Source organism: Pecten maximus, chromosome 7, assembly GCF_902652985.1.
Source record: "Pecten maximus chromosome 7, xPecMax1.1, whole genome shotgun sequence".
In the NCBI taxonomy this organism is placed as follows: domain Eukaryota; kingdom Metazoa; phylum Mollusca; class Bivalvia; order Pectinida; family Pectinidae; genus Pecten; species Pecten maximus.
The window spans coordinates 27,694,527-27,835,091 of record NC_047021.1 but is presented as its reverse complement, the minus strand read 5'-3'; the positions used below and the strand labels follow the sequence as shown (position 1 = coordinate 27,835,091).

The window sequence follows — 140,565 nt, the reverse complement described above, 5'->3', positions numbered from 1 at the left end:
CATTCCAAGCGAATGTTTTCAAAAATCAACACTTTTGGAAAAAGAAAACACGACATGCCATTTTCAGTAGTGATTTCAAAATAAAGATGAAAAATACCACAATTCTCTGTAAATGTTTAGCGTTTACAGGGATAATCCAAGTTTAGTTGAGAAACTTTATTTATAAGAATGTAATTGGAGGGGTGGGGGGGGGGGGGGGGGGGGGGGGGGGGGGGCATTTTTATATAACCAAAATATGGAAATGGATATTTTTGCTAAAAATGGTATTAATTGAATTATATAACCTGTCTTGCAGTGATAGATTATAATTCAATAGTACATTATCGAAGATTTTTTTTTTCTTATTAACACGTAAAGGGGGGAGTTATCTCCCCTATATCAATTGTGCCACAGCCCTATGGCCTATATCACTGATCACAAGACGGATAACTCTTATATATTTCATTTTTTATTTAAAAAAAAAGGATGTAAAGATATGTATTTATGTTTGATTGAAAGAAGTAAATGTATGATAACATCAGAGCAACAATTGAAACAACAAGATACTTTTAGAAACAAACACTGGATAACATTATACACAATTACTAATAAAGACAAAACGGTTTCAATAGCGCTACAATACCCCATCCCTTTCACTTAATAACCAATTAAAAACAATCAACATATCTAAAATGATATTTGTATTATCTGTAATATGGAAATTGATACTATAACAGACATTTTTTGGGAATGTCACCAGTAACGTTTGGTAAAAAAGCCGAGTAGTCAATCAAAGGGGAGATATTTGGTAAAATGGTATGAATTCTAATGTATCCAAACAATTTTAAAATACGACAAATATTAGAGTATGTGTATCGTGAGAAAAAAAAACAGAAAGATAGACAGACAAAAAACAAACAAAAAAAGACAACAAAATGCAAAACTGGAAACATTCTCCAGTAACTTTCTGGGAATCTATAAAAGCTGACCTATTTTATGCCCAACTCTCATCAACGGCATATTTTATTTCATACAACACTACAACTTATGTGTACGATAACGAAATTGTCTAATTTTAATTTGAAACATCATTTCTTGTCTATTTATGCACCGATACAACATTGGAATCGATTATAAAGCGCTTTAACAAAAAAACAAAACAAAAAAAAACACACCCGTTCCTTGATGTAACAACCAGAAACGGGTGTGTTTTTTTTAAAGCGCTTTATGATCGATTCCAATGTTGTATCGGTGCATAAATAGACAAGAAATGATGTTACAAATTAAAATTATACAATATTATTATAACTTTAGCTCCTGACCCAAAGTACCTGTGTAACTTCACTAGATACAGCAACTCACTCATATACCGGTTCGCAGACAGTCACACTCATGGTAACCAGACAAATTCCAAGCAATGGGAGTAGGTAACAAAACACACAAAGAAAACACTACTTCAACTAAACAGCAACACAATCAAATGATAACCTGGATTAAAATTAGTATTAACATTTACAAAAAAAGCATGAAATAATTCAACACATTTGAACACATAGAGAAACACTTAAACAGATCAGGCAAACTTACCAGCTACCATGAATGGATTCTCTCTAACTTTTACTTCTCTCCAGTTACATGTCACTTCTGTGGCGAAACAATCAAATGGGAAAAAAATAGGAAAGGACACTAAACTTCACTTCAGACAAACACATGAACATGGCAATTTACTAGCCCGTTCAAAATTACTCAAAAAAATTACAATCAAAGTATTCAAAATCGGCAATAAAGAAACGCAAGCATATCTACATGATTTGATTAACATTACAGAAAAACCATACACGTTCAGATACCACAACACATCAATATGACATTTTGACCAGAAGCACCAAATATCTGGACTGCCTACCTAACCACGTTAAAGTAATAACTACACTGGCTGGTACAAGCAAAGAAGCAAATGTAACGCACGGAGACAACACAGCTTGGCACTGCACAAACAGAACTAGTCTCTTATTTACCCCGAATTACCTCTAAATTCGATGATCGGGTGGCACAGTGGTAACACACTTGCTTTCACCTTTTGCGGCCGGTGTTTTAAATCATCAGATATGTTTGAGTATTACGTAAGTGTAATGGCTTTGATGTGTCGGTTTTAATATCTCAACAGAGCTAATGTTTTATTGTTTTACCATACACCGACTCAAATAAAACTTTACTTGAATAGCTACGTGGTAATAAAAAAGATAACAAATCAAACAGTAACTTACCTTTAACATTATACAGGGACGTATAATCCTTGTCAACACAGTGAACAATTTCGGCCGGACATAAAATCTCATTTTTATTATTGCTTTTCGGTAGTGTCCAGACCGAAATCTAACTGTAGTCCGTATTTCAATGTTAGGTGATTTGGAAGATTTGACGTCCCACCACTACCAATACAAAGTTTAAACTTACACAATCCATCATTTTGTCTTTTAAATATTTCCTTGCTACCGGTGTAGTGGAAAATCATTTGGTACATTAGACTGTTTTTGATAGCCAAATGCTGTTTCGCTATGTACAACAGTAGCTAGATGTTTGCAAATCATTTGAATTTATTGCAGGTGGCATACTTATTTGGTATAGTTTCGTCAATGTCTGACCACAAAATGAAAACAAATACGGGGACCTGAGAATATTAACTTATTTTACAACAATGGCGAAACAAGTTGCTTATACTTTTAAACCAATAATACAGTTTTAAGGTAAGGAATTTACTCAAGTTAATGAATGTTGGTGAAACCAGGGAGTTGTATTTCTTAGACCAATCTTAAAACATCTTGCATGAGGTTATATGACTGATAACAGATGAATTGTATGATGATATATAATTCAAACAGTTGAAACTTTAAAGCCGTAACTAATGTACATGTATCAACAGGGGAAACATTCAGACGGAGAACCCAGAAACAATAACGACAAATAGGAGCTGGAGATGTAGTTATAAACAACATAGATGTGCGCAAGGACATCAGATAGTCTCTGAAGCTTAACCCTATACACAGATATAATGGTACTGACTTTGGCCACTCAGGAGCGTTCATCCAAACACAGGTCTACCATTTGAATATCTTTGGAATGCAAAAAGAGTCATTGATAGTAATTTAAACAGAATGAGACCTGTCTGATTTTGAAGAGATGAACAGAATGAGATCATGTCTGACTTTGCAGAGATTTTTTATTGAATTATTGATAGTTATTTAAACAGATATTACAAAATAATTAATTGGAATAAACTAAGCTATTCAAGAATGTTTACTCCTTGTTGTCTGGAGTTCGCATTAATATCTCTAAGTATGCTACATATCCAGTGGCGCAGGTAGTTGAAAAACAGTGAGAGGGCAAGAAATTTACATTTTCTTCTTTCAATTTTAAATCTAGCCCATGTTAGATACCCATCCCTCAATTCCTACGTCAGTGATATCACTATGTAGGTATATTAACTACATGTACTTTGAACTGCATAAATGTAACCAGCTTGGTTTAGGTGCAGCCACGACAGATTGATCCATATATCATTCTTCCGCCGAGTACCCCATCCAGTCGATTTTGGTGTTTTTCTCTCGGTAAACTTTAGATCTTTGCCGAGACAAAAACAAACTGTCGCTTTTTTAATCAACCAGTTCTGGAATGTTATAGTAGACTTTAAAAATGTATGGCGATAGCCACCCCAACATGCTGTAACGTCCACGGTGTTGTCACGTCTGAGATCGTTACTGTGACTCCATAATGCTAACCAAGTCAGGGGGCTACCTCTCATATTCTAAAAGCATACAGATTCACACCAAGGAGCACTGTGAGCACTTATTGACATACTATTCTAGAGATACACCAATATAGTCACTCTGGACGGTTCCGGTCAACTCTGTGTGACGTTTGATTATTTATCTTCGTTCGTGAATGAATACACTACTGATTGTCCGTCTAATGGATGTTGTTTATATAAGACATCTCATAACACACCTTTGTGGGTCTAAAAGGAATCAAAATTGAATTGTGAATTTATGGGAATAATTAAATATCATGTGACGTAGGAACGGTCAAGGTCTCTTTGTAAACCTGTGATATGTACTCGATAAGAAATGTACCCGATGTCCCAAATAGGCGCGTCTGAACTTTTCGATGAAGGAATATGTTTGTTTTTTTTACGAAACGCGTCATTTTCTTTCATTTACAACTTCCTGAATACATTATATATTTTATTGCACCCTATATGACTGTACAAAAAAAATCACACTCAATATATCTTACTAACTCTCATCGAAAGTTGTAAACATCACGTTTTTTGTTTTTGTTATTATCTTATGAAAAACAATACTTTAAAACATTCTAACATAAAGTAAGTAACAGAAAAACATATAACCTTTGAAAGCAGGCTTTTTATACGTACGTGTCGGTTTGGCACGTGTGCGACTAGAAAGTAGACTGACCTTGTCATCTGAGATAAAGATAATTTGGTTAATCCATACTACAAAGAGATAATTATATCCCAGTGACTGGAAAAATTAATTAACGCAACTTTACTTGTGTAATCAAACCATGTTTCATTATTCCGGCCGTTCATTTAAAATTGATCGGTGGTAGCGGTATTTAGTTAGTGATTAATAATGACATGTAAGACGTGTAAATATAAACAAACAAACAAAAAGAAAGAAAAAGAGAAAAAGAAACGTACCGACCACTGTCTTTAACGACAAGGTAAAACACCACCAGGTCCAGCAGGAACTCAGGATGTCAATTTGAACGATCTTTGCGCCACCATTTGCCCATTTGCTTTGTTGCAAAAAAATACTATGTCATTCCAAGCGAATGTTTTCAAAAATCAACACTTTTGGAAAAAGAAAACACGACATGCCATTTTCAGTAGTGATTTCAAAATAAAGATGAAAAATACCACAATTCTCTGTAAATGTTTAGCGTTTACAGGGATAATCCAAGTTTAGTTGAGAAACTTTATTTATAAGAATGTAATTGGAGGGGTGGGGTGGGGGGGGGGGGGGGAGGGGGGGGGCATTTTTATATAACCAAAATAAGGAAATGGATATTTTTGCTAAAAATGGTATTAATTGAATTGTATAACCTGTCTTGCAGTGATAGATTATAATTCAATAGTACATTATCGAAGAATTTTTTTTCTTATTAACACGTAAAGGGGGGAGTTATCTCCCCTATATCAATTGTGCCACAGCCCTATGGCCTATATCACTGATCACAAGACGGATAACTCTTATATATTTCAATTTTTGTTAAAAAAAAGGGATGTAAAGATATGTATTTATGTTTGATTGAAAGAAGTAAATGTATGATAACATCAGAGCAACAATTGAAACAACAAGATACTTTTAGAAACAAACACTGGATAACATTATACACAATTACTAATAAAGACAAAACGGTTTCAATAGCGCTACAATACCCCATCCCTTTCACTTAATAACCAATTAAAAACAATCAACATATCTAAAATGATATTTGTATTATCTGTAATATGGAAATTGATACTATAACAGACATTTTTTGGGAATGTCACCAGTAACGTTTGGTAAAAAAGCCGAGTAGTCAATCAAAGGGGAGATATTTGGTAAAATGGTATGAATTCTAATGTATCCAAACAATTTTAAAATACGACAAATATTATAGAGTATGTGTATCGTGAGAAAAAAAACAGAAAGATAGACAAAAAACAAACAAAAAAAGACAACAAAATGCAAAACTGGAAACATTCTCCAGTTACTTTCTGGGAATCTATAAAAGCTTATCTATTTTATGCCCAACTCTCATCAACGGCATATTTTATTTCATACAACACTACAACTTATGTGTACAATAACGAAATTGTCTAATTTTAATTTGAAACATCATTTCTTGTCTATTTATGCACCGATACAACATTGGAATCGATTATAAAGCGCTTTAACAAAACAAAACAAAAAACAAAAAAAACCCGTTTCTTGATGTAACAACCAGAAACGGGTGTTGTTTTTTTTTTAAAGCGCTTTATAATCGATTCCAATGTTGTATCGGTGCATAAATAGACAAGAAATGATGTTACAAATTAAAATTATACAATATTATTATAACTTTAGCTCCTGACCCAAAGTACCTGTGTAACTTCACTAGATACAGCAACTCACTCATATACCGGTTCGCAGACAGTCACACTCATGGTAACCAGACAAATTCCAAGCAATGGGAGTAGGTAACAAAACACACAAAGAAAACACTACTTCAACTAAACAGCAACACAATCAAATGATAACCTGGATTAAAATTAGTATTAACATTTACAAAACAAAGCATGAAATAATTCAATACATTTGAACACATAGAGAAACACTTAAACAGATCAGGCAAACTTACCAGCTACCATGAATGGATTCTCTCTCACTTTTACTTCCCTCCAGTTACATGTCACTTCTGTGGCGAAACAATCAAATGGGAAACAAGAGGCCCATGGCCTTAACGGTCACCTGAGATTTGAAATATTTCAGTTAATTTAATTGACCCTTTTGAGCCCACCCATCAGCCCCTAGGGGTCAGTCAGGGCCAACAGGTGTATACCATTAAGCTGTCATCCAATGCTGATAATGTTAACAAAGTTAGAATGAATTCCGATAGAAATCAAACAAATAATAGTCAAAAATGTAATTTCCCTATATAAACTATAGTAAAATCTACCCCCTCCCCAGGGGCAAACTTGTGACCCCAGGGTCCTGACGTTCATTACATTAGTAAAGCATTATAAGACCCTTCCACCTATAAAGAGTATTTGATTCTGTCTTAACTAGGTCTTGAGAAGAAGATCTTTGAAATTTTAGTCTATTTGACCCTTTTTAGCCCCGCCCATCAGCCTCTGGGGGTCAGTCAGGGCCAACATGTGCATACCATCAAACTGCCATCGAAAGCTGATAATATTAACCAAACTAGAATGAATTCCAATAGAAATCCAATAAATAATAGTCAAAAATGTGATTTCCCTATATAAACTATAGTAAAGTTTACCCCCTCCCCAGGGGCAAACCCGAGACCCCAGGGTCAGGAAATTCACAATTTTGGTAAAGCACATTAAGACCCTTCCATCTATAAAGAGTGTTTGATTCCACTATGTCTGAGAGTAGAGAAGTAGATTTTTGAAGTTTTAGTCAATTTGACCCTTTTTAGCCCCGCCCATCAGGCCCTGGGGTCAGTCAGGGCCAACATGTGTATACCATCAAACTGCCATCACAAGCTGATAATGTTAACCAAATTAGAATGAATTCCAATAAAAATCCAACAAATAATAGCCAAAAATATGATTTCCCTATATAAACTATAGTAAAGTTTACCCCCTTCCCAGGGGCAAACGTGAGACCCCAGGGTCAGGAAATTCACAATTTTGGAAAAGCACCTTAAGACCCTTCCATCTATGAAGAGTGTTTGATTCCACCATATCTGAGAGTAGAGAAGAAGATTTTTGAAGTTTTTGTTAATTTGACCCCTTTTAGCCCCGCCCATTAGCCCCTGGGGGTCAGTCAGGGCCAACATGTGCATACCATCAATCTGTTATCCCATACTGATAATGTTAACCAAGTTAGAATGAATTCCAATAGAAATCCAACAAATTATAGTCAAAAATGTGATTTCCCTATATAAACTGTATTAAAGTTTACCCCCACCCCAGGGTCAACCCTGAGACCCCTGGGTCATGAAATTAACAATTTTGGTAAAGCACCTTAAGACCCTTCCATCTATGAAGAGTGTTTGATTCCACTATATCTGAGAGTAGAGAAGAAGATTTTTGAAGTTTTAGTCAATTTGAACCTTTTAGCCCCGCCCCTCAGGCCCCTTGGGGGTGGGGACCATATAATTCACAATTTCGGTTGACCTTTAGCCATAGACGCTTCCTGCCAAATTTCATTGAATTTGGTTCAGGGGTTTTGGAGAAGAAGTTGAACATGTAAATTGTTTACGGACGCACGACGCACGACGGACGACGCACGACGACGGACGAAAGGGGATTAGAATAGGTCACTTGAGACTTTGTCTCGGGTGACCTAAAAATCAGGAAAGGACGCTAAACTTCACTTCAGACAAACACATGAACATGGCAATTTACTAGCCCGTTCAAAATTACTCAAAAAAATTACCATCAAAGTATTCAAAATCGGCAATAAAGAAACGCAAGCATATCTACATGATTTGATTAACATTACAGAAAAACCATACACGTTCAGATACCACAACACATCAATATGACATTTTGACCAGAAGCACCAAATATCTGGACTGCCTACCTAACCACGTTATAGTAATAACTACACTGGCTGGTACAAGCAAAGAATGCAAATGTAACGCACGGAGACAACACAGCTTGGCACTGCACAAACAGAAATAGTCTCTCTTATTTACCCCGAATTACCTCTAAATTCGATGATCGGGTGGCACAGTGGTAACACACTTGCTTTCACCTTTTGCAGCCGGTGTTTTAAATCATCAGATATGTTTGAGTATTACGTAAGTATTGTAATGGCTTTGATGTGTTGGTTTTAATAGCTCAACAGAGCTAATGTTTTATTGTTTTACCATACACCGACTCAAATAAAACTTTACTTGAATAGCTACGTGGTAATAAAAAAAAATAACAAATTAAACAGTAACTTACCTTTAACATTATACAGGGACGTATAATCCTTGTCAACACAGTGAACAATTTCGGCCGGACATAAAATCTCATATTTATTATTGCTTTTCGGTAGTGCCCAGACCGAAATCTAACTGTAGTCCGTATTTCAATGTTAGGTGATTTGGAAGATTTGACGTCCCACCACTACCAATACAAAGTTTAAACTTACACAATCCATCATTTTGTCTTTTAAATATTTCCTTGCTACCGGTGTAGTGGAAAATCATTTGGTACATTAGACTGTTTTTGATAGCCAAATGCTGTTTCGCTATGTACAACAGTAGCTAGATGTTTGCAAATCATTTGAATTTATTGCAGGTGGCATACTTATTTGGTATAGTTTCGTCAATGACTGACCACAAAATGAAAACAAATACGGGGACCTGAGAATGTTAATTTATTTTACAATAATGGCGAAACAAATTGCTTATACTTATCATTCTTATTGGCACGAGTGGTCTTACAGAGGGAGAAAACCAGATTACCCGGGGAAAACCCACGTAGTTGGGAACATGTCTCTTTGTACCTTTCCACGTCCGATCGGGGAATCGGATCCCGGTCGTCTAGGTGAAATGCAACTGTTTTACCACTATGTGCCAATTCGATCAACCAGCCTTGGAACAACTTTGTCCCATCAGACGCATGTTTAGCAGTGTAAGGGAGGTAACCCAAACGTTAATTCAAATCCTGTTATCTAAATTACGATAATACGATAACCACTCAGATAGATACAATTTCGACGTTTATTTCATTGTTAAACTTTCATTTTTTTCATTCGGTTGACACTTACTTTATCGACATGATAAAATATATCTAAACAATTTTTCGATATTTTTCTCGTGTCGATACAACTAGATGTCGACTGCCACCTTCATATTGTTGTTATGAATACATCTTAATAATACGTCATGACTATTTGTGAAACAGCAATATCTGTAAGCTGTTTAACCTGAGACGGTCAGTAATTTTTAATCTTAAGACAAAAAGAAAGCATCCGTGTCTACATACAAGTTAGACTGATATGATAGCGAGTCAACCATCATCTACAAAGTGAAATTTTATGGGATAATCTAAGGAAGGTTCCTTAACAAAGCCAGTTTTCTTTTAAACCAATAATACATTTTTAAGGTAAGGAATTTACTCAAGTTAATGAATGTTGGTGAAACCAGGGAGTTGTATTTCTTAGACCAATCTTAAAACATCTTGCATGAGGTTACATGACTGATAACAGATGAATTGTATGATGATATACAATTCAAACAGCTGAAACTTTAAAGCCGTAACTAATGTACATGCATCAACAGGGGAAACATTCAGACACAGAACCCAGAAACAAAAACGACAAATAGGAGCTGGAGATGTAGTTATAAACAACATAGATGTGCGCAAGGACATCAGATAGTCTCTGAAGCTTAACCCTATACACAGATATAATGGTACTGACTTTGGCCACTCAGGAGCGTTCATCCAAACACAGGTCTACCATTTGAATATCTTTGGAATGCAAAAAGAGTCATTGATAGTAATTTAAACAGAATGAGACCTGTCTGATTTTGAAGAGATGAACAGAATGAGATCATGTCTGACTTTGCAGAGATTTTTTATTGAATTATTGATAGTTATTTAAACAGATATTACAAAATAATTAATTGGAATAAACTAAGCTATTCAAGAATGTTTACTCCTTGTTGTCTGGAGTTCGCATCTCTAAGTATGCTACATATCCAGTGGCGCAGGAAGTTGAAAAACAGTGAGAGGACAAGAAATTTACATTTTCTTCTTTCAATTTTAAATCTAGCCCATGTTAGATACCCATCCCTCAATTCCTACGTCAGTGATATCACTATGTAGGTATATTAACTACATGTACTTTGAACTGCATAAATGTAACCAGCTTGGTTTAGGTGCAGCCACGACAGATTGATCCATATATCATTCTTCCGCCGAGTACCCCATCCAGTCGATTTTGGTGTTTTTCTCTCGGTAAACTTTAGATCTTTGCCGAGACAAAAACAAACTGTCGCTTTTTTAATCAACCAGTTCTGGAATGTTATAGTAGACTTTAAAAATGTATGGCGATAGCCACCCCAACATGCTGTAACGTCCACGGTGTTGTCACGTCTGAGATCGTTACTGTGACTCCATAATGCTAACCAAGTCAGGGGGCTACCTCTCATATTCTAAAAGCATACAGATTCACACCAAGGAGCACTGTGAGCACTTAGGTAGCACACCACAGTAAGACAGCCTGGCCATGGGGAATTTTTTTGTTAAGCAAATAACTCCTGTATTATGATATGTATAAAAAATGAAAAAATAAATGTACACTATAATTGGTATATCCAGTATGAAGTAGTACATACAGGCTTCACATTTATTAAAACAAAAATCAATAAATTGGTTCCGGATTTTAAATATCCGGATTTTCCGAACGTGTGTTTACACAGGAAATTTAGTTTCGCCTACAGCGCAAAATGGAAGCCCACAGAAAAGGTAAGATAGCGGAAAAACTTAATTTACAACATATGTCCAAACAAGATTAATTCTGTCTTTGGGATAGAGATATTTAATTTTAAATAGGTTTCAGAAAAAAAATTGTGTAGGGAATTGTGCCATTTTGGGTCAAATATCATAATATTTTGCAATTTTTGAGAATTTTTTAAGCTGTTACCATGGTATTCACAGCTCTAAAAATCACAGAAAATATCAGTTTACTTATCCTTCAGAGCTCTATTAAAATTGCAAATGTTGTACAGATTTCAAATATATATACTTTATTAGAGGTTATATGTAAGGTTAACTGGCAATGTTTACATATCTAAAGCATGTGCCATATTTTTCAGAATTTGGCATTTTTACTGTACACTGCTACCTTATTGACATACTATTCTAGAGATACACCAATATAGTCACTCTGGACGGTTCCGGTCAACTCTGTGTGACGTTTGATTATTTATCTTCGTTCGTGAATGAATACACTACTGATTGTCCGTCTAATGGATGTTGTTTATATAAGACATCTCATAACACACCTTTGTGGGTCTAAAAGGAATCAAAATTGAATTGTGAATTTATGGGAATAATTAAATATCATGTGACGTAGGAACGGTCAAGGTCTCTTTGTAAACCTGTGATATGTACTCGATAAGAAATGTACCCGATGTCCTAAATAGGCGCGTCTGAACTTTTCGATGAAGGAATATGTTGGTTTTTTTTACGAAACGCGTCATTTTCTTTCATTTACAACTTCCTGAATACATTATATATTTTATTGCACCCTATATGACTGTACAAAAAAAATCACACTCAATATATCTTACTAACTCTCATCGAAAGTTGTAAACCTCACGTTTTTTGTTTTTGTTGTTATCTTATGAAAAACAATACTTTAAAACATTCTAACATACAGTAAGTAACAGAAAAACATATAACCTTTGAAAGCAGGCTTTGTATACGTACGTGTCGGTTTGGCACGTGTGCGACTAGAAAGTAGACTGACCTTGTCATCTGAGATAAAGATAATTTGGTTAATCCATACTACAAAGAGATAATTATATCCCAGTGACTGGAAAAATTAATTAACGCAACTTTACTTGTGTAATCAAACCATGTTTCATTATTCCGGCCGTTCATTTAAAATTGATCGGTGGTAGCGGTATTTAGTTAGTGATTAATAATGACATGTAAGACGTGTAAATATAAACAAACAAACAAACAAAAAGAAAGAAAAAGAGAAAAAGAAACGTACCGACCACTGTCTTTAACGACAAGGTAAAACACCACCAGGTCCAGCAGGAACTCAGGATGTCAATTTGAACGATCTTTGCGCCACCATTTGCCCATTTGCTTTGTTGCAAAAAAATACTATGTCATTCCAAGCGAATGTTTTCAAAAATCAACACTTTTGGAAAAAGAAAACACGACATGCCATTTTCAGTAGTGATTTCAAAATAAAGATGAAAAATACCACAATTCTCTGTAAATGTTTAGCGTTTACAGGGATAATCCAAGTTTAGTTGAGAAACTTTATTTATAAGAATGTAATTGGAGGGGTGGGGGGGGGGGGGGGGGGGGGGGGCATTTTTATATAACCAAAATATGGAAATGGATATTTTTGCTAAAAATGGTATTAATTGAATTATATAACCTGTCTTGCAGTGATAGATTATAATTCAATAGTACATTATCGAAGAATTTTTTTTCTTATTAACACGTAAAGGGGGGAGTTATCTCCCCTATATCAATTGTGCCACAGCCCTATGGCCTATATCACTGATCACAAGACGGATAACTCTTATATATTTCATTTTTTGTTAAAAAAAAAGGGATGTAAAGATATGTATTTATGTTTGATTGAAAGAAGTAAATGTATGATAACATCAGAGCAACAATTGAAACAACAAGATACTTTTAGAAACAAACACTGGATAACATTATACACAATTACTAATAAAGACAAAACGGTTTCAATAGCGCTACAATACCCCATCCCTTTCACTTAATAACCAATTAAAAACAATCAACATATCTAAAATGATATTTGTATTATCTGTAATATGGAAATTGATACTATAACAGACATTTTTTGGGAATGTCACCAGTAACGTTTGGTAAAAAAGCCGAGTAGTCAATCAAAGGGGAGATATTTGGTAAAATGGTATGAATTCTAAGGTATCCAAACAATTTTAAAATACGACAAATATTAGAGTATGTGTATCGTGAGAAAGAAAGACAGACAAAAAACAAACAAAAAAAGACAACAAAATGCAAAACTGGAAACATTCTCCAGTAACTTTCTGGGAATCTATAAAAGCTAACCTATTTTATGCCCAACTCTCATCAACGGCATATTTTATTTCATACAACACTACAACTTATGTGTACGATAACGAAATTGTCTAATTTTAATTTGAAACATCATTTCTTGTCTATTTATGCACCGATACAACATTGGAATCGATTATAAAGCGCTTTAACAAAACAAAAAACAAAAAAAAAACACCCGTTTCTTGATGTAACAACCAGAAACGGGTGGGTTTTTTTTTAAAGCGCTTTATAATCGATTCCAATGTTGTATCGGTGCATAAATAGACAAGAAATGATGTTACAAATTAAAATTATACAATATTATTATAACTTTAGCTCCTGACCCAAAGTACCTGTGTAACTTCACTAGATACAGCAACTCACTCATATACCGGTTCGCAGACAGTCACACTCATGGTAACCAGACAAATTCCAAGCAATGGGAGTAGGTAACAAAACACACAAAGAAAACACTACTTCAACTAAACAGCAACACAATCAAATGATAACCTGGATTAAAATTAGTATTAACATTTACAAAAAAAGCATGAAATAATTCAACACATTTGAACACATAGAGAAACACTTAAACAGATCAGGCAAACTTACCAGCTACCATGAATGGATTCTCTCTAACTTTTACTTCTCTCCAGTTACATGTCACTTCTGTGGCGAAACAATCAAATGGGAAAAAATAGGAAAGGACACTAAACTTCACTTCAGACAAACACATGAACATGGCAATTTACTAGCCCGTTCAAAATTACTCAAAAAAATTACAATCAAAGTATTCAAAATCGGCAATAAAGAAACGCAAGCATATCTACATGATTTGATTAACATTACAAAAAAACCATACACGTTCAGATACCACAACACATCAATATGACATTTTGACCAGAAGCACCAAATATCTGGACTGCCTACCTAACCACGTTAAAGTAATAACTACACTGGCTGGTACAAGCAAAGAAGCAAATGTAACGCACGGAGACAACACAGCTTGGCACTGCACAAACAGAACTAGTCTCTCTTATTTACCCCGAATTACCTCTAAATTCGATGATCGGGTGGCACAGTGGTAACACACTTGCTTTCACCTACAGGTCCTGACCTAGGCGGCCGGTGTTTTAAATCATCAGATATGTTTGAGTATTACGTAAGTGTAATGGCTTTGGTGTGTCGGTTTTAATAGCTCAACAGAGCTAATGTTTTATTGTTTTACCATACACCGACTCAAATAAAACTTTACTTGAATAGCTACGTGGTAATAAAAAAAAATAACAAATTAAACAGTAACTTACCTTTAACATTATACAGGGACGTATAATCCTTGTCAACACAGTGAACAATTTCGGCCGGACATAAAATCTCATTTTTATTATTGCTTTTCGGTAGTGTCCAGACCGAAATCTAACTGTAGTCCGTATTTCAATGTTAGGTGATTTGGAAGATTTGACGTCCCACCACTACCAATACAAAGTTTAAACTTACACAATCCATCATTTTGTCTTTTAAATATTTCCTTGCTACCGGTGTAGTGGAAAATCATTTGGTACATTAGACTGTTTTTGATAGCCAAATGCTGTTTCGCTATGTACAACAGTAGCTAGATGTTTGCAAATCATTTGAATTTATTGCAGGTGGCATACTTATTTGGTATAGTTTCGTCAATGTCTGACCACAAAATGAAAACAAATACGGGGACCTGAGAATATTAACTTATTTTACAACAATGGCGAAACAAGTTGCTTATACTTATCAAGGAATTTACTCAAGTTAATGAATGTTGGTGAAACCAGGGAGTTGTATTTCTTAGACCAATCTTAAAACATCTTGCATGAGGTTATATGACTAATAACAGATGAATTGTATGATGATATATAATTCAAACAGTTGAAACTTTAAAGCCGTAATAAATGTACATGCATCGACAGGGGAAACATTCAGACAGAGAACCCAGAAACAAAAACGACAAATAGGAGCTGGAGATGTAGTTATAAACAACATAGATGTGCGCAAGGACATCAGATAGTCTCTGAAGCTTAACCCTATACACAGATATAATGGTACTGACTTTGGCCACTCAGGAGCGTTCATCCAAACACAGGTCTACCATTTGAATATCTTTGGAATGCAAAAAGAGTCATTGATAGTAATTTAAACAGAATGAGACCTGTCTGATTTTGAAGAGATGAACAGAATGAGATCATGTCTGACTTTGCAGAGATTTTTTATTGAATTATTGATAGTTATTTAAACAAATATTACAAAATAATTAATTGGAATAAACTAAGCTATTCAAGAATGTTTACTCCTTGTTGTCTGGTTTCAAAAGAGATAAATACAGCATTCGTTCTGTAAATGTTGAATCAGTATGACCGACACCATTAGTACAGCCTGACTAACCAGCTGACAACGAGGAAACAAACAGCATGTATGATTGGGTTGACCTCAGGAATCTTTTGGTAACACACGTCAGTATCGCATGTGATTACTATGTGAAACAATTAGATTTATTTTGCTACCATCTTCGTGTTTTCCTTAAAACCAAAAACCATTTATGATAATATTAGTTCTAATACACGAATATTGTGTTGTTTCTGAAATCTGCGAGCATGTTTGTTGAATGACAACAACCCAGGAAGACGACACAGCCAGAGGAAACTACACCAGACATGGTGTCAGGGCCAGAGGAAACTCGGGCTACTAGTTTTGGTGAAAATTTATGTATTCTTTATTCAGTGAATACTATCTTTTATTAAATCCATGTTTAAATGTATTAATTACCCCTGTGATTTTAAGTATCTGCACGCTTTCACAAACATTTACATAATATTGTAATAAAATATGCATTTCAGATAGGTAACATTTTTGTAGTCGCCGTCGACTTCATAATTTTGAACAATGCCGTATCTCCTAACTATGATATTTTCAAAATGCAATCCTGTTTTCTCACAGTTATCGTCAAAAGATACCTAATAGGTAAGTAAAACGGTAAAAAAATCACAGGGAGTTCGCATTAATATCTCTAAGTATGCTACATATCCAGTGGCGCAGGAAGTTGAAAAACAGTGAGAGGACAAGAAATTTACATTTTCTTCTTTCAATTTTAAATCTAGCCCATGTTAGATACCCATCCCTCAATTCCTACGTCAGTGATATCACTATGTACGTATATTAACTACATGTACTTTGAACTGCATAAATGTAATCAGCTTGGTTTAGGTGCAGCCACGACAGATTGATCCATATATCATTCTTCCGCCGAGTACCCCATCCAGTCGATTTTGGTGTTTTTTCTCTCGGTAAACTTTAGATCTTTGCCGAGACAAAAACAAACTGTCGTTTTTTTAATCAACCAGTTCTGAAATGTTATAGTAGATTTTAAAAATGTATGGTGATGGCCACTTCAACATGCTGTAACGTCTACACGGTGTTGTTACTGTGACTCCATAATGCTAACCAAGTCAGGGGGCTACCTCTCATATTCTAAAAGCATACAGATTTACACTAAGGAGCACTGTGAGCACTTATTGACATACTATTCTAGAGATACACCCCATATAGTCACTCTGGACGGTTCCGGTCAACTCTGTGTGACGTTACATTATTTATCTTCATTCGTGAATGAATACACTACTGATTGTCCGTCTAATGTATTTTGTTTATATAAGACATCTCATAATACACCTTTGTGGGTCTAAAAGGAATCAAAACTGAATTGTAAATTGATGGGAATAATTAAATATCATATGACGTAGGAACGGTCGAGGATGGTCCCTTTGTAAACCTGTGATATGTACTCGATAAGAAATGTACCCGATGTCCTAAATAGGCGCGTCTGGACTTTTCGATGAAGGAATATGTTTTTTTTTTTTACGAAACGCGTCATTTTATTTCATTTACAACTTCCTGAATACATTATATATTTTATTGCACACTATATGTACAATAAAATAACACTCAATATATCTTATTACATCTCATCGAAAGTTGTAAACCTCACGTTTTTTGTTTTTTGTATTTATCTCATGACAGACAATACTTTAAAACATTCAAACATAAGTAACAGGAAAAGAAATAGAACCTTTTAATGCAGGCTATGTTTACATACGTGTCGGTTTGGCACGTGTGCGACGAGAAGGTCGACTGACCTTGTCATCTGAGATAAAGAGAGTGTGGTTAATCCATACTGAAAATAGTTATATCCCTGTGACTGGACAAATTAATTAACGCAGCTCTAATGACAAATGTATGAGACATTACTTGTGTTTCCTGATTCCGGCCGTTCATTTAAATTGATCGGTGGTAGCGGTATTTAGTTAGTGATTAATTTTCACATGTAAGAAGTGTAAATATTAACAAAACAAAGAAAGAAAGAAAAAGAGAAAAAGAAACGTCACCATATTTCCTTCAAGATCACCTTTATATTTTTATTGGAAATGGTGCTCAACAGACTGAAAATGGGAGTACCTGGATCTCCTTCGTAATTATAGACATAAGTTAATGATCCAAATAACGTCACTTTCAAGAACTATTCAGCAACTTATCAGCATTCGAAGCATACTTTGAAAAAGTCTCAGTCAAAAAACAAGTCAAAATTACAGATTGGTTTAAAAAGATGTAAGCTTAAGAAATAAAAAACGATGTCTATTTATGAAATAAAATATTTGTAACGTGCAGTCGTCTTTGGTTATGTTTATGGACTAACATACGTGGAATCGGGATGGAACTAAGCTTACATATGTATAATGTAGGCCTATATGACTTTAACGTTTAGTTTCAGAAACTCTATAACGAATTTCTGTTATAACGAATTATTTCTCCTGGTCCCATGGAATTCGTTATAGCAAGGTTTTACTGTATATTATTAAATATTTAAATGTTATGATTATGAGTCCAGTGAAAGGGATGTCTTTAGATCCTGTATCGGTAAATAACTTAACTATGACACTTCTCATTGTTAATCGACCCTTCCTTATCAAGTGTCGTTAAGGTTATCTAACATGGCCAATCTTTAGCAAGATAGGTGTAACGACATAACATTTCAAATGTGATGTGACGTTTAGCGACATTTTTTTTCCGAATGTGTTTGGCGTCGTTCAAACCCCTTCAATGGCGAGAAGATATATCGGGAGAGATCTATATCAATATAAATAAATATACGATGATATCGTCGGTATAACGATAAATGGTAGGTGTTTCGAAAGACATTGTTTACTGACGACAAGGAGTTATTCACGGGCTTAGAATGCAGTTTAGAAACAGTCTTCAGCGTGGATGTATTTAATCATTAAATAATGATTGTGTTTGTTACTTTTTAAATACGCCCTTAATTGAGAAACAACGAGGTTCGCCCGCAATGCGAGGGTTGTAGTACATTCTGGAGTTCCCAGGCGGGCGGGGGTGACGCGGGTGTTATATAAACAGACAATGATGGACTTTGTACCAAATCTTGTATTGCTTCATCATTCAGTTTGTGGTAGTTTATATTGTAGACATCCCACACTAAACCACATGCCTAAATTTAACCACGCGGCGTTATACATGTGTTCACCTGGTTAGTTAATTATACTTACTGCTAGTGTGTCAATCAGTGTATGAGTCAGCCCTGCCTTATTATGAATACAGTGGAGTAGAGACATTAATTATTGTCGGAAACGTCTTCATACAGTTGTCCACTATCAATATAGAACACGCCCATCACATAATAATATACATTTTTATTTTCTATATTAAAGTATTCTTCAGAATAAAATAATGCAATTTTACCTTTTTCAAACGGATAAAATGTATGTTAATTTTTCCGAGTGTTAGGATTTCAATATCTAAATTGGCGGTGACGTCATCTATTATTATGTCTTTATTGAATTACTATTAATTTATGGGCCTATAAACACTGCGGTCATAACCTACACAAGTGCCGATTTGTTAGTAGGGATCCGGGGGTTGGTCACGTGGTGTACATATCCGGTGTGTGACGTCACATCAGGTACAAACTGCACAATATATAAGCTAAACCGAATCATTGAAAATCATAACCAACCTTAATCTGGCGTCAAGGTTTGGAGAACGAACAGTAAAATCTACACCAGACCCAAATAATTATCAACAAGGAAACATCACTGACAATGAACACCATCATCGTTGTACTTGTAGTAGCGATTTCAGCGGTGCATGGATTCGAACCCAAATGCCGCAATTCGTTTGACTTGGTTGTGTCTCCCGACTGTCGTTCATTGTACCAATGCATCGGTGGTATGCCCTTGCTTATGCCATCCTGTCCGTCCGGCCAGGTGTTTAACCGGAAGTACAAGGTGTGCGTCCGTGAAAACAGCGAATACGACGATTGTAGGAAAACCCTTACTGGTAAGACATTCTAATTCTGCTCTTATTTAACGTGTCTCTGTGGGAGTCTGCACTTACCGTGAGAACTGAGCTAACACGTACAAGTTTTAGATTGGGGGAGACTAGAGTAAAGAGGGAACTTCTATGCAAGTCGTTGCATCTGTATTTATGTACAATGTCGAGGCTTTATGTACCAATACTACACATAGTCGCTGCTTTATCATGCTACACCTTTCACCTCATCGCTGTCTTCTTTTCTCCTTATAGTTCAGGATGACAAAGATGACGTGTGTAGAGACGATTTGTGTAAGAACGGTGCTACCTGTACAAGTCTCGAGGACGACAAGTCCTTCTTCTTCTGTAACTGTCCGCCAACCCACACCGGACCTACGTGTGAAACAGGTAAGTGTTAACATTGTGTCCTACTCCTAGAAACCTAGTCCTCGTTCGGTGTTAAGTTCGGTATATATTTTAATGACATCGGTACAAGTGAAGTGTAAAGTGTATATTACACGATTAAGCTTTGTAGTGGTCCTATTAGAAGGTTATTCTGACATAATCAACGTGCTTTGGTCTATTTTTTCAAAGTTATTTTGCGTGATTTTAAAATATCAAACGTCATTGCATCTACGATAAATAAGTCGTCTGTTTTCGTTCTAATAGCTTTTTTCGCTGAGATACCTATTTCCGGTGTAAATACGTTCTGCTACTGTACTATATAAAAAAAATGTACCTCAAATGATAACATTCACACTGTTCCGTATATTTTTGTGAATCTCCACAGCAGTCGTCCAGAGTCTGTCCGTGCCACAGTTGTGTGCTGCCAACCCGTCACTAGTGATCTCCCACCCCACAGAATGCCAGCTCTACTACAACTGTAGCCACACCTATCAGACCATCCCCCGCTATTTTGAGCAGCACATGCAAGAGTGCACATACCCCAAGCTCTTTTCCAACCGCACACTCTCCTGTGAGGCTTTTGAAGATGTCACGTGTGGGACTCGTGCGGAATACAAATCTGCATGTAAGTATCAGTAGTGTTTTATTCATAGAATAAGTGTCTTAAACAATATTTATCCGTAATCACGAATTATTTCCTCTATGATTTATGATTATTTAAGCTTAAATAAAATTGAATGAAACCTTTATTGCTTTCTACAGGTAATTACCACTCTAATAAATGTCCTGTCGCCCACTGCTACCCGTGTCACCTTGCCCATCCGAGTTGCGAAGGTCTTCCTGATGGGATCCACGCTCACGCGACAAAAGTTGGATCCCCTGAATTCATGATATGTCGATCAGAACGCACGATCGAAACTGGCAGATGTCCGATTGATAAGGAGACCTCCCAGCAGACATTTGTCAAGTACGGGAAGTGCAGCCTCTAGAAGCGTCAGTTAGACAAAAAACATGGACATTATTATCCGCTTGACCTCCAGACTAAATCATTCTTATCATGCTTAGATTAGACTGATCGTTGGTTATCGTGATAACAATACATACTGAAGGTTGTGTCTAGGAACAGTCAGTCCGAATTCGACGGCACAAGAAATCCATACCGGAAGTATACCCGGAAGTCGTTAAGAGCAATGCCAAAATCGCTGCATTGAAAATTTGACGTCCATTTATTTGTATTATTATGATTATTTCTTTATTTATAATAGTTTATTTGTCATATTTTAAGCACGTTATTTTTTTCAGTATAATGTGATATTTGTCAGTGTTCTAGTGAGTATCAGTGAACGATTAAATAATATTATCATATGTGCTCTAAACTTTGTGTAAAATGCATGTAGTACGTACATATACATTACAATGTTCGTCTTTTATAGGAGATTTAATATATTTACAGTTGATTTTTGAAAATAAAATATCATAAAAGTATCATCGTGTTCGCTAGTCAATTAAAGCGGTTTTGCTATCCCCATGTTTATTTGGCCATCCATACAGACGACTGATCACGGATACGGATAACATTCAGAATTAATGAAAACAAATCGCCATACAGCTATTTCGTCCTGCTAAGACACATCAGTGATGGTAGGATCCAACGTTGAAAACCCAAAAGGGACATCGGGAAAAATTGAATTGGGCCTGTGTCTGTTAAAATACAGCAGAGGAGAACAAGAAATAGAGGACATCATCATTAGACCCAATAAACATCCACAAAGGGTGATATTCTAGATGGCACAAGGTGGTCATATAGTGGTCATGTAGTGGTCATGTAGTCTGGACATGTAGTGGTCATGTAGTGGTCGGGTATTATTGGTGTGATAAATAATCCGGCGTACTAAAACAACTCATTGATATTACTTGTGAGCTACAATAAAACTACTTATTGATATTACTTGTGAGCTACAGTAAACCGACTCATTTATATTACTTCTGAGCTACAGTAAAACAACTCACCGATATTACTTGTGAGCTACAGTAAACCAACTCATTTATATTACTTGAATGTTACAGTAAAACAACTCATTGATATTACTTGTGAGCTACAGTAAACCAACTCATTTATATTACTTGAATGTTACAGTAAAACAACTCATTGATATTACTTGTGAGCTACAGTAAAACCAATTATTGATATTACTTGTGAGCTACAATAAAACAACTCATAGTTATTACTTGTGAGCTACAGTAAACCAACTCATAGATATTACTTGTGAGCTACAGTAAAACAACTCATAGATATTACTTGTGAGCTACAGTAAACCAACTCATAGATATTACTTGTGAGCTCCAGTAAAACAACTGGTTGATATTACTTGTAACTAAAGTAAAACCAATCATTGATATCACTTGTGAGCTACAGTAAAACCAATCATTGATATTACTTGTGAGCTACAGTAAAACAACTCATTGATATTACTTGTAACTACAGTAAAACCAATCATTGATATTACTTGTAACTACAGTAAAACAACTCATTGATATTACTTGTGAGCTACAGTAAAACAACTCATTGCTATTACTTGTGAGCTACAGTAAAACAACTCATTTATATTACTTGTAACTACAGAAAAACAACTCATTGGTAAAACAACTCATGCAAAATGCAAAGAACGTTAAAAACATATATCTATAACAATAATAAAAAAGCACCATCCTGTGTTGCTCAGAGCTCTTACATAATACCAATGTTTAATTACTATAAATTTTAATGTAAATGGTTTGATTGTATGGTAGTGAACTGTATGCTGAGAATATAAACTTTAGTATTTTCAGACACGCGAATCATTACATCAAGTCCAGTAAACTATCTCTATATCCAGTGTATAATCTATTGACATTATCTAGGTTCGTGTTGTATTGGTTATAATGAATGTCGATAGAGGGCGTTCCATTAGTTGTTATAACGTGTGACAAATCTCCATTGTCGTTTTACTTGACAATAAAATATGTTTAACAATTTTGCTTGACGAAAAATGGTACCTTTGTGAAGGTTACTTTTATGTATGATAAAACATACAAACATACTTCGATATGTTCTTATTAAAGTAGTAAATAACAAAACACGTCTAATGACCTGATGACCCCTCAAACGTACAAAACACGTATTCGTGCGTTCCTTTATCGGGTTCGTACCAGTTGTACGGTACGAATCTGCTGTACAGCTGGTAATGGAATGCGGTGTACCAGTAGAACCGAACCGGTTCACGTGGTTCGTTTCATGACACGTACCACTTTGATCCAAGATGGCGGAACTGTGATGCTTCATTCGTCTTACTACAGTAACGTACATGTTGTTAAAAACGAGACGAGGAATCTTCATTTGTGATGAAACTGTATAAATTATACGTGCTAATATATGACGGAACTGTTCAGGTATTTATTTTACATCTAATACATTGTAAAAAGAAAAATAATCTTTTTTTTCATGTTTGAAGCGTTTATTTTCTAGAGACGGCCGCCGTCTTAGGAACTCACTTGAGATAAAGTTGCGTTCCATTTCTATTTGGTACAACTGGTACGAACGCGATAAAGGAACGCACGGATAGAATCGCACAAAACTGACAAGCCGGAACAATGACCAACACAAATAGCCAAATACAGTTAACTCGACCTTAAATTACAACTTGTGCAGTTGTTTTACCAGAAAGAATGAGGCACTATACAATGACATATAATAAATGATTCACAAAGAAAGTTCACATAACATCCTGTTTTTGAAAATGACATCCTTATCATAATCAGTAATTATCACAGCACTCCGGTGTTGTGTAATAAAGGGCACGTGCATATCTCACATTATTTAAAGCTAACATTTAATGTACTTGACTATCGTGTGAATAAAAATAACCCTGAAATAAACCTTTCATAAACGTTACTGGCGATAATTCTCATTCCTGGGAAGAAAAATCAATCAATATTCTAAGACCAAACTACCTTGCCGATGTTGCGGATGTTTTTCTCTCCCTTGTCTAAACTTTCTCTAGGATCTTGGCTTCCAGAGCTTGCCTTAATTCCTAACTCTAGTTTCTCCTCGGCCTCTTGATTAATGATTTAACTTATGCCATCTACTCTAGAATCCGTGGTGACAGCCATCATTACATCTTCATCCGACGATAGCGATGATTTGGCTCCATTTTTCTCATCTGTTAGAGCGAGTATGTTCCGTCTCATCTAGCAAGGTCTTTGCGGTCCCGGGCAGATCCACACAAGCGCAAAGCTGACTATTCTTCTTCCTGCCCGGCAGTGGTACTACAGTACTTCCGTCACCTTAATTAGATTAGATACAATGTAATATCTACATAAACATTGTTACCATGCAAGTATTGTCTTTAAAATAACATCTTACTTTATTAAAGAGGCTTGCCCGCAGAGAGATCAGAAAAATGGGCTAATAGAAAAAGATTTTTTACACATGACAGATTGTTGAAATTGTTGAGTTTTTCATTTTATTTTCCTTATAAAACGCTGAAAAGTGATATTAAAACCTCATTTTTTAAATATTATTTATTTAATCGCAACCCGCAATAAGTCCCCGCTAGAAAGTGGAGTCTAATTTGATTGACACATCAAAGAAACAAGCACGTGCACAGTGCCGCACAGTGATAACTTCAAAGGCAGCGGCGATTTACAAAGAAGATTTGCCGTTATATTCCATACATTTCCCTCTCAGGTTGAGTTTTAAAACGTCTTTTAAATACATATTCTGTAATTGTTTTCAGGAAATAAAGTCGGAAAGCCTCTAATTTTGTCACATAGAAACGTGTACTGAAGTTTATTTAGTGATCGGAGATGTGCCGTTTACCGGTCCGTCTGCGGGTAAGCCTCTTTAACACATTGAAATATTAAATGTGGACAAAAGCAATTTAATCATACATAATGTATTTTCAATAGTTATTATTAATTATGACAAATGTAGAGTCCGTCCTATGACGAGTAGGTATTAGTGTTGGATTTTCGAAGAAAATGTTGACCAGAATATTTCATGTAAAGGTGGATGAGTCTTCAGTCATAAATATTCATTGCAGAATTAATCTCCGGTCCAAAGGATCTAGAAACGACCGTGTACCTACAACACCCTCTCCTCCCTTTCCCTCCCCCAACTCAACGACAGTTTAAATATTTGTTTACCCAAATTTACTTACGTTATAATGACATAACCATTTATTTAGAAAAGTATGTGAAATTTTTATATCAAATGTGATTACAATATGTAACGTTAAATATATCAAAAGTATAACTTAATAGTATATCAAGATAACATTATCGGAAACCTTAACAGAACAAGTCTGTGAAAAGAGTGCTCAACTCACTATGTGCAATTCCCCAATCAGAAAACTTGATAAAAATACATAGATTATATCATAATTGTTATCGTTTGATGGGATTGTGGACAGATATTTGTTTTATGGAATCTGCAAATTATAACTAGAATAGGAAATGCATTTTAGTTCCTTTAGTAATAAATACTTTTCACGAGTGTGGATAATATTAGGTAGATACAAGCTATTAACCATGTTTGTTATTACTAAAAACACTAGTTAATGATATACAAAGTGTCTTAAATTTCAAAATGGCATAAAAGAAGTTTTTTGTCGTTGATAATGAACACATCTTGAATTTCCACACATACATTACACACATGTACTTATTGTGAAAGCATTATAAATTCAGCAGAAAAGAAACAAGTTTTATTCCGCCCTAAATATAAACATTCCTTTACATCAAGACAGTTTATATAACACCCCAAGTGTGACACACCAGTTTCTTACTCAGCGACTGTCAATATTATTCGGCAACAAAGATAGACAGTTAAAAATATTGTGGACCATGATACATCAGTATAGCCCAAACTGTTTTGGTTCCTCACTTCCCGTTGCCGGTGTTGACATTGCCTGCCAGAGTCTGCGGAACATTCTGTCATGTCGTTTGATAACAGTGGACAAACACTGTACCGTCTCTCGGTGCCAGGTCGATAAGCGCCATCATTATTGTCGCCCGTCCGCACCCCTTCCGTAACTTTTGGTGGCAACGGAGATTCCTTGGCGTCACGTGACTTCGTAATGTCTGATGACGTCAAATGAAGTTTGGTAGTTTTGGGCGTATATCTAAGCAGTAACTGAACAGATCGTCCAGAAGCTGCTAAACCCGAGATCGAGCAGGTCCCCTGATATTGGTTTAACTTGAAATCTGGTTCAAAATTTATAATATCGCCGCCAAATATCTAACCATGTACACTTTTGTACTTTGTGGTCTGGTGCTGATGATGGGAAGCCATGTTTGGTCAGAGGAGGTTGCATGCCGGAGTGACTTCGACTCCTTTGTGGACAAAGAATGTCAGACCATGTGGCAGTGCGTTTGGGGTAAAGCAATCAAAATGCCAGGATGTCCCGCAAAAGGTCTCGTCTTTAGTAAACGCTACAAGGTGTGTGTACGGAAAGGCAGCGAGTTCGATGACTGTGATACCGATATCAGCACATGTAAGTACAGATTGTAATAGATTCTACTAAACAAAGCAAAATGATATGTCAAATGGTACCGGAAAAAAACTAGTTATTTATTACATTTTTACCAGTGAAATATCAAAAATTATTCATTTTATAAAAGTGATATTTTTCACTAGTGAAAAATATCACTTTTGCTGATTTGACCAATCAAATTAATGATTAGAAAATACCAAAATAATTGACCAATCAGAAAGCCCGACATATATGTCAGCACCTGGACAGGGGAAACTACTTTTTTGTTTATAAATTATCGCTGTAGGCCTAGTTAGCATACGGGGTAGGGTTTTCGTTGATAAAAAAATGTAATAAACAGAATATCTAACAGTGTCTTCGGTAAAACCAAATATATTTCACTCGTGTGGCTAATATTTTAATATTTTTCACTCGTGCTGCGCACTCGTGAAAAATATGAAAATATTAGCCCCACTCGTGAAATGTATTTGGTATTACTGAAGACACTGTTAGATATCCTCTATAGATTTTACTAAACAGAGCAAATAATATGACAAAGGGTACCGGAAAAAACTAGTTATATATTTAATATAAGATCAAAATACCTAAATTTGTTCACTTTTAACCAATTTTCATAGTTCGCGTGAAATAAGCATGGTATTACAACACAGCGGATTAGAAACCTTTTACAGACAGAAAGATGCTATATTAAACGAAGAATTACGGATGGTTTGGGAAAATTTGTAAAACGGTAGGTAGAAGTAAAACATTTATCAAATGTCAAAGAGAACCACAGCCATTGTATCTCCATGGATACACTTTAATGCATAGAGTGGGTATACTAACTAATACATGATAAACACGTGGCCGATAATCCAATAACTGGAGTCTCTGACGTACATTTTTAAACAAGGTCGAAAGTGATAATGGAACCTTTGTATAATGTGACGTCATTAATATCTATACGAGTTGGCCATGATAGCATTAACAAACAGATACTGTTCAGTCCTTTTAATTGAATGCAACTATCTTATTTTTGGGCAAAATAAGTCATGTGATAAATCGTACGTATTTTCAAATACTTCCAGTTTACTGCAAGGATAAACCTAATTAAAACATATTAACGGAATGATGAATTAGCGCACAAACACTGATTGCCATGGAAACCAATGTAGATAAACTACAATTAGCACAATCATAATTTAGCGGAATGCTTCCAGTGCGAAAAACGCTAAAATACGATTGCCGCTAAATGTGCACTTTACAGTAAGTTACAGTTACAGTAAGTTGCAGTAAGTTACAGAAAGTTACAGTTACAGCATCTTCGCTAGCCAAGGCTAGCGAAGATGCAGTTACAGTAAGTTACAGAAAGTAAAAGTAATTAAAAGTGATGTTTTATAAGTACATTGGACCAACCTTTATGTACCAAACATAAAGGCCATTAAATAATGACATGCCATTAAATTCAAATTGTGACGTATCGTTTCTGGTTGACTTCGGTTTTTTGACAAACCTGGGAATCATACAAATCGCGTTATCGATATAACGGTATTTGTAAACTTTATTTATTTTACAATTACGAAACAAATTATATCAATTTATATTAATCACGCTTGTTGTCCCGGATTGAAGCCCGCAAGGGGTTTTACATTTGGAGGAAACCGGAGAACCCGGGGGGAAATTAACGCATAGGTGAAAGGCAAGTGCCACCCGACCACTTAGGGTATTTAGAATTAGCATTTCTAGTTAATATAAATCCTACAATACCCGCTACAAATCATAGAGTCATGTGTTACTCCTGAACTGTTTTCATCTTTAAACCTACATGTATATGCTTTGAGTATATCGTAAGGTTCCATCTTGTAAAATTAACTCTTTTTTTTTCATTTATACGTATTTCAGGCTATTTTCTCTTCAAACGAATTTAAACTTTAAACAATCATGTTCTTAACAGAAAATACCCCTACACGTAATTTACATTTAAAGTATGACATGTCTCGATTTAAAATATAATAATGAAATACTATTTAACGCCAAACACCTTTACAAACGCGTACACTTGCTAATGAGACTAGACACTGCCCATTCTGAAATCTTTGTCTCTATCGTCTCATTGCTCCTCTATTTTATTGCAATAGACAAACCGTGCCCTAATATCTCATCTGCTTCAACAGGTTCAGGAAAAATATCTTTTTAACAAATTAAAACAATATGCATGGTGAATTGTTAGGTATTATGTATGTAGATTCAGAGAGGTTAAAATGACACCGGTTACCAGGAGTCGATTGGTTGGATGTAGAACTGTAACCACTTGGTTTAGCGTCAGGAACTGACTAAAAATAAACATAATAAGCTTTAATACTACCAAAATCTTCATTTGGTTTACCATGAACGAGACAAGCATTTCATCATTTATAATACAAAATTCTATTACGACGGAAGTCAATCTAAGATGAACGTGTTATATTGATATTTGTTTTGACCAGTATCTCGTTATTTGGATTTTCACTTATTGGTATATCGTTATCTGGATTTTTACTTATTGGTATCTCGTTATTTGGATTTTTTACTTATTGGTATCTCGTTATTTGGATTTTCACTAATTGGTTTCTCGTTGTCTGGATTTTTTACTTATTGGTATCTCGTTATTTGGATTTTTTTACTAATTGGTATCTCGTTATTTGGATTTTTACTAATTGGTATCTCGTTATTTGGATTTTTTACTTATTGGTACATGTATATCGTTATCAGGATTTTTTACTTTTTGGTATATCGCTATCTGGATTTTTTACTTATTGATATCTCGCTATCTGGATTTTTTACTTATTGGTATCTCGCTATCTGGATTTTTTACTTATTGGTATATCGTTATCAGGATTTTTTACTTTTTGGTATATCGCTATCTGGATTTTTTACTTATTGGTATCTCGTTGTCTGGATTTTTTACTTATTGGTATCTCGTTATCTGGATTTTTTACTTATTGGTATCTCGTTGTCTGGATTTTTTACTTATTGGTATCTCGTTATTTGGACTTTTACTTATTGGTTTCTCGTTGTCTGGAATTTTTTTTTTTTACTTATTGCTATCTCGGTATCTGGATTTTTTTACTTACCGGTATCTCATTATAACGCGATTCCTAATAATTATGCGTCTATCTCATTATTAAGATTAAGATAGCAGGTAACATTTGAAATTTGACGTGTGTTAAACAGACAGAAAGCTATTCTAACCGCAGACCATCATCAGATACTTGCATAAGCTTCATACAGATATATATATATATGTCCATGTGATGTAATTAATACAGTACAGTATGTCCCTGTGATGTTATTAATACAGTACTGTATGTCCCTGTGATGTTATTAATACAGTATTGTATGTCCCTGTACTGTTATTAATACAGTACTGTATGCCCCTGTGATGTTATTAATACAGTACTGTATGTCCCTGTGATGTTATTAATACAGTACTGTATGTCCCTGTGATGTTATTAATACAGTACTGTATGTCCCTGTGATGTTATTAATACAGTACTTTATGTCCCTGTACGGTTATTAATACAGTATTGTATGTCCCTGTGATGTTATTAATACAGTACTGTATGTCCCTGTGATGTTATTGATACAGTATTGTATGTCCCTGTACTGTTATTAATACAGTACTGTATGTCCCTGTGATGTTATTAATACAGTACTGTATGTCCCTGTGATGTTATTAATACAGTACTGTATGTCCCTGTGATGTTATTAATACAGTACTGTATGTCCCTGTGATGTTATTGATACAGTATTGTATGTCCCTGTACTGTTATTAATACAGTACTGTATGTCCCTGTGGTGTTATTAATACAGTACTGTATGTCCCTGTGATGTTATTAATACAGTACTGTATGTCCCTGTGATGTTATTAATACAGACCTACAGTACTGTATGTCCCTGTACGGTTATTAATACAGTACTGTATGTCCCTGTACTGTTATTAATACAGTACTGTATGTCCCTGTGATGTTATTAATACAGTACTGTATGTCCCTGTACGGTTATTAATACAGTACTGTATGTCCCTGTACTGTTATTAATACAGTACTGTATGTCCCTGTGATGTTATTAATACAGTACTGTATGTCCCTGTACGGTTATTAATACAGTACTGTATGTCCCTGTGATGTTATTAATACAGTACTGTATGTCCCTGTACTGTTATTAATACAGTACTGTATGTCCCTGTGATGTAATTAATACAGTATTGTATGTCCCTGTACTGTTATTAATACAGTACTGTATGTCCCTGTGATGTTATTAATACAGTACTGTATGTCCCTGTGATGTTATTAATACAGTACTGTATGTCCCTGTGATGTAATTAATACAGTATTGTATGTCCCTGTGATGTTATTAATACAGTACTGTATGGCCCTGTGATGTTATTAATACAGTACTGTATGGCCCTGTACTGTTATTAATACAGTACTGTATGTCCCTGTGATGTTATTAATACAGTACTGTATGTCCCTGTGATGTTATTAACACAGTACTGTATGTCCCTGTGATGTTATTAATACAGTATTGTATGTCCCTGTGATGTTATTAATACAGTACTGTATGTCCCTGTACTGTTATTAATACAGTACTGTATGTCCCTGTGATGTTATTAATACAGTACTGTATGTCCCTGTGATGTTATTAATACAGTACTGTATGTCCCTGTGATGTTATTAATACAGTATTGTATGTCCCTGTGATGTTATTAATACAGTACTGTATGTCCCTGTGATGTTATTAATACAGTACTGTATGTCCCTGTGATGTTATAAATACAGTATTGTATGTCCCTGTACTGTTATTAATACAGTACTGTATGTCCCTGTGATGTAATTAATACAGTACTGTATGTCCCTGTGATGTAATTAATACAGTATTGTATGTCCCTGTGATGTTATTAATACAGTACTGTATGTCCCTGTGATGTTATTAATACAGTACTGTATGTCCCTGTGATGTTACTAATACAGTACTGTATGTCCCTGTGATGTTATTAATACAGTACTGTATGTCCCTGTGATGTTACTAATACACTACTGTATGTCCCTGTGATGTTTTTAGTTACTTTAAATACAGTTGTTTTCCTCTGGCAGGCGCTTTACATGCCCAATTGTTGTATCATTTTCTAGCATCTCGCTGATGATTTTTTTTCTGAAATAGAGTTCATTTGTATATTATAATGTCTTTCCATTTATAACTGATGTTCAAGATGTAGTCATTTTTCACTTGTGAGATTCGTACCTAATCATAAGTTTTGTCTAATCATATTTATTTTTAGTTAAACCTGACAAGCCGTGTGAAAACAAACCCTGTAAGAACGGAGCTTCTTGCATGGGACTCGGTGACGACAAGGGCTTCTTCTGTACCTGTCCGCCAACCCACACCGGACCTACGTGTGAAACAGGTAAGTGTTAACCCCACCCCCACCCACAGTCGGCGACACGTGCTTTCAAAGCAATCGCTAAGTTCACATGTAAAACAGAAGTAATATATCCTATCTGCCAACTCATCACGTAACTTCCTGTAAAATACACAGGAACTACTTCCGTCCCTACCAATACCGGAACTACATTTACATGTAAAGAGCATATTCTCGTTTCCATAACTACCAATACCGAAACCATATGTCTTTACAACGCTTTCATTTCCATCACTTCCGGAAGTATAGGTATTTATACATGTATTAACCCCGCCCTACTAGTACCGGAACTTCATATTTAACACCAAATTATCACCTCCGTTCCTTCACTTCCGTAACTACCAATATCGGAGCTACATGTAAAACAATCAAGTATCACTTGCGTAACTACCAATTTAAAGACACATGATAATGAACAGCTCCGGAAGTTACCATGACATCTGAACTCATCGGGTATTATCGCCGATCGTGAAGTACATGTACGCTAATAGTTGATTCTCCGAGGAGTTCGGGATGGTTACAATGATACCATCCAGCGACAAACCCAAATGAGTGGGCTCCTATAGGAAACACGTTTTGATTTTAAAAACATGTCACGTGATTTTCAACCCCTTGCTTCTCAGCGTTGTATTTTTTCTGTATTACATTTGCAACTATTACCAATTTGCATTGTACAAATTATATGTTAATTCCCTTCCCTTGCAGTTGTGACAACCCTTGACATAGCCTCCGCGTGTGCTCACAACCCTGACCTCGTGATCCCCCACCCCACGGAATGTCAGCTGTACTACAACTGTAGCCACACCTATCAGACCGTCCCCCGTTTCTTTGAACAAAACATGCAAGAGTGTTCCTATCCTCAGCTGTTCTCAGCCGAAACCAAGAAATGTGAATCCTTTGAGGACGTACAGTGTACATACCGCCAGGAACATAAATCCGGATGTGAGTTGTTATAAAAATCAGTCTTCTTTTGTTTGGGTTAACTTCGATGACTTTTTCAAGTATTTGTGTAAGAATACTGTTTTGTCCTTCATTAAAATATCATTAATGTGTGTTGTCCATAAAATAATCTAGACTCCTTCAGGCCCTGGTTCCCTCAACATTCCTGAAGTTAGGGAAAGCATTAACTTTAAACTTACAAAAAAGAAAGCATTATTCGGTTAGGGGGAGGGGGTCTGTAATGCTTTTCCATAGAAAAAATTAAATTAAAGAATGTCCTTAGGTTTATAAACATTAATGAAGCCATGGCCTGTTGTAAACGACGAAAGACATCAAATCCTATCATTATTTCATGACACCGGAAGTTCATTTATCAAATTAATGTTATGACGTATTTCCTGTTCTGTATAGGCGGATACCGTCAGAACAAGTGTCCCGTGGCCCACTGCATTCCCTGTGACATCCGGTTCCCGAGTTGCGAGACGTTGAATGACGGAATGTACCCACACGCGACCCGAGCTGGCTCACCTTGGTACATGGTATGCATGAAGGGGCGCACCATCAGTACCGGACTATGTCCCGTAGATCAAACGTCCCGGAAGCAGCTGTACGTTACAAACGGAAGTTGCAGTTCATACAGCTTGTGAACGGCGGAAGTGACGAAGAGTTTGTGTGCAGGAAGAACAGACTTTTGTATGAACTCAGCTGGACCTGTACAACAAACTAAATAATGTCAAAAGTATCGTTGTGTAACAAATAATGCATGTTTTCTCTCAATTTACTATTTATTACTTCCCATTAAATTGTTTTTAAATAAAGGAACTCTTCTTCGTAAGGTCAGTGTTATTCATTACAGTCAAGCACAGGGGCATGTCTAGGTATTTCTGGCTATTCTTTAATATAAGACTAGACATACCCCTGTGGGTCAAGTACAAGAAATACCGAATCCATGTCTGGTTATTTCAGGGTTTACAAATACCAGGCATTAGCAGACAAACAAAAACCGGATACTTCCCGAGGAAAGCCTACCCATGTGTCTGGTCTACAAGACCGGGGTTCCATCAATATACTTAATCAAAGAACGCTTGTCTGTATCACACACAAATTCAATCCGGTTTTGAAGAGAGTTTAAATTGAACAAACCAAATATTTGTATACCTGATCGGGTTTGATCCAAGATGCAGACAAACTATCAACAGAAATAAAGGACTGTTAAAAAAGCACTATTTCACACATATAAATCCCCTATCCCTGAACTCTGGGTACCTGTATCACCCCACACCGCCAGGGTGTCTGTACACGGTAGATACCTGTATCACCCCACACCGCCAGGGTATCTGTACACGGGAGATATCGGTGACAAACACAGGAGGAGCCTGAATGATTAAAATGGGTAAACTATTGCCATCATTACCGGAATGTAATCAGGCGTCATCTATCTCTACTGCCAAGGCACCAATACAGGTAAAACATGGGACGTATGGTATTGTATAGTATCAACAATCAAACAGTTCGTTACGTAGGCTCATACGTACATTGGCAGACACTGTGATCTGAAGTGTTTCCCCCTTTCCATCTTTTTCTTCGCTTTTATTTATTTATTCATTTATTTTCTCAATACTTCTTATTACTATATATTATCTTAATACTTTATTATCTCCAGTGAAAGCTCTTCGATTTAAGAACTTAACTTTATCTATTAAGGAAAGTCTACTACCCAATGTTTCTATCTAACTCCAACCAAACTTTCCTATGGACACTTTGTAGATTAAGGAATTCCCTTAATTTAAAGAACGTGTTAAAACTGGACCTACAGCTAAACGTGAATCCCATACCATTACACTAATGCAGGTAAAACACCAATATAAAATACCAAGACCTTCAACACATCCATGTTACTGTGCTAGGAATTCAACACGATCACGATATACCAACTTCATCGAAATGATTAAGAATTAACAATTAAAAAGGTAAAAGTTAAACAAAGTCACTCAAATACAGGTAAAACATTGACAGTTTGCTGGACCCGCTCGTTTGTCTCGGGGGACTCCGTGGTGGATATCATCCGGTAGGAGGAACCACGAATACAAATTATACACCCGCCTGTCTGGTGTTATCAGCTGATTACTCTCATTAACAGGAAGTCTGAGCTCGTCCAGTAAAAGGTTCAAACACAGCATCGCATTCCTGTCGTATCATCAACAGATAAGTTTATCACGACTTGTATACCAAACATCTCTGGACACGCCTCTATATATAGGTCGCATTATATCACGACATCCCCACGACACGTTCCTATGATCATTCCAAACTCTATATATTACATTTGGAGAATCTTACACTCATGTAACTTTCATTTTGAAGTTTATTTAAGCATTGACCCGCCTTCAAGTAGTTCTTGTAAATGACAGAGCTGTACAGGCGAACATAGCATTGCGCAAAAATGTTTACCTACCAAACTATGTCGGTTATATCTACAATGATAACAATTTGATTACCAAACTCTTGGCGCCAATGACGTCATTTATATACCATGTCACAGTATTGTTTCCACGGTCAAATGCATGTGTCATATATAACGTATTACTGTCCACGGGTGTAGAATTGAACTTTAGTGTACGAAAAGTATAAACTGTACACTTAACGTGTTTACATGGACATCACTACTCCTAGGGGTCAATTTTATATCACCCCTACTCCCAAGGTAATCTCCTACTCCGAGGGTCACCTTTGTATCACCCCTACTCCCAAGGTAATCTCCTACTCCGAGGGTCACCTTTGTATCACCCCTACTCCCAAGGAAATCTCCGACTCCCAGGGTCAACTTTGTATCACCCTTAAGTTACTCCCGAAGAAATATCATACTCCTAGGGTCAACTTTGTATCATCCGTACTCCCAAGGAAATGTTCCAACTCCCAGGATCAACTTCGTATCACCCATACTCCCAAGGAAATCTCCGACTCCCAGGTTCAACTTTGTATCATCTCTACTCCCAGGTTAACACTCCACTTCCATGGCTATATATTTAATTCATATGTATCACCCATGTTCCCAGGGCTGTCTCTTCATGCTTCATCAATCGGTTACGTTCTCCATGTGATCCCAAATTATATTTTTCGGAATAGCCGTATAACATTCGTTTTGACCCGGATATGACGCGACAGGTGGCGTTACTGTTCAAGATGAAGTATGTGATTGGTCAATGTAGCGGTAAATGCAAAATGCAGATATGAATTAAAAAACGAAACAAAGTTAAGATTGAATGCAAGCTGAATAAATGGATGTATCTTTTCAAATGACCCATTAATAAAATTATATTCCTGATTCAAATGAAGTCTTATTATCACCAAAGATGATTCAAACTGATATACTTTTGTTATCCGTGCTGAAACTGCGCATTTATTAATTAGTTCGTTAATTTATTTCACCAGCAGTTTTACATTATAACCACCAGCATTAAAACTATGCCGTTTATCTTTTTTTAAAATATTTCTTGTTACATTTGATCTGCTATAGACTGGAATGAAACAGTAAATAACTTATTAAACATGCATACAACCCCAGTTCACACTAACCCCTTTCCCATTAGCTTACAAAGTATTTAATGTAAACCCTCTTGAATTCCATGGCTTTCTATATATCATCTGAAATCATTATAAGAACAACCAATGAAGTACAATCTGAGACGTACATGTTCCTACTATAGTATTATACACTGGGGTGTTGGTATCATTGTGTATGTATTTGTTTACATGGATTACACTTATGTACCATATTAATGACCATATAATTGTTAAAAACACTGATAGAATATTATATATCATATTATGTCTGTATTCATACTAGAAGTGATATAAATTGTACAAATTCTGTGTATTAGATTTTCTAATATTGAAATCAGACAGTAAAACTAAATTAATTGAAATTTACATTTGTATTTATTTCTTTGGACGGATTTTGAGATGAAATGAAAATGATTCAATGATGTCAAACATACATGTAGTTGTAGTCGTACCAAAGTCACTTTCCGGTGTATTTCTGAGTAATGAAGTACAAATTATATCACAAACATTCAACCTAGTTACATATTCAAGACTTATACAAATCAAAGCTTAAATTATCTTACTGTTGATACTACATCCATAAATGTGATGATTATCTTTATGACTATAGCATAATACATGTGCAGAGTGCTATCAATCAAGTGGAGAATTGAAGATATCCATACTTGTTATATCTTTGTTAATATGGAAGATAATCTTGTTCAGAGATCAAACTCTGCATTTTATATGTGAAACGGGGGAGATAATCTTATTCAGATGTCACACTCCACCAATTTATATATGAAACAGGGAAGATAATCTAATTTAGATGTCACACTCCATCTTTCTATATGTGAAACAGGGGAGATAATCTTATTCAGATGTCACAATCCATGGGCGAACTTGATTCTGACGTGCCGGTGGCAAGGCGGCAAGGGGGCAAAATTACTTGATTGTGTCCCGAATATGCGCGCGCAATTTCGGCACGTGCCAATCGACGAAAATTCCTGCCGGTTTGAAAGCACCGGCACACTGGCAAACAAGATGGCGTTGTGTTCAACCGAAAGATTAGATTAAGTGAGAAATTAAAGAATTTCAACTTGTTTTGAGCCTGTCATGCTATCTTAGTCATACATATACTGCAAAATAAGTTGATTTTGAATATGCTGCAGCGTTCGATGTTTACAATGCCTTTGAAATACAGTATGTCTATTCATATATGAATATATAAAATAAATAAAAATAAATATGTTTTGGTCTATGTCGGCCAAAGTGCAACTGTGCCGCTTTGCTTGAATGTACGTGCCGACGGCAAGCTCAAAACCGATAAACGGCAAGAACGGCAAGCCAGAATCAAGTTCGCCCCATCTTTCTATATGTGAAACAGGGGAGATAATCTTATTCAGATGTCACACTTCATATTATCTCACATGTGAAACAAGGGAGATACATGCTTTGTATTCTAATTCAGATGCCAAATTTTCCAGGCTATATATGACTCATCCATGTGAATGGTGTTGATAGTTCACTCAGATGTAAGACGATTTGCAGAGTAACTTATTTTCTGCATTATATATACCTGGTAACATGGACAGGCATGAATCTGCTACATGTACAATGCAGATTATTATATCGCACCACCATATAAAACCATATCTCTTCTTACTGCAGAATTTCTCTATTTAAACTTAACAACATATGGGGCTAGCAGGTCAGGATCTATCAAGCTTTTCTCTAAGGGAAGATCAATGTTATATTCATGAGTCTGTTGTCGACGAGGTAGTCCCCTCTTACTGCGTTGAGGAATTGGCAACTCTGAGTGATGAGCAGGGAGGGGCTCACTGAAAAAGTACGGATGTAACAAGGCATCCTTCGCTGAAATCCTTGACTTTGTTGGATACACTAAGAGTTTTTTTAGTAAGCTGAGAGCTTCATGGGTAGCATCTGGGACTATCTCTTCCAGTGGAATAGGCTGATTATCCGGGAATGTGATCTTGTTATAATCTGGTAGCTCGGAGATTCCCTATAATACAAAAACACAAATGTTAACTTTTCTATCACAATTTTGTAATGATTGATATTAGAAATACATTTTGTCATGATCAAAAAAAAATCTGTAGTTTTTTCAACAAAAAGTCGCAGGACAAACTGAAAATAGATAAACACTATCAGCACCAGGTAATAGCCTCTTTGAAGTAAAGTATGCCAGAATGGTTATTTGGTATGTATGAAAGTGAACAATCATGATCAGTGGGAGTCAATCAATTAATCAATTAGCAGAGTTACGTGATATGAGATATTACTAAAGAGCCATAAAAAATTTGTTTTGTTTTGCTTCTTTTCATTGTCATTGACTTGAGTATAAAAAGGACATCACTGAAATACAATTTTAAACATCTTCTGTTGTGTGATTCAATTGTTTGAATATAAATCATGAGAAGATACTTACAGGCCATATGCTCTCGTTAGGTGTTCCCAGCACTCTCAATACACAGCACAGCTGTTCTATGTCATTTTCTCCCTGTTATCAAGGTAGTCATACAAACTTATTCTATAACAATCTCATATTTAGTCTACCATTCATGATCATGTAATTTAAATTCAGATAGATATACATCAGGATGGCAAATTGGATGCCCTATTAGAAAAAATGTATCTTTCAAAAACTGACTTTTCATTGACACAGTTACTATGTTACATGATGAAATACACCTGTCTTATTGTGTTATCACCTGTTATATAAAACACTTTGATGTCTGGATGATCATTAATAAGCATTTCTTTTACTTACAGGGAAAAGTGGTGAGTTGTTTAGTAGTTCTCCAAATATGCATCCAACAGCCCTTTAATACAAAATAACATTGAAAATGAAATTTAGAAAAAAACTTTTTGAATGAAACTACAACACTCGAATGATTTTACATACCTATAGTACAACACAGGAGGGCATGCAACTAAAAGGAATATGTATAGAATGTACAGCTATCCAGATCTTATTGTCTTCACTTTTTATTTTCATATATATCTGATATAAAACATTGGAAATTGGTACTAGTCTCAAGGAAGCTGATTTGTACTCACCAAATATCAACACCCTCATCATACTTCCTGGCTCCGTACAGAAGTTCTGGGGCACGGTACCATCTGTCAATGGACAACCAAGCTTATATTTCAATTTTTGAAATAATAATAATAATATTCAATCTGCATTAATTTTGTGTAGAAGTTGTGTATTTGGTATAAATGAAGATCTGTCAGCTATAATGATAATTATCCAGATAGGAGTTTAACGTTAGAGTTGTCATCATCACACCTGTGACAACCTACTAGAAGTGTTTTACCTGTCACTGTCCCTACCTTGTGGCTACCTGGTGACTGTATTGTCGGTCACCCTTGTTTTGGAACACTCTGGCAAGTCCAAAATCAGCGATTTTCAGATGACCAGTTGAGCTTATCAACAAGTTTGCTGGCTTCAGATCCTGTTAAAAGTAACAAAAATCAGTAATTTCATTTTCAATGTTACAGTAAGACTCATCAAGTATGACTAAAAGTTCAGATGGCTGTCATTGATTAATCAGACATTTTAAATTTTAAAATAAAAGTATATTCTGAGAACTAACATAGTCTTAATTCTTTGATTATTCACAGGAACATATGAAACAATATCTGATTGGATAAGTAATTCATAGCATTATATGAAACAATATCTGATTGGATGAGTAATTCATAACATTATATGAAACAATATCTGATTGGATGAGTAATTCATAACATTATATGAAACAATATCTGATTGGATATCTGTACTTATGTTTTGACTTACTCTATGCATTATGTTGTTTTCATGTGAGAATGCAACACCTTTCAACAGCATCAACATGTAGGACTTGACCTGGGCCTCAGACAGTGGGTGGTCTGAATTTTTTATGACCTCCGAGAGGTCAGACAACATGTACTCAAACACAAGTACCAGACTACTGCCATGGGGGAACACTTCGCGAAGGTTCACCACCTTTTAATAGACACAAGTCCAAACTATAATCAATTCTTCATACATGAAACAGAGAAATAATCAATATTTTTAATGTTTGTGTAGGAAAAATAATATTTATAAGGTCAGAGACTCAAATTGCTGATTTTCTCTTAAAGACAAACTGGTACTCATTTGTACAGCTGGTTATAGAATGAAACATTACGGGATAAACCTGTTTTGATTGATGGCTACACAAACATGATTGACAACCCCTACCAGCAAAATACTGTAAATTCATAGCATTATATATCAATCTAACTTTTAGGAAGTAAATCTCAGAACCAGAAGTCATCTTTTAAAAGTATCATTTGGAATTCTCTAGATTATCATTGACGCTTGGGTGTGCATTAAAGTTTATTTGATATGCTGAAATGTGTTTTATTCACCCTGGAATATCTAGAACGAATATTCATACCCTGCCTACACTGCTTTCCGTCTGATGACGACCATCTGTCAGAAATTGTCCGTCCGTCGTCCAGAGCTACATTATCGCAGCTATGGAATATCATGTTCTTTGACAGAATAAAATATGTCAATGAATAAAGGAAAGCCCAAAAGTTCTTAAATACAGTTAACTCTACATACATTCATTCAAATTTTAGTTTCCTCATAACAATATACATACATAAGGGTTTTCTTCAATTTCTTGTAAAGCTTTTATTTCCCTGAAAATTCAAAACAAAACAAAATGTAGCCACATTAATTTTTTTTTCAACAGAAATTAATCATGTCATTACTTTTGTTATTATACTAACCTCTCCAACATCTTAACAAGGTTTAGTTTGGTTTAGTATTGTTTAATGTCCTATCAACAGCTATGGTTATTAAGGGAGACATCTTTACATGTTACCTATATCAGGATAATTTACTTTCAGTTTCAATTTCTTTGTTATGTGGTGTAGTACTTAAACTATTTTACCAATTAACTATTTCACAATGTGACAATATGTGTAACAACAATACAATCTTTGCTGGTAATAACTGACAACATGTCAATGAAGTAAAACAGTTTTACAAAACATGATCTCAACAATGGCTTATTTACTGAGTAAACACATTGTACAATGTAACTAACTAAAATTTATGTTTGTTTTTTTTCTCAATAACTCTTGATGTGTACATTATGTACCAGTAGTACATTAATAATACCTAAGAGCTGTAGTAGGGATGCCATCATCTAGTTTCCGTAGGGGAACCTTTTTGAGGGCAACAACTTCACCGCTCTGTGAAAAAATATATTGAAATCATAATTATTACAATAAATTTTTGTCAAAGATGTTTCTGTAGCTTTGAAAGCATAGCTGGTTGGCTAGCAAAATAATAAAGTTTAGGAAAGCATTAAGTCAACATTATGCATTGTATCCATAAGTCATCAACATATACCGTAAGAACAACACCATTATACATGTATATATTTAGCCATAATGCTTACATATATTATACATGTATGATTGTATACACATGACCAATCTCAGACAAATAAAAAAAACATACAGTATGAAAGCTATAATTTAAATGTTAAGATAACTTGGATGGTAAACTCACCTCTACATGCTTCGCCTTTAAGACAATACCATGGGCACCTTCTCCAATCCTACCCAAGATTGTGTATTGTTCCATGATCAATTAGCGCTAAAATTAAAATTAAAAGTACTAGTAATTAAGCCTACCAGTCGTTAATTAATGCAAATGCAGTAAATGTACTCTCTCGAATATATTACAAATTAGTGTACATATAATATACATTGATATCTTCTGAAATCCAAACATAAACACGTGTAGCACTGAACACAGCAGGTCATTCATTGTCAATTGAGTTGAGGTGTATCAGGACAATCCTATTGGTGGGTGTAAAACAGTCGCCTCTTTTTCCAAATTTAAAATTAACAAGAGGCCCATGGGGCCTGTATCGCTCACCTGGTTGGATTTGACCAAATGTCAAAATAATGTTCATGTTCAATTCCTTTTGTTTGTTAACCTCAAACAATGCTATTTATGGTTATAGCAGGGGGATCCCAACTGCTTTAAAGAAATAATGAAGTCCAGACTCTCTGAGTTTACAACATGCATTTATAAATTACCTCTATTTCCCCATTAGGCCCCGCCCCTTTGGCCCCTTGGGGGTCAGAGTCACCATTTATGCAAAATCTATTCCCCATCCCCAAAGGATGTTTCTGACCAAATTGGGCTCAAATCCATTCATAACTTTATGACTAGTAGCGATTTAAAGGAATTGCCTCAATTTCCCCTATTGGGCCCCCGCCCCTCAGGCCCCTTGGGGGTCAGAGTCACCATTTATGCAAAATCTGTTCCCCTTTCCCCAAAGGATGTTTCTGACCAAATTGGGTTCAAATCCATTCATAACTTTATGACTAGTAGCGATTTGAAGGAATTACCTCTATTTCCCCATTAGGCCCCGCCCCTTTGGCCCCTTGGGGGTCAGAGTCACCATTTATGCAAAATCTGTTCCCCTTCCCCAAAGGATGTTTCTGACCAAATTGGGTTCAAATCCATTCATAACTTTATGACTAGTAGCGATTTGAAGGAATTACCTCTATTTCCCCATTAGGCCCCACCCCTTTGGCCCCTTGGGGGTCAGAGTAACCATTTATGCAAAATCTGTTCCCCTTCCCCAAAGGATGTTTCTGACCAAATTGGGTTCAAATCCATTCATAACTTTATGACTAGTAGCGATTTGAAGGAATTACCTCTATTTCTCCATTAGGCCCCGCCCCTTTGGCCCCTTGGGGGTCAGAGTCACCATTTATGCAAAATCTGTTCCCCTTCCCCAAAGGATGTTTCTGACCAAATTGGGTTCAAATCCATTCATAACTTTATGACTAGTAGCGATTTAAAGGAATTGCCTTAATTTCCCCTATTGGGCCCTGCCCCTCAGGCCCCTTGGGGGTCAGAGTCACCATTTATGCAAAATCTGATCCCCTTCCCCGAAGGATGTTTCTGACCAAATTGGGTTCAAATCCATTCATAACTTTATGACTAGTAGCGATTTGAAGAAATTACCTCTATTTCCCCATTAGGCCCCGCCCCTTTGGCCCCTTGGGGGTCAGAGTCACCATTTATGCAATATCTGTTCCCCTTCCCCAAAGGATGTTTCTGACCAAATTGGGTTCAAATCCATTCATAACTTTATGACTAGTAGCGATTTAAAGGAATTGCCTTAATTTCCCCTATTGTGCCCTGCCCCTCAGGCCCCTTTGGGGTCAAAGTCACCATTTATGCAAAATCTGATCCCCTTCCCCAAAGGATGTTTCTGACCAAATTGGGTTCAAATCCATTCATAACTTTATGACAAGTAGCGATTTGAAGGAATTACCTCTATTTCCCCATTAGGCCCCGCCCCTTTTGCCCCTTGGGGGTCAGAGTAACCATTTATGCAAAATCTGTTCCCCTTCCACAAAGGATGTTTCTGACCAAATCGGGTTCAAATCCATTCATAACTTTATGACTAGTAGCGATTTGAAGGAATTACCTCTATTTCCCCATTAGGCCCCGCCCCTTTGGCCCCTTGGGGGTCAGAGTCACCATTTATGCAAAATCTGTTCCCCTTCCCCAAAGGATGTTTCTGACCAAATTGGGTTCAAATCCATTCATAACTTTATGACTAGTAGCGATTTAAAGGAATTGCCTCAATTTCCCCTATTGGGCCCCGCCCCTCAGGCCCCTTGGGGGTCAGAGTCACCATTTATGCAAAATCTGATCCCCTTCTGCCAAGGATGTTTCTGCTCAAATTTGGTCAAAATCCAATAAGAACTTTATGACTAGTAGCGATTTGAAGCAAATGTTGACGGACGGACGACGGACGACCGACGCCGGACGACGGACGACGGACGCTGCACCATGGCATAAGCTCACCGGACCTTCGGTCCAGGTGAGCTAATAATTAAGGAGTCATTGTAATGTGAGATACACAGTGCTTCCAGACAGCGTTTTTGACTTCTCAAAATGATATTTATACTCTTGGGATTGAAGGGACATACATGTACATGCACAGCTGTAGGTCTATTTGACATGTACATTGTACTGGCTGTTGACCCTTCAAATTTCTGAGAAATGGTGATCTGACTTCTGAAAGGGCTCAAAACCAAGGGTTAACTGGATGTCCTGACACAATGGTTAAAATCCATGTACATGTGCATGTAGGTATACACATACATGTAGGCCTACTTGCCACTATCAGTATCACTGGTTTGTGAACCATTAACGTTTACGAACAAGACATGATTTACTAGTTAAATGTCGTACACTGCAGACAGGTTGTACGAGGAATCACTCATAAATCATTTCAGCACTATCTTACTGATATACATTACCACGAAAATGCCCCTAGTTACCTGTTTTAGGCTCCGCTACATGTCACATCTTCACCAATCGATGAATTGTTGACTTGTCGTTATGCTATGTGCCTTCAGTTTTTCTTACCGAACAAATTGGAGAACGGAGTGAAGGGAGATAACCCGAACGACAAAATTTCTACTCTCCGCCAGAGCAGCGCCGCGCTCACAGAGTCAAAAAGTAATAATAATGTTATATGTATATCTATTGATATCATCAAGACAATTCAATAAAATAGGGAGAAATTCACTGTGAGGCTTTCCATATAGTACTTTAACATAAAATGATAAGGTGACTATTGAAAATATATAAAGCCAAAATCCGAACAATTGTAAAAAAAAAAAAAAGAGTAAATGTGACTGCGAAATTCTAGTTCTAGATATATCTATAACCATATAGATATCTCATCTAAGTCAATGGTTTTGTAATATACAGGGAACAGTTTCGCTATTTGATCCCATTTAATGACAATACATATTCAACTTAGTTATATATTACTTAATCGACTAATTATAAGTGATAACATATTAAGTTTTAATTGGTGATATCACGTACTTAGCCTGCAATCAAGTGTTCACTTATGTTAGTCATTTTAGTGCTATCATTCTGTAATATCGCCTATTCAGAAAATAATATCACTAAACGGGAACAAATACGGCACCCCGTAATAATCACGTCGAAAAAACCTGTCAACCGCATACTTGCGTACTCATTGTGTATTACGATATCGAATCGGCCAAAACCAACTTAATTTACGCAACATCAAACAATATAAAATGTAGTAATTAGGACTCCAAACGACATCGAATTATTTCATAAAAGACCGAAGTCAACAAAGTCAATAAAATGGCGCCAAAACTGTATAGGCCTAACACTAGTTAGTCTGCACGACGATAATTGATGTGACGTCACAATCACCCTTGCGTCATATTATTCGTGACGTCACAATCATATTAATATCTTAGCATCGCGTATCAACACGGAATCAATTCGCACATCCGTTGCTAGTTCCAAAGTGAATACCAGAGAAATGTGAATCGGCATGAGGACCGCCATGGGGTAGGGTTCTAAGTTAAATACGTGATGTCGAATGTGTCAGTGGTAGAATGCGGACCTACAGTGACACCGAGGGAAGGGTCATACCCTCAGCTCCGAAACAAGAGCAGGATAGCAAAGGTAAGGGAATACCAGATCAAAATAGATACAAGCATGCTCATAACACTGACCCAAATACTATAACGATGATATATTATCAATGTGATTCCCTTTGTCCTTTTCATACGTACACAATGTACACTTTACAATATTTTTTCTTACGACAGTCATCCCAAGGAGATCGGCACCTATGTTTTCGTGTCTAAATATCGTCACTGTTATATAAGAAATACTTATTTCATTTGCATTAAGGAAAGCACAAGGTATGTACTCTTCATTGCAACTAAAACCACAGACTTATCTTGTAAAAGTCCGCGTTAAAACTAAATATACATGGGATTCCTGTTTGTCGGATGAATATTGTGATCTGTTTTCAGAGCAAGTGATGATTTTATTTATTGTAAATGTTTAAGTATTCGTGTATAACCAACAGATATGTACCTCTTTCGTGTTAATTCAAAGCTATTATAAAACACCGGCTGCAAATTGTAATTGGCAGCCACCGCGTTGCACTCTTGCTAATTGAAGCACAAAGGCATAATTTGCCAACTACATCTATAACTAAATAAACTTATTTATTTCATTTTTTATCAGTAAAATACGCGTATGATAGATATAAATCCACAACATAAGAGCTTAAACCATCACTCCCGATATCATCACCTGATAACGATGATATATAGCTTTTGGTTTTGACCAATACGAACGGTGCTTTCTATTCACCGCATTGAAACCCGCCGAATTTTTCGGTTCAGACTCGAATGAAGCCCGAGTAGAATACCGTCGAATAATTCGTTATTTTGCTTCTCTTCCAAAATCCATTGTAGGTTTTAAAACAATAACAAAAAACACGCTATTTTTGTCTGGAAAGACCATCCGAAAAAAATCCAACCATCATTTCTTCATTGACTGAACTGTGTCTATTCGCTAAGGAGGCCGATGTATGTACATTGTATGGGTAGTTACTGACCCTCCCTTTTTATCCACATTTTATCTACTAGTTTTTGTTTTTCAAAATATTTTGTTGTCAACACAACAAGTATAAAACAATGATTGTTTACATAGAATATCATCAAGATTTGGTTTTGGCAAACGGGATTAGACAACAGGCTCAGCCTATATTAGTCCTTTCCTATAGATTTCCAGTTTAATGAACATACGAGTATTACAAAATTAGTATGTAGTAGGAAAATATTAGAAGTTAATAATTTATATACGTGTATATAAACAAAGAAGACACATTCTCAATCACTCTCATACTACTATGTATTTTGATGTATTTTCAATTGTTTGAAAGTATGATTCTGTACTTAAGTCAATGGCACCATATAATAGAACGTGAAGATTAACATATCCTAGAAGTTATATGCAAGTCAAGTGGACATTGGAAGAAGAAATGAATTGCATTTTCAATATTAGCACCACATGTACAAGAACAATCATCAACCAAATGATCCATATATTTATCATAATTTAAGTCACTATCTTTGTTTCGTTATTGACATAAAACAATATTAAGACTGCGAGGGCTGCGATTAATAAAAGATATCAGAAATCATAGTTGGGAATACAGTTTTTAGTTTGGATTTAATTAAAGCTAGAAATTTCGAAAAAGTTTCTAAAAAAGTCCTCAAGAGAATTCCGGTAATTACTTTATCTATTTATCTACTATGACATTCATGAACTGTAAATACTACTAAAAATAACAATTTATATGTATATACATTGTATCTACATGTATATATCCACAACCAAGAGGTTTTGATATTATTTTTGCGAAATAATCATTGAAAGAACAAATTAATCAATGCCCAATCTGTATTTAACGACACATGGAAATGTAACCATTACTCCTAAAGGAAATGATGATGAAGTGTCATCAGTAAGGTAAACCAAGCTGTCAATCACACCAAGACTGTGATTCTGTGATAAGAGGATATATGTTGGAACAACGAACATTATTTCTTAAAACTCCATTTTTACAGGGATGTCACTTGTCGTCAGTCACACGTCTACCGGCCAACAACTCGAACCACTCATTCGACCCTAAAGAGTGTTCGATTAGAGGATCGTCCCTTTTGTGTGTGGAGCCCTACAGGGAGTACAAAGCGCCTCAGAACTCGCCAAGGAACGTACCATGCTCCCCAAGGAGTCCCCCAAAGGTACGCCAAACCTTCCATCGTACAAGGACCCTCACAGATAATTACACAAAAGAATTTAGTTAGCCTCCTCATGAAACAGGGGTTCCCAATGTAAATAAAGATGGAGTAGTTTCCCCCTTTGTGACATAATTTTCAAGACGTTATTTTGTCTAGCTCTCTCATTTGAAAATATCATTACCTCTCCAAATAAAATAATATCAGTTCCTATCATATCTATATATCTGTCTAGACCTCCTAAAGCACCTCGTCAGTGAACCGAGAGTACCCCCAGTGTGGGCCCATCAATGGCCACCATGTCAAAAAGAGTAATCCAGAAGGGTTTTCGATCAAGGTTAAATTCAATGTTAAAAAAACCCTTAAACAGGTTCTGTGTATATAAATATATATATATAAATTGCAACATTATATCTACATTATAATAAACATATTATAGCAAACATGTTTGTCCCTACCCAGGTGGAAGATAGCGGCCCCGCGACACCAGAGACCCCTCCAGGTGACGATCGGCCCCTCAGTGTCGTTGGAGAGAGGTTCAGTTCTCTCTCCGGAATGACATCACGTGCTATATCCAGGGTTTCGTCATATGTCCCTCCAAGTCGCACAGTAAGTAGATTACTACCACAGAAATAACGGTCCTATACTAGTGGTTCATTCTTGATTTTATATGCAACGAAACAGGTTTTCCGTACGATTGGTGTCGTATTTGCTAACATAACACACTGTAAAAGGTATACTATCTAAGCAAATATTGACTTTAAATAACGTTTACGATTTGCAGTATCTAAAATACACGTTATTGTTTTTAATGTTTGTTTTCTTGTTTGTCAGGAAACCACAGCCTCATTTTACAAGACACCCAATGACGTATCCGATATTTTGTTGGCATACGAAGATAGTGGAGAGGGGGAACCAAGCGGGCCTCCTCCAACCCCGTCCGAGTGTTCCATCAGCAGTTTTAAGGTGGATGGGTTAAGGATAGGATCGGTGTGTGGGACACGATGTACCCAGGTAAGAACAGAGTTCAAACAAGTAACCCTACATTTGGTGACCGTAAAACTCCCCACCGTAACCGTCAGTGTATGTATACCTGTCTGAATCCCACTGTTATACTATTGTAATGTTGTCTTCCTCATTCGACATCTATCACGGAAGTCGAGATACTAAGAAACTAGAAAATCGAATCAATTAGGAAATTTTAACATCGTAAGAGTGGGAAGCAGGAATATTATTACCAAGAAATGGAAAGTATGTTTTAGGAAAATGGTAAGGTTATCATTATGCAACTTAGCGGTAAGCCGTCCCGATTTGTCATGTGGTAAACTGAATCGCTGATGTATCAGAATTTACGATGAACGTGATAAATCAAATCTTGTTGTTTAACGATGCTGTATCTCCGACAAAGCGTGAATATGATAGATTGGAAACAATAGTTAATGTACATTTTCCCTATACATAAGTTATTGATACACTGTAATTGCTTGAACATATTACAAGGACTAGTTATCACGTTGACGAGTGGACTGTCACGACACCGTGGCCAGGTTATTATTTCGAGGATGGACAGCTACCAGCCATATCATAAAAATATAGCAAGTACATTTTTGTACATTAATGGTAGATAAAAATAACGGCATTTAAAAATCAGATAGAGATATAGCAATTAGTGACAGGAGTGCTCATCATCGGTATATTTGTGTAAAGGGGTGGGGGTTAATTGTGTAAATACTTATTCATACTAAGTATGTCTTACTTGAGATAAAATTATGAGAACATCTTTGTCACGCGGTTGTTGTTATGAGGGCTCGTGAACTCTAAATATCTTAAGTAGGTATAAAACCATGTAACATACCAAAATAATCTTCGGAATAATAGGAGTTCGCGTCCCTTAACTTTGCTGTCAGGTGCTCTACGAAACTCGTAATTTGATAGTTTGAAAATATTTGTTGCCAATCGTTAATTAAACCTGAATCCAGACACCCAGGAAATTATTAACCTATATGAACTTTCACCTATTGACTTTTTCGCTGTATATTCCAATCCTGCTAAATTGATATGAACCATCGGTGTGAATGTTCCACACCAAACTTGAAAGTGTATATTAAAGGTCTGTCGGATTCTAGTAGTGTTGAAACTGCGCCGTGAAATGTTTACCCAAGCTTTAAAGCATTGGATTCACAAGTATTTGTGGCAAACACTACTTAAACACTTGAGTCGAAATTAATACTAGACCTCCTACCACACCATTACGTATTACTGTTACAGAGCAATAGAGATTTCAACCCCGGGTACGTTAAACGAGCCACATATTGCTGCGATAAATGCGCTGAAAGAATGACGTGCCACGAGTCCATGGTGCTGGATGCAAGCTCGCCCTTCTACGCCTACCAGAAATGTATGTCGACGGATGCTTTGGGGAGATGTACGTCACACTATACCCCTGTCTCCGATAATATCCACACATTTCTGGAGTCATCACAGTCCTGTTCCATGGATGATGAACAGAGGCGCCAGGTTTCCAGGTTATGGGGCAGTGAACGCCATGTGAATTCAGTGAAGCCGTCGTCTGCCCCCATGACGGAGGAAAATACCGACATAAATAACACCGGATACTCTTCCTCGTGTGAAGCATGTGTCATAGAGAGACAGCAAGATGACTCGTCTGGTAAGTAGTAATATATATGACAAAACAATTAAGTATGCACGTGGTAAATAAATGTATATATAAATCAAAACATTCTTATAAGCCAAACACGACAATTGAACGTGCGCATTTTCTATTCGGAATATTTTCGTACGAATCCGTCATGATGTAGCGTTATCGACAACCAATTGAGATGTGACGTCAAATGACGAAATTCCCTTAAAAAAGCCGTTTCGTTTGAGATTAGTAAGTTGTTTAGCAGCTTTTTTTCATGTTAGATATGTGGGTGTCAAACTTCAGTTTTTAGTCAATATTTACACACAAAGCTGTGATGTCGCTTTTAGCCTTGGTGCCTACACATACAGCCTTACATTTATTTTGTTTTCACATGTATTGTGTTCGAACTAGGACATAAGCTTGTTTGTTTCCCTTTCTAAAACATTTTTCAAAACATGCTGGTTTCTATGCGAGCATGACAAAGTATTATCATCAGCATATTTGTATGAAATATCACCTTAATAGTAAATAGTAAAAATAAAGTCATTTATGAAAATATTGAATAAAGGGGGCCCGTAGTTGGCCCTTTTGGTACCCCATTCGTTAGCCGCCTCCAGCCATTGACCGAAGGCCCCAGTCGATTCCGCTGCTTTCTATCTGATAGATAGGCTGCTGATGAGGCTAGTAGTCCCTCCTCTGTCAAGCCCATAGGCCCTCAGCTTCTCTAACAAGAGGTTATGAGGGAGATGTCAAATGCCCTGGAGAGATCCATAAGTATATCATCCGTGGCAATACGCCAGTCCTCAAGGAGACGCAACAGAGTGAACTGGCACCCAAAGCCAGCTCTGAAGGCAGCCAGGAAGGGCTAAAATATTTTGAAAGTATCTATTTGATTGATCATGTAAAATGCGTCTAAAGACCTTATACATGGTTGGAAGTATACTGATACGTCTGTAGTTGGCTTTGTCTATACATATAACACCTATTTAATCGCCAGTGGTCAGGAAAATCGCTGTCTTATTGTGATAAAATCATGTGCGTAGCGTAGTGGGATCAACCGTGGATATCCGACGATGAATTGGACAGGGAAAGCTTGATACATTTTCACACGTAAGAGAACAACCTAGGTTTGGCAAATTAAGCATCTCACCCTCGGGTCGAGATCCCTATCTCAGCCCATGATGACGAACTATTCGATTACAGTGTTTTGTTTTGTGTTAAGATGTTGTTCTGACCTTGTCTCGAATATTTTGTCTACATACGATGCTGCTGAGGCAATCTTCTTAAACATAAAATGGCATCGAATTGACTGTGTGGTATATGTTGTCTCCGTGTCCCCGTTCGTGAACGATGTGGTATATGTTACCTTTCCGCTGTGGACTACTAACATGCTGTCCTCGTATAATGTACATGTATACCACTTTGATAAGTGTCGTCGGTTGTTCCTATACGTCGACGCTGAAATACGTTGTTCACATATGTTGACCCTGAGCTACGTGTTGTACGTCTATATGTTCACATACGTCAACGCTGAGCTATTTGTTGTTTACGTGCGTCGACGCTAAGCTGTGTTTTTCACGTACGTCGGCACTGAACTATATGTTGTTCACGTACGTCGACACTGAGCTATGCTTTTCACATACGTCGACGCTAAGCTATATTCTACTTACATGCGTCGACGCCGTGTTTTAATTTGTTCGTGACTTTCTTGACTCAATGACTTTACACATTCTATTTTGAGCACGAGAGACATCCGATATTCAGAGCTTGCTTAGTTTTACGACAACATAAGAAATTAATTTAATTCGAAGCATATCTTTAAAAACCATCAATGGTATTTGTATTTTAATTACATTTTAATGCAGTTGTGTTAATAAACATGAAAAAAAATCGAAAAATTTGAAATATTTTGAAATATCATCTTAAGAAAAATTTCATAAAACGAAGCATTTGGGTAACAAAGCTTTAAAAGGCCGTTATAAGGTCCTATCCCAAAGATAATCACCTCTTAATTCTCTCACTTTTAACAGTAAAGGGCAACAGTCGCATGCAATAGGTATTGTGTACAATGAGGATTATCTCATTAGTTTAATCTGTTGACAATGGACGTAAGTTGGTCCTATTTCCATTCGGGTATTACAGTTACGCATGATACAGTGTATCCGACCAGGTGTGCGGTATACTCTGTCCTACACTATTAAGGTGTTATAATGGTAAGTGCCCTTGTCTGTGATAAGGCGTCATAAAGGTAAGTGGTCGTGTCTGTATCCTTTTTGATTGGGTTTCTAGATGTAGTCGGGTAGTGTCTCTACATTTTAGCCCAGTTTTAAACTGTATGATGATTCCAAAATTACACATCAACGTAAAAGTTATCGATAGTATCATACAAATGTGCATTCAAAGTGATGTAACATTTCCATGTCTTGCCAATAGTGTTTCAAAAAACTATATATTCTTTTTTCCCCAGAACGGCCAAGGATTAGTGTATAAACACGTGGGTATAACGGAGCTTATTTATTGGGATGACTTGTTGTAGTTTATTTCAGATTTCTATTGCTCATTGTCCACTGTATTTATGTAAAAGGTAGATATGTCGTATAAACAGACTTTGGATTAAGCGATGGGATTTTCTCTCCCGGCCGATGATCATAAATCACTTACGTAAACGTCAGGGTTTAACAATACTTTAACACTGAGAGTATACACGCCTCGGTAAACATCTTCCATATCTTTGTTTAAAATAACATTATCAAAATCCTGTTTTCAATTGCATGGCTTGATATTGAATGTCAATAAGATCCCACAAGGTGTAGACGGGATTAAAGTTGTATGCTGAGTAATGAGTTAACAGGTCGTGTGGTTAGTAATCTTTGTCTCGGCGACGGAGCCATGTACCACGCGTTCATTTCATATGATATAATTACACAAGTCCTTTGTGTAAACTTAAAACAACAGAATATTATTTGCTTTCAATGTCTGGATCTGGTTTTAAATGTAATTGCTATTTTTTTAAGATGTCGATATATATTATTTATATACACACACTCGAAGAATGATCTGTATCTTTCAAGTGGTTTAAGACAATATCGTGTCTTTCAAGTGGTTTAAGACAATGTCTTATTTGTTTTCAGATTCTGAAGGTGTGTTGGGTGATGAACCGGAACTGGAAGTTACCGTCAGTGACCTGGACAATAAAGAACCTCTGATAAAGACCAAGTGTCCGAAGGAAATCAACCAAATTCCCGGACAACCGGCCCCTGAAACAAATGTGGATAAAGAGACAAAAGAGCAGACTGAGGATACATCCGGTGTGAGTAAGACACCAGTTATCGACCATGTACAATTGCCAGAGATAGGGGAGGGTGAAAAGGAGAAGAAAACGTCATTCTGGTCACCTGATTGGAGACCTCTGAGTCCAGCGAAACAGTCCCAGGACGAAGGACATATGGCGTCCCCATGCGCAAGCAAGTCCTGCCACAAAGATAGTGGTCGAGAACAAGATGCGATCACACTTCCGTCAATCTGTGTCAAAACCAACCCTAAAAGTGGCGTGTCTCGAACCACGGAGAAAGAAAGCTCTAAACTAACCCTCAATGAGATCGACCGGAACTCCAACACCTGTGACGGTACAACCCCTAAACTACAGGAAAATCTCGGTCCACCAGTCTTCGACAAGTAAGTCCTTACAATAACTTCATCTCAATTCAAACAACCTTCCAACCTTCATAAAATGTGTGTTCAGTATTATTTTTTCGAAACTTACCAAAGTTATGTACTGTGAAAATTATAACGTTTCAGGATATCATTCTTTGCATGGAAATAAGCATGCACTGTAAAACAAAGTTTAAACAAATAAGACATCATAACTGACATACTGCCAAGCTATTTCTTTCACTGTCGTAAGTTAATTTTCACAATAGAAAGGATGTTCTGCGGATGATATTTTTCCGAGAATGATTGGACCACAGGCGCTTGCATAGGAAATGTGATTTTCATTTTTTTTTTTATATGACAGTGGTATGTGTAATCTGTTAAGTACAAGATTGGCAACTCTGCCACGAGCGAAACGTCACACCACCACACTTCAATCGACTAAAACACACATTTATTCAAACTGACACGGCGCATACTATATACTACCGCCATCTAGAAACATTTATCTTTAACCTACCGTGTCACTCAATACGAATTGTTACATCCAAAACACAATAATCCGCGAAAACATCACCGAATTCCTCCAACAAAACACCATTTTTAGTCGATTGAAGTGTGGTGATGTGCCGTTTTGCTCGTGGCGGAGTTGCCAACCTTGTACTTAACAGATTACACATACCACTGTCATAAAAAAAATTGCAAATCACATTTTCTATGCAAGCGCCTGTGGATTGGACCTGTTTTCTGTCAACGTGTGTACTTTTCACAATATCAGGTGGGGTGTAATGGTATGACCTAAAGTGAAATGCCGCTAATTAATATGCAAAAAGTAGGGAAATATTACAACTTATTACAAATCATAACAAATAAGAAGCAAGTTTATTCTTTTCCAAACAAAAACTTGATAGTAATCTATATATATTTTAAACATGGCAAAATTATCTACGAACTACATCTTGTGCGTTAACATTACCGATACCTCTCGAAGCGGCCTTTATCGTTAGCCAATCAAACGCATTGAGCCACGTAATTATGAAATAGTCCTGGTCAAAGGTCATCGTGGCAATCAATCAAAACACATTTAGAGTTTATTCCACGTGTTGTATAAACTAAATGGTATATAACAGTTTCTATGATTATTTCATGTCTTGGGAGTTGAATAACACCCACCTATTGTGGTAGTAAGATATATACTTAGAAGTAGTAATTATATATATATATATATTACGTATCTTGGTTAGATGTGATAATTGATATGTGTAGTGCTAGAAAAGGAATTAATGTCAGATATTTGTATTGCAGTGCAAAGGTCCAACAGGTGTTACAAGAGTGTGCAGATATTATCGATGTACCTAAGCGACAATTCTTACCGGGTAAATAATGCTATAGTATTCTTATATCCAAGCCTGAAGTACAGATGTAATTGTTTGATCACTCATTTACACGAAAACCTAGTGTTGAAGCCTTTGCATTAATACTCATTCTTTTAATGATGACAATTAATTTTGTATGGCTACAAAACTTATACACATTTATACAAAATATATTATCACTGCTGTGCATATCAGAGTTATAATTGTATGTAATAACTCACATTAACACACGATATTATAGCCTACCTGTAATTCTATACTGGTTCAGAGCGCTCCGTACTAACAAATTTTATACATTTACTAAGATTTTGAATCATTTAACCACCAAAGAATTGAACAATTTTGAACACAACAGGGAGAACGAAAATAATACGGCTTCATATATCTTATCTGTAAATATAAATATGTACGGTAAACGCGATTTAAGATCATAAAATACCTACTGTATCCGTGATTGAAACTGTTTCGCGGCTATTAATTAATACGCAAATATTAATCGCTCACGAAAATAAGTTGGTTTACAGTTGTGCTAGGCATTATACAACATCTACTAATTATGGTCTTCCTGTTGTAGAACTAGCGACAGTGCCAGACAACAGTGAGCTTTGTTACACAGCAATTGTTGATAAACGCTACAACAGATGGAAACGAAGGAGGCGCAAACGAAATAAAGGTGAAGAGTCTGGATATAAAACGGTCTCGCCATGTGAAAGTTCATCAGACGAAAATAGGGAAAATATTTTAAATGAATCTCCCATAATAAATGTAAAGCTGCGAAGGCGAAGGAGACTCCCCGAAGAGGACGACTTCGGGTACCATGGATCAAACAGCCACCCGCATGAGCTTCACTATGACGGCAGCTGTGAGTTAATGTCCTCTGACAAAGACTTCAACTCATATAGCTTACAGGAAGATAATACTACGAGCGGTAACCATTCCAACAGTACTATTGAGGAACACAAGGAAAGGAGACGAACAGCTATAGAACAAAGAGCTAAAGGTAAGGCAAAATGTTCACTTTTGTGGTGTTTACACCCGGGACCTCCAGCTCACTCGCTCGCTTTAAATTTACTACGTAACAGATGTAAAAGTAATACCTGGATAGTTCTGTCAAATATTGACCTTTAAAATTTCATCGCAAATTGAGAGTCCCCTTCTCGTTTTTAACAAAAAGTACTTTTTGCATGACAAATGAAAATCAGTTTTGAAAAAAAACCCGGTTCTGTTCTGCTGGTATAGCGCGTTCTATTATGAGTACAGCAGATTCCTACCGGTTGAACTGGTACGAACCCGATAAAGAAACGCACGGTACACGTTACAATTTGATAAGACTCATTTTATGCCTACCTATATGTATGTCTATAGATACATTGCAACAAGAGGTCTTCCATGGTGGTTCCTACAGTGGACGGAAAGAAGAGCAAACTTCTGATCTGGGCAATGCTCTGCTTCAGGCTACACAAGTTACCATATCACGAAAGCCAAATATTACCCCGTCCGTAACATCCAAGATCGAGGAAGAGGAAAATCTAACCAAAACAACACCCAAGCTTCCATGTTTTAAGGCAAAGAAACAATCATACGCAAGAAAGGCTTTCCCATTCCAAGAGGACCAAAACAGGTGAATGCAATTTGGTAAACAGAATGTCATAATTGTATATCCTCTAAGAGTTTATTTTAATAATTATGAATCGCTCGTCATTAAATCTTCGGCTGTCTCCATTACTTGTTTGATGCTTCAATATTCAACTAAAACAGTGACGTAACCTAAGATACATTACCAGGACAGATAAGTTTCTCCTAGTTTTGTAAAATTAAACGTATTGAAATCAATCTCAACGTTATTCATATTATATGACACATACCAACGGGCTGCACGTCAACTATACTTGTCCGATAATATTTTTTTGTGAAAAGTCCTCATCGTCCTCATCCAGGTTTTGCAGATTAGCTTGTTGCCTTTCTTTCTCACAATATCTTACGTCCCAACAGACGTATGTGGTATTTTCACATGTTGGATTCATTAGAAAGATTTATTTTGCTTCTATACAGGTATTTTAAGCCAATAGACAGAAGCCTGGTTTACCATGCAGCTAGTGACAGTGGAGCCGTAGTTAAATTAAGTAATTCTAATCCATCTGGCGACTCCTCTGGTCAATCATCATCCGGTCTGGTCAGAATTAGGATGGACAAAGCATCGAAAGAGAGATTGCTTCTGTCCAGAATGGCCAGACACAAAGTTGGTGAGTACAAATAAATATTGTTTGTATGAACCCGCATAGTTGGTAATACATGTATATATATTCTTATTTGCAAGTATCAAGAAATCCTCAAATCCCTTCTGCAGATTCGCATCAGCTTTTTCCTGTGCCTGTTTTGTCTGATGAATCTGAGAGCGTTGGCGCCGAAACGTCATGAATAACACCCATCATTGCTTGTGAAAAATGAAGAGTGATAAACGAAAGACTAATCTTATAGATAATACGCCATTTACCAACAAGAAGTAAATGTTTCTTAATTCCCCGTCTTACAGTTTAGTCTGTTATTCTATAGAAGTTCAAAGCTTAAGTACGCTAATACAGGACACACGATAGCTTATATCATCTCTTGTGATACAATTACAGCAGATATGCTTTACGTTTTATCAGTGTGAATATACCGAAACATATGTTGTATTGAGTTTTAAAAGGTAAAACCGTGTCGTTACAGAACCTAGAAACCTACTTCCACGGAAGCGGCCAGTCTCGGAGGTAAAGCTGCCTTCCACCTCAGCAACCAACAGTACTATATCCCACCTGTCCCTAAACCATCTTCTTCAAACCATTCCTAACCACAGCACTAGCAAGAACAAACTTGTGGAAAGCAATGACGCACCCAAGAGACAGGACAGCAACACCCAAAATAAGGAACCAGGCGTCCTTGCCCCAGAAGTGGTGGTATGCATACTCATTTTATCGTATTTCCTTCAAGATTTGATAACAAATTACTGTAAAACCCTGACTTTACTGACTACTGACGACATCCTGTAATATTATACCATATTTTCTAGAACGGCGACATGCTCCTCAGTCATTGGCGATACTTACTTAATCTCGCCTTTCTGTTTTTGATTCTTATGTAAATAGTATTTTGATGTATGGTTCTGAAATCTGGGGATATCATAAAGCCCCTGCTATTGAGAAACTTCATATTTCATTTCTCAAGTCATTACTTGGACTCAGAAAATCAACGAATAATGTTTTTTTGAACTTGTATATAAGTATTAAGAAAAGTCAGAATTTTTAAATATTGGTTGAAATTAAAGCGTTCAGATAATTGTGTACTCAAAGCATGTTATGATGAGGTCTTTGAAAATGACGACCCTTGGAATCTTAATTTAAAACAGGAACTTTTAACTGTCGGTCTTGTGTATATGTTTGAAGAAACCAGTAACCGTTCAGATCAATTTTATAGTAATGTATTTAAACAGCGTCTTTCGATAATTTCCAGCAAGAATGTTTGATGAATGTAAATTTGTCGTCTAAAGGAATTTTATACCAAAATCTAGTTGATGATATTTAACTTCAGTCGTATCTTTATAAACCAGTTAATTTTTATTACCAAAAACTTATTTCAAAGATTCGTTTGTCTGCACATGATCTAACTATTGAACGTTGAAGATATATTGATATTCCGAGGCAAGAATGAAAATGCATTTTATGTGATGAAAATGATATATAGAAGACGAATACCATTTTAAGTGTTACGCAGACATTCGCCTTAATTTGATTAAACCATATTATTTCAGTATGTTTAAACTTATTCAATTACTCAAAGAAGAAAATACAAAAGAACTTAACAATTTAGGAAAATATCTATCACTAGCAAATAAACGTAGGAAAGATTTGCTATCAAATCTTAATTAAAAAAAACCCATTCATTTTCAACTTATTAGAATAATAATATATTAATTGTTATTGTTCTTTAAGATTGTTGAAAGACCTATTTTTGTTGCCTGTAGATGTATGTGAAGAGAGTAAGTATTCTCTCATATCTCGCCATGTTGGATAGAGTTTGCCCATGTAAGATAGCTATGTAAGATAAATCTATCTTACATAGCATTTCACGCGCGCGGAGTAATCTGCTATCAAGGGGGACAACTCTCACAACGTCGTCTGCTTGTGTTTACATCCGACAGTTCTTATCGTCGGTGTGGGTTTTGAAACGTTGGACTTAACTATAAAAATACATACATTCTTAGATAAATATATATCATATCAGCAGTAAATAAATAGGGCTACACGGTTAAACGATTAGACATTTCATCTGAGCGAACATATAACTCCGTTACTGTAACAAACAGTAACAGTTACAGTACAATACAGACTTGCCTACCCGACAGATTTGTCATTTGTCATTAAAAACATGTAAACACACACAATCACCTAGCAATGACAGGAAGTAAAATAAAAGCCATACATAAAAAATATAAAAAAGAAAATGTCAAACGTCACAACCTATGAAATGGTTCCGTTTGCGTCAGCAGGGGGCCCTGGAATTTGTTTACTCTACTGTACTGTCAGTAACTGTTAGGCCTACTCAGTAACCTGTGTATTTGGAAGTTGGGAATTGGCTCTTAAATGAACGAACATTCGGTAAAAATGACACCCCTCGATGTTCATATAAAAATATTTATTTTAATTGTAACTCAGAGTCTATATATGTTTGTGTAGAGTAACCATGAAAACTAACTGCCATCCTAGCCTTTCAATATGATCATCGTTAGCCTATCGACTGACCTACCTTCGTCATTCCATCAAGACAACGCGGTTAAACACATATAATCCTATGTCACAGAAAAGATCGAATACTCGTATAGAGTCACTGTTCGCTGGTTCACACACAAAGTTGCCAAAATCACAGTGAATTTAAAATTACCAGCCACGAAACATCGCCGCGTCATGGCGATCGAGATCGCCATCACTCTCAATATCCTTGAACTATGAATGGAATTCCAATGACAGTCGTGACGTCATGCAGTGACGTAGTATTTTATAAAAAAAATTTGACTTGACATTTAAAAGTACAGTGTGTTCTGTGAAATGATTAAATATGTCGAGGTGCAAATCAAATTATATGTGAAGTTGGAAAACTCGTTTCAGCGTTGGCTTTCAGTATTGTTGATAGAACTTCTTTTTCTCGGATGTTGACAATTTGATCACGGCCACGTAAAAGTCGGTCAAGTTACGGTTATTTTTATCGGCGAATTGTTCATTCGTTAATCACTTAACCACAAAATGAATGAAATTTGTGTGCAAACGTAGTTTGGCAAAATAGGGTATGATCTTTCAGAATATCACAAGTATATTTAGTAAAAACGTCAAATAAAGAAATTAAAAAACTGAAGAAAATGGATGGCTGAGGGACACTTTCGCCAGAAATTCGGTAATGATATGAAAGAAAAAGACTCTTTCATTATGTGTGTATGTAGGATAGGGATATTCCACCCTCGGGATCACAAAATGTGGTAAAACCCTCGGCAAGCCTCGGGTTTCACCACATTTTGTGACCCCTCGGGTGGAATATCCCTATCCTACATATACACATATGAAAGAGTCTTATACTATTTTGTAGAATGAATGATGAATTATGTCAGAGTGGGTGCCTTTGTCCTTAAATGTATGTACAATGTATTATGTTATCCAATAAGTTGTAAACTTACGGAATAAAGTTGAATTGAATTGAACTTTATCTTCACACTGTCATTTTCGACACATTGACCAAGTCCTCACAGTGTCGGTAATGTCAAGTTTCAATGTATGTATTAAGTTATATTCATTTGAATAGTGCAACGGTTCAGAATGTACACATTTACTTTACGTTCTTTTGAAATGGAATATGAAATGGAATTTTTGAAACATTGTACCTTCCAACTCTCTCGATTCATTTTTGTTTCTTTAGACATCTTAAAAGTACTGACACTTTAGAACTTAGCATCGCTGACGATTCAAGACAAACCAGTTGTGTGTACTCTCGAGGTGTATTGAAAAGTGCAGTTATATTAAGTGACTATTAATAGTTACAAATTATATATTATATTGGAATATATAGAATATAAAGAAATACTAAAAATATGTTTACAGGGTCTACAGAAGAAACACGAAGGGTCCCCTACAGAAACGCCGAAGAAAGAGCAGAAGCGTTCCACTAAAAGGAAGTGCACGATTCCTAAGAAGCCATTACTTGATATGATGAACAAAGCTTTCTTTAGAGAAATTGAACTCAAAGTGAAGAACCGTGACAGTAATAGGCTCAGAAATGTGTCTTCACTATCCTTTACACCGTCGTTTTCCTACTCCTTGTTCGAACTTCCGGAGATATACAGGAAATATAACAAGGATATTGAGAACCGGGTGTCTATGGCTTGGCCGGTGTCACAGAAACTAAAACAACATTAGAGGCACGTGTATTATGGCTGGTAACAAAAAGGTTACATAAAGAAAATGTAATTATTGTTCACAGTGTCATGTTATATCGAGATTATCGCAATGTTTGAATCACAATCGCTGGCAGAACCAGCATTCGAAAAATGAAAGAAACTCTACGACATATTCATACCAAATGTAGACAGTGTGTTATATACAGTATCTTACGATTCTCCAGTGCCACACTTTGTCGAGGTTGTTTAGGGTACTGAAGGGATCAGCGAGATATCTACTATAAGGGAGTCGGGGTTTTTTTGTTTTTGTTTTTTTTTTTGTTTTTTTTTAAAGTCCGACGAGTCACATTTACATATTCCTAAATGCATGTCATGCAAACGAAGCATAGCCTTGTGAGTTTTTGTTTGATTGTGTTTTTGTTCGCGTTGAAATAACTACTGCGAATGAAATAATACATTTCTCTAATTGAGACGTGCCATATATCATTAAATGACGGTATGCATTAATTAGTTCTTTTAAAACAATATCGTACTTATTTGATGCCAATTGGTTTCATGTTTCAATGTAACGAGTCCGTGTCATCTGTCGAACACTTTTGTAGTACATGCATATTTAATCTACAGTAGGTGATGAGGTGAAATTAGATCTGTGTTCAGTATACTAGCAGTCTTTTTTCTAGACTTTTTTTCTCACCCGTGTATTACCTTAAGGTGAACTACATTCTCCTGTCTCGATGAAGTCCAATTTTAATAGTTAAGTGTTACGAAGTATGTCAAGAATTAGAATGTATGGGCCATGCACAACCCGAACCCATACTGATATGTCCATCAAGTTGCAAGAATTTCCCTTCATTAGTTACCGAAAAAACAGTACAAATATGAAATATAAAAATCCAAGTTCAAATGTAGCCTCCAGAACTTGGACTCGTGCTGAACATGGCCATCGTGTTTTATAAAATACTAGAACCATCAGCAGTTCCTGAATTGTTTACCGACCACAGAGGAAATGCGATTTGAAAAGCCCATCTAATGATGATCGTATCTTTGACTAGCATTATGAACTTTTATTTAACAAAACTAAACCTCGATAACCGTTGAATGCTTTAATACATTAGAAATTTTCACAGTTGTGACATGGGTTCTATACCAAGGAGACTGAGTGCATGGCTCAGTACCTTAAGCACTATCTTCAGGAAATACAGACGGGCGTACATCAGGGGCAGCAAATGTGGGCGGTTCTCCTGCAATGTACGTGAAACAAAACCACTGATTTAGAAAAGTATACACGTCCTTGGAAATATTTACCAATCGTATACTGTATTACAAACCGACTGAAAAGCGTATTGCTAATTGTATATGTAGATTAATTTATTTAAATGAACGAATACTTTTCGCTAATTAACATATTTCTCTTATATCAAATATTTAAACTGGTTCATCCCACGTAATGCACGTGTGCATATGGTCGTCAATGTAACAATAAATGAGAAAATATATCGCGCCGGAAGTCAAAACAACGAACCGTTTCAACGTCGGCTAAGTGTCTGCCATTTGTTTGATGGGAAATAGCTGAATGTTTATCACATACAACTTTTTGATATATTGATAAGTATTAGGAAATCTCATTTTAAGCGTCACAAATTCATACTTTATATTCATACATACGAGTCGTACAATATCACCAAGGATCCGGTAAAGCGAAACAATGCTTTCTTTAAATCGGTGAATAGAAAAGCCTTATGATAATAAATCATATTATATGAATAAATCAGTATGCATGTATATATACGGTACATAGAACATTTCTGCTTAAGTATTACAGTTTATAACAGAAGTAAACTCGGGTACCCAGTGTTTATGTTTACAAAATAAGAGAACATCTATATTAAAGTGTACCCTGAACGGAAAACGATAATCAAATATGTTATTCTTTGTAATCACCAAAGAAGAATGTCGCAAACCGCATCAAAATTTTATTCAGCACTTTCATTTTTGTTGTCTTATTCGCATTAATTACAGGCACGGGTTCACGTTTGTTTCTATATATTTCCTATATGGCCGCTCGATCGTGTTCAACCTGTGACGTCACAGGTCAGAGGTCACCAAAACGAGGTATTCGGCTTTCGGCTTCAGGTGTGTTTTCGAGAAAAATCGCAATTACTCGGTAATGGGTCGGCCGATTTTGATGCGGTTTTCTGCATTCTTGGTAATTAATCAATACCAATAACATATTTAAATATAATTTTTCTTTCAGGGTACACTTTAAATACAACTCACCCCTAAGATATGTGTTCTACTGTAGTAGGAACTCAGGCTGTGACTGAAGTTAATGAGTAGGTTACAGATCTGTAATGAAAACAACAACAAAATTTACAAAAATCCACTTAAGTATAATGACAGCTAAAGAAACACTCGCGCATTAAGAGGGAAAATTTTATGTTGCTAATATATCACGTTATTTTCATGAATTAACCATTTCCCTCGTCTGAACATTAGGTCACTTAGCAAGGTGATCGGTGAGAGTAATAACACTCAATGGGTATCTTATGTTATATTACAAAGAACAGAAACTAAAATTCACGGAATATGTTGCATATTGGTAACGTGTGTAATTCTCAAGTATACATGTACATACACAGCATGAAATAAGTAATTAAAATATTCCACTAAGCATTAACAAACTTCCTATAAAACGAACATAAATGGCAACAGATCCTGTAAAAATACTATTCTTTGGAAAATTCATATTAGATTTTCAGAACGATTTGCCGTAGAGTTCCACGAAACCGCTCATAAACTATACTTGTACAAAATTACAAAATTAAATTTTCTCATTTTATAAGGGGAGGCTGAGTTATATATATGTACTCTGTTTTGACTAGACGGGATCAGCTTACTAAGTGTTCACATTACCTTATGAGTGTGTATTTTAGTAGAGATAGCACCAGATGCCGGCACCAATTCCTCAACAGTTTCTCTGATCAGGTCAGGGTAGGGGAATATGTAGAGAAAGAATAAAGACCACTCATCCTGAAACCATATCATATTCAGGTAAACAAAAGTCAGGAAAATGGTAAGACTATTTCAAAATGTAATTTTTACGTTTAAATCTCAACTCAGGACGCCAGGACGTTAATGCCGCCTGATTGAATTTAAATCAATTTTATTGCAAACAATACACAAAAGGATTGGACGCAAGTTACCACAGCTTATCAATGTCCTCTCTGTAATGTATACATATGCAAAACTTAACAATGGCCTAATGATAAACGGCATATAATAATTATATAATATCTTAAACAGAACATGAAAATAAAACGGAAAGATAGGGGAAGAGACGCTTGTGTATGTTATCGTTTGGGCACATGGCATTTAAAATAGTGATATGATGAGTCTACCAAACAATGATTTTGATGGCCAGTGATAGCCACGTCTGCCTATGGGTTGACGAGTTGGAATTGGTACGAATCAACTCTCTCCCACCAAGAATTTATTATAAGGCCAGTTGTAATAATCTATGCATAGAGCTTTATGTGACACAACAATGCTCTGACTCAAACAAAGACATTGAATAAGTAATCCCATCAAATGCTCTGTCTCAAAATGTAAGACAAAGCTTTCTCTGGTGATTTTCTCTAAAGCACGTGCAGGTAATATCGGGTCAGCGTCATCGAGACCTGTGACGTTTGCATCAAAACACGCACAAGGTATCGCACTGATGCAGTTTTCAAGGTTCTCGAAAGGGACTCTTGAGTGACATATCATCGCGATTTCCCGCCAAAACAGTTGATTAGATATCGGGACAACGTCACTCATTATGACATTACGCGGCGTTCATCGTCCGCCTGTCATCTTTTCCTAAAACAGATCCTGATCCTGATGGGTGAGGCCATTACTGGCATTAGGGAAATACACAAGTCGAAATTTCTTCTTCTTTTGTATAAATGAAGGAAATTTGTTTCAATTCACAATGAGACCTTGAAGGGGGCCGATTTTGTATAAAAGGTAGTCTGACCTCAACGAGCCTGCAGATACAAATGGGGCCCAATAGGAAAATGTAACAAATTCTTTAATCCTTCTTCTGTATAAATGAAAGGATTTGGTTCATATTTGGTCTGAAACTTTTTGGGGTGAAGGGGAATCAGTTTTGTGTAATTGGTGAATCTGGCACCCAGGGGATTGAGAGGCGGAACGAAATGGGGGAAACAAAAATTCTTTAAAATTTTCTTCTTCGGTAACTAAGGATTTGGTCCAAATTTGGTCTGAAGCATACAATGGGTTGATGGTGCGGGGCCTAAAGGGACTTCTTTGGAACTAGAAAGCTACATCTTAAGGAATGTGCAGTGCATGGTACGCACCGTTTTGCCATTATCGCCGAAATATCCAGGTGAGCAATGCAGGCCCCACTCTTATTAATCACTTCACGGAGAATGTGTTTGAAACATTTTACCATGACGAGTTACATCTGTTACAGACTTTCTTTGTAAGCATCTGTGGTTAATTTATCACAAGTACGCAATCGAAATCCGAAATAGAGTAGTCAAAAATATCATTATCATCATCTGTAAAGGATGATTTTGCTGTCAGTATAGACCCTGAAACCATATCCTTATACTAAATAACAAATTGAGTAATTGGAAGACATTTTAATAGGTCTTCATTGGCTTTATCTTTCAGCAAACCTCTGGCAACATCTGTTATTTATATACACAGAGAGCTATTTACCAGATTAAAGAGCTTCTTATAATTTTTGCATCAGTTTATTGAAAATATCAGCTGTTTATTGAGCATTTTTAAGTCACCTGAGGCGAAGTCTCAAGTGACCTATTCTAATTGCCTTTTGTCCGTTGTCTTCCGTTGTAAACAATTTACATTTTCGAATACTTCTAAATGACCAGGAGGCCTAGCGACCTGATCTGTGACCTATATTATGCTGGGGTGAAGGGCTATCAAGATTGTTCAAATGAATAATTTTGACCTTCATTTAAGGTCACAGGGGTCAAATAAGCCAAAATGATTAAACATCTTTTGTCATCAAGAGGCCTAGATACCATATATAATGCCTTTAACATGCTAGGGTGAAGAGCTTTCAGGATATGTTAAAATTAATTATCTTGACCTTCATTCAATGTCACAGAGGTCAAACATGCTAAAGTCTTTGAATGACTTCTTTTCACTAAGCATGAGGTCTAGAGACTTGATATGGGGCCTTGAGGATTTTAGTGTGAAGAGCAATCAATATTGTTTACATGAAAAGCATTGACCTTCATTTAAGGTCACAAGGGTCAAAAAAGCTAAAATTATTAAACATCTTTTCCAATCAAGATTGTTGAATAAAAGGAATGACTTTGACCGTCATTCAAGGTCACAGGGGTCAAATATGCTAAAACTTTTGAACGCATTTTCTCACTAAGCAACATGCCACGAGAACAGATATTAAACCTTTAGCATACTGGGGCAAAGGACAACAAGGGCCCAATGGGCCCAAATCGCTCACCTGCAATGCAGTGATCTTTTCATATATGGATCCTGCAGTTATTTGAAAGCATGCTTCAAGATTTTAGCCTTTTTGACTCCTGTGACCTTGAATGAAGGTCAAGATCATTCATTTCAACAAACTTGGTAGCCCTTTACCCCAGCATGCTACAGACTTAATATCAACTCCCTGGGACTCTTGGTTATTGAGAAGAAGTCGTTTAAAGATTTTAGCCTTTTTGACTCCTGTGACCTTGAATGAAGATCAAGGTCATTCATTTGAACAAACTTGGTAGCCCTTTACCCCAGCATGCTACAGGCCAAATATTAGGTCTCTGGGACTGTTGGTTATTGAGAAGAAGTCGTTTAAAGATTTTAGCCTGTTTGGTCCCTGTGACATTGAATGAAGGTCAAGGTCATTCATTTGAACAAATTTGGTAGCCATTTACCGCAGCATGCTACAAACCCAATATCAACTTCCTGGGACTCTTGGTTATTGAGAAGAAGTCGTTTAAAGATTTTAGCCTGTTTGGTCCCTGTGACATTGAATGAAGGTCAAGGTCATTCATTTGAACAAACTAGGTAGCCCTTCACCCCAGCATGCTACAGACCCAATATCAACTCCCTGGGACTGTTGGTTATTGAGAAGAAGTCGTTTAAAGATTTTAGCCTTTTTGACTCCTGTGACCTTGAATAAAGATCAAGGTCATTCATTTGAACAAACTTGGTAGCCCTTTACCCCAGCATGCTACAGACCCAATATCAACTCCCTGGGACTCTTGGTTATTGAGAAGAAGTCGTTTAAAGATTTCAGCCTTTTTGACTCCTGTGACCTTGAATGAAGATCAAGGTCATTCATTTGAACAAACTTGGGAGCCCTTCACCCCAGCATGCTACAGGCCAAATATTAGGTCTCTGGGACTCTTGGTTATTGAGAAGAAGTTGTTTAAAGATTTTAGCCTTTTTGACTCCTGTGACCTTGAATGAAGGTCAAGGTCATTCATTTCAACAAACTTGGTAGCCCTTTACCCCAGCATGCTACAGACCCAATATCAACTCCCTGGGCCTCTTGGTTATTGAGAAGAAGTCATTTAAAGATTTTAGCCTTTTTGACTCCTGTGACCTTGAATGAAGGTCAAGGCCATTCATTTGAACAAACTTGGGAGCCCTTGACCCTAGCATGCTGCAGGCCAAATATTAGGTCTCTGGATCTGTTGGTTATTGAGAAGAAGTTGTTTAAAGATTTTAGCCTTTTTGACTCCTGTGACCTTGAATGAAGGTCAAGGTCATTCATTTGAACAAACTTGGTAGCCCTTCACCCCAGCATGCTACAGGCCAAATATCAACTCCCTGGGCCTCTTGGTTATTGAGAAGAAGTTGTTCAAAGATTTTAGCCTTTTTGACTCCTGTGACCTTGAATGAAGGTCAAGGTCATTCATTTGAACAAACTTGGGAGCCCTTCACCCTAGCATGCTGCAGGCCAAATATTAGGTCTCTGGATCTGTTGGTTATTGAGAAGAAGTCGTTTAAAGATTTTAGCCTTTTTGACTCCTGTGACCTTGAATGAAGGTCAAGGTCATTCATTTGAACAAACTTGGTAGCCCTTCACCCCAGCATGCTACAGACCCAATATCAAGTCCCTGGGTCTTTTGGCTATTTAGATGAAGTCGTTTAATTTTTTTTTAGCATATTTGACCCCTGTGACCTTGAATGAAAGTCAAGGTCATTCATTTGAACAAACTTGGTAGCCCTTCACCCCAGCATGCTACAGACCTAATATCAACTCCCTGGGACTCTTGGTTATTGAGAAGAAGTTGTTTAAAGATTTTAGCCTTTTTGACCCCTGTGACCTTGAATGAAGGTCAACGTTATTCATTTGAACAAACTTGGTAGCCCTTCACCCAAGCATGCTACAGGCCCAATATTAGGTCTCTGGGCCTTTTGGTTATTGAGAAGAAGTTGCTTGAATGGAAAAGTTGACGCCGGACGGACGGCCGGACGGCCGGACGGCCAGACGGCCGGACGGACGACGGACGGACGACGGACGCCGCGCCACGGCATAAGCTCACTTGCCCTTCGGGCAGGTGAGCTAATAAATATGGTTCACATGAATGACCTAGAACTTCACTGAAGGTGACAGAGGTCAAATATGCTAAAATTTTAAAAAAACATATTCTCAATAACCAAGAGGCCCAGATGCCTGATATTTTGCCTGTAGCATGCTATGGTGAACGAAAATGACCTTAAATTCAAGGTCACAGAAATCAAATCTGCCAAAATATATCAGAACACAGAACATTTGAGCTGATGGTCCTCTTGTTATAAATATTATTATTTTAATCGTAGTTAGAGCCTAAAGTTAATCTACCAAATAGGTGACATTGTTTGCTCCATATTTACCTCTTCTCTGAGAAGACTGAAATCCACATCTTCAATGTTTGGAAGGGGAGGATAGTGACCTGCAAAGCCAACATCATAAAGACATTAAACTTATAAATTGACTTAAAAACTTAATAAAACAAGTCATTTCTTTCAACAAACAAAAATCCCTGTTCTGTAGAAAAGAAGAACATGCTAAGTGCTAAGTGTAACAATCAGAAAGAGGAGCTTCAAATGTACATGTTTTGTTTTAAGGCATTAGTCTGGCAAGAGGAGATCTATGAATTTCTGACACTTAAATGAACACGTGCAATCTCCCACATTCAAAATTTTAAGACATGGCATAAAAGACATCACTCACCTTCTCTGACAGATTCTTCATAGTGTTTAAAAAGTGTGGCAAGTCTCGCACAGTTGTACATTACAAAGGAGCCAGTTCGATTGTCATTACCAACACCACTCTCTCCCTCTGACAGATCCAGCTTCACCTAACAGTTACACATACAGTTTCAAATACTGTATAACATGAATCATTCATTGTGTATAAATTTTCGTTATTTTCGTGGCTGTTATAGAACCATATAAATATAAGTACAATGGAATCTGTTGTATGTATTACCAGTATTGCTATATTATTGTAGCATGGGCTAACTACAAAAGTCTTTACCAATGAAATAATTTGAAAGCTCCAAACTACATAAGAAAGTACACATGAACATTTCATGCCATACAGTAAAGCCCGAATCTGACAGAAAACATGTTTTATAAATAAATCAAATGCCAAGGAAGGAGAACTGAATCATTTCAGGATTCAATGTAGTATTAAGTTACTGAGTTCAAGATTTGTATTAACAGTCAACTGACTCTGAAAGACCCTTGTACTATTGTAGTATACATACTCAGTAGCAAGTATAGGGGTACTTGTGGCCATGGAGGCAATCTTTGACTTTGGACCAACCCGAAAAATAACAACACTTAATCAGGACTATCTCAGAATCAATTCAGGTAAGTTAGAGTTGAATCCCACAGGTGGAACTTGAGAAGAAGTTTAAAAAAGGTGTTGTAAGTTCAGGAATACCATTATTGTGAAATCATGTTACAAAATGACTGCCATGGCTGCCATGCCAAAGTATTTACAAGGCCGAAAATTAACAACACGTTGTTGGCTCCTCTTCCTAAACATTCCTACCAATTTTCAGCTCAATAGCACCATCTCAGATTTCTGATGTAACCAAAAAATAACTACACTTGGTCAGGACCATCTCAGGATCATTGCAGGTAAGTTAGAGCAGACGGTGGACGAGGATGAAAGAAGCACGATGGCTATAGGTCATCCTAACCTTTGGGGTCAGATGACATAAAATACAAGGTTTAATGCAATATTGACTCACTGCACTTCTGCTAACAGTGGAGAGTATTTCAAACTTGACCCCAGCGGAGGTGAGAGCAGAAATCGTGGAATGCCATCCAGGGCCTGGTCAAAGGTAATAAAAGAAGACAGCTATAATTAAGGTTCCTATCATTTTATAGAGAAGTCAGTATTTCAACATGCTTGTCATTTGTTTTTGATAGGAAATCTTTCTCTTGAAATAATGTAGCAAATTATAAATCTTATGAATCCATTCAACTGTAAAGTTTACAGAAACACTGATTTTCGCTGTAGATGATAAAGCTGATGATGACATTAAGGATAAAGAATATGACCATCCAAAGTTATTTCTGTGATAATAAATCATACCAATGATTCAACAGTGATTCAAAAAGGCTGGCTTGTGAAAATTGTTAAAAATGTAAATTTATCAACATAGAATTTGGATTTTGATTCAAACACTATCTGAAATGATTATGTAAATTTAGCCGGGTGATAAAAGTAATGAAATGAATTACCATTGACTTCCTCTCCATATTTCATTAATGCAGCAGACTTCATCTGAGAAAATCTCAACCTTAAATGTTCAAGCACAGAGATTAAGAGATTAACATAAAAAAAAAACTAATACAGAGGATTTGTTACATAATCAGTCTTAATTTTGTTGCTATACCTAGTATAATATTTGTACAAGAAGACTAACAAATTTAAGATTTTTGTATCAAATGTTTAAAAAATATTAACTACATTGTACCTTAGAATGATTAATGGTTTATAACGGTCAATAACCGGTAAGTACTTACTGTACAAAGTCTGCAGCAGATTTAACGTTAGCTTGTGTCTGTCTCCTAGATTTGACTGGGCCATGGACAAGGTAAACCTGAAACAGATTAGATGTAAACAAAGATTCTTTGTAGCATTCATAAAGGATGGATATCTTAAAAGCCTTTATTTCTAGATTTCTTCTGTTGTTTAAAGGGGTACATTTTACAAACCTGCCTTGCTGTATTTCTATTAGAAAATCAAGCAAGAGGCCTATGAGTCTCAATAACAGTCCCCTAAATTACGATAAATTTTGGCAAATTTGATTCCAATGACCTTGAATTTGAGGTAAATACCCTTCATCCTAGCATGTTAAAGGCCCATCCCAATATCAGGTCTCTAGACCTCTTGCTTAGTGAGAAGAAGTTGTTTAAAGATTTTAGCATATTTGATTCCTGTGACCTTGAATGAAGGTCAATGTTATTCATTTCAACAAACCCCAGTATGCTAAAGGTCCAATATCAGGTATCTGGGCCTCCTGCTCAGTGAACCCCTGTGACTTTGAATGAGGTCAAGGTCATTTATGTGAACACTCCTGATAACCCTTCACATCAGCTTGCTATAGGCCCATGAATATCAGGTCTCTGGACCTCTAGCTTGCTTAATGAGAAGAAGTGATTTGAAGATTTTAGCATATTTGACCCCTGGACCCTGAATGAAGATCAAGGTCATTCCTTTGAACAATATTGATGCCCTTCACCCAAGCATGCTATAGGCTCAATATCAGGTCTAGGGACTCTTGCTTAATGAGGAGAAGTCATTTAAAGATTTTGGCATACATATTTGACTCCTGTGAACTTGATTAAAGGTCAAGGTATTTCATTTGAATAATCTTGATAGCTCTTTACCCTAGCATGATTTAGGCTTAATATCAGGTCTCTGGGCCTCTTGCTTATTGTCATTCCAAGTTTCTAACATATATGATCCTGCAAACTTGACAAAATTTCAAGGTTATCCATTTGAACATATTCTTGATAGCCTTTCACCCAAACGTGTTATAGGCCAAATATCATGTCTCTTAGTGGCCTCTTGGTTATTGAAAAGAAATCGAAAATGTAAATTGTTTACGAAAAGACAATTAACACATGACGGACGACGCATGATGCAAGACGATAGACAAAAGGTGATTAGAATTGTACTGAGGTCTACTCGCTGCTGATGTGACTTACCTGTCTATGAGAGTGGTCCTCAGGCCAGATGACCCGTGTTGTGAGGTCTACTCGCTGCTGATGCGACTTACCTGTCTATGAGAGTGGTCCTCAGGCCAGATGACCCGTGTTGTGAGGTCTACTCGCTGCTGGGAGAAGTAAGCACTGTCAGGTAATATATGGACCACAGTACCTGTCCCGTACTTCTGTAACTGGAAAATTTGATTATTCAAATATCAAATTGTCTCTTTATTAAAACCAATAAAAAAACCATTAGAATTATGAATATTTATCTCTTCAAATGCCATGATGAATCTTAAACTAATATATGTTTTGAGTACAATTGATTAATACATTAACACATACTTTTATTTGAGAAACTATTTTCTTCCTTCCTAAAAACTACCAGGGCATCTTGTATTATAAAGTTTGAATGTAAAACTGAATGTTACATATAGTTGAGTGTAAGCTAACCTTTACACCTAGTGTACTAGTAGTGCACTACATTTAAACTACAGGTAAACTAGTAGTGCACTACACCCTAAGAGGTGATGAACAGCAAAACCCCCATACAGGTAATGGGCAGTACCCAAGGCTACCTGTGATTTTTACCAGTACTGTATATATAAGGCTATCTCCTAACAGTTATATTCAAAGAGTTATTAAAAAGGGTTTTTTTTGAAGTTTAGTTTGATGTTATATTTCAACCTTTCTGTTCTTGTAAGTTAAATTTGTTTGTTCTATTTGTAAGTTAAATTGTTCACGCCAAGTTTCATTTATCTTTTGGTACTTGATATTTTGTATTGATTATTCAGTAATATATTTCACATGTTTAATCCCAGTAATTTTGTTTTCATCACATGAAAGTATATAATAAAACATTTGAAAACAATTATTGTTACTTGAACATTTTCAATTTAATACATTTAATTTATATTGTAGTTTAATTTCAGATTAAATTAAGCAGCATATTCATAATTTCATTTTTGATGTGATATTATGCTTATTAAAACCTAATTCAGCCCATAACATATATACATGTACATGTATGTTGTACATTCTATGTGTATATATCCGATGCTTAAAGTCAGAAACCTGAACACATAAAGAAATTAATTAAACATTGAGATTCTTTGAATGTAGCGGTAATTAAGTGATCATAACAGTTCTACATTTCAAAATTTTAAGTTTATAAAAGGTATATGTTACTTGTAATACACCTTCCAGCTTCCTCTACTGATAAAGTTGAAATTTCTGTACATGTATCTGTGTGCAGGGTATCTAATACTTTGAAGGATCTGATTCCAGGTATATGTATCAGTTACAGGTAACACAGAATAAGACAATGGCCTGAGGGAACAATTAATGTCATTTTTGTTATGAAATACATATACTGGCAAACTTGGGGAGGGGGGGGGGGGGGGGGGGGCAACAGTTTTAAGCTTACATGTATATAACACACATACATGTTCATGTATCTGGAGCTGTAGTGGTCATACAACACTTTAATTATACAACACTTGTATTTGTAATTTCATAATTTTCTTCTATAAAGTTACCTGCTAACAAATATATTATATACACATGTGGATCATGTGGACCTTAATTAAGCCAAAGGGTTTTTTTTACAGCATGTTTTTTGCAATATTGTTTAAAAACAAAATTTTGGGATATATTTTGATCAGCATGTAAGTGTTTCCCTATTGCATTAAGAAAATGATTAATTGTTCTTTACCTTAAAATGTATAACTGATGAGGATTTTACCTCTTCTTGTAATTAAAGAAAATCAGCATATAAACTATATTTATTGAATATCTTTATTGTGAAGAAATATGTATATAAAAATTAATTATTTTTTGACGATTCGCAAAAAAAAATATAATTTTTTGAAAAGCATCCACAGGTAGATATTATATATGGGTAGTGTTAGATACTAATTACAGGTAGGTAAGGCAGAGGAGCCTGGCACAGCATGCTATAAATGGACCCCTGGGGGGGATTGGGGACTTCACAAAACTATAGCCAGGTGTTAAAAGAGGCACACCTTAATTATATATAAGACTGATCCTCATCTGAGGTAAGGTGTTACCAAGGTCCATAAGGTGGTGGTAAGGTGGGGTTTGGGCCCTGGGGCCCAGGTGACCATGACAACTGGCATGTCCTGCGAGTACCAATTATACATACAGGTACATGTACATAACTTGTGTAGATATTATATGTCCCTTACAGAACATTAATGAGAATATACGAAACTTCTGATTCTTGATTATATACTATGAAATGATTTCATGGTTGAATTAACAGACATAAGTGAAGTAACAATACATTGAATTTAAAAATATTTTTGTCTGATCAAATAATAAATATTAAAATATATGTACATATACAGTGTACTTGAGAAAAAAATCTACAAACAGTTATCAAGGCCAGAGACATATATACAGATCTGTATATATGTCTCTGTCAAGGCCTAAGGTAGAATTAATCATTAATATAAAATGTATATTAATGACATCTAAAAAAAAATGAAAATCATCAAAATTTTGAAATCGGGAAGAAAAACCTTAATTTTACACTATAATGAAAAATTAATGATAAAAACCCCACTACAAATCCAACTGATAGAGCACGTTTTAGTTCCTCTTGTGCAATAATATATCATATACATGTAAGAACCACAGTCAATTTCATTTTGAGTTAATATTAGATAAAATTTGATCAACATTTTATGATTTAAATATATATGGTAAAGTCAGGATGGCAGATATATATTTAAGGCAGTCAATTTACACAGGTCTGTATATGTAACAACTACAGGTATCTAACACAGGTGTCCAGTGGCACTGTCCATTACCTGTATAGGGGGATTTGTGGTCACACCTGACTGGACGTAGTGCACTACTAGTTTACCTGTAGCTTAAATGTAGTGCACTACTAGTTTTAACATAGTGCACTAGGGTGTAAAGGTAGCACTTAAAACATATATTGAATTTAAAAAAAAACAAAAATCAACAAAAAAAAATTTTTTTTATGAAGGGGCTTTTGTCCACTTTTTGATTAGTGTGAAGGGGCTTTGTCCTAGGGGATTTTGTCCTAGGGGCTAATGTCAAGGGGGGGGGGGGGGGGCTAATGTCTAGGGGGGCTTTTGTCCGTACACCGTAAAGGTTAGCTTAAACTCAACTGTATGACCTCTTGGTATACATGTATATGCTAGATCCTGGGTCATCCACTCACTTTGCCAACAGCTTCGTGTAAGAGATAAGCTTCCTTTAGTGTGTCTGATATCATATCTTCTCCACAATTTACTGAAAGTAAAAAAAACACTTGTGTTCAAAAACAGAAGGAGAAAACAAAGTTTTAAATTAATCTCAAATTGTGTTTTTCCATCACATAGATAACTGTTTGTAGATTACTCTTGATCCTGTATTATTTCACTATTCTAACACAAAAATATCACATCAAATGTAAATAATTCTAACACAAAAATATCACATCAAACGTAAATAATTCTAACACAAAATATCACATCAAATGTAAATAATTCTAACACAAAAATATCACATCAAACGTAAATAATTCTAACACAAAATATCACATCAAATGTTAATAAGGTATGTTAACTACAATGTAAATCTAAAGAAGTCTGGTTTAAATCATAAATCAACCAACATTTAAAAGGCATTGTCTCTTCAACTGCCAGCATACATACATGTTAATTATACAGGTATTTTCAAAAGCTGTCTAATATAAATGCCTTAGATATATCGCAGAACAGTACTAAATGTTTATATGCATCAAAAAATGTTGAAGGTGACAGAATGCAAGTAATGCATATCAAAAAATATTAATTGACAATCCAAGGCATTATGTTTTACACAACCGGTTTCACTGTTTAGAATTCTCACCATGCACTTGAGAATCTAAACAGTGAAACCGGTTGTGTAAAATGTAATGCCTTGGATTGTCAATTAATATTAATGCCTTGGATTGTCAATTAATATTTTTGGATATACAACAACATGGTGACATCAAACCACATGCTTTGTTCAAAAGAGTAGAACAGTAGCGATAGATGTGTGCAATATAACTCATTATATCTACATGTGATTATTACAAAGAGCTAAACACTTAAGATACTTACATTCTGAGTATTTTAGATTTTTATCATAGCCATCTTTACCGACAGGTAATTGTTTGTCCTCCACAAACTGTTGAAGATTGAGAACAACTTTGATCTGTTGATCCCCTGTTTTTCTGTCCACTGGTTTGTTTACAGAGTCTCCTGTACCACATACAGAGCCGTCCTTCTCCAACTTGACATGTTTACAGGGAATATCGCTACCACTATGGTCAAAAGACTGATGACTCCTTTTACAGTATTTGTTTTCTGAGGCTAGAGTTTTGACTATCTGTTGACAGTTTACTGACATCTGATCTGTAAATGCAATGCTTGGAATCGCTATGTCGAGTAAAGCTGGTGAAGTCTTATTTTGCTGACAACACCTTACAGGTTCCACATCATACCTTGCAACATACAAAACAGTGCAGAGATCAAGATCAGTCTGTTGTCAAAATTGTCTCATTTACATTCTGTTTTTATATTATGTATTATTTGCTTATTACATCATATTTCTCTTTTTTTTTCAAAATTACAATAAAAACCTATTGTATATACGTGTAATTATAATGCAACATCGATCAAAATTATAATTTCTGATTTTCACAAGTGCATTTTGAAAAGTAACAAAAAAGATATTAGTAATTCTGTAAAATTTCATTACAGTGAACATCAATGAAAAATATAAATATACAGCCAATTAATAGATCAGTAAGATTCTCTTCAGAATCGGTCGACTAATACTATGAACTACGATTAAAAAATTTAGACATGCTTTTTAAAAGTACCATGTAAACAGGGACACTTTAAATGGAAAATATTTGGTTAGTGACATTTCTTTTTTACTATTAATTCAGTCTCCAGATTTAGTTCCATTTATATAATATATCTGACCATGTTCTGAGTAACTTAAAATTCTGACTCCAACAGTACACAACATCACACTGTGTGATAACTGATTATAAAAACTTACCCTGCTTCCTTCAAGAGACAGGTAACATGTTCAAGCACAACAATGGACCGTAAATTCTCCAGATCTCCACTACTCCTGCAGTGCAAGTCTGAGGAAGCCACCAACACATGTGTACCACTTCCAACATCACAAAATGAAGAATGGGAAATTCTACTCTGCCAAAATGGCACCAGTGTAGATTTTAATGTTAGGGGCCTCTCAAGGTAGAAGGTTATACCAAAGTGTCTGGAAGTTGTGGCTTTGGATATCTTTAGATGATAATTTGTATTTGATTCTTTCAACTCATCACAAATTTCATCCAAGACCTAAAAGGAGAAAAAAATTTTTTCAAATTTTACCTCCTACACCTTAATGAAATATTTAAAGAGAACTGTTTTAATCACTCATTTACTCATAAGATCAATCTCTATATAAGAAATTTACATTATTTTTAGAATTACTATCTTAACAACATAAAGCTGTAGCTATAAATAACTACTACTTCTACCGTCTACAGCAGATTATGTTATTTGAGGTCTTTGCAAAAAAAAAAGTAATGCATTAGTTCAATGGCACTTTATTAGACAGAGCTGATTTGAAGCCGATTACTGAATTAAGTTAGAAAATAACTATGGGGAGATGGTTCCATTCGGATATTGTCCGTGGAAAGAAAGATTGTTTTCTAGCTTCAGTTGCAGAGGTAATTGGAAGGAATTAGGGTGTCAGAGCATGCAGAGAGACGAAATGGTGGAATGATGAGCTCTTTTAATAAGGCCATTTGAACACTTGTTATTTTGAATAGGGTCTTAAAGAGTAATTGCATGCGGGAACCTGATTACTTATATTATAAGTTATACATTTCTGTAATAGGTTATGTAGTTTCTAATCTTTGATAATAAAAAAATATATTTGAAATATATACGATAAAATTATACAGTAAAATCTCTTTCATTATGTGTTAATCACCACACAATATAATCATATCAACAGTTACGATTAGGTATATTTTTTATTCTCCATTGTATTTATTGGAACTGATGTAGGCTATACCTCATTGCTGACTTTAGGTATGCAACCTTTAGGAACACAATAATCCCCGTCTTGTAGATCTCGCACTCTCCTAACCACACACGTTTTGTCGCAAGAAATATTTCGGGACTTCAAGCATTGCTGAACATCAGTTAGTAAGTTTGCTCTAAAGTCTGAAGCAAGGAACATGTGTCTACTTTCGTTTTCCTCCATTGTTGTTTACCATAATCATGATCATGTAAACGTTTTTACTTGTCGATCAATAGCAGCTTATTTGTGACATAGACTAACATTTAGGTCTTTTGTGCGTTTTGTTGCTAACACTGAATGAACAAGCATCTAAATGAGATGACAATTTAAGAACGCATTCGATTCAGTTCAAGGTAAGAAAATATGAACAAGAGAGGCGGGAAGTCGTTACATCGGCTCCAAACACCACTTTAACAGATGCTTGGACGTTCACTTGGACCGAGGACATTACACCGAAGTATGAATTTGAAACAGAACTATCATGTTCATGTGGTTTAATCATAAATTTACCCATCTGTTTGCATTTGCTGCAGGTCTCCCCGACCTGGCAAAGGTGGCGACTGATAAAAAAATAAACATGGTTTCTCCAAAAGTAGATGATAGATATATACACTGTCTTTGTGGCCAAGTTTGTACTAAATACTATCCATTACAATGCAAAACAATGAAACATGCTTTGGCTTCTTTCTAGTGTTGTCATGCTTTGATTCTGATAGCGTTACATTTATATTTTTACTATTCGATGAAACAAAACATACCTTTTGGCAAATAGAATTACGGTCAGATTAAATAGTGGTGCCGTGACTAGCGGAATCTAGGTAAAACATGTCTAGGTGTAATGCTGATAGAATCTATAAAAAAATCATGAGAGCGTCATATCTTACAGGGATATTCCTGTTTTATTTCCAATTGTAAGATAAAGGGACACAACTCTTCCTCAATCACGTCGCATATATATAGAACTTGTAGATCATTATGTATACATTATTGATCATGATCCGATGTTTGACTGGTTTTACTGATAATCGCAAATCTTTTTTTCTGCATTGGTATGCCTTTGGGTTATGTTAGGGCCTCCATGCCCTAATACTTATTTGTATGATTGTTGTGCAAAGGGAGATTATTTGACTACCTGTAGATATTGTATTGGTTTGGGTTGAGGCTTTCATGGGGAATATACATATGAAGTCTTAGAAAGATCCATAATTAAGAAAAAGAAATGTTGATAACATATTTCATCTGGCAAAATCTAAGATGTTGCAGGTTAGCCATTTTGTTTCTGTGATCAATCCCAAAATCAAAAGGGCACAAGAAGGGACTAAGGGGATCATATACATAACATTTGAGCAAGATCTATCTAGTATTTCTATAGAAATAGTAACAATAATCAAAATTGTTAAAAAGGATGGTGAAGACGGATGATGGACCACGAAAGCGGTCGATTTGAACAGTCCTCTATCTGATGATAATGTGCTAAAACAATGGAGTTGGTTTCATAGCAAAATTCTGGAAATCATTGATATTTTTTTAGGATTAGGGGGTAAAACCTAAGTAAATGTAGGGTCCCAATCAGGAAATTCCCAACCTTAAGCAAGATATATTTTTAACCCAACTGATGGTGGGCTATTAACTTGCCCTACATCTAGTTTTCATCCATCTGTAAATAATCCTTGTTATCATTATGCACTGAAAAGTATATATTTCTGAAACCTGATGTGTGCATATTCTCCTTAGTTTTTAGTTGTACCCATTCAATAAAATGGTGATAGGCAGACATGTTGGATTTTGACAGTTGCAGATTGTTTTTGCTATTTCCTGAAAAGTACTGGAAGAATATTAATTCAACTTAATAAATATGTTCCCATTGGTATATATAGTTGTGCCCATTTGGCAGGTGAAATTTGTTAGCTTTATTTCATGAATGCACTTCAGAGATCTTTATCAAACTTGATAGGTAGGTTCTCCTCAGTCCATTGTTATGTCCATTTGATTTTGAGACTGATAATTAGAATGACTGGCAGGTGGCCATATTGGAATTTATTGGTGAGTTATCATTTCTTGAAATATTCTCGATGGATTTTTCGAAGATCACATATGCAGGTTCCACTTGCTTTCAAATGATTAAGAGGAAAAGAGGAAAGATCAAAAGAGAAAAGATCAGTATTACAGTGGGCACCTACCCAAGATCTCTCTGGAATCTCTTGTTTTGTTCTTAGAGTAAAAAAGTGTATGCATCAGTTAAATCAAGGGAAAGTTGCAATATTTTATAGGTGTGATAAATATGAGTTACCTGGTTTTCCTCTAGCCCAACAACAAATGTTAAACATTTTGAAATTGATGGATATATTTTTGGTGCGATACCAAAGGACACTACTATAATTACCTGTAAAAGGAAAGTTTGGTACAGTCAAAAATCTGATATTTGATCTACCTTACATAATATATGATATACAAATGTATTAGCAATTTTAAATTGATATGTTTATTAATAAAAAAAAAATGCTTATTTTGTTTCAGAATTAGTGTTCCATTCTTGTCACTTTCAGCTGTTTCTCACACAGGTTGACACCGTATTTACTATTATAAATATGTCAGTCACAATATTCCTAATAACTGTAAACAACTTGTTCTTTCATTCTTACTTTATTACACTTGTAATATGTGTAAAAATGTTTTGTTTTTTTTTGTATTCAATTTAAAAGTTTTTTGTGCATATTTGAAAGAAGATAACAAATATTTGGTATTTCAGCATTTAGATGATTTGAGTACTGCAATGAATAATTATAATTATAAGCATATAAATTATTTTTAAATATGGTGTCAACTCGTATGGAAAATTGTATCTATTTGTAGCATACTGTCATAAGATGGAAGATACTGGTGTTCAAATCACTCTTCGTCTAGTCATCTGTCCATAAAAAAAATCCTTGACACCACCATTTCTTGAGAAGTACTGGAAGTGTATTTCTAAAAAAGATCATATGTAGGTTCCCCTTGGTCCCTTGTTGTACCCATTACATTTTGAGTCTGATAGAGAAAACAAATAAAAATGGCCACCAGACACCCATTTGTGATTTTGACAATTGAAGTTTGTTATCACTATTTCATGAGAAGTATTGGAAGGATATTTCTCCATATATAAAATACTTTCCCTGGTCCCTTGTTGAAATGTGCCCAATGGCCATTACATGTTGAATATTGCCAACAGGTGGCCATCTTTGATTTTGATAGTTGAAGTTTATTGCTGAAAGTGTTTCTAATTTCTATTGAAGCACTGAAAGGATATTTCTGAAACTTCATATGTAATTTGTCACTTCCAGTTATGCCAATGAAGTTTTAGCCTGGTCAAGAAAACAAACTGGCCGATATGGTGCATCACTCATTTTGACAGTTGAAGTTTGTTAATACAGTAATACAGTACTATTTCTTGAAAAGTACTTGAAGGATATTGTTTCAAATGTAGGTTACCCTTGGTCCCTAGTTGTGTCCATTGTATTTTAAGATGTGGTCAAGAAAAGAAAATAGTCAACAGGTGGCCATCTTGAATTTTGACTGTTGAAGTTTGCTATCACTATTTCTTGAAAAGCAGGTATACTGGAAGGTTAATTCTAAACTTCATATGTTGTTTCCCTTCCCCATGGCCAGTTTCACCCATTCTATTTTGAGTCTGGTAAAAAAATAGCTGGCTAAAGACAAGTATCTTCTGACAGTTGAAGTCTAATAGAAGTGATTGTTAATATATTGATTGTCTCATGTAATACTGATGTGGAGTCTTGATAGTAAACGTTGTTTGTTTATGTTGTAGGATGCCACCTAAACAACAGCTAGACAAAGCTGCCTGGCAGTGGGCAGAGACTGTCAACCCAGAGGATGTTCAACAAGGTCACGTGGAGATTGCCTACAGACTGAACCTCAAAAAGTGTAAGGCACAGGCCTGCAAGAGAAACTGTAAAGGGAACCCCTGCTGCCTAAATTGTATCGGGGAGAGAGTGTGGTTTGGAGAAATTGACGAAAACAGCTGGCATGATATAGAGGATCCAAATGCAGAAAGACGGGAAGATGGCATGTTTGTTGGGTTAAAAAACTTAGGAGCTACTTGTTATGTGAACACTTTCCTACAGTTGTGGTTTCACAACAAGACAGTGCGACAGGCTTTGTATAAATACAGAGAAATTGGACTTGACCTGGTCAATATAAAAGAGGACACTTGGGCTCCCAATAGTATTGCTGGTCACCTACAGCTGTTATTTGCCTTACTAGAACATTCTGAACGTCAGTTCTTGGACCCAAAAGAGTTCATTGAACATCTAGGTTTAGATGCTGGCCTACAGCAGGATGCACAAGAGTTCTCCAAACTCTTCCTGAACCTCTTAGAGGAATCTTTGTCTCAGCAGCTGGACCCCAGTGTCCGGTTTGTCATACAGAACCAGTTTTGTGGGGAGTATGCCTATGTGACAATTTGTAGCCAATGTGGGAATTCCTCTCAATGTCCCTCTAAGTTCTATGAACTTGACCTAAGCATTAGAGGACATAAGACTCTAGAAGATTCTCTTAAAGACTTCCTAAAAGAGGAAAAGCTTGAAGGGGACAACCAATATATGTGTTCAGTGTGTTCAAGAAAGCAAAATGCCATTCGCTCCATACAGCTTCAGAACCTTCCTCCTGTGCTTAACCTACAGCTCCTTAGGTTTGTGTTTGACAAGAAAACAGGACACAAGAAAAAACTCAACAGCTTCATTCAATTTCCTGAGGTCCTTGATATGTCCAAATTCATCGTCAAGAAACCTAAAATAGTGAGACAGAATGAGCTGGAAATTATAGATATAGACCCTGAGGATGAGGAAATGGACGCTAACGCCATGTACAGCCTAACCGCAGTACTAATCCACAGAGGCCCTACTGCCTACAGTGGCCACTACATCGCACACATCAAAGACATGGATTCACGGACCTGGTACAAGTACAATGACGAGGAAATCGAGAAAATGAAGGGGTCTAATCTGCACCTTGGTACTGAAGATGACCCTCAAGAAGGTCAGGGTAAGCAGAAAGGGCGGATCCCCAAAGGTAGCCATGGGTCCAAGAATGCCTATATGTTGGTTTACACTCGTCAAAAGGAAGTGGAGAACAACTCCTACAGCAAAGAGGACGGCATTGTATCTAGAAGTTTAATACCTAAACATGTGAAAGATTATGTGGCCTACGACAATGAGAAATTTGAAATGTGGGTCGCTGAGATGATGCTAATGAGAGATCGTAACATTGAGACTGGCAAAGAACAACAGGAATTGACCAAGGAAATTTACCTCAAACTTATAGCAGATGTTCCTCAAGATCAGATGGAATGGTTAGGGATCAAGTGGCTCAATACATGGTTAGAGGAGCCATCAAAGGCAGCAGCTATAGACAACAAAATCTTCGTGTGTCATCATGGCAAGCTGGATCCCCACTCTGCAGTCAAACTCAAGTGTGTAAATACTGCTGGAGCTGACATGTTGTTTAATCAATATAGTGGAGGCCCTCGCCTCACAGTTTCAGACTCTCTTTGCCATGCCTGTGTGAAACAGCATTGTAACATGATGAGACTAAAAATCAAAATGGTTGATGATGAGAAATATCTTAGTGCCTCGATGAAAGTAAACAATGTTCAAACAGATGTCCCTTCTTACTGGATAGGGAAGGCATCACTGAGGTGCTGGAAGAGGCTAGCTATGGAGCGATTAGATGGAACCCGACGCGATAAAGAGCACAGCGGTCAAGAGAATACAAGTCGAGACGAAGAGGTCAAAGAGGACCTGACTGATTCACCAAAGCATAATACAGAAAACAAGGATGAAAATCAGGACACCTTAAAATGCTCTACAGAAGAAGTTGCATCATCAAGCAATCAAAATGGACCTGTGAAAGAAGAGGAAGAAGGTCAAGATATGAATTTTAACTTTGATGTTTTGTGTGATCATGACAAACTAGACCCGGACATTTCCTGTAGAAAGCTTGTCCCAGATCATGTCTGGAACAGATTAAGGCAGTACTTTCCTGACTGTCCAGAATTTCCACAAGGCACACCATCATGTGACCTATGCAACAAGATGAACAAAGAAGAACAGGAAAATAAGGATATGCACAAGCTACTTGCTACACAACAGAAATCTCTACTCGGGGATCTCTTCGCTGATAAGAAACGTCCAGTAGCATTAAATACACCACAGGAAGTGAATGTAGTGAGTGCTGCCTTTGTTGGAGAATGGAGAAGTTTTATTCGTGAGCCTCTCAAACGGGAACCAGTGATGGAGGTACTCAACTCTACTCTATTGTGTAAACATTTGAAGTACTTGTACCCTCCAGCGAACTCTTACCCTGATCTCATTGATCATGGAGGCAAGGTTGTCTATTTGTGGCCAAGAGAGTGGGACGTGATTTCACAAAGCTTTGTTGTAGATTATGAAATCAGCATTGTGAAAACACAGGATGAGAACGGCACAGTGATGGTGTTCACCCTGCCCGAGGTCTGTCAGGAATGTGTTGATGACAGGATGGTGAAAGAGGAACAGGCAAGATACGAGTTCACCGATGCAATTATGTACATAAGAAAAGTCCCAAAAGATCAAAAGCTGGTCAATACAACAGACATGGAAAAAGAGGAGGATCCAGATTTTGTCCAACAAAACGGAAACAAATCCAGAACAAGTTTTGAAGAACCACCAGAAAAAATAATGAAACTTGCAGATGGCACTCGACGTAAAAGTCAACGTCACAGAAAGTCAAGGGGTGAAAAAGAGTTGAAAGTGTCATCGACAGACACTTTAAAGGAGCTTAAGCTACAGATAATGAAGCTGTTTTCTGTACCTCCTTTTGACCAGAACTTGACAGTGTCAGGTGTGAGCCTGATGGATGATACTGCCACTCTGGGGAGTCTGATGCTGTCTCCTGGGTCTGTTATAATGCTTCAGGCCGATGAGCCAGTGGAGGACCCCATGGTCCTACAGGACCTCATCCAAGTGTCGTCAGGCCCCGAGGCTGGCTTCAAAGGGACAGGTCTGTTAGGGCATTGACGTAGAGCGAACCAGATTATCTCCCCTTAGATAGACACAGACATTGTTTTGATTACCGTAGTATTTATTTAGTATGGTAATGTTTTTATATTTAAACCAAACAGATTATTAAAAATATGGCCATGAAATTAAGGCAATGCCATATTAATGTATGTATTAAAGCAGTTTTATAGAAACATTGAATGTTCTAACTCTGCCTTAAATTGTTTATGCATCTTGTGCAACAATGTTTCAAGTTAGATTTGATTGACGATGTGATAAATCGGTCAGTTATTTCATGTAAATATGTTATGTTCACCCTTACCAGTATGTAAAAAAAGGTCGCATATTTGTTTGCCCTAGGGGGTACATGTGATTTACTCTATGTGAAATACATTTATAGTGCTAAACCAGCTTTTGCTTATAGACTATACATATACACAGGTACATTTTATTGTGATGCATATTATTCAAATTTATGACATTTCAAAAATAAGTGAATATAGTTAAAAATAACAAGAGATACAGAATGATCTTAGTTGAATACATTGAATTAATTAAAGGGATCTATGTCAAAATTGCTTTTCTGAATGCAAGTTTCTTTTAGAACTTTTTGATTCTGGAATTAAAAGCGATGATAATGATACACTATTAAGTTTAGTGTGTTGAGTTTTTAAGATATTAAATAGGATACCAAATTGATTCTCTCATTTATTACTAATTAATCTCTTGCTGTAAAGAAAGCTCGATATCTAAACTTAGTCTAAAAATAATTGTTGATATTGTTCAGTTTCTATTTTCTTAAATAGGGAGGTTAAGGGATTCTACTAAAGTTTGGTTTTCAGCTCTTAATTAAGCTGTAAATACTTTTAATTTTTGTTTTGACAAATCTAGTTGAAAACAATTTTGTTTGGACAAATCTAGTTGAAAAAGTAAGTATGTGATATTACCTTATGTAAATTTGTTGACAGATATTGACAGTGTTATTCATGATCACACAACTGAGACATCATTGGGACAGACTGTTATCACCAGTATAAAAATACTGTATTATGGAAACATATTTTAAAGCATTTATCTGGTATCATACATGGCTGAGAATGACCAGAATAGGTTTTAGCCTGAAGGATTAAACATAAGCATTCATGAATAACTGTCATTGTTAATGATACTTGTAATTACTTGTTGAAGTCTGTTGCTTACTGTTACCAAGTACATGTACAGTGAAATCTGTCTATTCCAACCCATGGGTATTTCAACGTCCTGTTATATCCAACATTTTTTTACATAAATCATCAAACTCAGTCTGTGTATTTTGACATCAAGTTTAATAACAAAAAATATTTGTTGAAACACACTCATCGATCACTTGGTGTGAAATAGACCATGCATTTTACTGGATATTATACATCTTATAAAATCTGGTGTTGTCTGCACCACCTGTGATGGTATTGTACAGAGACTAGACAACTGACGGTCACAAGCATAATATTTCCATGGTTAGTATGTACTAGTTATTCATATTATTGATACAGCTTGCATGTAAGAAGTAGCTTGCAATGAATTTTCTTGGAAGACAAGCTGATTCTGGTTAAATTTTTCAAATTAGATTTAGAGCCCTTCATGATCTGATAATTGTGGCCGTGGGCTGTTCAATTTATTCGTGACCAGACCTCCGTCTGCTAAGAATCCTATTACTTGTTATCAATATTTCTTGAAAAATACTGGAAGGATTTTTCACAAACTTCAATGGTAGGTCTCCCTTAGTGCAGAGTTATGCATGATAAATTGGGAGACAAATCAGAAAATTAAAATGGTGGACAGGGAGTCACCTTTGATTTATTAAGTTTGTTTTCACCGTTTCTACCACAATACCCGGTGTTATTCCACTCTCAAGCCATTGTATAAATGTGCCGACTGTTGGATATATATACCTGTTATATTCATGTAGTAGAATATGACCTTTCAGTCTTTTGATTGGTCAAGAATTCAAACTTTGACCCAAGCTGCAATTGCTATTGACGTCATCAATAATCGAATGACATCACATCACTGAGTCCCGGCCATCACCTGCATACCTTATTTGCATACGCGAAAGAAGACTTGGCAATGTTTCCCTTTGATTCAAGCCGATATTATTGTGGTAGAAACAGGTCGCACGACTCGAAATTGTTGGATATGGAATTTATTTCACACGAGTAAGTTATTTTTTAAAAGTTGCAAAAACACTCGCTAAAGCTCGTGTCTTTTGTAACTTTTAAAAAATAACTTACTCGTGTGAAATAAATTCCATATCCAACAATCACTCGTTGTGTAACCTCTATTTCTCTGATAAAAAGACATAAAACTGGATAGTCAATGTTGTCACTGTCTCTTGAGTTGTTAATACATGTAGTTCTACATGCTCAGTCTTTAGACTAACACATGATCAGACAAAAGAAATGGCCAACAGGCAAGCATTTAAGATTTTAACTAGTATTTTCTCAGATTGGGCTCTATGGATAGTTAGTTGTTCAATTTTGCAACAATATCAGGCTAACAGAAGTACAGTTACTGTTTTGCCAATAATTCATATCATAAAGAGATAATTAAGAGGAAAGAGCAGTAAAGTACAGATCAAACTAAAGTAGACTAGATAAACATTATATAATGATGTGTTCCAAACTACTTGTGGTATTTCCTGTTTAATGCGATTTACTGTTTCTATAAATGAAGTATGAATTGTTAGCTATATAGCTCAGTACCTAGCTAATGACTATTAAAGTTGTTAGTCATGCATGTATACAATGACCTGCAAAACCAAGTTTCTTCTGTTTTTTGTCTTTCTTTTTCTTTTTTCTAAAGCAGCACAACCAATTACTAATTCTATCAGACAACTTTTGTCTGGATGCATTTCTGTAAAATTTTCTAGGTAATTACTATTGAAGGTTGTGCTTTTATAACAAGGTAAAAATCAAATTCTCGATACATTTTATAAAATGTTGAAATTATGAAATGTGCAGAATTTGCGTGTATTAGTATGAAGGTAAAGATTTTATATCTACATGTTTTGTAATTCTTATACGTACAGCTAGTTCAAGCCAACTAACATTTAGTGTACAGGTGGGAGTGCAAATGGTAGATCTATTGTTGTAAGAGTTCTATAGTTGAATTCATTGAAAACAAAAGGTTTTTCCAATAACGCTAAAACTTATACAGGTGTACTTTCAAATTGACAGGACAGACGGTCAACATGGATCAATCTCTGACACGTGTATATTGTGATATTTTCCTCTTTGCTTTAGCTGGTGAATCTTTCACTAGAAGATGGCCTGTAGAAAAAAAACTACTCTCCACGAACCATTTAACTAGGAGTCATGTAGTATAGATAGTCTTACCGTCATGTTGGTGTGATTGATAGTCCAGGATGTAAATGAAAACAACCTAGTGTTTATTTACCAGACAAGTTAAACATTTATGTTTATAAACAGAGTTATAAGATGAGCAAAATTAACGGACATTGCCAAATAAGGATATTATTGCATGTATCAAATGTGTGCTGTATTTTACAATAACTAGTGCAATGTGCTGAAGTCATTAATTGTCATGACGTTAGACTCTGTATTTTACATACTCACTACCCTTTCAGAAAATTACACTCTTATTTTATTTCAGTACACACTTTTAATGAAAATTACAGCAAGATTGAAATGTAAGCAAAGTTTTCCATTTAATCGGAGTTATCTCCCCTGCTATACTGTAATTGTCGTGGACATGCTGTGTGTGGGATATTTTTAAATCTCTTGTGGGCATCGAGATTACCCTGTATCCATATGTAGGGCATATATAGACATGTATGTGCCGATGTAACACACAAAGATATTGACTTGAGGTTACACTGTCTATATATACAACTGTAATACAAGTAGAGAGTAATCAGAGTATCCTGTTTGATGCCAGTCCTTGTTGTTTCTTTCTCTTTTTTTTTCTGAGAGGGAATGTGTTTCAATATTTTCACAATTGCCTTTGCTGTGTGTTAAATAAATGTGACATTTTATGGTTAGGTCGTTAGAGTGTGTTTTATAGCTCGGGTTGTATACTAGTCTGCCGTTTGTATAACCTACCAAACTCAGATTTGTGGAGTTTTTAAATGTATATTAGACATGGCTTAATACTTATCTCCCGAAGATGCAGTTTGAATTGATGTTTTAAACGACGTCTAAGCCATTCACTATACATCTAAATGCAAATTTACCAACTGACATTCTGAAATGAGCTAAGGGACACGACATTTAGAATTGAAATCTGATGAACACCATGTCATCTTGCTTACCTAGAGCTAATCCGGGTTTGAAATCCGTTTGTTAGTGGAAAATTAGACAATCACCCATGGAACAAATTAACATGGCTATTTATCAACTAGAAATGTATCATAATCGTTAAATAAACGCCATAACTAGGCGAAATTAAAAAAAAAGATTATATGGTAAAAAAAAAATAGTTTTCAATGAAGTTATAACTTGATATTGATTTGTTGTGCTTTTAGCTCATCATCGTTTTTGCTCCTATAGTTTTCAAGTTTCAAGTTCAATTTATTCCAAGGACCTATCGGCCCATAAGTGAAAATAACAACATGGAAATGCATAGGTATACAATAAAACAGTTACATGGTCTCGCGGCACCAGTATAATTTGGGCTTGAAAGGACGGGTACGATTGATGTTTTGAAATGGTATTTTCGCGCTAAGGTAAGGCGAGCATGTATCTTCAGCTTTCGGACCAAGGTGAGATCATGCCATTCCGTGGCGTTCGTCATATACCCCAACAAGTTCTTGAGGCAACTCCCTCTGTACCAATGATTGGAATATAATGTGAGATGTCTGGAGGCATTCCAAGATGGTGGGGATTCAAAACTGTACAAATGGTAGGGCTGAATCTTCAGGGGGTTGAAAGGGGGCAATTTGTCAATATTGCTAAAAACGACTTCTTTAGAATAATGTATCGGATGTCATTCCTATTTTACCGGAAACATCCCTAGGTGGTGGAGTTTAAAAATTATACAAATGGTTGGGCAAACCCTTCAGGGGGCTGGTTTGCTGGCCCCAATAGGGGAACTATAGCAAAGTATTCCTCCTGTAGGAATGAAAGGATTCGGCATGGATCATGCTTTGGTGAAGAGGAATCCATTTTGTATAAAAGTTGGACCCCGGGGGTCTGAAGGGTGAGGCTCTATAGGGAAAATTTAGCTGATTCTTTAAAACCTGTCTTTTGTAGGAATGACAGGAGTTTGTCTTAATTTGAGGTCCCAATGTCAGAGATACGGGTACCCTTTAGCAATCATAACCACAAATTCAGTTTCCGGCTGTTAATTTTACCATTGATTGACCGATTTATTTTGTCAATATGTTCAACTCACAAACATACATACACAAATCAAGGTCATTAGACCTAAACGTCGAGATCAAATGCATACTTTCACTGATGAATATTTTGTTGGTCGGAATTAAACATGAAGTAAGCTGCTCAAAGATCAAGGTTACTGTATCAAATATCTGTCCTTTGGGTCCAATGGGAAGTATTTTGCCATAATCACCGAGATATCCAGGTGAGCGATACACGCCCTTTGTGTCTCTTGTTTAATTCGAGCAGAATGGCTAATGCCAATTACTTCAAATGGTCTCCGGTTATGTTGTTGTTTTCTACAGATCTTTCATCCAACTTACTGTAGTATTTCAACATAGATGATGAGGAGTATCCATGTAGTCTAATATAAAATATATACATGATAAGTATTTAATATATCCGATTCCTCAAAGATTGTGTTTAAAAACGGGTACATGTAGATAAAGTCAATGAATGCATGGTCCGAGTTGCATAACGGTACATGACTGAATTGCACAAGCGGAGACATACAATGCTAAAATCAAATTAAATATTTAGATTATTTCGTAGAAATGAGACTATAAATTAGTGTTTATCCTCATTCTAATACGATGACACGAAACTAGATAGTCCAAGTTCGTCATATTATACATGATAACTTAACTTCATGTTAAGACCGTGCCTACGGGGGAATGTTACTGTTTCTGCATGGTTTGGTATTTATCGGGTAGTAGTGGAGTCCTCCGAATGGATTATGAGAAAAACAATACGCCGATAACATATAACACCTTTAGATATCAATCGAGAGTTATATAAAAGAGATAAAAATGAATTAAACTGATCATGTTTATAACTGTTTCGTCCTTCTGTAGTGTAGGACTCGTTAGTGGTGCTAAGGGACTAAAGGGTTGGTACCTCGTAATATTACAATAGTAACACTAACATTTGCAATAACCAACTTCACCAAGACCAGTGTTCTACCCAGCCGCCCAACATTAACCAGGTACAGTACTTGTATTTAACGCACTAGTCGGACGTTATAAAGTTTTGTAGAAATTCGGCTGTACATGTTTTATTCGCTTTCGAACGGCCAACATTGAAATCTTCATGGACGTCCACGACGGCAGTTCAGCTACCGTTTCTATATACAATTATGTTTACATACAAAACCCGTAAAATGTTATAAACCTTTCTTAACGTGCATTCGGTCTCTTGTTTTAGAAGAAATGCTTTAAGTATCAAATAATATGTAGTGTGTATATATATATATATATATATCTTCGGTGTTGCAATTTTAACAGTTGCATTGTTTCCTTCCGCGGCCACTTATTCTTTCCTTCAGCTTGACTCCCCTTTTCTATATTTCATCGCCATGTTTTTGCTTGTCAAGACGATTCTGTGATACATGTACACTACCTGCAACTACCTATGATGTTTGATCATGACTGCATCAATAGGTTTCCTCTTGGCTCCGTTCTTTTTCCGATATATCTCCGTGGTTTCGTTAGTTTGGCTGAAATGATTGAAGAACATATAAAGGCATTATCAGAGCACTTCAGTAAAAAAAAAACTTACCCCTAATCAAACTCCCTATCTCATAGGGTGATAATTCAATTGCTGGGTAGTAACATGCCTTCTTCCTCAAAAACTAATCTTCCATGTCGCAGATGGTTCAATATAAAGGATTTGTTCTCAAGAACGCTAACACGATTTCTGTGGTAGAATTGGAGTTGGTGACGAAAACGGTTTCATGGTGCATATTAATGAAGACTACGGGGGTGGTATTGGACACCTTCGTGATCCCATTCGGAGAGCTTGTTTCTATTCCCAAAAGTTGTTATCGCTATCACGATTTTTGTGAACTATACAAAGAATTGACCTAGATATGCACGGTTCTTGTCGTCAATGAGTCGGAGATTGTTCAGTCTTCAGTGTTCAATGGCCCCAGTAGATATTTCCTTTGTTTATATTTCGCCGACTTAATCGGTTGGGGTTTTTTTTGTTTTTTTTTTTAGTTAGATTTTTCTTTTTCGGTGTTCTCTTGTTTAGATAGATAGGAAACTTTGTTTGTAATTTTGCATGTACGGTGTATATGCTTAGATACCTGTATTAAATAGAGATATCACTTAGCTGCGATGTATTTCTGTCCGTTTTAACCACAGGGGCTTGACACAAACAAAGCCCCCTAAGGTCTAAACCTAATCTATTAACACAGCGGACTGCGTTAACCAAGCTCGACCTAGAAATGACGATTGTTCCTCGTCATTTTATAAATTAGAATATTGCGCATTTAAATATCAGATAAGATAACACATTTCTGACTACATCCTCATCGGTTGGATCCGCTGGACAGATTATTCTAATCTGAATCATAATCACGTGGTGTTGGTAATCTGCTATTGATTTTGTGTTATTATTTTTGAAAATACGCTTAAAGTCATCGTATGACGTGTCATTTCAATTTCAATTCCACAATACATTGCCTCATGCTATATTGCTCTCTAGACGATTTTCTGTTGTTTCACCTAGGGCAAAGATAAAATACGATTCCAATCGAACACGGTATAGAAATTCAGAATTTTCATTTTCATATATTTCGTATGTCTTTCCAGCAAGTTATACCGACATTAACCTCGATTTTTCCTCTGTCAATTATCTCTCTAATATTAGAAAAATAAATCATTGTCTAATGATAAGTTTTTAAGGACTTCGCCCTTTAATTGATACCGGTTTAACAGCAAGTACATCGCTAGCTATTTTATTTTCGCGCGCAGATAATATTGCAAAATATCAGCTGAACTTTTACTTAGATAAATTTAAAGAGGTTGTAATAAAAAAAAAAAAAAACCTAAAAAGAAACTTTATTCCATCCCAGTTGATACTTTTTTTATGAATAGTCATAATAGTATAAGAAATACTCGACCGATTAAAACGGTTTGCAGTATTGGAATATTCATGAAACACGTACAAGACTTTGAGAAAAAAAAATGTAAGTGATACAGGCCCATTGGACCTTACGATTTCTATATCTGGTATCCATTAATTAGATCAATCCTAAACGTTCCCCTGATAATGTACTGTACACATTATGTACACATGTACGGGTAGCCGCACCTGACCTGGGCACATGTCTAGTCCTGTGTCGAGGGCGTCAGTAAATAGATTTGTATATATGCGAGGTCAGTAAGTCATTATCGATAACATTACACGGCGGCCGGTATCAGGTGGTGATTGTTAGATACAACATCCATATCATTACGACACACTGTCTGATTGTCAATACACCAAGTTTGTGTCGATCTTGCGAATGTTTCACGAAAACCAATCAAATGTCCACGTGATGCCCCTGGATAAAGTTTACACAGAGACATCATGGGTATGGCGTTCGTCAGTACAACTTCAGAGATATAAGTAGCTTTTGATGAACAACAATTCCATGAAAGATTTGTGGACGAGACAAATTTTGGTGAAAATTACATATTTTTGTAACTTGAAGCTTGAAAACTAAACCTATTTTGCGCATTTACATGTAATTGAATTTCCATTTACCTCTCCAGCGTGTAATGACAAGGACCTTGGCCCGAAAATCAACTCTAAACTAATATATTTTAACTCTTGCTACAAGTCCACACAATTGTATTGACAAAAATATTAATTTCCATATAAAATTGGATTTTATGGTCCAAATTGAACATAAATTATGGTATGCAGACCGATTGGGAGCCATATATATATGGACACCAGTGTACAAGTTGCGCTAATAATGAAATTTATATTTCATAAGAATATTTTGCTAACATTGCTTGAAATATCTATTTGAACTTTCTGGTTAAAAACGATCAGCTCCATTGGATCAATGAAATTAATTATAAGTAACGTGTGAATTGTGAAGAATATGTTTTCTATTTCTAGTCGACAGAACGAAAAGAACCACCGGGGACGTATACTTTTCACAAGAAATTTATCTATAAGTCGATGTGACGTCACAGCGTAATTGGTTTGAGTGACTCCAGTTGACTGCGAGTAAACTTATCCGGACGGACGGACGGACGTTCTTTCTAATCAATGCTATGGATGATATGATTAAACAAAACCTAATCAGACACCTTGATTTTATAGGATTCCCTACATAACAATCAATTAAACGCTGTCGCAATCATTAATCACTTATCAGTCTTATAATTATATAGGAAAATACTTTCAATACAATGATAATACATTATCGATCGAATTCTAATAGACACTAATAAACGAAAACCATCGTGAACCATAACGGGTTCAGAGTGTGAATCTATACCTCTATACAGTGTGTCACGTGTTACTATATCCATGACGTAAATCGTGTGATTCTATAACTATGTACATTGCGTGATTATATAACAATGTAAAGTGTCTGATTCTATAACCCAGATAAGTGTCTGATTCTATAACCCTGTAAAGTGTCTTATTCTATAACCCAGTAAAGTGTCGGACTCTATAACCCTGTGAAGTGTCTGATTCTATAACCCAGTTAAGTGTCTGATTCTATAACCCAGATAAGTGTCTGATTCTATAACCCTGTAAAGTGTCTTATTCTATAACCCAGTAAAGTGTCGGACTCTATAACCCAGTTAAGTGTCTGATTCTATAACCCAGTAAAGTGTCTGATTCTATAACCCTGTAAAGTGTCTGATTCTATAACCCTGTAAAGTGTCTGATTCTATAACTCAGTAAAGTGTCTGATTCTATAACCCTGTAAAGTGTCTGATTCTATAACCCAGTAAGGGTGTCTGATTCTATAACCCAGTAAAGTGTCTGATTCTATAACCCTATAAAGTGTCTGATTCTATAACTCAGTAAAGTGTCGGACTCTATAACCCTGTGAAGTGTCTGATTCTATAACCCTGTTCATTGTCTGATTCTATAACCCTGTTCAATGTCTGATTCTATAACCCAGTAAAGTGTCTTATTCTATAACCCTGTGAAGTGTCTGATTCTATAACTCAGTAAAGTGTCTTATTCTATAACCCTGTGAAGTGTCTGATTCTATAACCATGTGAAGTGTATGATTCAATAACCCTGTAAAGTGTCTGATTCTATAACCCTGTAAAATGTCTGATTCTATAACTCAGTAAAGTGTCTGATTCCATAACCATGTTCATTGTCAGATTCTATAACCCTGTAAAATGTCTGATTCTATAACCATGTGAAGTGTATGATTCAATAACCCTGTAAAGTGTCTGATTCAATAACCCTGTAAAGTGTCTGATTCTATAACTCAGTAAAGTGTCTGATTCCATAACCATGTTCATTGTCAGATTCTATAACCCTGTGAAGTGTCTGATTCTATAACCCTGTGAAGTGTATGATTCAATAACCCTGTAAAGTGTATGATTCAATAACCCTGTAAAGTGTCTGATTCTATAACCCAGTAAAGTGTCTGATTCCATAACCATGTTCATTGTCAGATTCTATAACCCTGTAAAATGTCTGATTCTATAACCCTGTAAAGTGTCTGATTCTATAACCCAGTAAAGTGTCTGATTCTATAACTCGGTAAAGTGTCTGATTCTATAACTCAGTAAAGTGTCTTATTCTATTACCCTGTGAAGTGTCTGATTCTGTAACCCTGTGAAGTGTCTGATTCTATAATCCAGTAAATGTATAATTCTCTAATCCTGTTTATTGTCTGATTCTACAACACAGTAAATTGTCTGATTCTATAATGCTGTTAAATGTCTGATTTTATAATCCTGTAAATGTATGATTCTATTACCCTGTAAATTGTCTGATTCTATATCCTATAACGTATGTGACACTATATAGTATCGTACTATATAACCCTGTATAGTATCGTACTATATAACCCTGTATAGTATCGTACTATATATAACCCTGTATAGTATCGTACTATATATAACCCTGTATAGTATCGTACTATATATAACCCTGTATAGTATCGTACTATATATAACCCTGTTAAAGTTTGTATCCGTATTATTCCCTTATTTGACCAAGACTAGATCAAACTAATCTCTGAAACAAGGCCCAGTCCCAGATAAGATACTAGATTTTTACTGTGTTTCTGTGTGATAGGCAGTGTGAGAACGGAAATATTCATCTTTATATTGAATAGTATTTACATTATGTATTCATGTTTCAAGATTTATTCATGTAACTTTATTCGTGTGATAATTCTTTTTTAATTAAGTTGTAGTAATTATTTAATAGAGAATGGTATTGTGGAGTAAACAAATAAAACTTTGATACAGCCACTCATATCTGAGACGAGTGTTAAGTCATTTCTGTGAAATATTAAAATAGATAGACAATCTAAATGCTCAATAATGTTACTTTGAATTTCTGACGTCATAGATGTTGTTAGTTTCCGAATGTCACAACCAGTTAAAAGTGCATATGTTGTTTTTGTTTTGTTTTTACGATTGAGATAAAATGTATTTGTTATTGAAATACGTGTGCATTGATGAATAGCGAATCTTATAACCATGCAAATAATCTATGCAAGTTGTAAGATAATTAAAGTTCCAAAGATATGTAATTTTATTTGGTATTCCGTTAAGGTTTGCTTTTAAAAGAGGCATCTACTACGAAAAAAAAAATGTGAAGACAATTGATTATATTGACCATGTATAATGGTTTCCTCGCGATACTGACGAACATGCGGCAAATTCACAGAAAACCTGGCTGAGTTTACTCTGAACTGTTTATCGGGGGTTACATTTCTGTTTTGATAAAATTATTAACGATGTATCTTAGTTGTAATATGTAAACAACAGCTTAAATAAATCTTAAATATTCAGTAATCGTCCCATCTCTGGTCACTATCATATATAGAATTCTGAATTGTTTATATATCATATCTCAGTAGGTATGTTTATAATGTATTATTATATCATTGAGGAACCAACGGTGAAAGGGCAAAGTAACACCCGGGATGTCTGTACCCGGACCTCCTGACCCGATACTATACTCGAATATCACAGTAGCCGCAATGTCAGATGGCGTCTTCCGTTATTTATGGCATTCAAGAATTTCGACAATTCTGTAAATTAGATAGGGAGAGGAGTGGTATTGAGTGTTAACAGGTATATAGCACAGTAGTGGAGGTCGCGGTTATTGATATTACCTTACTAATCACTCTGTAAGATATATATAAAATTTACTCCGATTCAGCATATTTTGATGTGTATCAATAGTACATTACTAAAGTTAAACTTTATATATACTGTATATTAGTGTACGTTTTCTGTCACTAATCAATACATGTAACGGTTGCTTAAAACTAGATATTATAAATAAATTGATATAAGACGGCAAACTGTTTCATCCTGGCATTTTTCTGCTGTTGCCATTGTCCTCGTCTTCCATGTTTGTCGTCGTCATCATCATCTTCTTCCTTATCTTTGATGCTATTGGCCGTTTTCCCTTTACATAACCTGATATTTACAGAGACTTGAGTTCTTTATATTTAGTCCCAAAGTCTATCTTTCTGTGTATTATGTTGGAGTGAATTACAGATACACCATCATATATATACCAGTAACTCCCTGTATGTAGTAAAATGAGCAAATTAACCTAAAAGGTAGTAGCTGTATTCTATTTTAGTATGCAGTTGTTAAACCTGGAAACATTTGAAGGCACTTAACCCCGGCTATAAATATTGGGATCAGCGAGGTGCTTTTTTCTTGCATATAAACTCACTATAGATTCTTTATTTGTTTTCGTTTTACAACTTAAACCTTATAAACATACTATACCTTAATTCGTTAACTGTATTACGCAATCATATATTATAATCTTAATACCCAAACATATCGCTTTACTATAGATACCCCATTCACAATATATAATTAGTTTAAAACCATGGCGCATTATATTACCTTGCTCTGATAACATTATCTACACAACACATGATTACCAAATATGGATATGAATCTATCAAGAACAAGAGACTGTCGACCTAATAAAGAAACAGTGATTCTAACTCGATAATATAGATTTGTATACATGTACATTGTATATGACTAGGTGTTCCGGATTGATAAGCGTCCTCTGCCTCGTCGACGACACCCACCATATAAAGATTCGTGTTTGTATCGTTTTTTATAGTCGTACTAGGATGTCTTGCTAGGTTGTGAAGAGATACATTATATGTACCAAGTATCAGCATCATTTCACGCCAGATGTACAATACACAGCGACGCACCTTTCGATACATTGAATATTCCCCAAAATACACATCAGAATTAACTCTCCGAAACTATAAATACTAACACTAGTATGTTATAATTGATAACACGCATGTGCTCCATTTAGACATACGAATGTCATGTTCACTTCCGTTATGAATTTTTTATTTTTGGTGTCACATTTTATGCAACAGGACTACACGTACCGGTAGAATCACAGGGTATTTGACATACATTGTATATTGAACCGTGAATTTGGAATTTGAGCCAAGTCCCTGTTGGCATAAAACAGCTTTGGGTCAATCATTTTCTTTAAAAGCTTTTAAATTAAAATTCTCATCCGATAATGTTGATAACAATTTCTTCGTGTACATTTTCGCTGTTGTCCCACGCTGATCAGCTTCCTCGTTACTAAATATACCTGTTTGAACACTACGTTTACCTGTCACGTGCTATTTCCAGGTTCGTTCAACGTTAAGGTAAAATAATGATGTTGAAAAAGTACACGTATAGCCGTCAGAATATCCACTTCCTCGATACAATAATACTACACGCGTGCTGGAGTATACTAGACGGAGTGTGTGCTATGTAGTATCGGGTGCATTTAGTAATGTTATTCAGTTTTACCCAGTCCGCTTTCTTCATTTATGCAATAAAATATGTCAAATAGTAAAAACAACTGTATGTGTATCTTCGCGACAGAATGGGAAAATCATTAATTTTTGCAGGTATACATGTTGTTATATATGTATATATAATGGACGATATGTCACTATGCTCATGTCAGGATATCGGGCCAACCATCACTGTGTCATTAAAACATTCTTTTCAGAATGTGGATGTGGCGTAGTGGTATAGGTTGCGGGTATTTCTGGCCAGGCGATTTGGTGCCGTAGATCGTAAGTTCGAGGCCCCAGAGCAGGAAAATTTTCTTCTTTCGTCATTACAATGTTATATACAAAATGTACATATATCTCAAAAAAATGGTAATTGACAATCCAAGGCGTTACATTTTGCACAACTGGTTTCACTGTTTAGATTCTCAAGTGCATAGTCACTGTTAAGATTCTCAAGTGTAACGCCTTGAATTGTCAATTATTATTTTTTGATATACATTACTTGCATTGTGTCACCTTTAACATTTTGTATATACAAAATGTACATTTATATATATATACATAATGTATATATATATTTACAAAGTTTTATCTATGCGTTTTAAGCGTTGTTATCTCGTCAAATTTTAATCAATGCTCAGTCTTTGAGTTCTCTAATTGACCTCATTAATTAATCAGTATCTTAATAACACAAACTAAATATGCAAACACAACACTTTTTAATTAGTTCCGGATAAGGTTACATAGAGTGTCTCCTTCGCGTTCTGTCGACCAGCGACCAGCTGGACTTGACGAGTCAGCTGTGATATATCTAATAAACAGTGATAAGAAATGAAGTTCAAACAAGGTTCGCTAACTTGGTCAGTAGAGTTAGGTTATTTGTGAGGAGGTGCTGACACACGATATTCCTCATTAAGGCCGAGAGGCTGGAGACAGGCGTGCTTGGCTCGCGACTGCCGTACACAATCTCTCAACAACCATACTGTCGCCATCTAGTAAGATCCACATCTTAAGATTTCAAGTGTAGCGGTTTTACTCCTGCTGTCTATTGTTTAGGGTATTCAAAACTAATTAAGTATGTCGTTAGCCGGATGTCTAATTAGAACTTCCATCTTTATTTGTTTCGTGAAACTCCGCATTGGGTACGAGATGTAGGTACTATTGCTCGATCCTAAACATAATACCGAGATGACAGGAATCTCGAAGGAATTATGATAATAAGTTTGGTTGTTTTGACCACAGGTGTCTCCTTCTGTTTGTACTAATAGAAAAAAATATTAGACCCTACTCATAATAGTGGATATAGTATCGAGTAGGGTCTTAATTTTTTATTGATACTAATCAGAAGCAGACGCCCGTGTTTTGACGTAGATGTGTGGTACCGATATGGTCTATTATATATATATATAGTCATTTGATTTTGTTTACGCCAACGTGCACCTAATCTGGTTTTATACGTACATCCGTCACAGGTAAACTCCAAACACTGCACAAATACACGACTTGATTTTATTACAGATTACACGGCGTTTGGAAATAATACGTCTGCACTCAAATAAATTTCGTCAAATCTTCTTGCTGATTAATTTGTTAGTTAAACAAATAATTTGATCACGTCCATCTTAATATATAGCTGTAACAAATGTATCTCAGTCATGTCATAACTGTAACACGTGTATCTCATGTCATAACTGTAACACGTGTATCTCATGTCATAACTGTAACACGTGTATCTCATGTCATAACTGTAACACGTGTATCTCATGTCATAACTGTAACACGTGTATCTCATGTAATAACTGTAACACGTGTATATTTCATGTCATAACTGTAACACGTGTATATCTCATGTCATAGCCATAACACTTGTATCTCATGTCATAACTGTAACACGTGTATCTCATGACATAACTGTAACACGTGTATCTCATGTCATAACTGAAACACGTGTATATCTCATGTCATAACTGTAACACGTGTATATCTCATATCATAACTGTAACACGTGTATATCTCATGTCATAACTGTAACACGTGTATATTTCATGTCATAACTATAACACGTGTATATCTCATATCATAACTGTAACACGTGTATAGCTCATGTAATAGCGGTAACACGTGTATCTCATGTCATAACTGTAACACGTGTATCTCATGTCATAACTGCAACACGTGTATCTCATGTCATAACTGAAACACGTGTATATCTCATGTCATAACTGTAACACGTGTATCTCATGTCCTAACTGAAACACGTGTTTCTCATGTCATAGCTATAACACGTGTATATCTCATGTAATAATTGTAACACGTGTATCTCATGTCATAACTGTATCACGTGTATGTCATGTCATAACTGTAACACGTGTATCTCACGTCATAACTATAACACGTGTATATCATGTCATACCTGTAACACGTGTCTCTTATGACATCACTCTGACACGTGTCTCTAATGACATAACTCTGACACGTGTATCTTATGACATAACTCTCACACGTGTATCTAATGACATTACTCTAACACGTGTATCTTATAACATATCCCAAACACGTGTATCTTATGACATTACTCAAACACGTGTATCTAATGACATTACTCTAAAATGTGTCTCTTATGGTAACTCAAACACGTGTATCTTATGACATAACTCTAACACGTGTATCTTATGACATAACTCAAACACGTGTATCTTATGACATAACTCTGACACGTGTATCTTATGACATAACTCACCCACGCGTATCTTATGACGTACCTCTGACACGTATCTTATGTCATAACTCTTACACGTATATCTTATGACATAACTCAAACACGCGTATCTTATGACGTAACTCTGACACGTGTATCTCATGATATAACTCTGACACGTGTATCTTATGACATAAATCGTATGTATGTATCTTATGACATAACTCTTATGTGTGTATCTCATGATATAACTCTTATGCATGTATCTTATGACATAACTCTTATGTATGTATCTTATGACATAACTCTTATGCATGTATCTTATGACATAACTCTTATGTATGTATCTTATGACATAACTCTTATGCATGTATCTTATGACATAACTCTTATGTATGTTTCTTATGACATAACTCTTATGTGTGTATCTTATGACATAACTCTTATGTGTGTATCTTATGACATAACTCTTGTGTATGTATCTTATGACATAACTCTTATGTGTGTATCTGACATAACTCTTATGTATGTATCTTATGACATAACTCTTATGTATGTATCTTATGACATAACTCTTATGTATGTTTCTTATGACATAACTCTTATGTATGTATCTTATGACATAACTCTTATGCGTGTATCTTATGACATAACTCTTGTGTATGTATCTTATGACATAACTCTTATGTATGTATCTTATGACATAACTCTTATGCGTGTATCTTATGACATAACTCTTGTGTATGTATCTTATGACATAACTCTTATGTGTGTATCTTATGACATAACTCATATGTATGTATCTTATGACATATATAACTTATGTGTGTATCTTATGACATAACTCTTATGTGTGTATCTTATGACATAACTCTTATGCGTGTATCTTATGACATAACTCTTGTGTATGTATCTTATGACATAACTCTTATGTATGTATCTTATGACATAACTCTTATGTATGTATCTTATGACATAACTCTTATGTATATTCTATTATAACTCTAACAGCAAGTATAACACGTGTATAATATAACATAATTATAGATTACAGATACATACACGTGCACAGTTAATGTATAGAAGTACATGTGTACCGCGTGTGTGTCTGTTATTAACACTGCAACACATGTTTGCTAGTAAATAACATTATTCACCGTAAAATATTTCAGATGATAGATAAATTATCTTGTTGGTCGTCAAATAAACAAATGGCTAGCGAATGTTACATACTACATTATCTCTGCGTACATTTACATGAAAACGCTCTGTTGATCTCTAATGCAGTAGGCAAATATATCTCTGGACTAATTTAGTACACAGGTATAGGCGAAAGTGAAAACAAATCACATATAATACAGTGTGTATATCCTGTTATATAACTTCGCCTTAATAAACAAGTAGTTTGCTAGATTTGTTAATATACTGTATCAGAAATCCGTTCATGACACGATCTGCTATAACTATACTTGCCCCCGGTCTCTAGAATATTAACATCATTAATAAAATTGAGGTTTATGATTTTGGTCTCTATATATATATATATGATTCCTACGTTTCAAACTAGGGGGAGATAATATAGTATAAAAAAATTCTTACAAAAACAAAAACAAAAAACAAGAAAATTGGTGACTAGCTATATAGTCTAACTATAAGGGCAAGGCAACTTCGCTAGTCAAGGTTGTTGGGAGCAGGGTTGATAAAATGGTACATACATTTATCATTGGGGAAAATGTAATAATGTCTTTAGTTTGGAGGGAAGCCGCTATACTACAATGAAAGGACATATCTGGTTTGGTTTGTTTTTGTTTAACGTCCATATTAACAGCCAGGGTCATTTAAGGACGTGCCAGGTTTTGGAGGTGGAGGAAAGCCGGAGTACCCGGAGAAAAACCACCGGCCTTCGGTCAGTACCTGGCAACTGCCCCACGTAGGTTTCGAATTCGCAACCCAGAGGTGGAGGGCTAGTGTTAAAGTGTCGGGACACCTTAACCACTCGGCCACCGCGGCCCTAGGCATATCTTACGCACGTGTCGGAATTTGCCCCTTTCTAGTTGTTCAAGTGTTCAATACGTGTACAATTATATAACTATATATAGGAAAAGAGCTCCGGTACAAAGCCAGGTCGATGTGCGTAAAAAGTTTGAGATAAACATGTGACATGCTATGAGGATAAACAGAATATTTATAATGATTTGATGTTGACGTCCGATGATATTGCCTCCAGCCACTAAATATGTAAATGTTACCGTCTGTAGCATAACGAACACTACAGTAAATACAAATCGTTCAAGGTTACAAGAAGCTAGTCTAAAGCAGTCGATAATGTTAAACATGGAGACTAAATAGATATGAAATAGCTCGAACTTTATATGGCATCATTAGTATTTAGTACCATTTCGGTGGTACAACAACTTGTTCAACACATTCCACGGACATCAATTTGTCCAATTATCTACAAGTGTTTTGCCCATTCATTTATATCTGTTGTGTTTCAAAACCGGATGTCGAAAAGTGTTGAGACCGGAAGTTGAAGCAATCTACAGATCTTGAGATAATTATGGATGATTACTAAGGATACAATGTTAGTGAAACACAACGTGGAAGGAAGTGAATACCGTAGTGGAAAGGGCAGGGGAGGGGATTAACGCACACAAATTGACGCGGATCGTCGCAAGCATATAGGTCAATGGCCGCCATGTAAACACTAGCTGCATGGAGTGTACATGTACATTGAGATTGTATATCAGAAATAGGAAACCATATTATAGGCCATATGAGTTCCCCTGATATATTTAGACACGTTTTCCGTTTGCAGTGCAAAGTAATGCCATCCGGGCGATCGGATCTCGCATTTATATTGGGTCAGGGTTAACTTTGATTCAATCTGCGTTATGTTGTAGCTCGCATAGAAAATTATATACATGTATAAGTAATAAAACCAAACTCGACCTAAAAGGTCCGTCAATACGTTTTAATTTGCTGCCAGCAATACCACAATGAAATCAACAGCAAACACAATGAACCCCGAGGATGTCATTTTTGCCAAATCTTAATTTACCTCCCAAAACGTCTGAAAATGTGCTTTACAAAGTAGAAAAGGTCTCAATACACATGTTTTGACTGTAACATATTCTCAGGTCCCTGTGTTTGTATTTCGGCCTGAGATGTGACTCGAGATTCATACACAAGCTTGGACTGTAACAAATTCTCAGATCCCTGTGTTTTTATTTCCGTGCGCCTGATGTAACAATCGAGATTGATACACGTGCTTAGACTGTAACATATTCTCAGATCCCTGTGTTTTTATTTCCGTGCGCCTGATGTAACAATCGAGATTGATACACGTGCTTGGACTGTAACAAATTCTCAGATCCCTGTGTCTGTATCTCGGCCTGATAAGACAGTCGAGGTTGATACACATCTTTAACTACGATGTGTTATTCTATGGAAATCGTAGCCGTGTTCTTTGGCAAGACACTATTCTGTGATTGTTCTGCATGTTCTGGCATCCCGCTTGTTGTGAAGTAGCCACCACACACGACAAAAAGACACCGCTGTATTGCAAACGTTTCATCTAGTATGGACAAATTCCTTTAGAAAAAAATGAACTATGGGATGTACGTAATTACTAATGATAAGTAATCCTTGTAGTCTATATCTATTTTGTTATGCGGCATGCACGGAGAATGTATTTTTATACATTCTGACCTCTTAAAGCATACTTTGTATGTCCGAGAGAAAAATCTCAAATCTCAAATCTCAAAATGACCGTGTCTGTTCACAGGGCAATCAACTCACGAACAAACACACAAGTCATCAGTGTCAACACAACGTTTATCATATACACTGTCATTATGTTGTATTGTTGCTCGATGTTTTCGGCATAGCCGTATAATATTCTTTTAGTCCCGGATATGACGCGACAGGTGGCGTTTCTGGTCAAGATGAAATGTGTGATTGGTCAATGTTGCCGTAAATGCAAAAAACAGATATGCAGTTAAAAACGAAACAAAGTTAGATTGAATGCAAGCTGAATAAGTGAATGTATCTTTTTAAATGACACATTGATAAAATTATATTCTCTGAATCAAATGCAGTCTTATTATCACCATAAATGATTCAAACTGATATTATTTTGTTATCCGTGCTGAAACGCATTAGTTCATTGATTTATTTCACCAGCAGTTTTACATTATAACCGCCAGCAATTAAAATTATGCCGTTTGTCTTTTTTATAGATATTTCTTGTTTCAGTTTGTTATTATAGTGTTATGTATAAATTACTATTTCTGAGAAACGAATATTTTTTCCAGGAGGCAATGGATCGAACGGAGAAAGCTTACCACGGAACAGGATATAACGAACATTAGAAATAGCAGTGTGTTTTTGTGCAGCGAACAGTTTAATCTTCTGCTATCGGCATCGGAATTGTTTGTTTGTTTAGTAAATAATCAAACTAAATTTATGAATAGAATATTTGAATAAATTCGAATCATAATACACCTCTCTCACAATCCTCTTGTATATATTGATACAAATAAAATATGTTTAAATCAAACTATTTCTGAATTTAACAGATTTCCAAACAACTCATTCTTTACATGGTGTGATATACTAGCGTTGATGAATCTAACCACATGTATCACAGCCACTTCCCTGTGTACTCGTCGTTATTAACATATCTGGCAGGGTCGTTTCCATCACTTTTTGTGATATGTTTTGTACTTATTTCCAAGATGGATGAGTCCGTATGTCGTCATGTGTAGCCACTTGAATCGTCTCTTCTTTAAGGTTCAGACTGAATTAAACGTGTCGTATTAAAACAAAAAGCCGACTTTCCTAGAACATTACTGCTTTTTCTGACTAGATCGTATCACGATAAACACAAATGCTTGTTTAAATCTTATCAAATTCGGGACATAACTTTAATTATTTTTAACCCCCGAAAGTCCCATCAGTCTCCTAGAAACATACATTTTTATTCTGACAAAGTAGGGTTTTACAACCCTTTGACAGTGATCTCTTATATAAAAATATTACTATTAAAATGTAACATTCACAGTTTGAATTTTTCTTTAGAATAATATTTTTGTGGTTGGTTTTTCTAATGTTTATTTAATTTATATTCATAGTGATTGACAGTGATTTAATTAACATCGTTGGACGGAAGATAGTTCTATATATAGACAGTTCTCTGTGTAAACGAATATTTTCTAATATTTAAACTTGAACGTTATTTATAAATCTCGAAGTCTTGCCTACGTGTTGGTGAGTCTTCCCTGATCTAAAAATGTCTGACACTTCACAATTATTATTTCCCGGTCAGTATTTTGTTGACCTCTATATCATGTCATCGTGTGATGTCCTAATTGTTGGTAGTTTTAGTTTTTGTAATCACGCGGAGATCCTTTTAGAATAGGTACTTTTTTGTTGCTCGACGTTGAACATTTTCTGTCATTTATATATTTTTTGTTTTTTGTTTTTGTTTTTGTTGTTGTTTTTTCGAGATGAGGGCACCAGACAATCTGGTATTCGATGTATACAGCAACTTAAAACTCACCAAATTCACATATCCCATTGTTCAACGTAGAACTCACGTGATGGAATTATAGCTTTATTTACTTTTCCATACATAAGTTTATCAAATGACAATTAATTGTTTAATAGTGACACAAATATCTTTTCCGAATTTCATAAATTCTAGTACTTCACTTCTGCGTTGCCATTGATGGTTGTCCCACGCGCATCATTTTGCACGCACCTGTCTCGGTTAAACGGACCTCTGATAACATTTGTCTTGTTGTGATATCTTACAGTCTCCCTCATCATTGATTAGCCTAAATGCTTTCGTATCGTCCACGAAAATAAATGTATTCGTTCCAGGATTTGTGTAGTTTATGTCAATCACAAATAAAAGTGGCCCTAAAACAGAACCCTGTTGTATACCGCTTATTACATAGTTCCATTCCGACTTTTCGTTATTTACGACGACCCTTTGTCCTTTTAAAATGTAAGATTAACTTTCTAAGACGAGAACATTTTATGTCAAGTCGTCTGGTAATTTCCCGGTTTTTATAGACTTTGGACAATTAATGAGAGCGGATGACATCCAGAATCTATGCTATCGCATGTTTCGCACTCTTGGGTGAATCCTATTCGGTCGTGGAAATTTGGAATTTTTCAATTCATGTTTTGTTCGCACTCATTCCAGAGTAATATCGAGCCTGGGAATCGGCTCTACACAGGTACGCTTAGTCGTTTCTTTTTTTCAATCTCGAGCATACCGTACCTTCGTTCTATTATCTAGTAAACACAGTTTGAAAAAAAAATCCACGAGAACAATAGGTTTTTTCTACATCAGCAACAACTTTTCCTTGTTGGATCTGTATAGAGATTAGACATATCTGGGTATCCGCCATTTTATTAATTTTTTTATTTTTATTTTTAAGGGGGGGGGGGGGGGGGGGGGGGGGGGGGGGGCTTTCTTTAACTTGTTCGCTATTTGCATCTCGCAATTTCACAGCCTTTTCTGGTTAGCGACCTTACTTCGTTCCAACTGGGTGCTTTTGAAAATTCCTTATATATGTGCTCCTTAACTACTAACTCTTTCTTTTATCTTTTCACAGTGTGATTTTATCATTTTTTTTTTATCAAGAAACGTTTTACATTTTCTTCATGTTTCGTACTTTTGCAGTTCAATCAAAGTAATAAGTATGGTATCAACTGATATCGTAAAGACCGAATTACGAGTTCAAGAGGTTCCACTATTAGACTGGATTACTTGTCTTAGTACCATTTATTTCCGCTAGGTTGCGCTCATGAATAACAACAGCAGCCAATCAAGTCTCGTTCGACTATGACTGGTTAATTCTCTTCCGCGAGAAACAAATGTCGACGTTAAAGTATTCCAAAAATATTTAGTATGCAAACATTAGACCTATATATTATCACAAGATAGAAAGGCTCTGACAGACCTAATAACTGAAAACAGATGTGTTCAATACTATCCCTTAATGAACAGGAGGGTATTTTATTGGACACCCTTGGCTCGCCAAGCTTAGAATCTATGTCGTATGAGTTTTAATCCTGCGTGGTTGGAAGTGTTGCTTTGTACACTGGACACGTGTGTGTCGGTGTCTGATGTAATACATGTGAAGTGATTACTTACAGGTACAATATAATATACAAATACAGCATACCTGTATGTAGGTGGTACACTTTACACGTTCAGATAGAAATATGAATTATTGATATAATCAGTCCCAGATCTGTCCTATTTCAGGTCTGTTTACTCAAGTGATGCTACGTTAATTAGTATGCCAAGTAAACACCTTCGTCTACATATATATATGTATATATGTATATTGATGATATTTATTACGCTATATGGCCGTCCATCCCACCACAAACTTCCACATTCATCCAGTTGAATAATAGGGCCGTTTTCTTCTTACCGTCCAAACAGTTTGACCATTTTACTTGTGTTGTTTTAAAGACAGACCTAGAAGGTTTTTTTTTTTACTTTCTGCCGAGCCTTGACAGAGACTTTCAAGTCCTGTGTTATTACCAGAAGTTCCGTCAACATCATACCTGATATATTTCATTCAAATCTGTAGACTGGCCACCAGCCCCGATTTTTTTGTAAAGAATTGCCTACCTGAATTGTAATACTAGATTATCTCCCACTAGTTTGACCCTTAGGACCTATGAAGTTCAGCCTGAATTATAATTGAATTATTCAAGAAACGTCAGCCTACTAAATCTGCTGATGTAACCCCATCTTACGTCATTATCTTTGTCGATATTGACTTTCTATTGTCGAAGAGCCCGTATGTACATCTTTAGCGAGTGATGTACCTCGTCTGAATAACATTACACAAAACGATAACGTGAACATTTCTGTAACTTGTTTGCAACTTTTACATTACGTTGTGCCTTCATCTGTCATAATCTGAATGTTTATGTATACAGGAAACAAAAAAGGTATAACTATGTCTTAAGATTAATGTGGCTGGGTTATTGACTGGGATAATCTATTGGGAAAGAAGATAGAAGGATTAACTACTGGTATAGGGGATGGATGGATTAACTACTGGGATGGATGATGGATGGATTATCTACTGGGATAGGGGATGGTTGGATTATCTACTGGGATAGGGGATGGATGGATTATCTACTGGGATAGGGGATGGTTGGATTATCTACTGGGATAGGGGATGGATGGATTATCTACTGGGATAGGGGATGGTTGGATTATCTACTGGGATAGGGATGGATGGATTATCTACTGGGATAGGGGATGGTTGGATTATCTACTGGGATAGGGGATGGTTGGATTATCTACTGGGATAGGGGATGGTTGGATTATCTACTGGGATAGGGGATGGTTGGATTATCTACTGGGATAGGGGATGGTTGGATTATCTACTGGGATAGGGGATGGAAGGATTATGTACTCGGATTGGGGATGGTTGGATTGTCTACTGGGATGGAGGATGATTTGATTATCTAATGGGATAGGGATAGAAGGATTATCTACTGGGATAGGGGATGGTTGGATTATCTACTGGGATAGGGGATGGTTGGATTATCTACTGGGATAGGGGATGGTTGGATTATCTACTGGGATAGGGGATGGAAGGATTATGTACTCGGATTGGGGATGGTTGGATTATCTACTGGGATAGAGGATGAATGGATTATCTACTGGGATAGGGGATGGATGGATTATCTACTGGGATAGGGGATGGTTGGATTATCTACTGGGATAGGGGATGGTTGGATTATCTACTGGGATAGGGATGGAAGGATTATCTACTGGGATAGGGGATGGATGGATTATCTACTGGGATAGGGATGGAAGGATTATCTACTGGTATAGGGGATGGATGGATTATCTACTCGGATAGAGGATGGGTGGATTATCTACTGGAATAGGGGAAGGTTGGATAATCGACTGGGAAAGAGGATGGATGGATTATCTACTGGGATAGAGGATGGAAGGATTATCTACTCGGATAGAGGATGGATGGGTTATCTACTGGGATAGGGGATGGTTGGATTATCTACTGGGATAGAGGATGGATGGATTATCTACTGGGATAGGGGATGGATGGATTATCTACTGGGATAGGGGATGGTTAGATTATCTACTGGGATAGGGGATGTTGGATTATCTACTGGGATAGAGGATGAATGGATTATCTACTGGGATAGAGGATGGAAGGATTATCTACTCGGATAGAGGATGGATGGATTATCTACTGGGATAGAGTATTGAAGGATTATCTACTAGGATAGGGGATGGATGGATTATCTACTGGGATAGGGGATGGATGGATTATCTACTGGGATAGGGGATGAATGGATTATCTACTGGGATAGGGGATGGATGGATTATCTACTGGGATAGGGGATGGTTAGATTATCTACTGGGATAGGGGATGTTGGATTATCTAATGGGATAGAGGATGGATGGATTATCTACTGGGATAGAGGATGGAAGGATTATCTACTCGGATAGAGGATGGATGGATTATCTACTGGGATAGGGGATGGTTGGATTATCTACTGGGATAGGGGATGGATGGATTATCTTCCGGGATAGGGGATGGATGGATTATCTGAGATAGAGGATGGAGGGATTATCTACTGGGAAAGGGGATGGATGGATTATCTGAGATAGAGGATGGAGGGATTATCTACTGGGAAAGGTTATGACTGCATTAAAGCTGACTCGATTATATATGTTAAGTGTACAGGAATATGAGTGTTATTGGATTATGTAGTGAGATCATTGAGGGTTTACGTAGTTGCATTGTGTCATTGTATCGAGGATTACTGGATCATTGTTTAGAAGCCAATTAGATCCTGGCTATATGTACAAACTCTGAACTCGTTCTCCACTTTGTAATTTCTATTGCTGTTCACGTATATTACGTTTTTGTATATTATAATATGTACTAATGGGCAATATAGCCCACAGTTAATAAAGAAATTGAAATTGAAATTACTAGGGTCGAGGTTGCTGGTTAATATACCGGTACTGGGATTGAACACAGCTGGAATATGTGCCCAGTACTAAGATCGAAGGTAGCTGTGATATGTACCCGGTACTGAGATTGAAGTTAGCTGTGATATGTACCCGGTACTGAGATAGAAGGTAGCTGTGATATGTACCCGGTACTGAGATTGAAGGTAGCTGTGATATGTACCCGGTACTGAGATAGAAGGTAGCTGTGATATGTACCCGGTACTGAGATTGAAGGTAGCTGTGATATGTACCCGGTACTGAGATAGAAGGTAGCTGTGATATGTACCCGGTACTGAGATTGAAGTTAGCTGGACAATCAAGACTTTCCCATTCTGTGTCTGAGTTTGTTTTGGAAATAAAGATTCGAGAAAATCTTTTTTAAAGCGTCTGGAACATGTCCTCAATAAATGTAAACAACACTTGGTGTATACGTTGTAACGGTGATCTTCTTGGTGATACGCATATCTGCACAGTCGTAATGTTTGTGACTGATATCTATAAGTGTTGTAAGCATCATTCTGATCTTGGATACCGTTAAACATTGAACAAATTCAAGTGTTTCAGCTTCAATAGGTAGTCAAACAGCACCTTGATTTATCAGGGGTTTCCACTTCAGAGTACATACAGGTCTCACGTTGACAGAATACTTGAATGGTTTGGACAACATGTGAAAAGTCATCTCTTACAACTAAAATAGCTATCATACATAATGTGTACTTTGATAAAGATAAATACTATTTGTTTTTGTACAACTAGACCATACAGAATCAGAACACACTTGATATATAACAATATATGGCCATTTGAAATGTCGCCGCGTCAGAACGTCATTTCCGGCGGGAAGGTCAGTGTCACAACACTAAGGTTGATATAACGATCATTATCTTACAACAATATCCATATCACAGGACTATCCTCAGGATTGAAATCATTGATTAAAACAATACCAACAAAGATTTCATTGTGATAACAACTTACACCTTGTGATCCTATACGTACTAGGGCACAGCATTATATACGATGACGCTGATGTAAAATCCTTCAATGTCAGAGATCATCATTGTCACTCATGTTCAACCCTTCAATGTCAGAGATCATCATTGTCACTGATGTCAAACCCTCAATGCCAGGAATCATCATTGTCACTCATGTACATATTTAGAACCCTCAATGTCAGGGATCATCATTAATTGTCACTGATTTTAAACCCTCAATGTCAAAGATCATCATTGTCACTGATGTAAATATTTAGAACCCTCAATGTCGGGGATCATCATTAATTGTCACTGATGTTAAACCCTCAATGCCGGGGATCATCATTGTCACTGATGTCAAACCCTCAATGTTGGGGACCCTCATTGTCACACATGTCAAACCCTCAGTTCCGGGGATCATCATTGTCACTGATGTCAAACCCTCAATGTCGGGGATCATCATTGTCACTGATGTCAAACCTTCAATGTCAGGGACAATCATTGTCACTGATGTCAAACCCTCAATATCGGGGATCATCATCGTCACTGATGTCAATCACTCAGTTTCGGGAAACATCATTGTAACTGATGCCAAACCCTCAATGTCGGGGATCATCATTGTCACTGATATCAAACACCCTGTGTTGGGAAACATCATTGTCACTGATGTCAAACCCTCAGTGTCGGGGATCATTGTCGTCACCAATGTCAAACACTTCAATATCGGGGCCCATCATTATTACTTATGTCAAACCCTCAATGTCAGGGACCATCATTGTCACAGATGTCAAACCCTCAATGTCGGGGATCATCTTTTTCATTGATGTCAAACCCTCAATGCCGGAGATCATCATTGTCACTGATGTCAAACCCTCAATATCGGGGATCATCATCGTCACTGATGTCAATCACTCAGTTTCGGGAAATATCATTGGCACAGATGTCAAACACTCAATGTCGGGGAGCATCATGTCACTGATGTCAAACCTTTACTGTTGGAGTCCATCGTTATCGCTGATGCCAAACCCTCAATGTCGGGGATCATCATCGTCACTGATGTCAAACCCTCAATGTCGGGGATCAATATCGTCAATGAGGCCAAACCCACAATGTCGGGGATCATTTTGGTCACTGATGTCAATCATCGATGTCGGGGACCATCATTGGCACTGATGTCAAACGCTTCAATATCAGGGATCATCATTGTCACTGATGTCAAACCCTCAATGTCGGGGATCATCACTGTCACTGATGCCAAACCCTGAATGTTGGGGATCATCATTGTCAATGATGTCAAACCCTCAATGTCAAGGGATCATCATTGTCACTGATGTCAAACCTTCAATGTCGGGGATCATTGTCGTCACCAATGTCAAACACTTCAATATCGGGGCCCATCATTATTACTTATGTCAAAACCTCAATGTCAGGGACCATCATTGTCACTGATGTCAAACCCTCAATATCGGGGATCATCATCGTCACTGATGTCAATCACTCAGTTTCGGGAAACATCATTGTAACTGATGCCAAACCCTCAATGTCGGGGATCATCATCGTCACTGATGTCAATCACTCAGTTTCGGGAAATATCATTGGCACAGATGTCAAACACTCAATGTCGGGAATCATAATGTCACTGATGTCAAACCTTTACTGTTTGAGTCCATCGTTATCGCTGATGCCAAACCCTCAATGTCGGGGATCATCATCGTCACTGATGTCAAACCCTCAATGTCGGGGATCAATATCGTCAATGAGGCCAAACCCACAATGTCGGGGATCATTTTGGTCACTGATGTCAATCATCGATGTCGGGGACCATCATTGGCACTGATGTCAAACGCTTCAATATCAGGGACCATCATTGTCACTGATGCCAAACCCTTAATATCGGAGATCATTGTCGTCACCAATGTCAAACAATTCAATATCGGGGCCCATCATTATTACTTAAGTCAAACCCTCAATGTCAGGGACCATCATTGTCACTGATGTCAAACTCTCAATGTCGGGGATCATCATTGTCACTGATGTCAAACTCTCAATGTTGGGGATCATCATTGTCGCCACCGATGTCAGACACTTCAATATCTAGAACAATCATTGTCACAGATGTCAAACCCTTAAGGTCGGGTATCATCTTTGTCACTGATGTCAAACCTCCAATGTTGGGGACCCTCATTGTCACTGATGTCAAACCTCCAATGTTGGGGACCCTCATTGTCACTGATGTCAAACCTCCTATGTTGGGGACCCTCATTGTCACTGATGTCAAACACTCATTTCCGGGGATCATCATTGTCACTGATGTCAAACACCCTGTGTTGGGAAACATCATTATCACTGATGCCAAACCCTCAATATCGGATTTCATTGTCGTCACCAATGTCAAACACTTCAATATCGGGGCCCATCATTATTACTTAAGTCAAACCCTCCATGTCAGGGACCATCATTGTCACAGATGTCAAACCTTCAATGTCGGGGATCATCATTGTCATTGATATCAAACCCTCAATGCCGGAGATCATCATTGTCACTGATGTCAAACCCTCAATATCGGGGATCATCATCGTCACTGATGTCAAACCTTTACTGTCGGAGTCCATCGTTATCGCTGATGTCAAACGCTTCAATGTCAGGGATCATCATTGTCACTGATGTCAAACTCTCAATGTTGGAGATCATCATTGTCACTGATGTCAAACTCTCAATGTCGGAAATTTTCATTTTCACTGATGTCAAACCCTCAATGTTGGGGATCATCATTGTCGCCACCGATGTCAGACACTTCAATATCTAGAACAATCATTGTCACAGATGTCAAACCCTTAATGTCGGGTATCATCTTTGTCACTGATGTCAAACCTCCAATGTTGGGGACCCTCATTGTCACTGATGTCAAACCTCCAATGTTGGGGACCCTCATTGTCACTGATGTCAAACACTCATTTCCGGGGATCATCATTGTCACTGATGTCAAACCCTCAATGTCGGGAAATATCATTATTACTGATGTCAAACCCTCAATGTCAGGGATCATCATTGTCACTGATGTCAAACCCTCAATGTCGGAGACCATCATTGTCACTGATGTCAAACCCTCAAGTTCGGGGATCATCATTGTCCCTGATGTCAAACCCTCAATGTCGGGGATCATCATTGTCCCTGATGTCAAACCCTCAATACCGGAGATCATCTTTGTCACTGATGTCAAACCCTCAATGTCGGGTATAATCTTTGTTACTGATGTCAAACCCTCAATGTCGGGGATCATTGTCGTCACCGTTGTCAAACACTTCAATGTCGGGGCCCATCATTGTCACTGATGTCAAACCCTCAATGTCGGGGATCATCATTGTCACTGATGTCAAACTCTCAATGTCGGGGATCATCATTATCACTGATGTCAAACGCTTCAATGTCAGGGATCATCATTATCACTGATGTCAAACTTTCAATGTCGGAGATTTTCACTTTCACTGATGTCAAACCCTCAATGTTGGGGATCATCATTGTTGCCACCGATGTCAGACACTTCAATATCTAGAACAATCATCGTCACAGATGTCAAACCCTTGATATCGGGTATCATCTTTGTCACTGATGTCAAACCCTCAATGTCGGGAAATATCATTATTACTGATGTTAAGTCCTTAATGTCGGGGATCATTGTCGTCACAGATGTCTAACCCTAAATGTCGGGGATCATAATGTCACTGATGTCAAACCCTCAGCGTCGAGGATCATCCTTATCACTGATGTCAAACCCTCAATGTCGGGGATCATCATTGTCACTGATGTCAAACCCTCAATGTCGGAGATCATCATTGTCACTGATGTCAAAACCTCACTGTCGGGGATCATCATTGTCACTGATGTCAAACCCTCAATGTCGGGGATCATCATTGTCACTGATGTCAAACCCTCAATGTCGGAGATCATCATTGTCACTGATGTGAAACCCTCAATGTCGAACCCTCAATGTTGAGGATCATTATTGTCAAGGATGTCAAACACTAAATGTTGGAGATAATCATCGTCACCGAAGTCAAGCCTTTGTTTCGTTTGTGTGTGGGACTATTGTTGATAATAAAACCAAGCATGGTGACATTGCGAGGTTTATACCTTGTGTTTGTTACCTCTTTGTTAGTCACAATAAGTAGAGGAACTGACACATTCAAGTGATACATGTATCTTATTCATTAAACCAATGATTAATATAATATAAGAACTGTAAGGACAAGGTCCATATGAAATTAATTAGCGAATAAGATAAATTCAATATTACATGAACACGCATATTAGATTCTATTTCATATACACATGTATTTGGAAGATGTGCTGACGCAGGCATTTTCAGTATTTTTTTGTAAAGAGAATAAATAAATAAATAAAATCGAAATGCTGTACATTACGATACCGCGAGACCATGGGCGCGACGTTATTTAGATTCGACGTTAAAATAGCGATTCTTAAGTGACAATTCTCATTCACATGTAAATGGTACACGTGTCTGCCATATTGTTTTTATGAACGTCAATATAGCACAGCATGTAATCTCGGATAATGAAACGTAATATTCGTAATAAAACGTAATATATTTAGTTACTTTAGTATATTATATTAAAAACGTTCAGAAGGACACGACCGGGCAGCGATTATGAAAAATATCGTATAACCAATTGTAAATTTGAAGATCGTTTATAAACAAATATTTCTGTAAATATCATCTGTCAAGTTCTCAGGTAAACAGCGTACTCCGTCTTGTAGATTTTAGGGTCCGCGGTCGAGGGAGCGGTTCCGTCTCGCTGCTCGCTGGAGTGCTCGAGTAGATATTTCCCCACGTTAAATATTCTATGTACACATATATAGTAATAGTAATGATGTAGACAGCCGGAAAATATTTCAAACTTGTCAACATAGACGTTTTACACACATTCCTAATAGAAGGGAGGTTGACACAGGTAAACTTACATGCACAGGTAAAAACCAGGTAGAAAAAACCAGGCAAGTCACCTGACGATACACTCCGTCACTGCGGACTGTCCCCTTTCGGCTGATCCTTAAATCTGTGTACTACGATTTATTATCACCAGGAAGATTTTATTTCAAGAATTTATAATACAAAAAAATATGTGTAAATGTATGTGTGTGTAGGAGATCTGCCACATGTCACATCTCCATAGGATGACTGTTATGGATTGACACCAATGAGATAGTGTGCCAACACACATAGAGATATACCCATCTAATGACAACAAGCCATATCTATACTGCAATTAACACGTGACAATGTATTGCAGCAATCAGGTGTAGTGAGGAAGTGGGACGGAGGGAAGACAGGTAAGGACGAGTCATCTCTCCGCCGTCTGTCTGCATGCCCTTACACATACCAGCCCTCGGGACTATATATGCTAATGAGATCAGTCAAGTGACTGGGGGTAGATACGGTACGTACGAGGGACTCATGTGATGCTGTAATTAGCGGCCGTCCAATGAGAGACAAATGCCGACCAGTACGTGGCCGTACTAAGTGACAGCCCTTCGTACGACTAATTCATTCATGTTTGTATATATACCTACTATAATGTATATTAGATGGCGGACTAACGTGGATGGAGAGAGTGAAGTCTCGGTCTCGCTGTGTGTAACCCTGTGTATCAACTACATGTAGCTGCAGCAGAAACTAAACAAAGCATAGCAGACGACACAACAAACATCACACTAGTTCTGTTTCTTGGAATCGAAACCATGGAAGATTTCCTTCCACTTTGGTCGAGCCTGGAACGTGAGCAGTACACGTTACAACGGTTGAATTCGGCAGGTGAGGAAACGGACGGTAGCCATGGTGACCAGAGAAGCAGCAGTCCCTCCAGTGTGTGGAGTCTGGAATCCATGGATGATGAAATGTATCTAGAATATTTGTTTTCTCAAGGATTAGCGGATTCTATGGATAAAACGGGGCATATGACTCCTGAAATTGCCGAGTTTGATATTACCTCGGTTCCTACCTCTCCTGTCAATACCATAAACATAAGCGCTAGTGCCAAATTACCAATTGTGCACTGCGATTCATTTGTCAGTGCCAGTTCACCTTTGTTCATAGACAGCGCTGGTTCTGATACGTCCGAGGACAGTTCATGTGATGATGTGTTCGCTAGTTTTCCAAATACGTGTAATGATAGTTCAGAAAAAGAATTCGTGGTACTAGGAGTAGGACTACAGAATCTAATGCATTCATACGCCGCCAAAGCAGTGCCAACACAGGGCCAGGAAATATCCATAGACTTTCCAAGAAAAACCCAAATGGTAAACAGGTGTAACCGGAGTTACCTTACCAAACCCGGATATTCGTTCGCTTCTTCAGGTGCTTTATTAACACAAACAAGCCTATTAGACCCCGCCAAAATACGATCAATCAAAGCACATTCGTCCAAAGCATTAGGCATTAACAAAGACAAAATAGAGGAGAAGATTTATCACTGTACCTACGCCGGTTGTAACAAAGTGTATAGTAAAAGTTCTCACCTGAAGGCTCACCTACGGAGGCATACCGGTGAGAAACCTTTCGAGTGTACCTGGTCAGGTTGTGGTTGGAGGTTCTCCAGGTCAGACGAACTAGCTAGACATAAACGATCTCACTCTGGAATCAAACCCTACCAGTGTAAACTATGTGACAAACGTTTTTCCCGGTCCGACCACTTGTCGAAACACCTTAAGGTTCATCGTAAAAGGTAGGCATTCGTCACATAACATGTGTCATGGTTACACATATATTGTGTAAAGATGTTTGCATCCATATTGTAAAAGTCACGATTTTAATTTCACGTATGACACAAATTACAATTTCTTAAATTCTCGTTATAAAAACACGTACACGACACGTGGTACGACGCTGCACCATTCCGGAAAGCGTTACATTTCGTGTATGTTTGGGCTATAAACACTTTCGCATTATTATCTTTTCAATGCATTGTAAAGTGTTGCAGATTGCTTATAGACCATAGTTTATGGACACGTCTTTATAAATATAGTATACACGTATTCATAATTAATAAGTTAATTGTTTATTACATGACGTGCTATGTGTGTCACATGACACGTGCCGCTACCATGTGTTTGTGTCCAAACAAATGTCGTGACTTTTATTGAAAACCCTATTTTATCTCTGCTATGTAAACCAAGTTTAGGGCTGACCCCACATCACACACCACACAAACCACGTTAGGGATTTACCATACACATTTGAAAAACCTTTTTGTCTCTCTACATGCCACATAAACCTTGTTTAGGACTGACCAAACACATACTGTATTGTTTGCTTACTTCGTGTCCAACAGCTTAACGGTCCCTGTTCGTGTGCTGTGATATAATGTTCCAGGAAAAAAAAAACGTTTTATCAGTCACAGTATCCTATCAGCCGAGTCCTAGTTTATAGAACAATCCCTACAACACTATATATAATAGTACTCAGAAAGATCCTCTCAAAAACTAATTGGAACGGTCAAAATCATTAACTCGAAGTATTTGTTTTAGTTCGGAAGCATTCGATTGATTCTTAGTTGTTTGTAATATCCATCTCGACCTATATTGTATACTTTGTATTGACAACAGTTTAAGGAAGGATGATATAAAACATGTATAGGGAGCTGAAACACAGTTGTTCTGGCCTCAGGTTTTATTGAAGTCTTGTAATGGACGGCCTAGTGTTACTATCAGAAGTTCTGTAGCGGTGGAGCGCCTATATCCGGCACTTATTGTGATCCATTGCAGTGTTAATACGACCAAAGTGCAGTTTCATTGATGTCGTCGTGAACGCCTTATCACAGGATAAATGCACTTGATGAGTCTACCAAAACCTTATGTACACTGTAGGTCCCCGTAGTAAACAGTACAATGAATCCACCGTCACTATAATTACAAACCATTTTTATCAAAAGAGGATCTTTGGTATTTTTGTTTGGTGAAAAATAACCCATAAAGACACATTGGTTGCAAGCATGTCAACGTTATGTCACGGTAAAAGAGGATTTCAGGCTTTTGTTGTTGTTAACGACAAGCACATGATTCCATACGAGCTTTAATACGATTTTTTTCTGTCTCTGATTTTGACATTGGAAGTATTCGATTCTCTAATGCATACGGAGGTATTTAACTAAATAGGCTTTTTTGGTGTTGGTATGTTGCAGGCAGACGTCATAGAAGGCCGCACAGCTCGACGCGCTGGCGTGTACGGGCCATCGATCGAGTGGGATACAGATATATATAAGATCGAGCAACATACCACAGGGAGATCAAACCGCCGGGGTACACCACCTGACCCGTCCCTCATCTTCAAACAGAAAGGTCATCTCGGCATTGGACGACGTCGGCGCGGTTAAATCTGATAAATCGTCTCCCGGTTTGTGCTACTGAAGAAAGCCGGGAAATGTTAAAGATGCAGGTGGTAATATGTTTTATGCTGGAGATAGCGTTGTTTTATACTGGAGCATGATAAACAGACAGCTGAAATAGTTTGCATTGCGTGATCGATGTGGACGGATCAATAGATAGGGAATAGTGGAGATGTAAGGTTAGGAAGAGCTTGCCTGATTGGGGGGCTCAGTGTGTACATCTCTAACAATCCCCTTTCAACAAGGCAAGCTCGCAGCTACACAACCCCTAACAAAAGAGAGATCACGGAGTCACAATCTCCAACCAATTGGGTTTCATGGAGCAACACATCTAGGTTTAATATATTGATGTCCATGGACCCACAAACTAAACGAATCCTTGGTCACAACCTCCGCTACGTACAATTTAAGGAGGGTTCGCTGTGCCACTGACTACAAGAAATGGGGGCCAAATGTCCTCGTATATCAGTGACGTAAATATACAGAAATAAAAAAACAAATGTATGTGATACATGTGCCATGAAAGTCGCCCGAGGGCAGGAATTCCTCGTGTGTGAGACGCCGTACCTATAGAGGGCAGCTTGTGACAGGTATTATAATGTAGTATATGGAAGCTAGTAGACCCATGTGATGCTAAGTCAACCTAAAGTATGGAGCGGATGTGAACAAAAAAGTGCTATGCACTAGATGAGAGTGCAAGTTGATATTCCTGTGTCAAAAATTACTTTATTTACCTTAAACTTGGCGGTCAAGCGTTTTAAGTTATTTGGTCAAGTTTGAACTACAATTATCCAAGTTTGGACTCTAATTGGGGTAGCCTAAACGAATGTGAGGCTGACATTATAGTCATCGGTAATACATATTACAGATAGCGATTCTGATAACCGAATGCACCTGATCAAAGGTACAGACTACCGTACCACTCGGCCGTTGGACCATAAGTCCGGCCGGGGGTGTATATCAAAGTCTTCCTCGCGATAACTGTGGCGAGATAGAGTGAAGAAATTTATCTACCCAGCGATAAATATCAGATACATCAGGAGATACAGGGGACAAATATACCCGAGATAGCTGGGAATATTCCGTTACATGTCGGAACAAGCCCGGAGTATCATCCCGGGATGATGGTGTACACGTATCTTTCGGGGTACATACTCATGGACACACCTGTACACGTTTTACCTGCCGTGCCCTGAAACTACTTATTGATACTCCTTGGTAGACAAGAACAACACTATGTGATATATAATTTGTTATTAGTGAGAAGAACTATTGACCCTTATTACTTAACATTCCATTCATAATACACACATGTCTCTTCACATTCCGGTCCGTAATTCCTGAATTATATGGTGATAGAAGATGTCGCCTCCGTATCAAAAGGGCCACCATTTCCCGTAGTTTATTTGTTAGGGACTACATGTCTCAATCCCCGATACTTTATAGGATCAGATTTTTTAGCTATACTGGCGCCAGAATAAAGAGTTATTTTTTATGTACATATATATGTTCTACAAAGTTTGAGGTGGACATTATAGAATATATTGATTGTTTACCTGACTATGCTTTAACCATCCACTTTACGTACAATCCGTCAATTATTGTTGAAATATAAGAAACTGTTAAACAAAAACGTGAGTTGTCTTTATTTTTTTCGCTGTTGATATTATATGGTAGACCTGTGTTCATGGAAACACGTACAGCATTTAATTGACATTAAGTACAGGAGCAGCATACAAGTGCAAGCGTGTATTTGTCCTTACGCTGGGAAATCATGTCCTTGACTATTGAAACTACATGTACATATCATCTTTTCATATGAAATATGCCTTCTCTTACAATATAGGGATACAATATGGGTCTCGGGTCCCGTAAAGTTGTGCCATTGATCCATGGATACAATATTTGTGTCCTTGATCACGGATACTATATATATGTCCCTGATATAGGGTAAAATATAACTGTAACTTTGACCCTTGATATCATTTATATTTGTGTCCAATATGATTATGACTTTGACCCTTGATACAATTTATATTTGTGTCCAATATGATTATGACTTTGACCCTTGCACTCATTGTGTCTTTGACCGTGAATACCATAAAATGATGTGATTGACCATGGAAACCATTTAAATGTTTAGCCTCCTTGACCATTTGATTGTGTGTGACACTGGAAACCACATATTTGTGCCTTTGACCCTGGATACCATATATTTGTGCCTTTGACCCTGGATACCATATATTTGTGCCTTTGACCCTGGATACCATATATTTATGCCTTTGACCCTGGTTACCATTTATTTATGCCTTTGACCCTGGATACCATATATTTATGCCTTTGACCCTGGATACCATTTATTTATGCCTTTGACCCTGGATACCATATATTTGTATGCTTATCACGTCGCGGATACCATACATTTGTGATATTTTGTACCATATAAGTGTGTCTATTTACTCTGGATACCATTTATTTGTGCCTTTGACTTGGGGTACCATATATTTGTGTATCTGACCCTGGATACCATAGAATTGAGTTTTTGACCCTTGATATCATATTTAGGGTGTGTTTTTTTTATCGGACACCACATGTTTGATTTGTTGATTTTGCCCACCATATTTTGAGTTCTTGTCTTTGACTCCGAACGTTCATGCATCATGATTTTGTAATCTTGCCATAAGACACGACATTTTTTGTCCTTGTTTTGGTCGTGGACGCCGGATGTGACGTATCTATTTTAAATGTGTCCATTACTACTATGTATACAGTAATATGCTATCTGGTATATGACCTTTATTTTTATAACTGGTCGTCGTTCACTTTTTATGCGTATATTGGCGTCACCCTGTTCGTCCGTCCGTCCGTCCGTCCGTCCGTTCGTTCGTAAGTCAACATTTACATTGTCCGGAGGTTTCCCGTAAAAGTACTGAATGAATTTCAATGAAACTTCATACAGTTGTTCCTTGCAACAAGTTCTGGAGACGAGTCGAATTTCAAGGTCGTGGTTTGCGAATCTAGGTCACTGTTACTATTTTTAGAAAGCTTCTTTAACTTTCATTGTCCGGAGATTTCCGGTCAAAGTACTGAATGGATTTCGATGAAACTTCATACAGTTGTTCCTTGCAACAAGTTCTGGAGACGAGTCGAATTTCAAGGTCGTGGTTTTCGAATCATTCTTGAAGTTTACTACTCTCCACCCAAAGCCATTTGATTATCTCTCGGTAAATAAAGGTAACCACACTATATCAAACAACAATTGATTTTATTCCATTTCAGCTTGCACAAACAATAATTTCATTGCACATCTGCATGTATACTCTTATACCTGCATGTTATAATCACGTACTAACCTTGTGCCACTAATATTCCTTATTCACGTTCGCGGTACTCTTGTTTTATTGTGGCATTCCTTTCAAACAGGCGTAGGAAAATTTAAATTTAATTTAATAATTTACTGTTTGAAGCCACGAAAATTCAATCAACAAAACTTGCCAGTCATCCTATGGTAGAATTTTGTATTAATACAAAGTTAATCTCATTAAAAACGTCGACTTGTTAATTTCGCTATTGCAGTGTATCATTAAGGAGCCGATTTACAAGTCTAATATAATTAGATAGACTCTTACACACCAGGCAAGAACGAATAATAAGTTCAACCAATAATACACACGGTCATAATTATCACTAGTAAAAACACTACAGATATAGGCAGGTATAACTGCGCGTGCTTCCCTAGTACAAAATTAAATGACGTGTTCATGCACTTAATGTATGTAAACTTTCAGAAAAAAAGGGGCAAGTTGGTTTATTTTTGTCTTTCAAATCCCAGGCCAACATTGCGAAATGTACAGTCAGACGTATCCCAGCCACACTGGTATGAAACAATAACACATTTACAACTACACAAGATTAAAGTCAATAACAAAGAAGGAATGCTCCAGTGAGTTCATCAAGTCTGTGACATTTCTATTTCTGTCTTTATCAATTCCTTTATCGATTACTTTTTAATTAAGAACAATCAGAAAGTGTGGTGACTTCATCGAGTAAAACATTCTCGAAAAATTAGTGGATACTTTAGTAGTAAAATCAAGATTCATTATGTGTCAAATGTCAAATGACACATATTCATCAAATCATCACAACCATGCATCAAATTTCACAAATTTCAAATGTAAAACAAATGTCAAAATAGCGATGTCTACAGAAAGTAGATACAGTGGTGAGGGTGATGTGGTATGTAGTGGTGAGGGTGATGTGGTGTGTATTGGTGAGGGTGATGTGGTATGTAGTGGTGAGGGTGATGTGGTATGTAGTGGTGAGGGTGATGTGGTATGTATTGGGGGAGGGTGATGTGGTATGTAGTGGTGAGGGTGATGTGGTGTGTATTGGTGAGGGTGATGTGGTATGTAGTGGTGAGGGTGATGTGGTATGTAGTGGTGAGGGTGATGTGGTGTGTATTGGTGAGGGTGATGTGGTGTAGTGGTGAGGGTGATGTGGTATGTAGTAGGGGATGAGTGGTGTGATGTGGTATGTATTGGGTGAGGGTGATGTGGTATGTAGTGGTGAGGGTGATGTGGTATGTAGTGGTGAGGGTGATGTGGTATGTAGTGGTGAGGGTGATGTGGTATGTAGTGGTGAGGGTGATGTGGTATGTAGTGGTGAGGGTGATGTGGTATGTATTGGGGAGGGTGATGTGGTATGTATGGGGTGAGGGTGATGTGGTATGTATTGGTGAGGGTAATGTGGTATGTAGTGGTGAGGGGTGATGTGGTATGTAGTGGTGAGGGTGATGTGGTATGCATTGGGGAGGGTGATGTGGAATGTAGTGGTGAGGGTGATGTGGTATGTATTGGGGAGGGTGATGTGGTATGTAGTGGGGAGGGTGATGTGGTATGTAGTGGTGAGGGTGATGTGGTATGTATTGGGGAGGGTGATGTGGTATGTAGTGGGGAGGGTGATGTGGTATGTAGTGGTGAGGGTGATGTGGTATGTAGTGGGGAGGGTGATGTGGTAGGTATTACGGAGGGTGATGTGATATGTATTACGGAGGGTGATGTGACATGTATTACGGAGGGTGATGTGGTATGTAGTCGGAGGGTGATGTGGTATGTAGTGGTGAGGGTGATGTGGTATGTAGTGGTGAGGGTGATGTGGTATGTAGTGAGGAGGGTGATGTGGTATGTAGTGGTGAGGGTGATGTGGTATGTAGTGGGGAGGGTGATGTGGTAGGTATTACGGAGGGTGATGTGATATGTATTACGGAGGGTGATGTGATATGTATTACGGAGGGTGATGTGGTATGTAGTCGGAGGGTGATGTGGTATGTAGTGGTGAGGGTGATGTGGTATGTAGTGGGGAGGGTGATGTGGTATGTATTGGTGAGGATGATGTGGTATGTATTGATGAGGGTGGTGTTGGTATGTATTTGGGAGGATGATGTGGTATGTAGTGGTGAGGGTGATGTGGTATGTATTGGGGGGTGATGTGGTATGTAGTGGGAGGGTGATGTGGTATGTAGTGGTGAGGGTGATGTGGTATGTATTGGAAGGGTGATGTGTGGTATGTATGGTGAGGGTGAGTGTGGTAGTAGTGGGGGGTGATGTGGTTATGTGTGGGGTGTGAGGTTGGGTATTGTGATTGGGGGAGGGTGATGTGGTATGTTAGTGGGGGGGTGATGTGGTATGTAGTGGTGAGAGGTGGATGTGGTATGTAGTGGGGGAGGGTGAGTGGTTGTAGGTAGCGTGGAGAGGGTCCTGTGATTGGGGATGGTATGTGATGTTGGGTGAGGGGTGATGTGGTATGTATTGGGAGGGTGATGCTGGTGATGTAGTGGGGAGTGGTGATGTTTGGTAGTAGTGGTGGAGGGTGATGTGGTATGTAGTGGGAGTGAGGTGTGGAGTAGTGGTGAGGGTAGTGGGTTGTTGATGGGGGTGATGTGGTCATGTATGGGAAGGGTGATGTGTATGGGTATGTGCTGTAGTGGTGAGGGTGGTGTGGTATGTCGTGGTGCGGAGGTGATGTGTGGTATGTAGTGGTGAGGTGCGGTGGTATGTATTGGTGAGGGTGATGTGGTCGTAGTGGGGAGGTCTGTGGTCTGTCTTGGGCGGGTGATGTGGTCGTAGTGGGGGGTGTGTGGTTGTAGTGGTGGGGGTGATGTGGCTGTTTGGCGGGTGAGGTGGTATGTCTGGGAGGGTGATGTGGTATGTATTGGTGGGTGAATGGTTGTGATGTGGGGAGGATGTGCGGATGTTAGTGGTGAGGGTGATGTGGTATGTAGCGGGGGTGAGGGTGATGTGGTATGTAGTGGTGAGGGTGATATGGTATGTATTAGGGAGGGTGATGTGGTATGTAGTGGGAAGGGTAATGTGGCATGTATTATGGAGGGATGTTATTGGACATTTAAGAAGACTGCTACATTTACGGTATATTGAATTTTCATCCTCACTGGAAGAGTTCCTCGTAATTGTACACATCGGAGATTTAGACCCCAATTATTCGCCATTGTGTTGCCTATAGATTTACTATACCATCACTTCTGATTACACGTTCGGACAAAGAGAACCATTTTATGTGTAGTAGATCACCGTTCAAGGGGAATCTAGTTTAAAGTCTATCGAATGATGTAACATCTCGTCATTTGATTTGCGAACACGTGTACAGCAACTTGGCATGAATGTGACCAAAATAGGAGATTGAGGTCTTGATTCTGATTATGTAGTTCAACAAGAAGAATGGAGTCTGAAGTAAAGTGTATCTTTAGTTTTTATTTACGTGCATGTGGTATATAGTACAACACGTGTTTTTCCTTTAGTTTTTATTTACGTTGATGTGGTATATAGTACAACACGTGGTTTTCTCTTTAGTTTTTATTTACGTTGATGTGGTATATAGTACAACACGTGTTTTTCTCTTTAGTTTTTATTTACGTGCATGTGGTATACAGTACAACACGTGGTTTTCTCTTTAGTTTTTATTTACGTGCATGTGGTATACAGTACAACACGTGGTTTTCTCTTTAGTTTTTATTTACGTGCATGTGGTATACAGTACAACACGTGGTTTTCTCTTTAGTTTTTATTTACGTGCATGTGGTATATAGTACAACACGTGGTTTTCTCTTTAGTTTTTATTTACGTGCATGTGGTATATAGTACAACACGTGGTTTTCCCTTTAGTTTTTATTTACGTGCATGTGGTATATAGTACAACACGTGGTTTTCTCTTTAGTTTTTAGCTCACCTGCCCGAAGGGCAAGTGAGCTTATGCCGTGGCGCGGCGTCCGTCGTCCGTCCGTCGTCCGGCCGTCCGGCCGTCCGTCCGGCGTCAACTTTTCCATTCAAGCAACTTCTACTCAATAACCAAAAGGCCCAGAGACCCAATATTGGGCCTGTAGCATGCTGGGGTGAAGGGCTACCAAGTTTGTTCAAATGAATGACCTTGACCTTCATTCAAGGTCACAGGGGTCAAAAAGGCTAAAATCTTTAAACGACTTCTTCTCAATAACCAACAGTCCCAGGGAGTTGATATTAGGTCTGTAGCATGCTGGGGTGAAGGGCTACCAAGTTTGTTCAAATGAATGACCTTGACTTTCATTCAAGGTCACAGGGGTCAAATATGCTAAAAAAATTTAAACGACTTCTTCTAAATAGCCAAAAGACCCAGGGACTTGATATTGGGTCTGTAGCATGCTGGGATGAAGGGCTACCAAGTTTGTTCAAATGAATGACCTTGACCTTCATTCAAGGTCACAGGAGTCAAAAAGGCTAAAATCTTTAAACGACTTCTTCTCAATAACCAACAGATCCAGAGACCTAATATTTGGCCTGCAGCATACTAGGGTGAAGGGCTCCCAAGTTTGTTCAAATGAATGACCTTGACCTTCATTCAAGGTCACAGGAGTCAAAAAGGCTAAAATCTTTAAACAACTTCTTCTCAATAACCAAGAGGCCCAGGGAGTTGATATTGGGTCTGTAGCATGCTGGGGTGAAGGGCTACCAAGTTTGTTGAAATGAATGACCTTGACCTTCATTCAAGGTCACAGGAGTCAAAAAGTCTAAAATCTGTAAACGACTTCTTCTCAATAACCAACAGATCCAGAGACCTAATATTTGGCCTGCAGCATACTAGGGTGAAGGGCTCCCAAGTTTGTTCAAATGAATGACCTTGACCTTCATTCAAGGTCACAGGAGTCAAAAAGGCTAAAATCTTTAAACAACTTCTTCTCAATAACCAAGAGGCTCAGGGAGTTGATATTGGGTCTGTAGCATGCTGGGGTGAAGGGCTACCAAGTTTGTTCAAATGAATGACCTTGACCTTCATTCAAGGTCACAGGAGTCAAAAAGTCTAAAATCTGTAAACGACTTCTTCTCAATAACGAACAGATCCAGAGACCTAATATTTGGCCTGCAGCATGCTAGGGTGAAGGGCTCCCAAGTTTGTTCAAATGAATGACCTTGATCTTCATTCAAGGTCACAGGAGTCAAAAAGGCTAAAATCTTTAAATGACTTCTTCTCAATAACCAAGAGGCCCAGGGAGTTGATATTGGGTCTGTAGCATGCTGGGGCAAAGGGCTACCAAGTTTGTTGAAATGAATGACCTTGACCTTCATTCAAGGTCACAGGAGTCAAAAAGGCTAAAATCTTTAAACAACTTCTTCTCAATAACCAAGAGTCCCAGAGACCTAATATTTGGCCTGTAGCATGCTGGGGTGAAGGGCTCCCAAGTTTGTTCAAATGAATGACCTTGACCTTCATTCAAGGTCACAGGAGTCAAAAAGGCTGAAATCTTTAAACGACTTCTTCTCAATAACCAAGAGGCCCAGGGAGTTGATATTGGGTCTGTAGCATGATGGGGTAAAGGGCTACCAAGTTTGTTCAAATGAATGACCTTGATCTTTATTCAAGGTCACAGGAGTCAAAAAGGCTAAAATCTTTAAACGACTTCTTCTCAATAACCAACAGTCCCAGGGAGTTGATATTGGGTCTGTAGCATGCTGGGGTGAAGGGCTACCTAGTTTGTTCAAATGAATGACCTTGACCTTCATTCAATGTCACAGGGACCAAACAGGCTCAAATCTTTAAACGACTTCTCAATAACCAAGAGTCCCAGGGAGTTGATATTGGGTTTGTAGCATGCTGCGGTAAAGGGCTACCAAATTTGTTCAAATGAATGACCTTGACCTTCATTCAAGGTCACAGGAGTCAAAAAGGCTAAAATCTTTAAACGACTTCTTCTCAATAACCAACAGTCCCAGAGACCTAATATTTGGCCTGTAGCATGCTGGGGTAAAGGGCTACCAAGTTTGTTCAAATGAATGACCTTGACCTTCATTCAAGGTCACTGGAGTCAAAAAGGCTAACATTTTAAAACGACTTCTTCTCAATAACCAAGAGTCCCAGGGAGTTGATATTGGGTCTGTAGCATGCTGCGGTAAAGGGTTACCAAGTTTGTTCAATTGAATGACCTTGACCTTCATTCAAGGTCACAGCGGTCAAAAAGGCTAAAAATTTTAACAATTTCTTCTCAATTACCAACAGTCCCAGAGACCTAATATTTGGCCTGTAGCATGCTGGGATGAAGGGCTCGCAAGTTTGTTCAAATGAATGACCTTGATCTTCATTCAAGGTCACAGGAGTCAAAAAGGCTAAAATCTTTAAACGACTTCTTCTCAATAACCAAGAGTCCCAGGGAGTTGATATTAGGTCTGTAGCATGCTTGGGTAAAGGGCTACCAAGTTTGTTGAAATGAATGACCTTGACCTTCATTCAAGGTCACAGGAGTCAAAAAGGCTAAAATCTTGAAACGACTTCTTCTCAATAACCAAGAGTCCCATAGAGTTTATATTGGGTCTGTAGCATGCTGGGGTAAAGGGCTACCAAGTTTGTTCAAATGAATGACCCTGACTCGCATTCAAGGTCACGTCGATCAAGTATGCTTAAATCTTTAAATGACTTTTAGTGAAAAGCCAAAGTGCAGAGAGACATTATTATATTGGTCCTGTAGCATGCTTTCAAATAACTGCAGGATCCATATATGAAAAGATCACTGCATTGCAGGTGAGCGATTTGGGCCCATTGGGCCCTTGTTATTTACGTGCATGTGGTATATAGTACAACACGTGGTTTTCCCTTTAGTTTTTATTTACGTGGATGTGGTATACAGTACAACACGTGGTTTTCTCTTTAGTTTTTATTTACGTTGATGTGGTATATAGTACAACACGTGTTTTTCTCTTTAGTTTTTATTTACGTGCATGTGGTATATAGTACAACACGTGGTTTTCTCTTTAGTTATTATTTACGTGGATGTGGTATACAGTACAACACGTGGTTTTCTCTAGTTCTATGCGGACAAGACAAGAGTGAGAAATAACAGAATTACATAACAGCTAATCAAAGACCAGACAAAATATTTCTGATAAAAACAGGTCTGATATCATTCTTGTAAATTCTAAAATAATTCATTATTCTTCATGAATTCTCCACCCACAGTCCATAGATACTGTAATAAAGATACAATGTAAATAGACAGTGGGTTTGGAGTTGATGCCAAGTCCCTGTGAATACATATGGACATACATGTATTTCTCGTACGTTTAACACTGTCTGATATTAGAGCACTTCACAGTAGAGAAAGCTGTCTGAAATCGGATTAATAATGATCACTGGAAATACGCCATCACGTATACTACAAAGCGAAATATAGCATCAGAAAATTCTGACCTGCTTCGACATTGATTTCATCCATAACGAAGATAGCGGATTTAAAGTGTTAGCTTACTAATAAAAACGTTGGGTTTTTTTCGTCACCAGGTTCCAAGACGTTCAATGAACAACTCTTAAACTATACAATCTTCATGGTTCTAGTTTTACGTTTTACGTATAAGTAAAACATCACATAGTGTGTCAATGTTGGATGTCAATTAATACCTAATTAGTTATAATAAGCTTACCACCAGGAGAATAACACTATTTCCACGCACTACTGTTAAATCCGTCATATCTCTAAGTACAAGGCATTGTGCACGTGTATTTGTTGATCATTTCTACTTGAAACCAACGCATCATTAAATGTTTGTAAATGTAGAAATAATAATAGATCGGGGATTTCATGATGATATATGATAAAATAAATTATCAACGTATTCGATTCCAAAAATGTTCTCAGAGAAGACATAAACTCGAACCGCCCGTTATTTCTGCAGATATACAGAATACAAAGTTAATTCAAAAACGACATTTACCTAATGCTCGACTAGCCCGAGTTTCCTCGGGGAATGCACCAGACATCTATCTGTGAGAACGTCGAAGTCTGGTGTCAGGTCCAGAGGAAACTCGGGGCTAATGGTCGACGAAACAGACTTTGTGTCCTTGTGGTATATGGAGGATTGCTGGAACTTAATGGCGACAGAATAACGATCCGTTTTTATTCAAAGACGAATTTCGGTCATCTTCGTTCGTCAGCAACAGTACTGACTGGACTTTAGAACGTTGAGACGGCTGGCCGTAATGGTCTAGCAGCACATTTACTTACATAAGATGGAACCCGTCAAACAATCACCGGATAGTTAGACATCCGGATTTATGATGACTGAGTAATGAGGCAGCCAGGCTAGTGATGGCTGGAGAACGAGACGTCCGGATTAACGGTGATACTTTAATGGAATATCCGGATTAGTTGTATCTTTATATGGAGACATCCGTCAATAGATGAAATTCTGTGAATAGCGGATGCTGGACTGTGTGGCAGTGATATCTGGATTAACGAGACTACCGAGTGTTGGATTAAAAGTTAATTATTTGGCGATATTACCGGCTAGCTGAACCTTGCCTAATGTTTAGTAAATTAATGGCTCACGGTCCAATAGAGGTTTCCATTTATTCCATTGCCTTTTAATACTTTCTTTTTGACCCTTTATGTATTTTTGAACCTTGAAATTATCTTTAATGGTATTAATCAAAGCGTTGATATTCAGAGAACTGTTAAGACATCTAGTTTTGTATATATAGTTTTTTATAATAATTCATATTTGATTATCAACATAGCTACATTGGTGTGAAACTATTCCAAAAAGAAATGATTCTTTATTATAAGCAAACGGTACAAAAAGTATGTCTAACAAGTTTTCTAATCTCTGTAGGAACAGTTGTACTTCTCTACATTCCCATAATCAATGCAAAATTGACTCATTTTCTAAATTACAAAAAGTACATAAAGGACTTGGTTTTAAGTTTATTTTATGGAGAAAGGTGTTTGTTACTAAAATATGGTGGATGCTTCTAGTTTGAGACCATATCAATTTTAAATGTTTAGTTACTGTAAAAGGAAGTTCATAAATTTTTGACCATTTTTCCTTATCAAAATTGAACTCTTGGTTCCATTTACTGGTGCCAGTAGGTGTTGATGCTGGAGCTATTATTGAATTGTAAAAGTCTTTATCTCTTTCCTGCATTGAAAAGCTTTATAATGGTAATGAAAGTCTATGAGGATGCTAATATTTACTATCAAAATGTACCTTCTATTTAATTGAGAATGTGTGAGTGTGTGAAAGATGTTAATATGTCATTTATGTTTACCATGATTAAAATTTGAAAAATAAAATAAATACAAAAAAAAAAAAAAAATTAAATAAATAAATAAAAATAAAAATTAATGGCTCACAGCAAAATCAATGTCCTAACTTATCCTGAACGTCTTGGAACTGCACTCTGCGACGAAATTGAGCAATTTCTAGAAATCATTGGCACCATTAAAGTTAAAGATGTTTTCAAAATGAAATGCCATATCAATGGAGTATTACCACAGGCTAAGAGAGAATTGTGGCGACAAATGTCTGTCTATGCTAGGAGTATGAGCATTGAATGTGTCACAGAGGAACTGGCCTTGGTTGGCAAATGGCGGTCTGTACAACAGAGGAACTGGCCTTGGTTGGCAAATGGCGGTCTGTACAACAGAGGAACTGGCCTTGGTTGGCAAATTGCGGACTGTGTTACAGAGGAATTGGCCTTGGCTGACTTCAAAATGTCGGCATATGACCAAATGTTGGTCAGCCAAGAATGGTAGTATGCTTGCGTTCTATATTACACTATGTAAATGCTATAATTAGCATTCCTAAAGAGGCACGGTGGTCAAGTGGAATGACGCAGCTAGGACACATATGACGTACTCTTTGAAGGGCTCACACAATAATTTAATATATGTTATCACTAGTGACTCCATCCCTTTATTCGCTCGTTTGAAGTTCAAATGATCTGAAATTGATATCAAATTAAAGTTTGAAGTTTTTTCTATCGGATAAATTTGTTATTGTATAGGTTTTATGGCATATTAGAGCACACGGGTACTCGAAAGACAGTAACCCAGACAATTACAGTGCACTGGGGAACCCCCACTAGGGGAATTCCCGCCTTTTTACACCTCGAATCCTACGTCATTCTATTTTCAGTACGAGTGTATATTTTTGATATTCCAAATCTCAAGACCCTACTCGTTATTCTCATATGTAGAAAGTATCCATTTCATATGTTATTTACTTAGGAAAACAGCTACAAACCTAAGAAACACATTTTCCTCAGGGAATTGGTTCATACGAAACACCAGCTGATTGGCTGATTTAGTTGTGTGAGTCCTGAACAAGATACTTTACTCCAATGACATTGTGTTCTAGTCCATTCAGCATGATTTATCGATAGGGCAGTTTAAGAAATGTCGGGTGTAAGTTGGTAGTGCCGAATGGCAGCTCCGGTTGTATGCTCCCCAGGGAGTTAAGAAAGGCACTGGCTCGTACCTAAGGTAGTTTGTGTTTCCCATTTATAGTATATAGATATACCACCCCTTATATATATGTACAGTGTCTTTATTCAAATAAAAATTCAATACATTAAACAGTTTGGAGTTAGAAAACAAAAAAAATAACCCACCTACCAACGTCGTAGTGTGGTCCGATCACCTTGACGTGGTAACATGTCCATTTTCTCGATGAGACCTTTTTGTTTGCCCAATATTATGAAGTTAACATTATGCGGACTTGTGTTTATATAGCATTGTATATATAGGAGGATACGACAACCTGCTGGGTTTTAGTGTATATAAATGGTGCTTATTCAGATTTTACTTTCAAACAAGTTAGGTCAGTTAATGTCACCGCTCCCACAAAACTCAAGTGCATTTTGTTTCATCAAAGATTTTCTGTATGGGTGTGCTACTTTTCTGCAGCGTTCCCCATACAGCACGCGGCCTTGTTTAATATATCTACTTAATGCTGACACAGTTAGCATAGAGTTTATTTTGGAACTCCTTATATATATCTATATAAAGTGTACAGTGTGAAGAATCGCCAAGATGCGACGAAAGTACTAAAGACTTGTCCAGTTTTTACTTTATGTATTACTTCGTTCGGATCAGACAACTTTGTTATATATCATATACCTGTATCTTCAAGTTTTACTGTTTTTATATATTACAATATTAATAAACATATTTACTTTTTATCGAATCTATTTTTATGTATCCTTGCATTATGTACTCTATATTTTGTGGTAGATCCTATAAGTGAGTTCCGAGGTCATCCGAAATTCACAATTCCGTGGTTATTTAGCTCGTGGGTAAATACTGCATATGAAATTCTGTAAAATCTTATTCATGGAAAGTGCTGAAAATATTTCTGTTTGTGAAAGTGCCGGTGTGGCATGGTATTTTGAAGCATGGTGAAATGAACCTGGGTCAAAATACCATAATGGTAAAGTGAACACTGGTTCAGTTAAATAATGTCTTTGATGACCCCCCAGCCCCCACCCCATCCCCATGGGAAGCCACCCTATAATTTAATTTTAATTGACTTTTCTGCACACAATTTTTTATCAGTTATCTTAGTTATTTCTCTAAACCTGATAAAACAAAAAATAGGGTGGGGCAGGGATCTTCTTTTTACCACGACCATGGTAACGTGAAGTGCCCCGCCCAACCCGAAATTTCTGGAACCCCAGACATTTGTTGGGGGGTGTTAATGTGTTAGAGGAATAAAACGAGGTAATCTGAAAAAAAAGATGCTTCACTTTACCATACTACAGTACACCGGTATAACACGGGGAGAATATTTTAATCCCGTCATTCGTGTTGACAGGCAAGGGTTTCCGATCCACCGCTGGTTTAAATTAGAGGGATTCAACACGACATGTACACATTGTGTGCCTTCGTTCATTAACTAGAATTATGGTGGTCCTATCAACGTGTTATTTACCTTACAGGGAGTGGTGTTCGTAGGGCGGAGGGTTGTTTTTGACAGGGGGTGGGGGTTGTGTGAAGATGCATTGTCTAGGCGTTCCGATAACACATCAGACATATTAAAATTGTCTCATCTTCGTATAAACTTTTGAATAACTGTCAGCTGTAAAAACGATATAAATCCTATACTAGAACTTATATAGCAATACGACATTAAGTGGAAATCTGTTTTCGGTACACTGTGTTTAAATAAATGTGTTTTTGCAACATCAACTTTTTGATAAAGATTTTCGGTCATTTAAACAGCCCCATTATTTTGCAGTTAAGTATCTATAAAAACAGAAGAGTAAGTAAAATGTAAATTTATATTGATAGAGCTATAACAAGGTTGGGGCTGTCCGTGCCGAGGTCGTTGTGTACACAGTTTATTTGTCGGGTATATGTGTGGGATCAGCCCAGGTCAGGAAGACTAGGTCAGGCTGATTAACACTGTATTTACTGGAGTTACTGTTCAACTGCAATGTAATTATCATATGATAATGTATATACATATCCCAAAAGTCTTAATACGCAAAAATAATCGCCATGTCATATTTCATTATTAAGAAAATGTACCTGTTGTCAACCATCTGGACTGTATCAATTTGTTACAGAATGTATATAAACATGTACATGTATAGTCTATATACTTTATTACATGTATAATACTTATCTATATACTGTGTTACATGTATAATACTTATCTATATACTGTATTATATGTATAATACTTATCTATATACTGTATTATATGTATAATACTTATCTATATTCTGTATTACATGTATAATACTTATCTATATACTGTATTACATGTATAGTACTAATCTATATACTATATTACATGTATAATACTTATTTATATACTGTATTACATGTATAATATTTATCTATATACTGTATTACATGTATAGTACTAATCTATATACTGTGTTAAATGTATAATACTTATCTATATACTGTATTACATGTATAATACTTATCTATATACTGTATTACATGTATAGTACTAATCTATATACTGTGTTAAATGTATAATACTTATCTATATACTGTATTACATGTATAATACTTATCCATATATTATATTACATGTATAATACTTATCTATATACTGTGTTACATGTATAATACTTATCTATATACTGTATTACATGTATAATACTTATCTATATACTGTATTACATGTATAATACTTATCCATATATTATATTACATGTATAATACTTATCTATATACTGTGTTACATGTATAATACTAATCTATATACTGTATTACATGTATAGTACTTATCTATATACTGTATTACATGTATAATACTTATCTATATACTGTATTATATGTATAATACTTATCTATATACTGTATTACATGTATAATACTTATCCATATATTATATTACATGTATAATACTTATCTATATACTGTGTTACATGTATAATACTAATCTATATACTGTATTACATGTATATTACTTATCTATATACTGTATTACATGTATAATACTTATCTATATACTGTATTATATGTATAATACTTATCTATATACTGTATTATATGTATAATACTAATCTATATACTGTATTATATGTATAATACTTATCTATATTCTGTATTACATGTATAGTACTTATCTATATACTGTATTATATGTATAGTACTAATCTATATACTGTGTTAAATGTATAATACTTATCTATATACTGTATTACATGTATAATACTTATCCATATATTATATTACATGTATAATACTTATCTATATACTGTGTTACATGTATAATACTTATCTATATACTGTATTACATGTATAATACTTATCTGTATACTGTATTACATGTATAATACTTATCCATATATTATATTACATGTATAATACTTATCTATATACTGTGTTACATGTATCATACTTATCTATATTCTGTGTTACATGTATCATACTTATCTATATATTATATGTATAATACTTATCTATATATTATATTACATGTATAATACTTATCTATATACTGTGTTACATGTATAATACTTATCTATATACTGTGTTACATGTATAATACTAATCTATATACTGTATTACATGTATATTACTTATCTATATACTGTATTACATGTATAATACTTATCTATACACTTTATTACATGTATAATACTTATCTATATACTTTATTACATGTATAATACTTATCTATATA

At 36.6% G+C, this 140,565-nt stretch overlaps 7 protein-coding genes across 8 annotated transcripts; 5 read left to right on the top strand and 2 right to left on the bottom strand.

Moving 5' to 3' along the window:
• Positions 1 to 19,525: 19,525 nt before the first annotated feature.
• On the top strand, positions 19,526 to 33,969 carry LOC117331157 (neurogenic locus notch homolog protein 1-like). Its single transcript, XM_033889754.1, has 8 exons — positions 19,526 to 19,861; positions 20,108 to 20,242; positions 20,625 to 20,864; positions 21,002 to 21,225; positions 26,475 to 26,772; positions 32,072 to 32,197; positions 32,918 to 33,154; positions 33,563 to 33,969. The coding sequence occupies exons 1-8, from the start codon at positions 19,624 to 19,626 to the stop codon at positions 33,796 to 33,798; spliced, it is 1,734 nt and encodes a 577-aa protein (XP_033745645.1). The 5' UTR covers positions 19,526 to 19,623; the 3' UTR covers positions 33,799 to 33,969.
• Positions 33,970 to 37,067: 3,098 nt separating this feature from the next.
• On the bottom strand, positions 37,068 to 45,278 carry LOC117330445 (cyclin-dependent kinase 20-like). The gene is made up of 10 exons (XM_033888727.1): positions 45,080 to 45,278; positions 42,273 to 42,359; positions 41,877 to 41,950; positions 41,353 to 41,392; positions 40,518 to 40,706; positions 40,052 to 40,173; positions 39,776 to 39,838; positions 39,486 to 39,537; positions 39,144 to 39,215; positions 37,068 to 38,717 (listed from the first exon to the last, which is right to left on the bottom strand). The coding sequence occupies exons 2-10, from the start codon at positions 42,345 to 42,347 to the stop codon at positions 38,373 to 38,375; spliced, it is 1,032 nt and encodes a 343-aa protein (XP_033744618.1). The 5' UTR covers positions 42,348 to 42,359; positions 45,080 to 45,278; the 3' UTR covers positions 37,068 to 38,372.
• Positions 45,279 to 46,044: 766 nt separating this feature from the next.
• Positions 46,045 to 63,041, top strand: LOC117330443. The gene is made up of 12 exons (XM_033888723.1): positions 46,045 to 46,256; positions 48,221 to 48,397; positions 48,854 to 49,000; positions 49,226 to 49,405; positions 50,660 to 51,059; positions 54,167 to 54,710; positions 55,992 to 56,062; positions 56,637 to 57,062; positions 57,428 to 57,683; positions 58,115 to 58,305; positions 58,772 to 58,998; positions 62,185 to 63,041. The coding sequence occupies exons 1-12, from the start codon at positions 46,164 to 46,166 to the stop codon at positions 62,497 to 62,499; spliced, it is 3,027 nt and encodes a 1,008-aa protein (XP_033744614.1). The 5' UTR covers positions 46,045 to 46,163; the 3' UTR covers positions 62,500 to 63,041.
• Positions 63,042 to 63,568: 527 nt separating this feature from the next.
• Positions 63,569 to 80,024, bottom strand: LOC117330444 (DALR anticodon-binding domain-containing protein 3-like). Of its 2 annotated transcripts, none has more exons than XM_033888724.1 (13): positions 79,794 to 80,024; positions 78,765 to 79,069; positions 77,816 to 78,198; positions 76,909 to 76,979; positions 73,766 to 73,885; positions 72,507 to 72,583; positions 72,222 to 72,280; positions 71,726 to 71,808; positions 70,696 to 70,822; positions 70,356 to 70,414; positions 65,394 to 65,510; positions 64,758 to 64,826; positions 63,569 to 63,721 (listed from the first exon to the last, which is right to left on the bottom strand). In XM_033888724.1, exons 1-13 carry the CDS (start codon positions 79,983 to 79,985, stop codon positions 63,602 to 63,604), a joined length of 1,782 nt encoding a protein of 593 aa, XP_033744615.1. In that variant the 5' UTR covers positions 79,986 to 80,024; the 3' UTR covers positions 63,569 to 63,601. The 2 variants fall into 2 exon arrangements, with proteins under 2 accessions (XP_033744615.1, XP_033744617.1); XM_033888726.1 differs by having other exon boundaries at positions 73,766 to 73,879.
• Positions 80,025 to 80,148: 124 nt separating this feature from the next.
• Positions 80,149 to 89,013, top strand: LOC117330442 (ubiquitin carboxyl-terminal hydrolase 48-like). Its single transcript, XM_033888722.1, has 2 exons — positions 80,149 to 80,259; positions 83,608 to 89,013. The coding sequence occupies exon 2, from the start codon at positions 83,609 to 83,611 to the stop codon at positions 86,852 to 86,854; it is 3,246 nt and encodes a 1,081-aa protein (XP_033744613.1). The 5' UTR covers positions 80,149 to 80,259; position 83,608; the 3' UTR covers positions 86,855 to 89,013.
• Positions 89,014 to 117,544: 28,531 nt separating this feature from the next.
• Positions 117,545 to 118,701, top strand: LOC117331156 (saposin-like protein 11). Its single transcript, XM_033889753.1, has 2 exons — positions 117,545 to 117,941; positions 118,448 to 118,701. The coding sequence occupies exons 1-2, from the start codon at positions 117,545 to 117,547 to the stop codon at positions 118,699 to 118,701; spliced, it is 651 nt and encodes a 216-aa protein (XP_033745644.1).
• Positions 118,702 to 119,905: 1,204 nt separating this feature from the next.
• On the top strand, positions 119,906 to 124,146 carry LOC117330440 (Krueppel-like factor luna). Its single transcript, XM_033888721.1, has 2 exons — positions 119,906 to 121,447; positions 122,903 to 124,146. The coding sequence occupies exons 1-2, from the start codon at positions 120,465 to 120,467 to the stop codon at positions 122,913 to 122,915; spliced, it is 996 nt and encodes a 331-aa protein (XP_033744612.1). The 5' UTR covers positions 119,906 to 120,464; the 3' UTR covers positions 122,916 to 124,146.
• Positions 124,147 to 140,565: the final 16,419 nt, after the last annotated feature.

Bases quoted from the DNA above. Each gene is read 5' to 3' on its own strand.
- LOC117330443 (XM_033888723.1), top strand. From the start codon at position 46,164: ATGTCGAATGTGTCAGTGGTAGAATGCGGACCTACAGTGACACCGAGG. The intron at 46,257-48,220 runs GTAAGGGAATAC...CCATTTTTACAG, and splicing joins ACAAGAGCAGGATAGCAAAG to GGATGTCACTTGTCGTCAGT. The intron at 51,060-54,166 runs GTAAGTAGTAAT...ATTTGTTTTCAG, and splicing joins ACAGCAAGATGACTCGTCTG to ATTCTGAAGGTGTGTTGGGT.
- LOC117330440 (XM_033888721.1), top strand. From the start codon at position 120,465: ATGGAAGATTTCCTTCCACTTTGGTCGAGCCTGGAACGTGAGCAGTAC.
- LOC117330444 (XM_033888724.1), bottom strand. From the start codon at position 79,985: ATGGAGGAAAACGAAAGTAGACACATGTTCCTTGCTTCAGACTTTAGA. The intron at 79,070-79,793 runs GTATAGCCTACA...TTCTCCTTTTAG, and splicing joins TACCTAAAGTCAGCAATGAG to GTCTTGGATGAAATTTGTGA. The intron at 76,980-77,815 runs GTAAGTATCTTA...TTTTACTTTCAG, and splicing joins AAATCTAAAATACTCAGAAT to TAAATTGTGGAGAAGATATG.
- LOC117330442 (XM_033888722.1), top strand. From the start codon at position 83,609: ATGCCACCTAAACAACAGCTAGACAAAGCTGCCTGGCAGTGGGCAGAG.
- LOC117331157 (XM_033889754.1), top strand. From the start codon at position 19,624: ATGAACACCATCATCGTTGTACTTGTAGTAGCGATTTCAGCGGTGCAT. The intron at 26,773-32,071 runs GTAAGTACAGAT...ATTTATTTTTAG, and splicing joins TGATACCGATATCAGCACAT to TTAAACCTGACAAGCCGTGT. The intron at 32,198-32,917 runs GTAAGTGTTAAC...CTTCCCTTGCAG, and splicing joins CGGACCTACGTGTGAAACAG to TTGTGACAACCCTTGACATA.
- LOC117331156 (XM_033889753.1), top strand. From the start codon at position 117,545: ATGTCGGGTATCATCTTTGTCACTGATGTCAAACCTCCAATGTTGGGG. The intron at 117,942-118,447 runs GTATAATCTTTG...TCAAACCCTCAG, and splicing joins TGTCAAACCCTCAATGTCGG to CGTCGAGGATCATCCTTATC.
- LOC117330445 (XM_033888727.1), bottom strand. From the start codon at position 42,347: ATGGAACAATACACAATCTTGGGTAGGATTGGAGAAGGTGCCCATGGT. The intron at 41,393-41,876 runs GTATTATTAATG...TTGAATTTTCAG, and splicing joins ATCCCTACTACAGCTCTTAG to GGAAATAAAAGCTTTACAAG. The intron at 40,174-40,517 runs GTAAGTCAAAAC...TACTTTTAACAG, and splicing joins AAAACAACATAATGCATAGA to GATCTGAAGCCAGCAAACTT.